General features: G+C 46.6%; 4 protein-coding genes across 14 annotated transcripts; 1 reads left to right on the top strand and 3 right to left on the bottom strand.

The window, feature by feature from the left end:
- Positions 1–19,470: 19,470 nt before the first annotated feature.
- Positions 19,471–30,099, bottom strand: Mmp14 (matrix metallopeptidase 14). Its single transcript, XM_052191510.1, has 10 exons — positions 29,712–30,099; positions 25,909–26,057; positions 25,541–25,663; positions 24,872–25,179; positions 23,866–24,027; positions 22,958–23,118; positions 22,631–22,769; positions 22,361–22,511; positions 21,768–21,883; positions 19,471–21,474 (listed from the first exon to the last, which is right to left on the bottom strand). Exons 1-10 carry the CDS (start codon positions 29,817–29,819, stop codon positions 21,125–21,127), a joined length of 1,767 nt encoding a protein of 588 aa, XP_052047470.1. The 5' UTR covers positions 29,820–30,099; the 3' UTR covers positions 19,471–21,124.
- Positions 30,100–32,075: 1,976 nt separating this feature from the next.
- On the bottom strand, positions 32,076–35,357 carry Mrpl52 (mitochondrial ribosomal protein L52). 4 transcript variants are annotated; one of them, XM_052191513.1, is made up of 5 exons: positions 34,911–35,053; positions 34,780–34,837; positions 34,632–34,699; positions 33,268–33,332; positions 32,076–32,244 (listed from the first exon to the last, which is right to left on the bottom strand). In XM_052191513.1, exons 1-5 carry the CDS (start codon positions 35,014–35,016, stop codon positions 32,098–32,100), a joined length of 444 nt encoding a protein of 147 aa, XP_052047473.1. In that variant the 5' UTR covers positions 35,017–35,053; the 3' UTR covers positions 32,076–32,097. The 4 variants fall into 4 exon arrangements, with proteins under 4 accessions (XP_052047473.1, XP_052047472.1, XP_052047474.1 ...); XM_052191512.1 differs by having other exon boundaries at positions 34,780–34,840; positions 34,911–35,039; XM_052191514.1 differs by having other exon boundaries at positions 32,141–32,244; positions 33,261–33,332; positions 34,911–35,295.
- A 9,628-nt stretch (positions 35,358–44,985) lies between these two features.
- Slc7a7 (solute carrier family 7 member 7) lies at positions 44,986–87,408 on the top strand. Of its 8 annotated transcripts, XM_052191517.1 has the most exons (11): positions 44,997–45,130; positions 47,163–47,274; positions 49,986–50,527; positions 78,437–78,562; positions 79,818–79,962; positions 83,010–83,133; positions 83,362–83,465; positions 83,706–83,802; positions 85,187–85,336; positions 86,582–86,765; positions 86,960–87,408. In XM_052191517.1, exons 3-11 carry the CDS (start codon positions 50,029–50,031, stop codon positions 87,058–87,060), a joined length of 1,530 nt encoding a protein of 509 aa, XP_052047477.1. In that variant the 5' UTR covers positions 44,997–45,130; positions 47,163–47,274; positions 49,986–50,028; the 3' UTR covers positions 87,061–87,408. The 8 variants fall into 8 exon arrangements, with proteins under 8 accessions (XP_052047483.1, XP_052047477.1, XP_052047481.1 ...); XM_052191523.1 differs by lacking the exon at positions 47,163–47,274 and having other exon boundaries at positions 44,986–45,130; XM_052191521.1 differs by lacking the exons at positions 44,997–45,130; positions 47,163–47,274 and adding an exon at positions 48,419–48,507.
- A 1,239-nt stretch (positions 87,409–88,647) lies between these two features.
- On the bottom strand, positions 88,648–96,006 carry Oxa1l (OXA1L mitochondrial inner membrane protein). Its single transcript, XM_052191524.1, has 10 exons — positions 95,910–96,006; positions 95,359–95,505; positions 93,677–93,890; positions 90,502–90,645; positions 90,226–90,311; positions 89,881–90,045; positions 89,635–89,739; positions 89,372–89,534; positions 89,088–89,168; positions 88,648–88,996 (listed from the first exon to the last, which is right to left on the bottom strand). The coding sequence occupies exons 1-10, from the start codon at positions 95,970–95,972 to the stop codon at positions 88,863–88,865; spliced, it is 1,302 nt and encodes a 433-aa protein (XP_052047484.1). The 5' UTR covers positions 95,973–96,006; the 3' UTR covers positions 88,648–88,862.
- Between the last annotated feature and the right edge of the window lie 45,559 nt (positions 96,007–141,565).

The following is a 141,565-nucleotide window of genomic DNA, read 5'->3' on the forward strand; positions in this document are numbered from 1 at the left end:
CACAACAAACACACACATACATACACACACAAATATACACACATATATACAGAGAAATACAATATTTTTCATTAAAAAATTGAATGGTAATGGCATTTCTGTAATCTTAGCACTGGGATGGTAGAGGCATCTCATTTGTCAAAGTTGTTTCTCTTTGTAAAAATATAATGCTAGGCTTGGTAGTGCACACGTTTAATCCAGCACTCCGGAGGCAGATGTAAGTGGGTGGAGGATATCTGTGAGTTCAAATCCATCCTGTTCTACATAGAGAGATCTTGTCTAAAAACAACAGGAATATTATGTATTTGTTAATATAAAATACAAAGCTGCCAAGTAAGTGCTGGGACCTGAACCTGGCTCTTCTGCAAGAGCAGCTAGTGCTCTTAACCACTGAGTCGTCACTCCAGGTTCCCAAATTTTTTTTTTTAGATTTGGTTTTTCTGAGACAGGGTTTCTCTGCATAGCCCCGGCTGTCCTGGAGCTCACTCTGTAGACCAGGCTGGCCTCAAACTCAGAAATCCGCCTGCCTCTGCCTCCCAGAGGGCTGGGATTACAGGCGTGTGCCACCACCGCCTGACAATATTTTTATTAATTCTTTGAGAATTTCTTTTTTTTTTAAAGATTTATTTATTTATTATATGTAAGTACACTGTAGCTGTCTTCAGACACACCAGAAGAGGACATCAGACCTCATTACAGATGGTTGTGAGCCACCGTGTGGTTGCTGGGATTTGAACTCAGGACCTTCAGAAGAGCAGTCAGTGCTCTTACCCACTGAGCCATTTCACCAGCCCAATTCTTTGAGAATTTCATACATTCATATAATATATTTTGGTCATATTTACTTCCTATCCTACCCCTCCTTCCAGATTTCCCTTCTAACCCTTCCAACTTCATGTCTCCCCCTCTTCCTCCTCCTCCTTTTTGTTTATTTATTTATTTATTTACTTACTTATTTGAGACAGGGTTCCTCTATGTGACCCTGGATGTCCTGGAACTTTCTCTGTAGACCAGGCTGGCCTTAAACTCAGAGCTCTGTCTACTCCTGCTGCCTCCTCCTCTGTCTAGAACTTTTTTGTTTGCTTGTTTATTTGTTTTTTCGAAACAGGGTTTCTCTGTGTGGCCCTGGCTGTCCCGGAACTTACTCTGTAGACCAGGCTGGCCTAGAACTCAGAAATCCGCCTGCCTCTGCCTCCCAAGTACTGGGATCAAAGGTGTGCGCCACCACCGCCCGGCGTGGTGCTAGAACTTTTTATTTTGTGTGTATATACTGCTTGCCTAAATGTACATATGCGTTTCATGTGTACTTGGTGGCTGAGAAGACAGAAGAGAGCATTGGATCTCCTGGACCTGGAGTCAAGGTGCTTGTCAGCTACCACGTAGATATTGGGAACAGAACCTGGGTCCTCTGAAGGAACAACAACTGCTCTTACTCTCTGAGATATCTATTCAGCTCTCCTTCATTACTTAAAAAAATACCCCACCACGTCTAATTTGTGCTGCCCATATACTTGAGCATATAGAAGTATCCAGTAGAGTGTAATTGGCCTACTCTAGAATCCATCAGCTGTCAATCGCTCCTTAGCTAGGGGTGGGGAGTTGTGAGCCCTATGCCTGCCATGCTGGAATGTTGACTGGCTTGATCTTGTGCAGGTCTTGCTCAAGCAACTTTAGCTGCTGTGAGTCTGTGAGTACAGTGGGTTGGTCAGTCACTATTTTGCTCAGGTCCTCCCCAACATCTGGATTTTACAATCATTTTGTCCCCTTTCCCACAATGAGAGATGTGAAATAGCTGATCCATTTGTGGCCGGACACTCCATAGACCCTTACTCTCTGTTCTTCCATCAGTTGTGAATTTCTGGGTTAACCACTGTGTACAGTGTAAAGAAATTCTCTGATGACATCTGAGAGCTGCTCTAACTACAGGGATGCAGATTTAGAGGCAGTTTGATTCTGTGTCCATTTAGCAAAATCCTAGTAGTAAGTTCACCCATGGATGCTATGAGCTCTGAACTATGAGTTCTTGGCTAGGTTCAGAGTATAGGCACAGGTTCCTGCCTATGGAACAGGCCTACGTCTAACCAGAGAGCAGTGGCTACCCCATCTTAGTTACTGTTCAATTGCTATGAGGAGATGCCATGACCATGGTAACTCTCATAAGAGAAAGCATTAAAAAAAAAAAAAAAAAAAAAAAAAAAGCCAGGCAGCGGTGGCGCACGCCTGTAATCCCAGCACTCTGGGAGGCAGAGGCAGGCAGATTTCTGAGTTTGAGGCCAGCCTGGTCTACAGAGTGATTTCCAGGACAGCCAAGGCTATACAGAGAAACTCTGTCTCAAAAAAAAAAAAAAAAAAAAACAACCCTAAAATCCCCACCCCCACCCCGCAAAAAAGAAAAAGATTTAAAAAAGCCAGGCGGTGGTTGTGCATGCCTTTGATCTGGTCTACAGAGTGAGTTCCAGGACAGCCAGGGCTACACAGAGAAACCCTGTCTCAAAGAATAAAAGAGAGAGAGAGAGAGAGAAATTTAATTGGGTGCTTGTATACAGTTTTATCGGCTTAGTCCATTATCACTGGGGGGGCCCAGCAGGAGCCAGCGGGGCTAGTTTGGGGCATGGTGGTACGCAGGCAGGCACAGTGCTGGAAAAGTAGTTGATAGCAACATTCTGATCCACAAGGAGAGAGAAAAAGAGAAAAAAGGAAAGAGAGGGAAAGAGAGACAGAGTGTGGGGTGGACTAGGTTTGGCATTGGCTTTTGAAACCTCAGAGTCCACCCCTCAGTGACATTCTTCTTCCAACAAGCATGTTCCATACTGTCTTCCACACCTCCTAACCTCATAATCCTTGAGATCCTATCAAACCAGGGAGTGCCACGCCCTGGTGACTAAGCCTTCAAATAGATGAGAATATGGGGTCCATTCTTATTCAACCCACCACATTCCACTCCCTAGCCCCCACAGACTTAGAGTCATATCATAGTGCGTGCGCGCGCGCACACACACATATACACACACACACACACAAATGCATTTAGTCTAACACCCCCCCCAGAATCAAAATTAAAAAGCTAATATACACTTCTAATACACAATGGCCAAAAAAATATACATTACTATCCCAAAAGGGAGGAGAGGGAGCACAGTGAGGAAATACTGGCTCAAAGCAAGACTGAAACCCAGCAGTGCAAGCGCCAAACTCTGCATCTAGGTCTTGCCGTCAAACCGGCCTTCTGACCCCCAACGTCTTTCAGCCTTGTTGACTGTATCACACTCCTCTCTGTGTGCTGGCTCCATACTTGGGGTGCAGTTCTCCTTGGCAGGTATCCCACAGCTCTGGCATCTCCAACATTTTGGGGTCTTCCACACAATCTGGGCTTCACCCTCACAGCTCCATTGGCCTCCATACAAGGACACCCTTGACATACTCCTGGCCGCCACACCTGCCTAATAGCCCATTTCACGTGGGTCTTTGAGATCCAAATTCAGATCTTCATGCTTCGATAGCAAGCGCTTCACCCTGTGTGATCCTTGATGCTGTCTATCAACACAGGATCCGGACTCATCTATGAGATGAGCCTCCAGAGTCAGCTGTGAGGGATTCTTTATATTGTTAGCTTCTACGTGGGCCTATGAGGAGATTATTTTAATAGATTAATCGAGATGGAAAGATTCATGCTAAACAAGACCAGCACTCCCTGCACTTGAATCCTGGACAGCATAAAAAAAGAAGGAAGCCCCCAGATACCAACATAGTATTCCATTTCCTTGTGGTGGTTTTATGTAGCCAGCTACCTCGGGCTACTGCCACCAGGATTTCCCACCATGATGGCCTGTACCCTTGAACTGTGAGCTAGAATGAGCCCTTTCCCCTGAGTTCTTCTTGTCAGGATACCTTATCACAGCTACAGAAGATGCAGTCCACACCCACACTGGGCCTTCTCTCCAACCCCAGGACTGCAAAGATTCCGACAACCTCAAATCATTCATATCAGTGTTAATGAGATAAAATGGCAAAATCCTGGACTTTAATTAAAATTATCAACTTATTAAAGAGTCAGCTAAGGGGCTGGAGAGATGGCTCAGTGTTTAAGAGTACCAACTCCTAGCCGGGCAGTGGTGGTGCATGCCAGTAATCCCAGCACTTGGGAGGCAGAGGCAGGTGGATTTCTGAGTTCAAGGCCAGCCTGGTCTACAGAGTGAGTTCCAGGACAGCCAGGGCTATACAGAGAAACCCTGTCTTGAAAAACCAAAAGGGAAAAAAAAAAAAGAGTACCAACTCCTTTTTAGAGTCTGGCTCAATGTGTAAGAACACTTGCTCTGCAAGCTTGAAGACCTGTGTTCAAATCCCCAGCACCCATATCAAAAGCTGGGTATGGCAGCTCAGGCCTGTAAGTCCAAGACTGGGAACATAGACAGGTAGATTCTCAGAGCTCACTGAATTTGGTTTCCATCACCCATGTCAGATGCTTTACAACCACTTGTAAATAAAGCTCTAGGCTTCTGGGCAGTGGTGGTGCACGCCTTTAATCCCAGCACTTGGGAGGCAGAGGCAGGTAGATTTCTGAGTTCAATGCCAGCCTGGTCTACAGAATGAGTTCCAGGAAGGCTAGGGCTACACAGAGAAACCTTGTCTCAAAAAAAAAAAACTAAAAACAAACAAACAAACAAAAAATAAAGCTCTAGGGGATCTGATGCCCTATTCTGGTCTTTGTGGGGATTTGCACACACGTGTGTGTATACACACACACACACACACACACACACACACACACACACTCAGAACTCAGAGGCAACAGTATAGTACTGGACGCTGGAGTCAGCCTATCTTTGGTCTCTTTGCAGTCATCTAAAGTCTCGAGTCTTGCCTGGAACTGGAAGATACATTTCCAAGATAGTTCATTTCCAGGCTTGACAAAGTAGGTAAGCTGTTGGCAGGAAGACTCAGTCCCTTCCGTATGAGTATCTTCACCGAATATCTGAGTGTCCTTATGCCACAGCAGCTGGCTCTTCAAAAAGAGGACTCCACAAGGGAGCAAAGCAGGAGTGCGATCCCGTAACTCTAACCTCAGCAATCACATTCCAAGGCTGGGTGTGCAGCTCAGTGATAAAGTATTTGCCCGGTGTGCTGTTGTTTTTTTTTTTTTTTACCAACTAGGCATAATTCTAGTCATACCTGGAAAGAGGGAATCTTTTTGAAGAATCGCCTTCATCAGATTGGTCTGTAGGAAAGTTGGTGGGGGCATATTCTTGATTAATGATTGGAGTGGGAGGGCCCAGCCCTTTGTAGGAGCTGCTCCTAGGCAAGGTGGTCCTGGATTATGTAAGAGCAGGTTGAGCAAGCCCTGAGGTGCAAGCCGGGAGGAGCAGGCCAGCAAGTTTTGCTGCTGCCTCCAGGCACCTGCCCTGTTTACATTCCCGCCTTGACTTTCTTCCTTGGACTTTGACCCAGGCTATGTAAACCAAATAAACCCTTCCCTTCCCCAATTGCTTTTGGTTAGTGTTTTATCACATCAATAGAAAACTAAGAGGGCCAGGTGTGGGGGACACACCTTTAATCCCAGCACTCCCAGCACTGAGATGAAAGTGGGGTTTTTCCTGATGTGTGCCTTGTGGGAGGCTCTTCAGTTGTTGACTGTGGTGACCTGAAGACCTGTGAACACAACAAAACCTTGTTCTCTCTGTTCCCACCCATCCCATTCCCAACACCTAACGCAGAATGTGAGACAAGACAGGAACACTTCCACAGATATTCCTGGTCACAAAGGGAACGAGGTATACAAAGTGCTCACTAGACCATAGATAGCCTAAGTCCAGAAAGGAACAGCTTGGCCATTGCTCTTAGAACTCAAGACCTGAGCATACTTTTTCAGAGTGCTTGGCTCCCCTGTAGGCTCTTTAGTTTTTATTTCCTGGGAGTTTTTTTTTTTTTTTTCACAACCTCCCTGTTTTGTTTTAGAACTTCATTTTGGATCATTTTTGCTTCTTTCGAGCTAAACCAGCAGCGATTGTGCAAATACAAACCTTTAAAAAACCTTTGTGGGTCTTTGATTGGTGAGATGGCTGGCAATTGCTGCGGATTGAGCCCCATCTCTGGGAGTAGTGATTGGAGAGAACTGACTCCTCCCACAAATTATCTCTGATCTCTACCCACAAACCTAGATGTGCGTACACCACCCTCCTCCAGATGCAAAAAAGAAACAAACAAACAAAAGCAAAACCAAAAAAACCTGTTAGCATTCCATCTAAACTCCACCTCACAGTTACCTGGCAACAGGCAGATATGCTCCTCCCCATACCTGGCAACAGCCATGTAGGCCTGACCCACTATAAAAGGGGCTGCTTGCCCCCCCCCCACCTCTTGTTCTCTTTGTTTGTTTTGGTTTTGGGTTTTTCTTTTTCTTCTTTTAAAAGATTTTATTTATTTTATGTATATATGGGCACATTGTAGCTGTCTTCAGACATACCAGAAGAGGGTATCAGATCCCCTTTACAGATGGTTGTGAGCCACCATGTGGTTGCTGGGAATTGAACTCAGGACCTCTGGTAGAGCAAGCAGTCAGTGCTCTTAACCACTGAGTTATTTCTCCAACCCTATTTTTTTGGTTTTTCAAGACAGGGTTTCTCTGTGCAGCCCTGGCTGTCCTGGAACTCTCTCTGTAGACCAGGCTGGCCTCAAACTCAGAAATCCGCCTGCCTCTGCTTCCCTGAGCGCTGGGATTAAAGGCGTGCCCTGCCCAGCTTCTTTTATTCTCTTGTTCTCTTGATCTCTTGCTTCTGTCTTGTTCTTCCTCTCCCCCTCCCCCTCCCCGCCTCCTCTAATTCTCCTCTCTCTCTCTCTCTCTCTCTCTCTCTCTCTCTCTCTCTCTCTCTCTGCCTTTCGCTGCCTCCACTACCCTCTTAACTCCCCTCCCCATGCCCAGAATAAACTCTATTCTATACTATACCTTCGAGTGGCTGGTCCCTCAGGGGGAAGGGATGCCTTGGCATGGGCCCGCTGAGACACCCTCTTTCCCCACACCTCACCACACACCCATAGAACATATCCCCTCCTCTCTTTATCTTTTTATAAACACATCAAAAACAATTTAAATATTTTAAAAGCAAACTTTTGTGGGCCCCCTGTGAATCAGACTGGGGCTCTGCTAGATGAAAGCTGTGCTCACAAATGTCCGTGGCATAATTCCTCTTCTCTGAGACTGCAAAAGATATTTTTTTTTACATATTTTTCACATAATTTTTATGGAAATAAAGGGTGGTGCTTGGGACTAAACTCAGGGCATCATGCAGGCAAGGCCTACATTCTACTTCTGAGCTACATTTGCAGCCCTGTTCAGCTTCTTTAAAAAAAAAAAAAAAGGGAGGGAGGGCTAGAGAGATGGCTCAGCAGTTAAGGACACTGACTGCTCTTCAGAAGGTCCTGAGTTCAAATCCCAGCAACCACATGGTGGCTCACAACTATCTGTAATGAGATCTGATGCACTCTTCTGGTGTGTCTGAAGACAGCTGCAATATACTTAGATATATAATAAATACATCTTTTTTAAAAAGAGAGATTTATTTAATTAGTGTGTGTGCTCATAGAAATGGGAGGCTCCAATCCACCTAGAGCTGGAGTTATAGGTGGTTGTGAGCCATCCAATATGGGTGCTGGGAACAGAGCGTGGGTCTTCTGGAGGAGTGGAAACTGCTCTTAACCACTGAGCCATAGCTCCGACCCTTACTGTTTAACTTTTTCCCCTTGGGTATGTGTTGGACTTAAGTCGCTCATTTCTGATAGAACCTGGCAGAAAAGACAATATGCAACTCCTAGAGTAATACAAAAGAAGCTATGTTGGTTTTCCACTTTGCTGTTGTTAGGATCACTCATTTGAGGAAAGCTAGCTGCCATGTGGTGGAACATTCCAGAAGCCCAGCATGTCTTCAGGTCAGGAACAGAAGCTCCCGCCATTGCCAGGGCAAGTGTGTCAGGCACAGGAGGAATGAGCCCTCTGGAGGCAAGCCTTCAGATGACTGTGGACACAGCTAAGACCTTAAGACCTGGACCACAACCAAATGTGAGAACCTAGACCAGGACCACAGATTCCAGGTGTGGTCTCCGACATGCTTCCTCAAATTTTCACTTTCCTACTTTCTACACGACTTCAGGCTGACTACCTTTATTAAACTCCAGCAAAACAAGGATAGCCTTTCCCTCAGCTCCAAACATTCTCCATCTCCTTTAAGTTTCCACTTGTGCCTTTAAAATAATGAAAGATTTATTTATTCTAGTGCATGTGTGTACCTGAGTGCATGTGTGCACACCCTGTGCATGCAAGTGTCTGTGGAGGCCAGAAGACGGCACTGGGTCCTCGGAGCTGGAGCTGGGAGCCACCATGGCTCTCTGCATGAGCAGAAAGTGCTCTTAACCATTGAGCTTACCTGCCTTAAAAGGCTTCTTTAAAGGCCATCATGGTCCTGCTAAAGCTGCTCTGAGCACTTTGGTTTTCATTAACACTAATCTCAGTCTTTCTAGCTTCCAAAGACAGGAACATCAAAGAATTAAGTGTCTTGGCTTACAGAAAGCATTATGTAACAATAGCGATTGTTCTCCTGACCAGACTGCATCGAATTATTGGAATAATACTATTTGCAATGTGCTAAAATAGCCTTTCTTTCTTGCACTTCAAAAGCTCCTTTTCCTTGGCATGGGAACCTAAGGATTTTTTTTTTTTTTTTTTTTTTTTTTTTGCCACCAGACATCATGGTATGTGGCTGTGATTCTAGCACTCAGGAGTCTGAGGCAGGAAGAATAGGAGTTCAAAGTCACCCTCAGTTACAAAGTAAGTTCAAGGCCAGCCTTGGCTACGTGAGACCCTGTATCAACAAAACAAGACACCACTACCAACTAAACAACCAAGCAAACACATTAAAGCCAAAATCTTTGCAACAACACATAAAGCGCCATGGTCTCTTGCCCTGGCCCCCAACTCCCCTCCACCCCTCTGTTCTCTTCCCTGCTCCTCCTGTCCAGCCGCACTGCCTTGTCCCCTATGGGTTTCACGAAAGGCATGCTATTGCCTCAGGCTTTTGGCCTTTGCTCTTGTCTTCTCTTGGAAGATTCTTCCTGAGAACTATATGGCTTGTTTATTAATAGTCCAAGATCCCAGCGGGGCCTTCTCTGACCATACCATGTAAAATCACATGGAAGCAGTATCTCCCCTCCTCATTTAAAATTTGCCCTCGGGCTGGAGACATGGCTCCGCGGTTAAGAGCACTGACTACTCTTCCAGAGGTCCTGAGTTCAATTCCCAGCAACCACATGGTGGCTCACAACCATCTGTAATGGGATCCAATGCCCTCGTCTGGTGTGTCTGAAGACAGCTACAGTGTATTCATCATATATATAAAATTTACCCTCAATACTTGTCGCTATGCAACATACTATATGTTTCCCTAATTTATCACATTTGCTGTTTACTCCATTCATCAGAATAGATGTCCCAGGAGAGCAAAGATCATTTGTCTTCTGTTACATCTTTGGTACTAAAAGTGAGGTATGTATTGGTACTCAGGAAACACTGGCTGAGTGAATGGTGAATGAATGAATGAATCGACGAATCAGTAGCTGCAGGTCACAGGCATCTCTTAGATGATGTCTTCTTATCTATTTGACCACCCTTTGAATTATTAGTTTCTCACTGAAGATGAGGAACCTCTTCTTGACGTAGAGAAGCTGAGGACCTGCACTGTGTAGGACACCTGCCAGGGCTGTTGATGCTCCTTCACATCCCCATGACTCATGGGTGAAAGGATTGTCTAGCTTCACAGACCACAAGGGTAGTGGGGACTTCATGGAGCAAGTTGTGCTAGACGCTAAAATGAGGCCAATGACACTGAGGGATGCGAAAAGCCCATGGGGTGTGATGGAAAGATTCGGCAACATATTAGGAGGCAGGCACAGCAGATGCCTCCGTTTGAGATTAGCCTGACTGAAATGAAGCTTCGGGCTGGGGAGCATATGCCTCCTCCGTCCAGAGCCTGATGCTTGCTCAGTAAATGCTCTGTCCCTGAGCTAAATCCCCAGCCATAGCTCATGCCTTCAATCCCACCATTTGAGAGGTAGAGGCAGGTGGATCTCTGTGAGTTTGGTCTACATAGGAGCTTGGTCTATGTAGGGAGTTCTAGGCCAGCCAAGGCTACATAGTGAGACCCTATCTTATTTTCTTTTTTTTTTTTCTTTTTTTTTTTGGGATAGGGTTTCTCTGTATAGCCATGACTGTTCTGGAACTTAATGTAGAGACCAGGCCGGCCTTGAATTTTATAGAGATCCACCTGCCTCTGCCTCCCAAGTGCTGTCATTAATGCTGTGATGCTGTGTCACCACTGCTCTGCTTAGTGAGACCCTGTGTTTGAAAGAAGAAGAAGAAGAAGAAGAAGAAGAAGAAGAAGAAGAAGAAGAAGAAGAAGAAGAAGCAGCAGCAGCCTTGGATGGTAGAATGCTGTAATCCCAGCACTTTTGAATGTCAGGGAGGATCTTCAGTTAGGATCCATCTTGAGCCATGTCTCCAGATCCTGTCTACACACACACACACACACATACACACATACACACACACACACACACACACACACACACACACAGCAACTTTGTAGGGAGACGAAGAAAAAATTAGAGGAGAATTCTGATTGCCTGAGAAAAAGGTTTTCAAGATGGGAAACCTGTTTGAAGAGAGAGGCAAGACCCTACCATATGGCTATAGGTGTAAGTGTGTGCTTCAGGAAGAAAAGAATCTGCTTTATCTCTTTAGTGTGTGGGGTAGGGCATGGCTCCTAGGTTTAGTGACTTGAATTGTGTTTGAGTCTTGTATATTTCAAAATTGAAAAACACCCACTACGCTGTATCTTTTTTTTTTTTTTTTAAAGACAGCATCTTGTTTTGTAATACTGTCTGACCTAGAGCTGGCCACATAGACCAGGATGATCTTGAACCTGTATCAGTATATCTGCCTCTCCCTCAGAATCCCTCACAGAGCTAGGAGGAGAGGTAACTACCACTATGCCCAGATATTAAGATATATCTTAAAAGGCCTGATATATTTAAAATATTTAAAGTGGGACATGGTAACCATTCTTGTAATTCCAATATTTAGGAGGCAGAGGCTGGTGGGTCTTTGTATTTCAAGGCCAGCCTGGACCATATAGAGAGTTACAGTCCAACCGATGCTACATAGTGAGACACTGTCTAAGCAACAAGCAAGCAAAGAAACAAGCAAAAAACCTTCCCCATTCCTTAAAATTTACCAAATGAAAAAGTCACAATATTGTGCTATTCAAAAGATATGGGAGTTTTTTGAACTACAAAACTAGACATTTAGCGGGGTGTGATGTCCCACACCTTTAATTGACAGCCAGGGAGTAGAGAAAAACCTTGTCTTGGGAAAAATATATGTACACACACACACACACACATACATATACATATATATGTATATATACATATATATGTATATATATATATATATATATATATATATATATATATATATATATATAGAGAGAGAGAGAGAGAGAGAGAGAGAGAAAACTAGAAATGTAAGGACCTTTATAAATGTGAGATCTAGGGACAGACTCCCATGGTCCCAGAGTGAAGACAAGAGGAAGACTAAAAGAGCCTTCGGTGAGACATAGCCTAGGTTTTTCAAAGGTCTCTGGGAAGTTTCCCAGAAACGTCTTACTCTTAGATAAAAGGTACACAAGAGATGCTCACCTTACCCAAATAGGGTTCGGGAATATAGTCTCAATTGAACTCCTGACCCTGGGGTTCCCAGCACAGGCATGGCAGAATAATCAGCGTCTACGGAGCCCGCAGGGGGGCGGTGTGGCCTCTCGGAGGATGCAGAAGAGCCTCCTGCGGACCGCCTAGAACGCTCTCGGTTTCCGAGTTAGTGAGGGCTGCCCACTAACCCCCGCACCTAGGCCAGGGCGAGAAGCGACGGAAACTCTGACCTTTTGTTTCGGTGGTTGAGAGGCTAAGAACAGCCCATAGTTCCACCCCTTTAAGTACAGGTGTCTAGAGAGGAAACATGGAAAGCGGGAGGAAGGCTGGTGGTTTCCTTGGCTTCAATCAGTTTTATGCTTGCCTAGGTTCTGGGTTCCCAGGGTCGACGACCAATCCTGACGCCGAACACAAGGGGGCGATACCACCCTGCAAACCCTGCCCAGCTGGTTTCTGCTGTAGAGGTGGGTGGGTCTCCACAGAGCAGGACGTGTACTCCTCCAGCTTCCCTTCCCTTAGAATTTGCCTGTGGGCTGGCACAAGGTGGGTGTGGAGGGTGGGTTGGTCTCTGTGTCACAGGACAGTAAAGACGAGTGAGCCGGTTGAGGTGTCTGCCGTACAGGTTAGAAGGATGCCGAAAGGGATACCCCGTGGGCTCTTCAGGACTGGGTGAAGACTGAGCTGGCCCTGGCACCTGAAGGCTTGAAATCTCCTCAAGACTGGACCAACACAGCCTAATACCACTCCCAGATTAAGGACAGGCCTTGTAGAGAGTACAGGGGGTGGGTCCTGGGGTGACACAGTAGATGACTCAGCAGATAAAAAAGGTATGTATGAACTACCTGGACGCACTTCCTTCTCTACATTTTTTTTCCATACTAGGAATCCAACCCATGGAGACCCTTGCTTATGCAGGACAAGGGCTCTCTTATTGAGCCACACCCTCAGCTCCTTGTATTGATTGGCCGAGTGATTGATTAATTGATTTAGATGCCTGATGTTATGTAATGAGCTCCAGGTCAGATTCTGTTCCAAAGGAACAGGAAAAGGGTAGATGCAGGAGGATCAGATGTGTGTGGCTGGGGCTGGAGAGATGGTTCAGCAGTTAAGAGCACTAACCTCTCTTCGAGCGGCCTTGAGTTCAATTCCCAGCAACCACATGGTGGTGGCTCACAACCATCTACAATACGATCTGATGCCCTTTTCTGGTGTGTCTGAAGACAGCAACAGTACTCACATATATACAATAAATAAATCTTTGTTGTTGTTGTTGTTTGGATTTGGTTTTTTCGAGACAGGGTTTCTCTGTGTAGCCCTGGCTGTCCTGGAACTCACTCTGTAGACCAGGCTGGCCTCGAATTCAGAAATCTGCCTGCCTCTGCCTCCCAGAGTGCTGGGATTACAGGCATGCACCACCACCACCTGGCCACAATAAATAAATCTTCACAACAACAGAATTTCACAGCTAAGATGGGTGGAGGTGCTGCACACCTTTAGTTCTTGCACTAGTGTTGGAGAGAGCAGAGGCAGGTCAATCTCTTGAGTTTGACATTAGCCTGGTCTACAGTCCTAGCACTGGGGGTTGTGGGGGGTGGGCAGAGACAGGATATCTTTGAATTTGAAGCTAGCCTGGTCTACAGAGTGATTTCACAGAAAAAGTCTCAGAGGAGGAGGAGGAGGAAGAAGAGAAGAGTGTTCTTGTCTATTCTTGGCTACATAGGTAGTTGGAGGCCAGTCTGGGCTATTTGAGACCCTGTCTAGGCAGGTAGGGAGATAGAGAGATAAGAACCCTCTGTCATGTCTGAATATACTCACAGAGACATCATTGTGTCCAAGATATAGCTTCAAAGCAGCTTTTAAAAACAAACAAACAGCCGGGCGGTGGTGGCGCACGCCTGTAATCCCAGCACTCTGAGAGGCAGAGGCAGGTGGATTTCTGAGTTCGAGGCCAGCCTGGTCTACAGAGTGAGTTCCAGGACAGCCAGGGCTACACAGAGAAACCCTGTCTCGAAAAACCAAATCCAAAAAACCAAACAAAAAACAAACAAACAAAAACCAAACAACAACAACAACAACAACAACAACAAAACCAAACCCACTGAGCAGGAGGGCAGATGAGATGGCTGAGCAAATGAAGCCTGGCATCTTGATCCCCAGAACCCATGAAGAGTGGAGCGGGAGTGCCATCTTCACTATGTGCTATGCATGCATGCTTACCCCATCATGTGCGAGCACACACACACAAGTATAAACACACACTAATATGAGTAGCAGTACAGGCCTGTAATCCCATAATTTAGAAGGCTGAGGTAAGATGATCTGGAGTTCTTGGGCAGCTTAGGTTTCATAGTGACACCTTATCTCAACAGAACATATATCAAAAACATGAATGAGTATATTAGTCAGGGTTTCAGTTCCTGCACAAACATCATGACCAAGAATCTAGTTGGGGAGAAAGGGTTGATTCAGCTTACATTTCCACACTGCTGTTGATCACCAAAGGAAGTCAGGACTAGAACTCAAGCAGGTCAGGAAGCAGGAGCTGATGCAGAGGCCATGGGGAGATGTTACTTACTGGTTTGCTTCCCCTGGCTTGCTCAGCTTACTTTCAAGAGCACCAGCCCAGGGATGGCACCACCCACAAGCAAACCTCCCCCCTTGATCACTAATTGAGAAAATGCCCCACAGCTGGATCTCATGGAGGCACTTCCCCAACTTTAGCTCCTTTCTCTGTGATAACTCCAGCCTGTGTCAAGTTGACACAAAACCAGCCGGTACAATGAGAGAGAGAGAAAAAAAATGTGCTCACCTTCATTAGGATTTACAAAAATACAGACTAAGGGCTGCAGAGATGGCTCAGCTGTTAAGAGCGCCGACTGCTCATCCAAAGGTCGTGAGTTCAAATCCTAGCAACAACAGATGACTCACAACCATCCGTAATGAGATCTGATGCCCTCTTCTGTGGTGTCTAAAGACAGCTACAGTGTACTTACATATAATAAACAAAAATATATAAACAAACTAAAATGTCAGTGAGCTCCACCTCTTGAAGTTGATCAAGCCTGGTGACTACAGCAAAGAAACAAAATGTAGCTATGCGTACCATCATGAGAGAAGGTCAACAACAGGAAAGAACAGTGCCGAGTGAGAAACAAGAAAGTCTCAGAGCTGCAGAGACAGCTCAGGAGGTCATGGCTGCTCGCCCAGAGTACCTGAACTCGGCTCCCAGCAGACTCTTGGAGACTCTTGGAGGCTCACAGGGGTCTAGAACTCTAGTTCCAGGAAATCCCATGCCCTCTTCTGGCCATTGTGGGAACTGGACGTGCATCTGGTGTGCTTATATGCAGGCAAAATACTCACACAAATAAAATAAAACTAAAGCTTGAAAAGAAAGAAAGGAGAGGAAATAGCACAACATTCAAGGACTTGGTACCTTTGATGGAGAGAATCTGGGGAGCACTCAGCGATCCTTTAAAGACACTGGCTGTATTTTCCTACACTTGATCTTAGCCAAAAGGCCGAGAAGCAACGGGCTGTATTTTCCTAAGTCATATAGTTTATATTGATTCGTTTTTCACTAACTTGCAAAGAACCAGTTTTTGTTTGCTTGTTTGTTTTGGTTTCTCAACAGGGTTTCTGGATCTCTGTATAGCTCCATCTGTTCAGGAATTTGCTCTGTAGACCAGGCTGGCTTTGAAATTAAGAGTTCTGCCTGCCTCTGCCTCCGGAGTGCTGGGATCAAAGGTGTGCACCAAGACAGCTAGGCAAGGAGCCAGTTTTTTATTCCTCTTTTGTGGGCAGTCTGGCCTTGTCACAACTGGACCCTGATCCTTCCCGGAGTTAGGGAAGTGCCCGGAATGGGAAATCCAGTGAGTGAGCAGGATATGAGCTGTGCTGAGGCAGTTCCCAGGCCCATCTGGTCCCTGAGTCAGTGAGCTACCTCAGGCGCTCAGAGGATGCCCTTCCGACATCTATTACAGTGCCACCTCTTCGGTGTGCTTGCTCTCCAGTCATTTTCTACCCAGGTGTCTGTTTTCAGACAGTGTCTCATGTAACCTAAGTTGGCACTTCTGATCTTCCTGTTTCCATCTCCTGAATGCTAGGGTTATGGGATGTATGTCATAATGCCTGACTTTATGTGGTGCTTGGGTCCAGCTCAGGTCTTGCACGTGGAAGGCGAGTCCTCTACCAACTGAGGCGTACCCCAGCCACAGACCTGGGTCTTTGTGAAGCAGCTTGTCTCTTTTAAGCCACAAAGGCCACGATGCCTGGGGATAAGTTGTTTCAGATGACCTGGTCTCAGCAAGGATGCACAGTGAGCTGCCCCCTGGAGATGCGATGACAGCCCTGGTTTGAGGAGTCTAACAGTCCTGTTGTGGAGCACCAGGACTAGTGGCAAGGGAGCACGGAGAAGGCTGAGCCTGGCTTGGGGAAGGCAGGCTTGGAAGGAACTAAGCCATTGGCACTGGACCAGCGTGGAAAGTATGTGTATGAGCTCATTGGGAAGCTGGTTTCTGTCCAGTCAGGCCTTCCAGGCCCTGGCTGTTTAGCCCCAGTGCAGTCTGCCACTGGGTCTCCCTAAGACTGAGGAAGAAAGGCACTAAGGGGTAGGGGTAGGTATCGAAAACTGGTTTCCTAAAGGAGAAATAGACTTAGGTTTGGGATGAATACAAACCTAGTACAGGAACTGTGGGGCAATTGTCTGAGCTAAGGCTGACATTTTCTGGGGACTTGTGGGAATTCCTCTGAAGGCTTTGGTGCCTCCTATTCTTAAAGATTTATTTATTTTATGTATATGAGTACACTGTAGCTGTCAGACACTCCAGAAGAGGGCATCAGAGCCCATTATGGATGGTTGTGAGCCACCATGTGGTTGTTGGGATTTGAACTCAGGACCTCTGGAATAGCAGTCAGTGCTCTTAACTGATGAGCCATCTCTCCAGCTCCTAGTGCCCCCTATTCTTATCAAGGTGTTCACTAACACCCCCCTACTGCTACTGTACACAAGTACCTTTAGCCCCTCTAGTTTCTGAGCCTTTTTTGTGGCCCTCATCTTCCTTCTGAAGACTTGCTTCCACCCCTGAGAAGCAAAGGGTTGGCTGCAGATTGGCTTTCCTTTCTGAGGAGCCCCTCCATGCCCCATCCCCCTCACTCTGGTTGCCTTCACTGGTCTGCTGCACGGTCTGCTGCACGGTCCAACAAGCAGACACAGATATACTGACAGTTCCCCTAGAGCATCCTGGTTGCACGGGGCTTCACTGGAAGAGATGCCAAGGAACCTTGCCATAATCTGTTTCCACAGAACCACCACCCAGTTTTGTTTGGGTCTTAGTTTTGTTTTGCAGTGCTGAGGATCAAATTCAGTACTGCTCATGTTAGGCACAGGTTCCAGCACCGAGCCACGTCCTTAGTTCCTAATATGGGGCTTATCTGAACTGAGGAACTTGCTCACACCGAGACCTTGCACTGTTGCTCTGTATACTGAAGGCCTCCGCAGTTGCTGTTCTCCAACCTGCTGAAAGGGCAAGAAGGATACAGAGGGGGAAAGGCAGCTGGAAAGTCTGTTTGATGGGATAAGGCATTGAGAACGGGCAGGGAAAGACCAACAGGGCTAATCAGATTGTAATATGTGGAGATGTCTCTCTGACATATTCTCTTTCAGAGAGTGCAGTTCCTCTTAGGTCGTCCGTTCCCTGGCCTGCCTGGCTGGTAGCCCAAGAGGCTTTGGACTTCCTGGTATGAAGACCCTGGAAAGGGGGAGTGCAGAAGAGAGGCCCTTCACCCACAGGGTGTGTTGGTGGGCAAACTGCTGCCCCTTCTTGGCCCTTACCTCCCACTCTGGTATCTTCGTAGCCCAGTGTCCTCGGGGCAGCCCAAACCTCCTCACATATTCCAACTGGCTCTTCTGGCTGCCCCAACTCACAAGTGCTGCTTTCGAATAAAGGAACTTGGAACCATAGAAACTGGGTCAGGCCCAGCAGACAAATCGGCCAGGCCAGGCCAGGCCAGGCCAGTGAAAACAGTTTGCAGGTCCTTGGGAGCCAGAGGGCCCTTTGCCTCCTGTCATCCTATCCTGACATGGTGGCTCACTCATTTGGGACCTTATGACCACGAAGGCACCTTCCAAGGTCCCGGGGTGGGGTGGGCAGGCTCCAGTACATCATCAGCACCAGACATTCGGCCTCCACCCCACAGTCCGGTCTGCGCAGAATCGGTCCTCCAGCTCATCTCCCTTTGTCTCCAGTTCTGCATTCCCATTTCTCCCGTTGGCTTCAGTGAGCATCTTGTGATTCCAGAATCCCAGCCAAACAATTTCCTCGTGATGGGGAAACCGCACTCCTTCCCTGGACTCCCCCTCGTCCCCCCTCTGGCAATGCCCCCTCCTGGGCTCTTCCACTGGCTCCAGCTGTGTTTTGCAGAATTCCCTCTGGATAACATCTGTAATTGCCTCCAGATGTGGCCCACAAAAACACAAAGGGGCCATTAGCTCATCTTTTACTTTTTTTTTGGTCACATGCATGGGCTTGGTTACCCCTAGATGCCCCTGACGTCCCCAGGGCCACCTCAGTGCCAATCCTTTTCGGTGAGGGTGGCGGTGGAGGCTGTTCCTAACTTCTCTGAGACACACAGGCCCTGGCGAACAGCTGTTGGCAGTGGAGGCACAGGTGACCAGGCACAGGGTTAGGGGTGCTGGTTGGCAGGACGGTAGGGTACTCTATCTGCCAAAGTAATCATACCAACGACCCTGCAGAGCAGCTGGAGGGAAGAGGGCATAGGCAGAGCCAGGCCCTGGAAGGCAGGCTGTGGAGGATCTGGGCAGGAGCCCAGGGAAGACTGGGCCGAGGCAGGAAGGGAAGGCGGGAGAAGGGGGTTGCTCTCCTCCAGCTGAGCTGACTCAGCAGCTGAGCTGACCCCTCCCTTCAGGCTGGTTTTGGAGGAAGGGAGGGTCAGCCTGGGAACCCTGTCTAGGGCGGCAGTTTCTACGGAAAGTGGAAACCCAGCCTTGCTATTCCACCCTTCCAACCTGAGGGTCCTGGCTCTCTGGACCAACTGAGAAACATGGTCGTGCCAGGGAGGAGACACTCCTGGGAGCGCAGACCATGGGGAAACCTTTCTTTTTTTTTTCTTCCCTAGTCTCCTGATCCAACAGCAGTCTCAGGCTTGTAAGAACCATCACCTCCCCGCTTTTAAGGAAGACCAGGCTAGCTTTGAACTCTTAGAAATATGCCTGCCCCTGGCCCCAGAGAGTAAAGGTGTGTGCCACCAGGCCCAGATTTAGCAGAAGCTTTTCAGGGCCTGGGCCTGTCACTGAACCTCAGACGAATGTGATCATGGGAACGCTCTTGCTGCCTGGACAGATTTATGAGGAAACGCGTATGTGGCGAGATCACACGGCAGAATAATGCAATTTAGGAAGATTTTCCAAATGGCCTCAGCTTGACCACTTCCTCCTCTTCTAGCAGCCTTGGTTCTCAAAGGTAGCCTTTTAAGGCTTTGGGAGTGGGGGGAGAAAGCCGGGTTCTTCCAGTCATTCCTCTAACCTCCAGTGGGGTGTGACTTGTTCCTGAACTGCAACTCTTAAATTCGATCAGTCTAAGAATACATATTTATGACAAATCCTAAAACCTGCATCGTGGGAAATGCTGTTCTCAATGTCTGTTCTTCCTAGCCCTGTTTGGCCACACCGTGTCCCCCTACACCAAGCTAGAGTCACACAAAGAATGTGAAACACAGTTTATTCTTCGTGGAAAGGTTGAACAAGGTCAAAAAAATGTCCTTAGAGAGCACTGTCCCAGCCCCGCCCTGCAGGTCTCTGGGGTCAGTCACCTCAGCCCCCCTCCACCCCCCACCCCTTCCCATGCCCTTTGTTAACAAAAAGGAACGATTTGAATGGCATTCATATATAATAATTATAATAAAAATATACATTAAACAAAACAAAACAAAAAACCCAAACAAGACAAATTTCGCTGGGCTGCCAGCACCGTTCACCCCCCCACCCCCCCTGAACAACTTCCCTCCTCACCTCTCCCTCCACAGGGTCTCACTCTCCCAAGGCCCCAGTACCATGACCACCTCCAGTGGCTGGAGGAGACTTCAAATGGGTCAACTGGGTGGGGAAGAGGAAGGGCAGGACATAGGTATAATGGGCTGAGGAGTGCCTGCATCAGGAAAGGGAGATCCACCCTGACCGAGAGCTCCCAGACACCCCCTCACTAGGGCAGTGAGGAAGACTGAGCGAGCCCAGGCTGCTGACAGCCTCCGCTGGTCTCCACTGAGTCCCTGTATGCACGCTCTTTTTCCTCCTTATCAATGCTTACCCTTCCCTTCTGTTAGTGAGCAAGGGGACAGACAGAGGCCAGTGTGGCTTCCTTAAGACCCTTTCTGAGACATCTAATAAGATGTGTCCACACCTGGGGATCAGTGTCCCGTGTGTGCACTACAATCTGCTCAGACTCCCAGGTATACACTGCCACCAGCACACTTCCTTTCCTGTCCCATCTGCCTGCTGTCCTTGGGTCCCTCGCATTTGAACAAGGCCTTGGTCCGCTATGACCCGTGAGGCTCATCCTCCGTGTTTCAGATCTTGCTGTCTCCCCTTGACCTCACTCCGCCTGGGACCACTGCCCCTGGATTCAGCTCTTCCAACCTTGAACTTGATATCCAAGGCTAACATTCAGGGGTGGGGGGATCAGGTCTCAGACCCATTTAGTCCTTAATGGCTCAGGCCCCTTTGGAAGTTCTCCAGGCTGGGTTGGATAGAGGCAGATCTTTGTGGAGAGGAACTTGGCTGTCCAAGCCACCAAGACTCTCTGTGAGCTTGCTTTCTTGCTTTCTTTTTTTAAATCAAAGTCTTTAGGGTAACTGAACAATCTTTCCACCTCCAAACGTACACTCTTAAGATTCCTTTTAAGTCAGAGTGGCGGCGGGAGGCTGCCAACTGGGTACACTTGGTACATAGGACTCATATGCCCAGAGCCTCCTGAGGTCAGAGTTCAGAGATTTAAGGTATGTAGTTAGGGGGATGGAAAAGAAGCAGATGACCCCATTTGGCCTTTGCCTGTAAGGTCAGAGGGTCTTGCCTTCAAGTGCAGAGCCTTGACAACATTCATATAGGGCTGGACACACAGCAAGCTGTGAGAATCCCTTGAGGGCCAGAGGCCGACTGGTCTTCTGCTCAGCCCTCAAGGGACTCACCTATGGATGAAGCAATGATGGGGTGAGAGTGGGAGAGGCCAATCAGGGGCTGGGAAGGGAGGCTGGAGGGAGGGAGCCCAGGATGGGCGAAAGCAGCCCACCTGCCACCACCTGCTGCCACTGGCCTTCAGAGGCAAAGTCCGTGTGGTAGAAGCGGGTGGGCCAGTGGTGGGGGTCAGACCTTGTCCAGCAGCGAACGCTGGCAGTAAAGCAGTCGCTTGGGTGTACCATGGCGTCTGAAGAAGAAGACAGCGAGGCCTACTGCCAATACCAGAAGCAGCAGCAGCACCGGCAGGACCACTGCGGCTGCGCTCACAGCTCCGCTGCCCTCCTCGTCCACCTCAATGATGATCACCTCCGTCTCCTCCTCGGTCCCAGTCCCAGTCCCGGTCCCCTCGTCCGGCCGGCCTCCCGAAGGGCAGCCCATCCAGTCCCGCAGAGCTGACTTGGGGTACCCCGGCTCTACCTTCAGCTTCTGGTTGTTGAATTTCCAGTATTTGTTCCCCTTGTAGAAGTACGTGAAGACTGAGGACCCCAAGAAGACAGCCGAAGAGGACAAGAACCAAGACGGGGTGGAGGGGTGGGGGACGGAGTCCACAAAGGCCCCGGAGAGAGGAGAAGAAAACAGTTAGTGTGATGGCCAGTTCAGCTTACCACTCATCCCAGTACCAGCTTGGCAGAGTGGAAAGACCGGGGGTACTAGAGAAGGAAACGCTTAGCTATTTCCTGGCAAGCCCCCAGCCCCCACTGCTATACAGTCAGTGTTTTCCTCTGCTCCCCAAGCCGCCCTTCTCTAGAGTTTCCTTTGCTTCACCCACCTTCGTCACTACCCATGAATGACCCTCTGGGAGACTCAGGGATTCCTTCCCAGACTTTGATGTTTTTGGGGTACTCGCTGTCCACTGCCCTGAATTCCTCGTTGAAGCGGTAGTACCTGGGGTAGGGGAAGGGAAGAGGAGTGGTTAGCTACTGGGCATGCTCAGAGGTGAGCAGACCCAGGACAAAGGGTAGCTAGGGTTATGGTTGGGGACAGGGGTTTTGAGTAATGAGGGCCTGCAGCTGGAAGAGGCGGAAGGAGGAGGCGGAAGGGAAGGTCCAGGCTGTAAGGAGCCACCAGCAGCCCCTTAATGATAGTGCCTGGAGGCGGGGGTGGAGGCGCAGTGCTAGGCAGGAGGCATCAAATGACCAGGTTTGAAATGGTGACCGGGTCACATCCCACTCACGCAGCACTAAGAAAAACTGTCTATTGCTAGGCAACAGTAAAGGATTAGCAAGTTCCTTTTCCAGGGCAACAACCTTAGGGTAGGGGGCAGAAGGGCTTTCTTCAGAATCTAGGGGTCGGGCTATTTGGGGTGGCAGTGGTAGTAGTTTTTGAGTAGAGGGGTTTAGGGTTAAGGATCTGTGGTCTTACTTATTGCCCCGGAAGAAGTAGGTCTTCCCGTTGGGCATCCAGAAGAGAGCCGCATCGATCTTGTCTGTGGGCAGCCCTCGGCCCAGCTCCTTAATGTGTTTGGGGTATCCGGGTTCCAGGGAGGCTTCGTCAAATACCCAGTGCTTATCTCCTGGGAAAAGAGAGAAGGGAAGAGTCAGGGTCCAACCTGAGGGTGAGGTCTTTGGGAGTGAAGCGGAATCAGCTCACCCTTCCAACCAACCTCCCAGGAAATAGGAAATGCCTGGTCACCTTTGAAGAAGACAAATTTTCCATCCTTCCTCTCATAGGCAGTGTTGATGGATGCAGGCAGTCCCCTCCAGAACTGGCCAATGGGCATTGGGTATCCGTCCATCACTTGGTTATTCCTCACCCGCCAGAACCATTGCTCCTAGAAACCAGTAAAGACGAGGGAGAACACATTATGTCTTATACCTTAGTCTTCCTCATTCCCCAAAGTTCCCCCAATGCCCTCAGTTCTATGGTTTTAGTTTTCAATCTGTTATTATTTCTATCCATCTTCCTCGCTGCAAGTCCTTCTGTCCCCTCAAACAATCCCACTTCTTCTCTTTCTCTCACCTTGAAGACAAACATCTCTCCTCGGAGCATGGCCACGGTGTCAAAGTTCCCGTTACAGATGTTGGGCCCATAGGAGGGGTTTCTGGGCTTATCTGGGACGGAGGGCCAAGAGGTAGTTCTGGGTTGAGGGGGCATCTTTGTGGGTGACCCTGACTTGCTTCCTGAGGAAGAGAACAATAGGGGGTGCTTCAGGCTGGTGCAGAGAGGATGGAAGGACAGACAGGTAAGCAGACAACCACCCTTGGAAAGTGCAAAGAGCGTGGCTGCAGAGGTGGCCCAGCAGTAAAAGCATGTACTTCTCTTGCAGAGGATGGGGATTTGGGTCCCAGAGCTGACAACTGGTGGCTCACAACCACCTATAACCATAGTTCCAGGAAGTTGGATGCCTCTGGTCTCTGTGGCCACACCCACACACCCACACACCCACACCCTAATAAAAACAAATATTAAAAAAAAAAGACAGTGTAAATAGGTTTTAGAGAAGGATGAAGCAGTTGGCTTGGGTGTGTCCACAGGTGTGCTCAAAAAGCGGGAGCTGAGGGACAGGAGATATGGCTCCCTGATTAGAAGCACCTGCGGTTCCTAAAGAGGACAAAGTTTGGTTCCCAACACTCACGTGGCAGTTTTGGGAGATCCAGTGTCCTCTTTGGGACGCCACACTACCAGAGATGCACGTGGCACATATATATACATAAAGGCAATACACTTAAATATGTAAAACAAAACATGCTTTTAAAAAGTGGTAGCTAATAGAGGCAATGAAAAGTGGTGTGTGTGTGTGTGTGTGTGTGTGTGTGTGTGTGTGTGTGTGTGTAGACTTCACAGCATGATGGAGGGGAAATGCAGCCAGGAGGCCGAGAGGTGGCGAGCACAGAGACAGAGGAGCAGGAATGGGATGGGTAACTCGCCATAAAGTTGCTGGATGCCACGGCGATCGTCATCAGGCAGCACGAAGTTCTCCGTGTCCATCCACTGGTAAAAGGGGGCCATGATGGCGGAGGGGTCGTTGGAATGTTCCAGGCCTAGGGCATGCCCCAACTCATGCACAGCCACCAAGAAGATGTCATTCCCTGGAGGGATGGAGATGGTGAGATCTCGGGTAAGCTCCTTGCTTCTCCACCAGGGGCTCTAGTTTTACAGATAAGCCTGCTTGGTCATGTTTTCCACCTCAAGGGGTCAAGTCTTGAGGGAGGGTCAGCTTCCTGTTTGGTTTGGAATGCCCAAAGGCAGTCACTACCCTGCTCTGAGGGAAGTGGGGCACCTGGGGTGGGATTCCAATCCCAAGACAACCTATACTGTGGAGCTCAGTTTCTCCCAGAAGCTAGGCACCATGTTTGCCTGGAAAAGTCAGGGAGAAGGAAGAGCTTTTAAATCTGTGATCGACAAGTCAGTCAGGTAGTAACAATGGACCAAATATACAGAAATAAACAGCTTAAAATAAGAGTCCTAGCGCTCACACTAGGCTCTATGGCTAATAACTTAGCTGTTGGTTTTGTTTTGTTTTGAGATAGAGTCTTTTTTTGTTTTGTTTTGTTCTTCAACACAGGGTTTCTCTGTGTTGCCCTGGCTGTCCTGGAATTCACTCTGTAGAACAGGGTAGCCTCAAACTCAGAAATCCACCTGCCTTTGCCCACCAAGTGCTGGGATTAAAGGCATGGGCCACCACCACCCAGCGAGATAGTCTTATTATACAGTCTAGGCAGGCTTGAAACAATCCTCCTGCCTCAACACTTAGATTTATTTCTTAATTTTATTGATTTATGAGACAGGGTCTCACTTTGTAGCCCAGGCTGGCCTAGAACTTACTATGTAGAGCAGGCTGGCCAGCACACCCTGCTAGCTTAGACCTTGGAAGGAGAACCCTGTATATACAAGGGCAGACTCTGCATGGGGTAGTAGCCAGGGCTCCCTTACCATTTAGATCCTCATTTTGGACCGTCCAGGGCTCAGCAGAATCGAAGTGGGTATCCCCTCCAATATTGGGGCCTGGGAAATAGGCATGAGCCAAGAAGCCTCCTTCACCATCAAAGGGTGTACTGTCGCCGTGGAAACCCTCAGCAAACAAGATCATGATGTCAGCCTGCTTCTCATGACCCTCCCGGATGTAGGCATAGGGTACTTCTCGGAAGCGCAGTGGTGTGGCACTCTCCCATACTCGGAAGGCCTTCCGAATGGCCTCGAATGTGGCGTACTCGCCCACCTTGGGGGTGTAATTCTGGATGCTACATCCAGACATGAGGGCAGAGAAGAGAGCCGTTAGGATAAAGAAGGCCAAGTTCCCTCTCCTCTCCTAGCTCTGACAGAACTGCCCACCTACCCTGTCAGACCTGTTTCTCTGCTATGGCACATACATATCTCAGCCCAGGGGACTCAAGGCTTAGGGGACCTTCAGGCTTGGGGTGTTGCCATCAGAGCGTATGCTCTCCAAAATGGCTGCACTTCTCTGCAAGATTAGAGCTATTTCCCTAGGAATTAGAGCCACTTCCTAGGAATGGACAGTAGCAGAGGTCACCTCTGACTGACAGGACACATCTAATGGAAGGGTACCGTGCGGGAGAAACAGCTCTGGGCTGGGGGCCTCACCAGAAAGTGATCTCGTTGTGCTGCCACTTGAGGCCCTGAATTGCGTAGCGCTTCCTCCGTACGTTGGCCTTGATCTCAGTCCCAAATTTATCTGGAACACCACAGCGAGGGCGCCTCATGGCCCTGGGGCGGAAACAATGGGGTCAGTGTAGTATATAAAACAAAATCATCTTCAGGGGGACAGAATGTGGTGCCGCAGTTGACCCAGGGTCTTGGCCTCCGGTCCCAGGTCAGTGATGGGTGAGGCTTTGTGCATGTCAGTGGAGGGGAAGGCCAGGCACTGAGGTGACCGGGAGAGGGCACTGGAGGCGAGTTCAAATGGAAGCATGTCTGGCATTCAGCATGGTCAGTGGAGGCCAGGAACTTACTTCATCGTATCCAAATCAGCCTTGCCTGTCACTTGTAAACCGTAGAACTTTTGCATGGCGGCAATGGCAGCTGAGAGTGACTGGGGTGAGCGTTGTGTGTGGGTACGCAGGTCCCCTGGAGGTAGGTAGCCATATTGCTGCAGCCAGGCCTGTAGGGAGAGGGGTGGGGCTTAGGGCTTCTGCTTCTGACTGAGTTGTATGCAGTGCTCTTGGGAATAAGAGCATTAGAAAGTTGAGAAGAATCTGGCAGCACTAGCACGCACACCCTTAATCCCAGCACTTGGGAGGCAGAGGCAGGCAGATTTCTGAGTTCGAGGCCAGCCTGGTCTACAGAGTGAGTTCCAGGACAGATGCCAGGGCTACACAGAGAAACCCTGTCTCGAAAAACCAAAAAAAAAAAAAAAAAAAAAAAAAAAAAAAGAGAGAGAGAGAGAGTTGAGAAGAGTTTTTAGCATATTTTTAGTTTGTCTGTACATGTAGGTGGAGGTCAGAGGTCAATCTCTGGTGCGTACCTTGGGAGCTGTGGCTTACCTATTAGGCCAGACTGGATGGCCAGCAAGCCTCAGGGATTGTTCTGCCTCTGCCTCTCCAGCACTGACTGACATTACAAGTGTCATCACCACCTCTTCTCTCTCTCTCTCTCTCTCTCTCTCTCTCTCTCACACACACACACACACACACACACACACACTAGGGTTCAAATCCACGCCCTGATTCTTTAAAGTGTCTTCTTAGAGCTGGCTTTCTCTCTGGCACTTTGAAAATATGGCATGATGTCCCATTTGAAAACAGATTCTGCCCATCCTAGGCAGAACGGGACAGTGGGGGTGAGGGAACCTAACAGGGTGAGGGAGTTTCTGGAACAGAAGTGCCATACTTCCAGGACCCTTGGGCCGGAAAGGAGTCGGGGGTAAGTAAGGCTCAATGATGGTGGGTCAGCTGTACTCTTCAGGGTGGTAGCTAATCAGCCATAACCATAAATAAGTCCTCTATGACTTAGGAATCGAGGCTTGGAGCCAATCGAGCCATGCTATGTACAGATGGGGATGCCTGGATTCTTTCTGGGAGACATGACCCTGATAGCTCCGGCCCTATTTCAGTTTTACCCTTCTCCAGGAGTCCACAGGGGGTTTCACGCTGCCTAGAATGAGCATCCAGAAGGGAAATGGTAAAAGCTGCCTCGGAACCCTCACCGCCTGCCTACCCATGATTGTTAGGATGGATCTGTGGATCCACGTGCCGCTCTTCCCTTCCGGGCTTAGGCACCGGTGGTGGAGCAATGCTCTTGTGGGGGGTCTCGGGGTGATTCAGGAGCAGCTGACTTAGGACCTGAGCCCAAAAGGGCAGGAATTGCAACACGGTTCCAGGAAGTGATCCCCTCAAGGCTGACAAGAGTTAGGGCTTGAGTTGTAAACAACCTGGCCTTTCCCCCAGCCAATAAGGCTGGCCAAACATCCTAGCAAGCATCACCTGTATCTCAGAGCTCCTCCTCAAGGGTACAGGATTTTAACCTCTTGTGTGTCAGAGAGGCCTAGCAGGGCGCGTAACACCAGAGCTGTTCCCTCAGATCAGAAGGCTTGCCCTGACCTGTGTTGTGGCCTGTGCCAAGAATGCAGGAAACTCCCTTTACTCCTAGCCTCACCTGTAGGCTCTGACCTCTCTGCTGGTGACAGCAGCTTCAGGCTTGGGGATAGGTGAGAGTGGGTGTGGCTGGCTTCCCCCCCACCCACAAGCTGAAAGTCAGGAGGAGTGAAGCCAGATCCTCAACCCTTAGCCAGACTGAGGAACCAATCCTAGATTGAGGAACCGGCCCCTAGAGTATTACAGAAAAGGGAGGCTGGCAGGAGAAACAGGAGGTCTGGATAAATCCCTTTCCTGTGAGCCTTTCCGAGATGCAGGCAAGACTAAATAAGCACACTCATAAACCCGGCCCAGTACCCTGCAGAGCAAAATGGATGCTTTGTCAGGAAAAGGAGTCCCCGGAAGAGTATCACAAAGCCAGGAAAGAAACTGTCCCCATCATTTTCTTCCTCTCCCGAACTGGGCAAGTTTCTTTCTCCATCTCAGAGCCAAGCAAGAACCACAGACTATGAGACTGGAACCACAGGAGAGGACTCTGGTGTCTGCGGCTGAGTGGGGGGAAGGGAAAACACCAGACACACCAACGAGAGGGAGGAGAGGGCTGTCCTGGAGCTAGTGTGGAGCTGTGGAGGCATGGTGAACGCGACCTAGCTGCCTCAGAAACCCTCCTCTCCCTTCAGCTTGGCCGGAAGACAGAGCAACTCTGGTGGGTGGCTGGCATTGTCTTGATCAATAACTGCAGGGTATTCCCTATGAGAAAGTCAAGGAACACCTCCCACTTGAGGAGGCTGAGAGGGTGGGGGCTCTCCAGCTCAACATCAAGTCTTGGATCCGCCCTCCCTCAGCTTCCCACCCTACTGTGTTCCAGAAGCAAGTGGTGGTTCTGGCTCCGGGAAGACCATGACCCACTTAGAGCAGAGCCAGGGCGGCCGCCCCTCCCCTAGGGCACCTACTGGAGGTTGGGGAGGGGAAAAAAGGGACTGGCAGTGGGCAGTTTTCCAGAGGCTCCTTTTGTTAGATACTCTCTGGGGCTAAGATGGTAGCTTTAGGCCTGGGAAAGGCGCCTCCTCTCTGACAATTGTGTTCCGGTTTCCAGTCTCAGGGAGGATTTTACTTTCTAGTTTGCGTGCTCAACTGTGGCCCCCTCCTAGGGCTACACTTGTCCTTTCAGCCCGGGTCTCTTCAGTGATACAGGCAACATGTGCCCAGGAGAGGTTCATTCCAAGGGTGCGACCCGGTCTGGGCCCAGAGAAGAGGGAGTCAAATCCAGACCGTATCCTGCATTTTGGGCCCTTCCCAACCACACCCAGGTCCTCACCAGGCTGAGTGGGTTGGGATGACCCAAAATAAGAAGCTGATTAAATCCGTCTCCCACCTTCACCCCAAAATAAGAAAGGGAGGGAAAACTTCCTCGGACTACTCCCACGCCCGCTTCCTTCAGGACCGGGGTGGGCTATGGTCACAGAAGAGTTGGGGATGGGGGTGGGGGCGCCAGAGTCAGTCGGGACCCTCAGAGAGACCCAGGCCCGCCCTCAACTAACTCGCTGAGCGAGCGACTCCCCCTCGGTCTCCCGGTGATCGATGCAGAAAAACAATTAACAACAGCAGTAACAACAACAACAAAAGCCCCCCCACCTCCCCAGGCGCCGGCAGGGGTGTGGAAGACAAGGGAGTTGGTGGCCAGTCTGAGCCCCGCTGCTCACAAGAAGAGCTTTGTGTGCTTGGAAGTTCAGCCCGCCGCGATCCTCGACGCCAGGGCCAGCGGCCCGCACCGAGGGCGGTCCAAGGGAGGCGGGTACCGCTCGGGAGCCCCCGACGCCCCCACTTGGTACAGATGCGCCCGTGCAGGGCCGCGGGCACCTGAGCGCTGCCAAACTGTAGGAACAGCTCGCATGTGTCACCGGCCCGGACGGCGCGGGGTTTGGAGCGGGGTCCTGTGTTTCTGAGGCTCCCGCCGGAGCCACAGTGCGCGCAGAGCTTGGGAAAGCGAGGCCCGGGCCCTGCTGCAGACTTCTTCCAGGGAAGGGAGGAACGGGAAAGAGTCGGTGGCGGCGGAGGGGGGTTGTTAGAGGCAAGCAAAAGTTGGATCGACTTGAAAGGCTGGAGCGGCAGACCCCCAACCCCCCGAGCCCAGCTCTCAGCGGGGGCTGTCCCCTCGGAGACCCCCGGGCTCGCCTACCCGGCGGGCGAAACTCCGGGAAGGGCCGGAGGAGCTCACTTACTTCGGGGCTGAAGTTGCTGCCTTGGGCCCAGCCGAGGGAGGCGAGCGCGGTGCCGAGCGTGAGCAGGGGGATCAGGAGGCAGCGGGAGGGTCGAGGGGCGGGAGACATGGTCCGCGGCGTCGGGGCGCCGGGCGGTACGGGCTCCGCGGCGGGGGCCCACGCCCTGGGGTCGCGCCGCCGCTCTCCTGGGGCGCCTTTGTCTTCTAAAGGAACGGAATGTGGATTCCTAGAGCGCAGTCGGCTTGGAGGTGAGGGAATTGCTCCTGAAAATGTCTCTTTGCTCTTCTCTTCCGTTTTTTTGATCTTTCTTCTGCTTAGTCGGCGAACTGAGTTGGAAGCCCTCTCTGCTCTCTCCTTTGGTCCCTCCCTTCTCCCACAGCCTCTCCTCCGCCCCCGCCCCAATGCCCTCCTTTCCTGGTGGGGACGTGGTGTTTCAGCCCGAATCCAATTACAGCCAAGAGCAGGAGAGAAGGAAAAAAAAAGTTGTCTTTTCTGTGGTGCAGGCTGCCATCTGCAGGGGTTGAGGCCACAACCGACAACTAACTAGGAGCCTGGGTGTCCCCGGGGGACGGGATGCGGAAGACTTTCTCTTCCTAAGCATTTTTTGGGTGGCCTGATTCCCGTAGTATTCAGCATGTCTCACTTGAGAGGGTTTAAGTATTGGGAGGCCGGAGGGCCAGGGATGGTGGAGAAACATGAAGTCTTCCATGCCTGTGAGGAAGGTTGGGAGAAGGGACATTTAATAACAAGGGGGTTCTACACTGAGACTTGTGGACAGCCTCCTCCTCCTCTTGCCCCAAACTTAAGACTGTAACAAAAGCCACTCTGCCCAACGGCCAACACCATTACTTAGGATTTGGGGGCCCAGCCCTTTATTAATGGCTTTTACAACCTGGCTGTTCCACTGAGTGTGAACTGCCTGGGTAGGAAAAGGGTTCAAGGTCACAGGATGGGGGGAAGCCAGATAAACGTTTGATGAAATTTGTTGGAAGAGGAAGGATTGGGTGGTAGAGTTTTGGAGTTTCCTTCAGTCTTTACAGTAGCTGGGCAGGGAGAACAAAAGGAGAGGGAGGACAGACTCGCTGGAGAGGGAGGCAGATAAGAGGTTGACAGCTAGATCTGGAAAAACACCAAGCAGTGGGACAGAGGCAGGAAAAGTGTGGGAGACAGAAAACTCGACCATCAGCGAAATGTAAGATCCAAGAATTGCATTTGGTCATCCAGAGGAAGGCAGTGGGGAGAGGGAAGGAAAGCAGGCCAGGGAACCGGGAAGGGGGGTGGATAAGGTCAGGTAGGAAGCTCCGGAGACCCACAACTGTCAGCTTTGTGGTGGAAAGATGGGAGCCAAACATCCAGCCTTGGAACCGGAACAGAGGTCCTTGCCTCCAGAATCCAAGGGAGGACTCGTGATCAATAAAATGAATGGCTGCTAGCTCGTGGGCAGCGACACTGTGTGTGAGGTGGGGTGGGGAAGTACAGAACTCTCCTCAGCCTCTGGAATTTAGTCCCATCATAGTTTACTCCTTCCTGTCAGCCTTCCAGTGAAGGTGTCTCCTGGACCATATACCTGGATACTAGCTGCTTGTTAAGGAAGGGACTTCTGCCAGGTGTAGTGGCACATGGCTCTAAATCCAGACAGAGGCAGGAGGATCTCTGTGATTGTAAGGCACCTTGGTCAACCTGGCCAGTTTCAGGACAGCCAGCACTATTATGAGAGGTGTCTCAAAAATGAAAAAGGACCTCAGGTGGAAAGGCCTTTTTGTTTGTTTGTTCCCCCCCCCCCAAGACAGGGTTTCTCTGTGTAGCCCTGACTGTCCTGGAACTCACTCTATAGACCAGGCTGGCCTCGAACTCAGAAATCCTCCCTGGGGTTAAAGGCGTGTACCACCACTTCCCAGAGGAAAGGCTTTTTCAACAAAGCATTTATTGAGTGCCGACTGGTTGCATCTGAGCTGGGCATGGGCTATTAGTGACAGGAGCATAAGGGTAAACTAGGAAAACTGCTGCTGCCCCTCTCTTCTCTCACAGAGCAGTTGCTGCTCTTAGCTGGCTCAGCCCTATGACCAGCTCCAAGAGGATTAAAATCCCAAGCAGCCTAAGTGGTAGGGTGGTGGCACGCTTAGCCTTTGCAAGGCTCTGGGCACGCTTCAGCACCACAGGCAAAATGATCTCAGAGCAAGATCAGGCTGAACTGGAATGGGGTGAGGACTAAGGGCACTGGGCCAAGCCTCACAGGCAGGGATTTTCACTTGCTCCCGGTGCCTGAGGTCTTTTGCTGTCAATACAAATGGCAGGAAAAATGATTTGATTCTACCTGGGATAAAGCATTCAGATGATAAAAAAGAAAGCCAGAGAGAGGCTGGAAAAGTGGAACGGGAGCTGCTTTTTATTGGTTTGGAAGTGGGCTTCTCAGTAAAGTCCCTTTAGGTTTAAGATCGTGTCCCTGCTTCCTTTCTTCCTGCAATTTCTGCTGCCTCAGCTTCCAGGCCTGTAATCCAGCATCCATTTCCTGTGTCAGCAGTACAACTCGTCTCTGAAACAGACAGGAAAAGAGTAAGTAGCTAACATCTGGGGCTCAAGCACATGTACCATTGAGCAGACATCCTTTCTCCCCCAAGGCCAGGTGTTCAGCTGGACACTGATGCCTCACACGGACAGTGTGAAGCTGAGGAGTCGCTGCTGTTGGCTTCTGGGAGCGCCCCACTCCAGGCTTCCTTTCTCACAGTGCTACTAAGACATTTGGCTTGGGCCAGGTAAGGTGACAACATCCTTTGATCCTAGTACTAGGGAGGTAAAGGCAGGCCCATCTCTCCTGAGTTTGAGGCTGGCCTGGTCTATATTGCTTCATTGAAAGAAAGAAAAGAGTCCGGGCAGTGGTGGTGCACATTTGTAATCCTTCCCCACTCTGGGAGGTAGAGGCAGAGGCAGAGGCAGAGGCAGGCGGATTTCTGAGTTCGAGGTAGCCTGGTCTACAGAGTGAGTTCCAGGACAGCCAGGGCTACACAGAGAAACCCTCTCTTGAAAAAACCAAATCCCAAAAACCCACCCCCCCCCCAAAATAAAAGAAAGAAAGAAAGAGAGAGAGAGAGAGAGAAAAGAAAGAAAAAAGGAAAAGAAAAAAGAAAGAAAGTTAGTTGGGTCAAGGACTGGAGAACAGCTGCTGCTGGTTGGCTTGTCTCTCAGGTAGGAAGCCCTGGATTTTATCCCATGCATTATCAAACAGTAGCTCAAGTGCAACACAACTTAAAACAGATTCTAATTCATGGGGCTGGAGAGATGGCTCAGTGGTTAAAGAATACTTTCTGCTCTTGCATGGGACCCCGGGTTCAATTCCCAATAGCCACCTGGGAGCTCACAACCATCTGTAATTCCAGTTCCAGGGGATCTGACCCCCTCCTTTGAGTGAAACAGGTTCCCATGAGCACATATGATGAACACACATGGATACAGGCAGACACATAAAATAAAAATCAATCTTAAAACAAAGATAAATGATGATTTAAGATTTCCTCCTCCAATTATAAACATAGCCTTTGCTGGAGTCCCGGCCACTCACTGCGAGCTTCTCCCTTTGAGCTTTTCTTCGAAGTTGACCTTTCATTGGGGGAGCAGGACGGCCATCTACAGACAAAAGCGAAAGACAGGCAGAGTGTTAAATGTGGTGTGGGCATCTCGTCCAAACACTGGTGTGAGTGGGACTAGCTCCCCTCTTCCAGATCACACTATGGTTGGGGTCAGGCTTAGCAATGTGTGAGGCCCTAGGTTCAGGTCCCAGTGCTGCCCATGAAAAATAATACTGAAGAGGATCCCAGTTCACAACCACAACTAAAATTGATCTAGCTTTAGTGGTGAGGTACAACAGAATCATGAAAATGACTTCCTAGGCACACTCTTCCATCATTTAACCCTGTCATTAGCATGGACCTAGGGTCGTCTGCCATGCTGAATTCACTTTTTATCTTCAGAAACCCTTCACTCAATGGGAGTCATTACTAAACTTCATCCCACTGTATAATGAAATACAGGGTTCCTCCCCCCCCCCCATCACCCTTGATTTTTGAGGTAGGGTCTCACTATGTAGCCAAGGCTATCCTCTAGCTCTCAGTGCTTCTGCCTCCTGAGTGCTGATTGCAGGCATATGCCATTATTCTTTTTTGTTTTCTTTTGTTTTTTAAAGTTTTATTTTCATGTGATTGGATGTTTTGCTTGCATGTATGTCTTTGCCTGGTACAGATGGAAGTGCAAAGATGACGTTAGATCCTCTGGAACTGGAGTTACAAGCAATTGTGAGTCACCCTCTGGGTGTTGGGAATCCAACAAAAGTCCTCTGGAAGAACAGCCACTGCACTGGAGGCATCTCTTCAGCCCATAAGCTTTGTTTTTTTAAAAAAGAAAAAGACTTCTCTGTATTGAGTCTGCTATCTTCAGTAGACTTGTAGGAATCTTCGGTATTCTTTTCAACAGCTTTTCGAAGAATTCCTTATGTATTTGCAATCAAATTGTCAAAATACACTCATCACACATGTCCCCTTCTGAGAGGATAAAAGTCACACACACTTCCTCCCTCAGGACAACCCAAGTTAGATTCACCTTCTATCTTCTGGGCACGATCCCCCCACAGCTTGCTTTTCTTAGCCAATTTACTATTGATTTATTGATACACAGGGTCTATTCTGTAGTTCAGAATAATCAGGGATTCCCTACATAGCACTGACCTCACAGCAATCCCTCTGCCTCAGCTCTCAAAGCTTAAACTTCAGAGCCAAACTTACACCGGGCTACGTAGTCGGGCAAAATTAGAGTTCCAGTCCTTGACCTCTTTCCTAAGTAAAAGGGTCAATATTTTCCCAGACACGCCCCCCAACCCCTACCCGGGGTGGTCTCTCAGGAAAAAGAAAAAACCCTGACGTCAAGTCTCACCCGCGAAAGACCAGTCAGGGAGCTCCGTGAGGGGCCCATAGCCGGAAGGGTTGGCCGCCAGGCCCTGCCTAGGTGGGGGAAACAGTGGGGTGAGGACGCGGTGGGGACACCAGGTCCCGCCGCGCCCCCGCCCCCGTCAGGCACTCACTGGAGTCGCCACTGGCTGCCGGCCCGCGCCACCACGCTGCTGTGCAGCCTCCGGACACCTACTGCAAGAGCAGAGAGTTAGAGGGCCAGTCGCCCCGCGGCTCCCGGGTCCCCAGCCCCACAACCACTCACTGGACAGCCAGGTCCCTAAGGCAGCCATGCCGGAGCAAGGGAGCCGGAAGTGGGCGTGGCTCCGGTAGCCACGCGGGACGCTGCCGGGAAAGCCGGAAGCCGACATCTTGAATGTGGTTTTCAATCGCGGATCCCACCATCTTGGGTCATCGTACGGAAGTGAGAGTCAGCCGCGGGCTGGGCTTTCTGGACAGGAGGCGCTGTCCGGCGCATGCATCTTGCACCCTCCGAAGTGGTCGACATACCTGTGACCGAATCCTTCGCAGCTGTTTCCAAGACCTTTCCTGGATGTTCTCCAGACTTTGGAAATTTAGGGTAACTCAGAAGTGTCGCATCCAACGAACCTTATTGCGCAGACTTCTGCATCATTTTAACGTTTGCATTCTGATCATGATATGATCAAGTGTAGAACGAGTCTGAGAAATTTGGTTCTCATCCAACAGAATCGAAGAAGTAATGAATGGGTTAAGAGATTATAAGGATAGCTAAAAACAGCCCAGATAAGATATTGAGTCTAGGGAAGACAAATGATCACAGATATGACTAATAGTACATACAGCCCAGTGTACTATTAGTATATTGTATATGTTATTTGCAAGAATATGTATGGAAATACGGATCTGAGGACACTATTAAACTGTTTTTTTTTTTTTTTTTTTGATTTGGTTTTTTTTGAGACAGGGTTTCTCTGAATAGCCCTGGCTGTCCTGGAACTCACTCTGTAGACCAGGCTGACCTCGAACTCAGAAATCCGCCTGCCTCTGCCTCCCAGAGTGCTGGATTACAGGCGTGCCCCACCACTGCCTTGCTTTTTTTTTTTTTTTTTAATTGTTTTTATTTTTGTTTTGAGGAAGTTGTACTGGTGCCAATTTTTTTTCCCCTTGAGACAGGATCTCACAATGTAACTATGGTACTCAGTATGTAGACCAGGCTGGCTTCGAACTCATAGAGATACATCTGCCTCTGCTCCCGAATGCAGGGATATAAGGTGGTCCTGATTCCAACTTTTCAAGAGCACCCACCACACATTCTCATGGGTTAAGTATACCTTGAATGGTCTGAACCTGAAAACTGAACTGTGAAGTGCTCCAAAATCAAACTTGTTGAATCCAAACATGATGCTACAATGGAAATGACACACCTGAAGTTATGACGGAATTTTACTCAAAAACAACCCAGGCCCACTAAGGGCTGCTAATGGTGCTGTGGTAGAGTACTTGCCTAGCGTGCTCAGACTGTGGATTAATCTCCAGTATACACAAAACTAACATCAAGCATGACAGAATTTTATGCTTAGAATTCAGGTTTATTCCCAACATACAATATATATTCAATTGTTCCCAAATCAGGCATTTCTGTATTAAGGGCCTAGGAATTGGATAGATTCCCTGGTAGGCAGACAGATAAGACCATGACTAGATAATGATGAATTTCCAAGATGTCTGGCTTCATCCTCCCCTCCTAGCCTGGCAGTATTAAAACAAGGGCCTTATGGGTTTTTTCCCCTCCCAGTAGATCTCCTGCTGATGGACTGACTCCAGGAATTCAAGCCTGGATCGGTACATGTTACAAAACAGTTGTGGGTCAATCATCCATCCTATTTTTTTTTTCTTTAAACGGACCAACCTTAAATTAGGGAAAACTTCAGAGACTTAAAAACCCCAGCCTTGGAGAAGAGACTGGATTTTCAGTTTTCTGAGTTCCCCCTTCTTAGCTTTGCAAAGAAAGGCACTTTTCACTCTGTGTGATACATGTGTGTTTCTTCAAAAAACACAAAGCCTCAAAAAAAGGCCTTTCTTCAACTGCTGATTCTGTCTGCTCTGTTTGCTGTTTGAGATTTCTCCACTGCTACCTGTCATAGTTGAGGGTTTCCTTTCCTGCCTTTTAATTCTCTAGCTGGCAGTGGAAGCAAGACTGCATTTCAAATAAAGGATGCTCAGCCTATAAACGGGGGCCACCTTTCTCTCCACCACCCCTTTTGAGACGGGATCTTGCTAGGTAGCTCTGGATGACCCAGTACCTGCCACGTGGCCCTGGCTGCCCTCGATGCTTCTGCATCAGCTCTTAGGATACGGAGATCACCAGTTTGTACCACCACGCCTGGCTTTATTCAGTCTCTTGATATTTATTTCTGCCTTTGAGGAACTCATCTTTCCTTCCTTTTCCCTTTCTATTTCCTCCATCTCTCCTCCCTCCCTAACCTTTCCTTTCCCATTATGAGACACAGGGTCTTGCTCTGTAACCCAGATTGGTTTAGAAACTCTTGAATTCTTGGTTCTCTGTTACAGGATATTTGATTATTATACATAGAAAACCCAATTGTTAACAAAATGTACAAGCTTAGATAATGGCAGAGTCCGAGTCAGTTAGGTGTGTCCTGAAGAGGAGTAGTTAGAGTGTGCCTCTAAAAGCCTCACACAGCTGAAATGCAAAAGAAGAGGACGTTCTGCCTATTTTCAGGCAAATTGCTTTGGAGAGGTCTGTGGTCTTTGTGACTCTAGGTAAAGTCAGCTGGGTGGCTTCAAACTGGGCCCCTACCGACTTGGCCCGGAGCCTCTCTAAGTGAAGGCGTGAAGGTGACCTAGTTCAGTCACGGGGTGTGTGTGTGTGTGTGTGTGTGTGTGTGTAGCTAGAGACTTACCGTAATTACTAGCTCTCTTTTGGCTTGGAAGAGCCTTAGGGAAGGAGCTCCAGGTGACAGAGGGATTGTCTCTGGGCTGGTGGGAACCACAGAAGCAGCTGCCAGAACACAGGTGAACAGCCTTCTAGGGAAGAAAGCTCAGGAGCCCTAATGGGTTTGGAGGGGCTGAAGAGAAAGGTAGCCTAGCTCAGTAGTAGGACAAATATAGAGAATTGCTAAGGAGCGAGCAGTTTAGTTGTAGGATCGGGCTCATCAATACATATGTTGTATATAGTTAAGATAAAGTTACCTCCCTGAGCTAGCAGGGTTTGACCTCAGTTCCTGTCTCCCATGTGTTTATTGGTATAACTACTAAAAAGAAAATAAATATTGCAGTTCTGAAAATATTTCAAGGGTGGTAATGTGAGCCAAATCCTTTATGACAAAACTACATTATTGTGTTGTTGGGTTAGATACAAACCCCGGCTAACGAGGACAAGGAGAGCGCGAGTGTTGTAATGGCCTGTCCTCGGGTACATCGAGTCCGTCGTTTCCTTCTGCAAGACTGGGAAGTTTCTACCCTGGAAGGTTTCAGAGTTGTGCTTTGGAAGAAGGGAAGGGTGAATCCTTGTTAAAAAATATAAACTGGGGGCTGGAGATATGGCTCAGCAGTTAAGAGCATCAGCTGCTCTTCTGAAGGTACTTAGTTCAAATCCCAGCAACCACATGGTGGCTCACAATCATCTGTAACAAGATCTGATGCTCTCTTCTGGTGCTGTCTGAAGACAGCTACAGTGTACTTACATATAATAAATAAATCTTATTAAAAGAATAAAATAAAAACTGGGGACTGGAGAGGTCCTGAGTTCAATGCCCAGCAACCACATGGTGGTTCACAACCACCTGTAATGAGATCTGGTGCCCTCTTCTGGCCTGCAGGTATACATGCAGGCAGAATGCTGTATACATAATAAATATGGTCTTAAAAAAATCAAAATGCTAAAAAAAAATGCAGGATGGGACTGAACTAAAAAGATGGGGTGAAGAACAAAAGGAACTTAAATAGATACCATAGATTTTGCACCCCTCCTCCCCAACCCAAAAGAAAACAGGCCCGGCCTAGACACCGCTCTGCATGCACTTGGGAGGTGGGAGGAGGGGGAGGTGGGAGGAGGGGAAGGTGGGAGGAGGGGGATGAGTTCCAGACCAGCCTGTGGTACTGAAACCCTGTCTGAAAAATCAAAACAAAACTTACCACAAAGTTTATGAGGTATGGATATAGAGTACTACTATGACATACCCCCCCCCCTTTTTCCAGATGGGGTCTCAGTAGCCTAGGCTAGCTTAGAGCTCATTGTGTGGTCTAGGTTGGCTTCAAATTTTGCAGTGATGTCTTAGCCTGAATCTCCTCCTGTGTGCTAGGATGGCATGTGAGAGCTTGCATGCCTGACCCCATCCTTTTTTATTTTATTTTATTTTTAACTTGAGACAAGGGTCTTATTTAAGTTGCTCAAACTGGCCTCAAACTCTGTATCTCAAGGTGACCTGCCTCATCTCCCAAATAACTAGGAGTAGAGGCCTGTTGGGGTTTTTTCCTTTTTCTTTTGTGGTCAGGGGTCTTGAACATGATAGGAAGGGTATCTACCCCTCAGCACCACACACTTATTTTTCTTTTCTAAAGATTTATTTTATGTGTATTGGTGTTTTTGCCTACACGTATGTCCATGTACCATGTATATACCTAGTGCCCGTGGAAGCCAGAAGAAGGCATGCGCTTCCCTGGAACTGGACTTGCAGATCATGAAGAACCATCATGTGGGTGCTGGGAGTCAAACCAACTTCTCCAGGGTGCTTTCAACCACGAGTCATTTCTCCAGCCCCCCCTCTAAACCTCTGCTTTTCAAAGACTTTTCTATTGCTCTTGCAAAGGACCACGTTTGAGTCTCAGAACCCATAGCAGGCACCTCAGAATCACCTGTAACTCTTGCTCCAGGGAATCTGACCCATCTAGCTTCTGAGGGTACCTGTTCTCAAATGTATACACACAACACGCACACATACACAACACACACACATACACAACACACATACACACACACACACTTAAAATTAACATATGTTTTTCTTACTGAACCTACAAAGGAGATTAGATAGCTCTGGAGCAATGGCTGTATAGCTTTTCTTGAAGTTTTTAAGACTTTAAGATTGAAGCAGTCAGGAAGCAAAAGGGAGTGGATCATTCTCACCTTGAGGCCATCCTGGTCTACAATGAGGACTTACAAAGTGAGATCCCACTCTTCTCCCCCAAAAAGCCAAGGCTGGATTATGCAAGAAATATGATGTATGAACATCTGTTTAGCAGGAGCCTACAGGAAGCATATCTATATTCTTTTGTATTCCATTTACTGAGACTGAGGCTTGTAAAGTAGTTCAGGCTGGTCTCCAATACAGGATCCCCCTGTCTCAGTCTCATAAGTACTAGGATTCCAGGCCTCCCGCATTTGCTCTACTCCAGATTCTTTAAAAAATAAATCTATGGGGACCAGTGAGATGGTTTAGTCGATAAAAATACTTGTGTGCAAACCTGAAAGCTCTGAGCCAGTTGAAAGTTCCCTCTGATCTCCACACTCACTGTGGTATACATGCACTTGCATTTATACATACACAGCATAAGCAACACACACACACACACACACACACACGCACACGCACGCAAGTGAATAAAACATTTTAAACATGTAGCTGGGAAGATGGGTCAATGGGTAAAAGGTGCTTGCTAAACAAACACGAGGACCCAAGTTTGAGTCTCTAGCAGCTACCTCAACAATAAGGGGCACACGCCTGTAATGTCAGCACTCTGGGAGGCAGAGGCAGGCGGATTTCTGAGTTCGAGGCTAGCCTGGTCTACAGAGTGAGTTCCAGGACAGCCAGGGCTATACAGAGAAACCCTGTCTTGAAAAAACTAAATCCAAAAAAAAAAAAAAAAAAACCAAAACCAAAACAAAAAAATTAAGGATTGGCTCAATGAGCCTATTATCCTGGGGGGGGAGGGGGCGTGGAGGGGGCGTGGAGGGGGCGTGGGAGGCAGAAGTAGGCAGGTCCCAGAAGTTGCTGGCCCGATAGCCTTACCAAAATGTTGAGCTTCGGGTCCAGTGAGAGGCTCTGTCTAAAGGGAATGAGAAGAGTAGACTGTCCGGAGCTCAGGCATGCAAAGCAAGCTCTCCTAAAGAGCCTTATCTCTCTGGTCCTTCAAAAACGGTTTCTTCTTTTTCTTTTCTGACAATGGAGGGCCTTCAACTTACTATACAGCCGAAGATGACTTTGAACTTCTGATCCTCAAGTCTTCCCCTCCTAAGTGCTGGAATTACAAGCGTGTGCCACCTTGCCAAGTTCCGGGTCCCCTTCTGTCTCTGCTTGGGTTTGATGAAAGGTTCACTGGGCAAGTTCAGTCTTCATGTCACCCTTGCAGCCGCTATTTTTGGTTACGTGCTGCCTCCTGGCGACTACTCAGGACACTTTCGGGTCACCGTGGTCACTTTCTTTAATTTGGGACCTAGAAGCTGATGCAACAGCTCCCCCGAGGGGGCGGAGAGTCAGAACACAGAGGTAGGCAGAGATAAAGTCCGGGGACCCCTCCCCCCGGCTGCAAGCAGGCTCCGCCCCTGTCCCCCGCTGCCCCTGGGGCTTCCCGGCCTGGGTTCCTCCCGAGCGTCAGCCAGCTCTTCGGTTGGAGGCAGGGACTGTCTAGGGTTGGAATTTTTGGTCAGACCGCCGTCTGGCTGACAGCTCGGGCTGGATTGGGAGGGAGGGAAGAGGGAGCTGAGTGTGCCTGGGGCAGAGGACACGTCTCTAAGGGTATCCGCAGTCATTTTCATTCCCCGGGGACTCGTTGAGCAGGCGCGGGGCCGGCTGGGGGTCGGCCTGCAGGGTCTCTGGGATCTCAGACCTTTCCTTCTTCGCTCTCATTCACCACAGTTCTTATTCTAGAGCTTCTTAGAGAAAAGGGAAGAGCCCAGCTTTGGCGCCTGCCCATCCGAGGGCAAGCCGGGTGATTGTGGCTAGGTCGGGTCTTGAGCGGTCGATATTTTAGCGCTGCAGACCAAGAGAAAGACCCAACAAGCGAGAGAGGTGCGGGACGTCCACCCCCCCCCCCCCATGAGAGTAGCTGGGGAGGAAGCGTGGGAGGGAGGCAGAGGTGAGTCCGCTGCTGGTGGAGGGGGATGGGCTCACCTGGATGAGGGTCTGCAGGAGAGAACGTTAGGTGTGGGCCTTTTAGTTTTTCCATTAGCTAAACAAAAGTCAATTTCATTTCATACATGTATGTTGGGTGTGGTGCATGAGCGTGTGTGTGTGTGTGTGTTTCTGTGTGGCGGGGGGCGGTGCTTGTGCCAGTGCACACCTGGCAGCAGAGGATGCAGAGTATATTCCCTTGAGACAAGGTCTCTCGCCCTATTTGGAGCTAGGCTGGCAGCCGGCAAGAGTCAGCAATCTTCCTGTCTCCACCCATAGGAGCTTTTTACCATCGAGCTGGGATTCGAACTCAGGTCTTGAGAATTGTGCAGTCATCAATCTTAGCTACTTAGCCATTTTCCCCACAGAACCATCTCTCCTGTCCTCTCTGCACCCTTCCCTCCTTTCATTTTTTCCTTCATCTTTTCTGTCCTTTCTTTTTCGGAAACAGGTTCTTTGCCGTCTAGACTAGCCTCAGACACATTATGTATTGAGGCAGGCCTTGAACTCCAGATCCCTCTGCCTCCACATCCCTAAGGCTGAGTTTGAAGGACCATGCCTAGCCCTAACCTCTGCAGACTTCCACCTGCACCGGCGGTTCAGAGATGGAAGCCAGGGTCCTGTGCTTGCTAGGTAAGCGCCCTGCCACCAGGCCGGAAAAGGCAAGTTCAAACTGTTTAAGGCCTGTCTGTAAAAATGAAAAGCACACTCTTTCCCTTAAATGTAGCAAAATGGGGAAAGATTAAGGATCTGTGAATTCTCCTTACTCTAAGTAACCTAGGGGCTGTGAAGGGGGCGGTTCTGATGTTAAGGGTAGTAGCACTGTGGCCTGGAGGGCAAATTCAAGGACCTCCCACCAGGAGCCTAGCCTGCCGGGAAATCAGAGACAGTATTCTTCTTTCTTTCTTTCTTTCTTTCTTTCTTCCTTTCTTCCTTTCTTTCTTTCTTTCTTTCTTCCTTTCTTCCTTCCTTCCTTCCTTTCTTTCTTTCTTTCTTTCTTTCTTTCTTTCTTTCTTTCTTTCTTTCTTTCTTTCTTTCTTTCTTTCTTTCTTTCTTTCTGTCTCTCTCTCTCTCTCTCTCCTCTCTCTTCTTCCCTCCCTCCCTCCCCCTCTTTCTTTCTTTTCTCCCCCCCCATTGGTGATTTGTGTGAGGTCCCCCCCCCCCCCCGCCTTCTTAGGGGACAATGGGGAACAGAGCTCCTATCATGCTTCTCTGTTCTTGGCTGAGATGATGACAAACAAATAGTACCAGGAATGAAAAATGTCACAGAGAAGAATGTTCTCAGTAGGGAGAACAGTCAAACAGTCAAACAGTCGAACAGATATTGCAAAAGCTCTGTGGTGGGAGTGAGGTTGTTGTGTGGTCCCAGCAAGAGGCAGCCTTCTGTGAAGGGAAGCAGGGGCAGCTCTGTCTCTCTTCCTGTGAACCTCCTTCACTGACAGCCTGGACCTCTCCCCCCCCCATCCCCCCAGTAAGATTAAAGGGCAGGTCGGCCAGGAAGTGGCCTGGGATCTAAAAGAGCATCTCATTTTCCTTGGAATACTTCTGATTTGGTGCCAGTGAATTCTCATTTCTGCCTTTTGGTAACATATAACTTGGTTCCCCATATAGTGATACAGTCAGAATTCTTTTTAAAATTTACTTTATTATTATTTGTGTGTGTGTGTGTGTGTGTGTGTGTACATGTCGTGCGTGAGTACTGCACTTGAATGCAAGAGCCTGTAGAGGCCAGAAGAGGGTGTCAGATGGCCTGGAGATCCAGGAAGTCAGGAGCTGCCTGAGGTGGTTGAGGTAGTTCTGGAATTGCAAGCAGTACACGCCATCCCTCTAGTCCCCAGCCTGAATTCTTGAGTCCTTATCTGGACCATATCTGGAGTAATTTACGAACAGATGGCTGCCCAAAGGCAGCAGTCACACCTGGATTGTGCAAATACTTCTTGGGCTGTGAAGTGCCACTCCCTTAGACAGAGATTTGAGACTTAATATGCCTACCAAGAAGTATCTTCTGAAAATTATATTTCTGATTCTGAATATAAAGAGGCTCGTGTAGTTTAAGCTTTAGTTTTTTTTTTAATTTTATTTATTTTTAATTTTTTTATGTACCTTGGTGTTTTTGCCTGCGTGTGTGTATGTGTGAGGGTGTCAGATCCCCTGGAACAGGAGTTACAGACAGTTGTGAGCTGCCATGGTGGGTGCTGGGATTGAATTGCAGCCAGTGTTTGTTTGTTTGTTTGTTTGTTTACCTCTGAGCCATCTCTCCAGCCCTTTAAACATCTTTTCACTAGTGTATGCATGTGTGTGTATCCACAGTGCATGTGTGGAAGCCAAAGGACTCCCCCCCCCCTTTTTTTTGAGACAAAGTTTCTCTATGTGTCCCTGTCTGTCCTAGAACTCACTATGTAGGCCAGTCTGGGTTCAGACTCACAGGAACTCACAGAGATCTGCCTGTGCTGAGATTAAAGGATTAACGCTTGCAGCAGCATCGTGTGTGGCCAGAGGACAACTTGTTCTTTCCCTCTCCTTTGTGGGCTTCAGGGCTTAGACGAGTTTGTCATGCTTTGAAGGCGAGCAGTTTTACCTGCAGAAATGTCTCCCCAGACCTCTCCTCATTTTTTTGAGTCCAGGGTCACATTTTCTCTGTTTCTGCAAAGTAAACATTTAACAGATATTTAAATAACAGTGGTTTGAAAGGTTGCCAACTTTAGGAATGTGCCCAGGGTGGCACAAACCTAGTTGGTTTTTTACCTAGTAACTCAGACCCATTAGAGATCTGAGCTGGGAGCTTGCTGGCTGCTATCTGGGTACAACCCTGTCTGTACCCACAGGTGGCCTCTGTTGGTGTGCATTGGCCTCCATGGTTAGTTTTAGAGGTGGAAATGGCACAAAGTCTTGAGCTAGGACTGCAGAGTGTCACTAGCCTCACACTGGGATCAGAGACAGCACAGAAGGCGGGGTTGGAGAGTTAGGACACAGACTGGAGGAGAGGCAGAAAGGGGCTCAGGAGGCGCTTTCCATTGCAGGGTACACTTAAATACTCAGCAAGCTAGGGCAGCAAGGAAGGCTATGAGCTGAGGTGGGGAGGAGGAGCCCAACAGAGGAGATGCCCGGGTGCCAGCGGGCTCCGAGGTCCTCCCGGTCTGACCAGGCAGTCTCAGCCCCAGCTCGTCCTCTGGCCCCTCCCCACCGCCGGCCAGAGTCGCACATGTGTTTTCCTGTTTTCCATTTCGGTCCCAGGCACCCTCTGCCTTTTCTGCTCCTCGGTGTCAACAGCTGCTGAAGTCACACCCCTGATTCTCTTTAACTACCTCTCCTCACCCCAGTGTGCTGCTAGCCCCCTCCTCCCCGCACTTGCCCAGAGGTCTCCGGACAGGTAAGAGGCGGGGGAAGCAAGGAAAGTGGATGTGTAGGGAAACTCCGGAGGAGGATGGGGTACCTGAAACTTAGCCAGAGAGAGAAAGAACCTTATTTCTTGGCCCCTAGTCCTGGCACTGTCTAGGTAGAGCTCTCTGTCCAGAGACTTAAGCTTTAGTTTAATGGAAGCTCTGGTTAGAGCAGTAAACAGTTTCTTTTTTTTTTTAATTTACTTTTTTTTTAAAGGAACGATTTTAGCTATCGTGAAATATAGAAAAACAAATGGAGAACTGGAGAGGGAGGGGCTGCGCAGCTATGGAGGCTTGATAAGGAATCCAACTACACTAGTGTGTATCTGTTTTCTTTCTGTTGTTAAGGGAGGCAGCACAGACTGGTTGGAGAGCAGGAGGCGAGCCCCGGGTCTCTGGGGGGAGAAAGTGTATTCTCACAGTAGCTCCCTAAGCTTGGCAGGGGAGTCTCAACTCTGAGCTGTGTGTGGGGTCCTGGAGGAAGGGCGTTGTGGTGTTGCTATTGAAGGCTGGTAGCTCAACCCTGGCTGGCTACTCTGTCAGGTACTTCATGCCTGGGGTTCTGCTGCCCACCTCCTGGAAGCCCTAGAGTGGGAACTTCTAGGCTATAGAATGAGTGTGGGTTTTTTTTTTTTTTTTTTTTTTCTGGAATAGCCGAGATGTCCTTAGAGATGAGCACAGCAAAAGAAAGGGACAATGACAGTGTGTCAGCTTCTGTAAAATCTGCTCAGGCTGAGTTCCTCCTGGAAAGGCTAAGGGATGCTGCTTTACCAGGCTGTCTGAATGGTGGAAGTGTCCCAGTGAGAGCCAGAAGTGGTGTTCTCTTGCCTCTGGTGCGAGGCAGTGGTTGAGGAAAGGGGACATCTCCATGAAAGGCAGCCTGCCGGGCCTGCTTACAAGACCGGCTTACTGGCAGTTGGAGAGAGGGTTCCATTTGTTGTACTTCCTGGTGAGACCACTAGGGGATGCTGTTCGCTGGGGTGTGGGTTCCATCCATCCTTAAATTCCTTAAGGATTCCACTGGTTTTTGTTTGTTTGTTTGCTTGCTTGGTTAGTTGGTTTTTTGCCAGCCATGAGCTCAACCTCATGGGCCCTCACATCCTTTTCTCCTTTCTTCTGACCAGGGACTCACGTTTGAGTCTGTACTCTATTGACGGCAAGTGCATTTTTTGATCCTAACAGGGCAGGTGTCCTGATGTGTGTTTCCGTGTCTTCAATAGAAGTCACCGCACCCTGGGTAGACATTGTCACCTCTCATCCTTACCAAAATGAGAACGGGAGGTGCAGCCTGAAGGCAGTGACAGTGCTTCTGCCCATGCTGTCCCCTAAAGCCTGCAGACTGCTTTCCAATCTAATCTTAGTCCGCTCTAGGTAACTCATTAGGAAGCCACCTGGAGTGGTTTCCTGTCTAAAGGGATGGTCAGGTGACCAGGGACAATGGAGGCTCAGGAAGGCAGCGGAGCTCGGTGGTCTTTGCTGCCTGCCTCCTCTCCGCTTGGCACCCTGCAGAGTGTGCAGCAGTACCTGCTGCATGGCTGCATACATTCCAGTGAACTAATGCACTGAAATGCACAGTGGTGTGTCTGGCAGTGTCAGCACTGCCACCATGGATGTGTTTTAGGGAAAGCTGGGACGAAAGGACAGTGTCTTCAAGAGGGATTTCAGGTGTATATGGGGCTGTCTTATGAGAAATGCAATCTTTAAAACTTTTTTAAATTTAATTTTTATGTGTATGGGTGTCTTGCCTGCATGTGATTGTATACCATGTATGCATTAGCTATGGAGTCCAGAAGAGTCTCCTAAAACAGGGAGTTGAGGCTGCCATGTGGGTCCTGGGTAAAGAGCCCGGGTCTTCTCAAGAACAGACAGTACTCCTAACTGCTGAGCCATCTCTCCGTCCTCCAGCACGGTCTTTGGGAGGCCAAGCCCAGCGTTGCATCTTGGTTTAGCTAAAAGCTTTAAGGGGCTGGAATGGGAAGGTGAGTGAGCATAGTGACGAACTGCCTCTGTATATTTCTGTAGAATAACCGAAGAGTGAAGAAGAGGTAGAAGAAGAAGGCCACACAGTTGGGCTTCAGAACAGACAGGCTGTCAAAAAACGCCCAGTATACCAGAGTTGAAGTAGATTATAAAGGTAGGATAAACTGTGATTTCAAATTATAGAAACTTTTCTATTTATTCTGGGCCTGTCTAGCATAGCTCAGTGAAACTTTATTTCCACACTATTTTTGTGCATGGGGGTAGGTAAGCACTCTACCTGAGCTATACTCCAGCTTTCCATATATATAAAATTATTATTTTAGGTTTTTTTTAGACAGAATTTCTCTGCATAGTCCTTGCTGCCCTAGAACTCACTCTGTAGACCGGGCTGTCCTTGAACTCAGAGAGCTCTGCCTCTGCCTCCCAGAGTGCTGGGATTACAGATGTGCGCCACCACCGCCTGGCTAATTTTTTTATTATAGTGTGTGCGCACTTGCATGCATGGACGAGTGACGCTCAGAGAACAGTAGGAGATTTTCTTCTTCCATTGTGGGCTTCATCTTGGCAGCCCCACCCCCCTGCCTTTTAACATGCTGTCTTCAGTCTGGCCTTAACCAAATGGGATCCTTCTATCTCAACCTTCTGAATGTGTGATTACAGATATGAGCCAATTACATCTGGGCCTCCATATATTTTTAAGAAAGCTTGCCGGGCAGTAGTGGCACACGCCTGTAATCCCAGCACTCTGGGAGGCAGAGGCAGGTGGATTTCTGAGTTCGAGGCCAGCCTGGTCTACAGAGTGAGCTCCAAGACAGCCAGGGCTATACAGAGAAACCCTGTCTCGAAAAAAAAAAAAAAAAAAAAAAAAAAAAAAAACAAATCCAAAAAACAAAAAAAAAAAAAAAAAAACCCAACCAAACAAAAAAACCAAAAAAAAAAAAAAAAAAAAAAACCCAAAAAAACCAAACAAAAAAAAGAAAGCTTGTATTAGGACATTCATAGGAAGTTTTGGAAGCTCCAGGTGTTTTGGTGTGCTTTCCTAAAGATGAAAGAGCATGCTAGTGGAATGGAGTTGGATTTGGAAGTTTGATCTTGTTTCTGAACCATATTTCTCTTAAAATAGCTTGAGGGCCAGACTTTGGGGTGATGCCTGAGTTGAGAGGCACCACCCCCCTCTCTGCATGGGGAAGTGTACAGAGTTCTCACTTAGAGCACCGCACAGGGCGTCTTAACTGCTCTCGGACTTCCTCCAATCTCAGCCTGTGAACAATGTGTCCTATTCTGTAACCTTCCTGCCTTTCTTGTTTCGGGCGAGAGAGAAGTGAGCTTTGGGTGGGACCCGGAGGACACACGGGAAGAAGTCTGTGCCACCAGTACTCTGTCCTTGGTAACTTATTAGGTCCTCCGGGGTTTCAGCGAGCACACTCAGTCAGCTGTCCCTTCCTCTGGGCCTCCTGTCCTGGGTCCTGGGGCAGAGCTGACAAAGGAGATTCCTGATCGAGCACCTTCTTATCACAGAAAGTGCTGAGCCAAGAACTCCTAGCCGCCCCTTTCGCAGATGTGAAAGGCCCGTGAACCTTGGACCCAGAGGGTTGCTTAACCCTCCTCTCCCTTTTCCTCACCCCTTCCTTTGCTAGCTCCCTCACCTCCTCCTCCCTTCTTGACCTGACTTAAATCCGGTAGGCATTTGTCTGGGTTTCCCTTTTACTGCGGGAGGAAGGAGGAGCTGTTAGACCTCTGCTCTTGGAGGGTGTGTGTGCCTCTTTGTCTAGAAGACTGCAGCTGGCCATCGCTGTGGGAACCTCCTTATATCCAGAGCCAGGGAGTGAGTGTGCCCCACCCTGTCCCCTTGCTAAACCCTCTGCTGTTCTCTGTCTGTCCAGCCACTTCCTCAAGCTCCAGAGCCTCTTGCTGTCGAGTTTCGCCATGTGTCTGATTGCTTTCCTATTTTGTGCAGCTGTGCAGCTGTTTCTGGCTCTGTATTTCGGGGGCATCTGCGGCCTGACTTTAGCTCCTCCCTTCCCTTGGTTTGCTCTGGTATGTCTCCAGCAGTTCTGTGGTGGGTGGGCAGCCACCATCCACCACCTCCAGTTGTTTCTGGGTTCTGCCGTGTCTTTGGGCCACCCTTCTGAAAGATCATTCCTACTTTTTTGCTGGCGTTGATGTGAGAGATTTGGCGGCAGGAGGCCTGGGATGCTAGAGGCTGGGACAGGTATCAGGAAACAGAAAAGCAGTACAAAGAGAATCGCCTGTTTTTTTGTTTTTTTTTTTTCCCAGGATGGGTGGGGCTGTTTGGGCTTTGCCAACATCTGAGATGCCAGCTGACCATTTACTAACGGATATTCCCAAGCCGAGCAGGGAGGCGGCTGCGCATCCGTAGCAGGAGCACTTTAAAAGCTTCAGCCTAGCGCATAGACTCCTTAGGGACAGAGCAGCAGATCAGCAAAAAGAGGATCTAGCAAATCACTTGGTTTCGGGGTTGGTTCCTCATGCAGGGATCTCAGTACAGGGACATTTGGAACTGAAATCAGAGGGGAGACACTTTTAGAGGGATTGTGGGGCTGGCGGGTGGTGGGGAGGCAGAAAAAGTTGTACCAAACCATCTCATGCCTGTCCTGTGTCATGATAGGCTGAGGGTTTACATGTCGGATAAATAAGGTACGCTACCTCCTGAGGATGAAGGATACTGGTGCTTTTCTGGGGGAAGCCGGGGCTCATCTTGACATGCCTTTGGGGGAAAGGTTGCGGGGAGACAGAAGTGAGGAAGGTGTCTGGATTGGTGGGTGCTGACCGTCTTGGGACCTGGGGCGTGGGAGGGAGAGATTCTGCATAGTTACCAACACAGCCTTCTTCCTTCTTCCCCAGAGGGCAATGCGAGCGAGCTGGTGAAGGCTTTCCTCTCTCCGCCATGGTCAGCAGCACCAAGTATGAAGTGGCTGCTCAGCACGAGGCCGATGCCTCTGCTCTGGGGGAAGGGGCCGGCCCAGCGGCTGAGCAGGTAAAACTGAAGAAGGAGATCTCGCTGCTTAATGGCGTGTGCCTCATAGTAGGGAACATGATCGGCTCCGGCATCTTCGTCTCCCCTAAGGGTGTACTCATGTACAGTGCCTCTTTTGGCCTCTCACTGGTCATCTGGGCTGTTGGGGGCATCTTCTCCGTCTTTGGGGCCCTCTGTTATGCTGAACTGGGAACCACCATTAAGAAATCCGGGGCCAGCTATGCGTACATCCTGGAGGCCTTCGGGGGATTTCTTGCGTTCATCCGCCTCTGGACGTCTCTGCTCATCATCGAACCCACCAGCCAGGCGGTCATCGCCATCACCTTTGCCAACTACATGGTGCAGCCCCTGTTCCCCAGCTGTGGCGCTCCCTACGCTGCTGGCCGCCTGCTGGCCGCTGCCTGCATCTGTAAGTAGATATGGGGCAGGATCGATGATTTGGAGGACCGGGCAGAGGCAGGGGTGGGAGTCCAGCCAAGGAGGAGGAGGAGTTGGCAAATGAACACCTATGACGGCTTTTTTAATTGTAAAAATTAATGTACACTGCGGGAGTATAGCTTAATAACACCTCAGTTTGAAGCTCTGGGCTCAACGATCTGTGCTACCCCTAAAAGTTTTGTATGAAAATTGAGTTCAACTTAGTTTCAGGTTTAGTGAGGTAGCCTGCTAAAGGGCTTGCCTAGCATGCATGAGGACATGCTTTGATTTCCCCGGCACTGCATAAGCTGTGTGTACTGGTTAGTACCTGTAACTCCAGCATCTGGGAGACGGAGGTCGCTTGAGGGCCAGCAGTTTAAGGTCATTTCTTTCTTAGCAAGTTTGAGGCCAGCCTTGCATAGAAGAGATCCTGTCTCAAAAAGCAAGCCAACAGGTTGGATGTGATGGAGCACACCTTTAATTCCAGAAGACAACTAGGTGGGTTTTGGGGGCTAGCCTGGTCTACATAGTGAAACCATTATCACAAACAAACAGACAAACAAATAATTTAACATAGTGTTAAAAAATAAAGGCAGAGCCAGGCGGTGGTGGCGCATGCCTTTAGGCTCAGCACTTGGGAGGCAGAGGCCTGTGGATTTCTTTGAGTTTGAGGTCAGCCTGGTCTACAGAGCGAGTTCCAGTACAGCCAGGGCTACACAGAGAAAACTTCTCTTGAATCCCTCCACCCCCCGGCCTGGAAGGAAGCAGCTCAGCCCGTGTTCCCTGCTGCTGGTTGCTGGTTGCTCCTCCTAATTGCCCTCCTTCAAAAAGAGTTGTTTTGTTATTTATTTAGTGAAGCAGGGTGAAGCCATTGCACCTATATTGCTGTAACTCCTAGCAATTATCAGATTGCCCAGCTACAGGTCTGTTTATGGCCTTGTACACTGATGCCGGCTGCTTAGATTTAGAGATGATCATGGGTAATGGTTCACCGTGGTAGTTATACTTTATATACTTTCAGGAGTTTTTCCTACCCCCCCCCCCCCCAGCTTTTTGAGACACAATCTTGCTGTATAGCGAAGACTGACCTGGAACTTACCACCATATTAATCTGACCTTGGCCTTGGCACCTTTGTGACTCAGTCTCTTAAGTACTAGGATTATAAGCATGTGCCACTGTGCCTGGATCATGAGTGATTTTTTGTTTGTTTGTTTGTTTTGTTTTGTTTTGTTTTTCTCTAGACAAAGTTTCTCTGTATAGCCCTGGCTGTCCTGGAACTCACTCTGTAGACCAGGCTGGCCTCGAACTCAGAAATCCGCCTGCCTCTGCCTCCCAAGTGCTGGGATTACAGGCGTGCGCCACCATCTCCAGGCTGAGTGATTTTTTTTTTAAGATTAATTTTTTTATGCATATGAGCACACTTTTAGCTGTCTTCAGCAGACACACCAGAAGAGGGCATCAGATCCCATTGCAGATGGTTGTGAGCCACCATGTGGTTGCTGGGAATTGAACTCAGGACCTCTGGAAGGGCCATCTCTCCCTCATGAGTGAGTTTTCATTATGTTTATTGATACATTAGTAGCTGTATGTCTTATGGGATACAGTGTGGCACTTTATATTTTTGGTTGAGCCTAGCCTTTGAGGGCTGAGCCATCTCTCCAGCCCTGCTGAGGCATTTTAATCCACATGAACAGCACAGCATGAACCATCATCATGGGGGGATGGGCATGCCTGCCATCTCGTGTGCTGTCATTTCTTTGTGTTAGGAATGCTCAAAGTCCTCAATAAACTGCGGCCAGCCATAGTCTGACTGTGCTATATAATCTTTGAAGTGATTTGTTCTTCCCAGTCGCACACTTTGTCTCTCAGTCTTCCTATCCCCCCTCTATGCCCCACCCCGCCTTCCTCGCCCTTCCCTCCCTCTTCTGTGAGCCCTCCTCCTTCTCCCTCTTGTTTTCTTCACCACTGTTCTATTAAAAAAAAAACAAACAACAACAACACAGGGTCTTACTGTGCTGCTCTGGCTGGTCTGGAACTTGCTGTGCAGACTTGCTGTGTTGGTTTCAAACCTGCTTCCACCTCCCAAGTTTCATTTCTGTTCAGGATTGCTCCAGCTGTTAAGTTCCCCCTCCCATATAAATTTTGTGATTTAATAACAAAAAAAAAATCTATGTGTCTGCATAAGCAGAACCGGATGAAGATGTCAGGCCTTTTGCTCTCTTGGTGTCTAACTTACTCCATCGAGACGCACTGGGACAGGGTGACTTTCTGAATCTGGATGGAGGCTGGTAGCCAGCAAGCCCAGTGATGCTTCTGTGTCTGCCACCAATAGTGTGACCATGCCCAGATTTGTGTGTGGGCTCTGAGGATTTGAACTCAGGTCCTTATGCTGTGCAGCCATCTCCCATCAGGCTGTGATAGTTCTTTCCCCTTCTGTGGAGGATGTCATTGTGCATTCTGCACTGGCTCTGTAGGTTGTTTTGGGCAATACAGACATTTTAGCACTTCTCCAATCCATTCTCTCTCTTCTCCCTCCTTCTCCTCTTCTTCCTTTCCTTCTTTCTCTCCTTCCTTCCCTCTCCCCTCCTCCTCCTCTTCTTTTTTGAGGCAAGGTCTCCCTATATAGTCCCATCTGTCTTGGAACTCTGTGTTGACCATGCTGATCTCAAATGCACAGAAATCCATTTGCCTCTGTCTCCTAAGTGCTGGGATCAAAGGATCAAAGGCATGAGCTACCAAACTTGGCTTCTCTCTCTCTCTCTCTCTCTCTCTCTCTCTGTGTGTGTGTGTGTGTAGGGTGTGGTGTGTGTGTGTGTGTGTGTGTGTGTGTGTGTATGCCTATGTGTATCCTCCTTAGCTTTTAGTGTTGTTTTGTGATTCTCATTGTATTAATCATTCATTTCCTTGTTCACATTTATTCTAGGGGCCTTATTTTTGGCAGCTGTGTAAAAGAGAATGGGTCTTGATTTGTCTTCCAGCAACTTCATTCAGTAGCTAAGAGAGCTACTTTAAAAAAAAAAATGCTGGTCTTATATTTTGTAACCTTACTGAATTCGTAGCTCTAACCGTTTTTTTTTTTTTTTGGCTGGAGTCTTGAGTTTGTCTGTGTGTAAGGCAGTGTCCTGTGTAAATAGGGACAGCTTGACTTCCTCTCCGTGTTTCAGCGCCCCCGTTTCTTGACATGCCTTCTTCTTAAGGTCTCATGCTGTACTCTGTAAGAGTCAAGAAGGCATGGGGTGCATGCCTGGATCCCAGCGCTTGGTGATGGTGGTGGGGTACAGAAGGTCGGGAAGTTTGTTTTCTAAGATGAAGTCTGAGTATGTAGTTGGGCCTGGTCTCAGTTTGCTTTGTGACCTAGTGTGTAAGCCCTGTAATATGTGTATCTGTGTGTGTGTGTGTCTACCTTCAATTGTGGTGTGGGTATGCCTGTGTGACACAGTTTGTGAATGGAGTCAGAAGACAAATCAGGTGTTAGGCCTTACCATCTGCCTGAGAAAAGGTGTCTTTAAAATATTAATTTTTGATAATTTTATACATGTGTACAATGAATTTGGGTCATTTCCACTTCATTTGCCCTCTCTCATCCCCTCCCCCACTCTTATGAATCCCCTTTTTCTCAACAAGCTCCTTCCCACTTTCCCATCAGAAACTGGCCTTGAGCTTGCGATATTTTGCTCCTGCCTTGGCCTCTTGAATGCTGGGATTACAGGCATGCACCACCATGACATGGGCTGGGTGAGGGGCTCAGTTCTAGTTCAGTTGTTTGTTTAGCATCAGTGAGGAGTTGGATTCAGTCCCTGGCACTGCAACTGTCCTTCAAACAAAACAGCAACAAAAGCAGTTGGTGACTGGCTGGGGAGCAGCTCAGTGGGGGAACACTTGCTTAGCAGGTATGAGGTCCTGGGTTGTCTCCAGGTTTGCAGGACTCAGCAGCAAAGCTGTCTACTAGTGGGCTCCTGGTGACACACCTCCTCCAATAAGGCCACACCTCCTAATCCTTCCTAAACATTCAAACAGACTGGAGACCAAGTATTCAAATATATGAGCCTATGAGGGGATTCTCACTGAGCCACCACATGCATCTTTCAACCCTCACCAGATAAGCCGCTTCTTGCAGGAAATGGAAATTAACACAGAGACCCACAACTGGTCAGAGTGCAGAAGAGACTGAGGAGTTCTCAGTGCTGCTAGAGGGGACGACTGTATTATACCTGCTTCCGGGTATAATACAGGGTTCAGGGATTTTTGTGGAAGGAGTGCAAAGATTGTAAAAGTCAGAGGTGATGGAAATTTACAATTATTTCCTCCTCCTCTTCCTCCTCCTCTGTCAGAATCTGTCTAGGAAAAGCTATGGCAAGCAAATGAGTTTTCTGGAGACAGCCCACTGCTTTGCATGGCTGCCGTGGGTGCACTCTGAGATGCAGGGTCCTCAGAGACCTCTTCACAGAATTGCCTCTTGCTGCTGATGGGCCTTTCCTGCCACTATTACATAGCCCAATGATTCCTGGGCATCAGCCCACCCGACTGTATTTGGCAAATTTCCTGAAGATCAACATGAAGATGTACTCTCATGTAATAATGCTGTATAGACTAATTGATGATTTCCTAATTCCTGATAATGATTTTATAGAATTTCTAAACTGATATAAGTAATTTCAAACCCCCTGTAGAATAAAAGCTGCAAATAGAGCTCTGTAAACCCTCACGTGTCATGGGCTAATTGCACTAGGAAAAGAAAACAGGTTTGGAACAAATTTACAATCTAGTAAAACATTCCTTCCAGGTTAGTGAGTTCCAGAACTGCCAGAGCTACACAGAGAAACCCTGTCTCGGAAAACAAAACAAAACAAAACAAACAAACAAACAAAAAAACAAACCAAAACAAACCAAAACAAAAACTGTTGCTTTAAACTTATAATGAGCTTGTGGAGCCATAAAATACAAAGTGAATGTTTAGTTAGGTACTAGTCTTAATGGAAAGACATATAAACAATTCTGTGGTAACCCCTGAAGCCTACTGACCTATAACACAAGCTATTGCCTTTAACTTAGTATGGACTTATAGAATGTAAAAATGCTTAGAAAACCATGTGATCAATTATTCTGAGAAGGTATAAAACACAAGAACAAGAATAAAGTGGCAGTGTAGCCCTTTTCTCCTTCACACAGTGTATGTATGTGAGTGTCTGTGTGCATGCTTGACTTTCTTTCTTTCTTTTCCTTTTTCTCTGGCTCATGAAGAGTTAAGGAACTGAGCCTCTTGCCTGGACAGCTAGAGGCCTGAGTCAAAGAGTGAAGAGCACAAGCAACTAAGTTTTTTTCTAATTCTCCGGCTATATTCAGCAGGAGTTCATTGCCAGCAGCCACCAGCTCTTGGTCCCTGAATAGCAAGAGGGAGTTAAATTGCCAGAAGTGATCACTTTTGACCCTGATCACCAACACCATCCTTGCTATTTCCCTCAGCTAACTGAATGTTGGGTGTGGCCCAGCCACTCCTCCTCTCCTCTTCCTCCTTTTCTCCTTCCTTCCTTCCTTCCTTTCTTCCTTCCTTCCTTCCTTCCTTCCTTCCTTCCTTTCTTTTCTTTCTTCTCTTTCTTCTCTTTCTCCTCCTCCTCCTCCTTTCCTTCTCTCTCTTTTTTCTTTTTGGTTTTTTGAGACAGGCTTTCTCTGTGTAGCCCTGGCTGTCCTGGGACTCACTCTGTAGACCAGGCTGGCCTCAAACTCAGAAATCCTCCTGCCTCTGCCTCCCAAGTGCCAGGATTAAAGGTGTGTACTACCACTGCCCAGCTCCTCTTTGTTTTCAAGATTTATCTATTAGGCCAGGTGTGGTGACCCAGGCCTTTCATCTCAACACTTATAGGCAGAGGCAGACAGATCTCTGTGAGTTTAAGATCAGCCTCATAGAAAGTTCCGGGGTAGCCAGGGTTATATAGTGAGATCTTGTGTCAAAAGAAAAACAATAAAAAAAAAAGAGAGAGAGAGATTTATTTACTTTTTTTTTTTTTTTTTTTTTTTTTTAAGAAATGTACCTTGTAGACTATGCTGTCTTTGAACTCAGAGATCTACCTGCCTCTGCTTCTCAGAGATCCACCTGCCTCTGCTTCTCAGGTGCTGGGATTGAAGGTGTGTGCCACCCCTACCTGGCAAGATTAATTTCATATATAAATACATGTTTTTTAAATTTGTATGAGTGTTTTGCCTGCACGTATGTATGGGTCATGTGTGTGCATTGCCCGAGGAAGCCAAAAGAGGGCATTAGGTCCCCCAGAACCAGAGTTACAGGTAGTTGTGAACCACCAGGTGGGTGCTGGAAACAATCCGGGTCCTTGGCAAGGCAGTAAATATCTTATCTGCTGGGTCATCTGTCTAGCGTCTAATATTTCTTCTTGTTGGATTGATTGCATTATCATTGTGGCTTTGACTTTCTTTGGCTCCTTATAATTTTTATATTACCCAGGCTGTTCTTGAAATCTTGAGTTCATGTGACCCTCATGCCTCAACTTTGTAGGGTTTTTGTTTATTTAGTTTTTTGAGATAGAGTCTCACTATGTAGTACTGGCTAGCCTGGAACTGTCTGTGTAGATCAGGCTAGCCTCAAACTCGCAGAAACCCACCTTCCTCCATCTACTGAATGCTTGGGATTAACAGTTTGTGCTATCACACCCAGAGACTTTATAGTTTTTTAATTGAATTGTATTGTGTTTGATAAAAGCACAACTACCTCAGTTCAGTTTTGGTTTCTATTGCATGATATATATTTTCATCTCTTTACCTTAGTCTGTGTGAGTTTAGTTGGTGAAGCAAGTTGCTTGCAAGCAGTTTGCACGAGTATTTCTTTTTCTTTTTTTCTTTTTTTTTTTTTGGTTTTTTGGATTTGTTTTTTTGAGACAGGGTTTCTCTGTATAGCCCTGGCTGTCCTGGAACTCACTCTGTAGACCAGGCTGGCCTCGAACTCAGAGATCCGCCTGCCTCTGCCTCCCCGAGTGCTGGGATTACAGGCGTGCGCCACCACCGCCCGGCTTGCACGAGTATTTCTATGGGCCAGAGTTGTTGACCTTTTGACTCATCTTCACTTTTTCTTCTCTTAAATCCTGTATTCATAGTGTTAGAGGTGTTGAGAGGCCGCTAGCCTGTAGTCCCTTCTTTCCAGCCCCCCTTTCAGAGGGTGATGACCTTGGGGATGACTGTGATCCTTCAGTTGTAAAGTGCAGATACTCTTGTCAGTTTACAGAGGAGTGGCATCAGGGAGTGCAGGAATTTTACAGCAGAGCCTTCCTTGTTTGCTGGCCTGACTCCACTAACCTATTTCCTGTTCTCTCTTGCTTTCTTTTTCACTGTCTTTGCTTAGCATGCCCCCCCCCCAACAGCCCCCCCTTTACAGTTATGTAAACAGCTGACTGGTTTTTGTGATTTACTTGTTTGTGGTCTATGCTGATCTCTGCATGGGGGAATGTTTGTCATGCGAGGCTGTAGTCAGGAAGGGCAGAGGGCACTCTGGGGAGGCCTTTCCCCTCAAGTGTCTGATGTGGTCTGTAATTTTTCTTGTGGCAATTTTGTGTGACCTAGTAGGTCACTCACTGTCGAACCTCCTTTTAGGATCTGTTCGCCTTGGGCTCCTCAGATATGGCCTAAAATAACGTAGCTGTGTAGAGAGGGATCGTTCTCCAAGTGATATTTTTAAGGTGACTGCATCCCTGTAAGCGACAGGCCTCTATTATTTTAACCACTTCTGCTGACATCTCTTTAAAACCACTGGAGCATTTGCTTGCCTTTGTAATTTGACATTTCTTTTGATGACTCAGGGTTATTACTGCACAGCCTCTTTTCCCATTTCCCTTCCTTCCTTTTAAGACAGGGTCTGGCTAAATAGCAAGGGCTGGCCTTAAACACACATCTCGATTTTTCTGTAACTGTGAGCTCTCCTCAGGCCCCTTGGGTACAAAAGAACATTCTTTAGGGGCTGTGGACTGTTGGCTTTAGTTCTCTGGGCTTTGTTCCTTCCTGATGTCTGTTTGTGCCACCTGTGACAGCTGCCTGTCATTCCTTGATTCAGGCACTATGCCTCCCTGCATCTGTCACTCCCTTCTGATTTGCTGTCTCTAATTTGAGAATGGGAATGTACTCAAACTCTTGAACACCTACATACATACACTCGCACCTAAAGCGTGCAAAGTAGCCACAGTTACTAAGAATCTGTGGATGTCACCTGTTGGTAAAAGGCACACAGTTTGCATGTGGGTTCAGGGTGTGTGTGTGTGTGTGTATGTGAATGTGACTCAAAATGGTTTATTGTGCACCTACTATATTCAAAACACTCCGGTGCAAGAGACAAATGCTTAGCACAAATCTATAGCAATCTGCTGCCTTGGAGTTCTCAGTGGGAGGCTCCTGCTTGAGTCCTGGGCCTGAGGCAAGTGACAAGTCCTGTGCACATCTTCTACTCCTTGTGGTCCCCGCTGGGGAGCAGCCATTAGCTGAGGAGGTCTGCTGTCCCCGTGCAGACCCTCCAAGGCCTGGTTGTCATCTCCTGAGTTTCCTCTGGTTTCAACATTGTGCATTCCTCACTGTTGAGAAACTTTCCCTCCCAAGGTGCTAGGCTGAGGTCAGGTGAGAGCCTTTGGCTGGACCCCTCTCGGGATTCTTCTTTGATTTTCCATGCTTCCATGGCAGAGTGGCCCAAAGAGAGCACAGTCGCGAAGTTCTCAGGTGTCAAAGCCTGCCTGTGTGCAGGGACAGGGTCTAAGTGTGTTTGGTGGATGTGGGATGGGAGGTGGGGATGATGACGTCATTTGCTTGGCTTTCTGTTTTGTTTTGTTTTTTTTCCTTGTGACTTTGGCGGGGTGGCTGCCCAGACCTGTTGGAGTGTGGATTTGACCCTGACCTTGACTTTGGAGTTGTTCTACATTGACTGCCAGACCAAAGCCCAAAAGGCAGACTTTTAAGACAACCTCGGTAGAGTGAAGAGTGTGCTCCGCTTGTGTCTGAGGCTGAGCTCAACAGCTGTGTGCATCTAGGTGCAAGGAGCAGCGAGCCTTCACCTCAGTATAGTGTGAAGACGACCTGAGAGTCAGGGAGTCTAGGTGCTGTGATGCAGCTGCTCTCGAAGCAGAGGCAGGAAGATTACTTGAGCCCATGAGTTCTAGATAACGTATTTGAGAGATTTGGTGAAAAAGCTGGTCATGTGGCTCTTGTCTCTAATTTGGAAGGTGAAAGTGGATTTATCATAAGTTCAAGGCCAGCCTGGTCTACATAGTGAATTCTAAGCCAGCCTGGTCTACATACTGAGTTCTAGGCCAGCCTGGTCTACACAGTGAGTTCTAGGCCAGCCAAGAGTTAAACCATGTCAACAACAACAACACACACACACACACACACACACACACACACACACACACGAAAGATGCCATGAAAACCATACATTGAACTCACCTGATTATCTGATGCTTGAAGTTGGCATCTCGTTGTGTCGTTGTGTCATAGGCCTTTACTCCTCCTGTAGCTTGAGGTCATGAGCATGAGACATTACACAGGCAGTAGTATCTGGACATTGTTTTGCCTTTAGTAACTCCAGAGACACGATTCACAGGCTCAGTTTTTCAGTCACCGTTTCATCAGCTCGCGGCACAAGTCAGATGCTTAATTCCCAGCGGCCTAAGTGAGGATTCAAGCTAATTTTTCATGTTTAACAAGAGAAGGCTTTAATAAGCCTGGCAGTGGTGGCACACACCTGTAATCCCAGCACTCTGGGAGGCAGAGGCAGGTGGATTTCTGAGTTTGATGCCAGCCTGGTCTACAGAGTGAGTTCCAGGACAACCAGGGCTATACAGAGAAACCCTGTCTTGAAAAAAACCAAATCCAAAAAAACAAAAAACAACAACAACAACAAAAAATACAGCTCTCATGTATTCTGTTCTTTTGGAAGCACGATGTAGGCATACTCTGTGCTAGATGTTATACTTGGTGCTGGGAAAGAATAATAAGGGACATCACTGTCCTTTAAGGAGGGAGACAGACAGACAGACAGACATGCATGCCATCCAACAGCGTGCCTCATAATGTAAGTGTGGTGACAGGCATGACAGAAGCCAGGAGGACAACCTTGGTTTTATTATTTTTTGCTTTGAAAATGTAGCCCAAGCTGGCCTCCTGTCTCAGTCTCCTGGCTGCTGGTTATTTCAAGTGTTTACTCACCATTCCTGGCAGAACTTTTTTGAGGGAGGAGAGGTTTACAGAGAAGAGTCGTGCTCAGTTCGGGCATGAGTCTTAGCTGAGGAGACACGTAGCCGATTTCTCAGTGAAAACCCTATTGGTGGAGAAGCAGAGACTCACCAACATGTGGAACGTTCAGAGAGTTCTAGGTAGCTGTCTGGCTGGAGTGTGGGCTGGGCAAAGAGACGACCTGGGATGAAGATGGCTCTACATGGTGCCTGGTATGGACTGGATCTTGAAGGTTGGGGTGCTGTTGGTTTCACAAAGCAGGTGAAGTTGAAGGAGACCAGAGGTGCTGAAATGAACACAATTGGTTCTAAGGAAAACTCTGGTGGCCATGTGGAGAGTGTTTTTGGAGAGAATGTGAGAAGGAAGGAGGAGAGGCTGGTTCAGGAACAGAAACCAGAGTCCTCATGGAGAGTGGTGAAAAGGAGTGAGTGGCTTTAGGGAGAGATGAGGGCTTGGATGGAGAATTGCTGGGACTCTTGTAGTGAGAGGGGTATTGTGGGAGGACCACCCTTTAAAACATGGCAGATGGGCTGAGTGAGGAAGTAGGGCCTTCTGGGCCTGCTGTGGGCTCCTTTGGTCCTGTGTCAACAAAGAGACCCACACTGCAGCTGCAGCCACCTGAGGAGTTCTTTGTAGAGTTCCATTCAGGACAAGCCAGGTCTCCGCTTAGAGAGAGAGAAAAATGGACAGACAGACAGACAGAATGGGACAGACAGAGGGGTAGCAGAGAGAGAAACAAGAGAGAGAGAAAGACAGAGGGACAGAGAGACAGGGTCTCACTCTATACATCACTAGACCAGTCTGGTCTCTATATCACAGAGCTCTGCCTCCCTCTGCATTCTGAGTATTGAGATTAAAGACATGGCACCATGCTTGGCATTCCCCTCCCCCCCTCAAAAAAAGTAGACCAGACTCAAACAAACTCAGAGAGATCCACCTGCCTCGGGCTCATGAGTTCTGGGACTTAAAGGCATGCACCATCACATATGGCATTCACTATAATGTTTTAGAAGATTTGTTTTATCTTTAATTATGTGCATGTGTATACATGTATGTGGCTATGTGCATGTGCGTGCGGGTGCCACAGAGGACAGAGGCATTGCATCCTGGGATCATAGGTGTGTGTAAGCCATCTGAAATAGGTATTGAGAATGACACTTAGGTTTCTGCAAGTTCACCACACACACTAAGTCCTCTCCCCAGCAGGAGACTTGGAGTTTCTTTTTATTTTATTTGTATGTTTTATTTTATTTCTATGTGTGTCCTGTGTATATGTATGTGAGTTTGTTTACACAGATGTGTGCGCAGGTATTCATAGCATCCAGAAGAGGGTGTCAGAGACCTTGAAGTTGGAGTCAGGTGTTTGAACAAACTGATAGAGGTGCTGGGATCTGAACTCTGGTCCTTAAAATTGACTCTTAGTCACTGAGCCGTCTCTCCAAACTTTATTTATTTTTATATTATATGTCTGCATATGTGTCAAGGGAACTACTTGCTTGCATGGTACCCACAGAATCAAGAAGAGGGCATCAGATGACTTGAAAGTGGAGTTACAGATGCTTGTGAGCCACCACGTGAGTGCTGGGAACTGAACCCAAACCTTGGCAAGAGCACCAAGTGCTCTTAATGGCGGAGTCATCTCTCCAGTCTCCAAAGTTGGAGTTTCTAAACAAAAGGTTTTCACATAGGTTTGAGCATGACCATTAAGGGGAAGAAAGATACTTAGGAAAAGGGGCTAATTACCCAAGTGTGGTTGTGGGCGTCTCTAGAAAAGTTTGCTCTTGAGCTCTTAACAATATCCATTTACATAATTTGGATGGTTTCTGAAGTTATGTGGTTCAAAGAGTTGCCAAGAACTTTCTTCCCCTCCTTTTTGGTAAATGAGATCATAGGGTGGTTCATGGGTTACAAGGGAGCTAAGAAATGTGTTTTGATTACAAACAAAGTTAATAATCATACTAGTGAGATCCTCAAAAAATTACAGTTTTGCACCTGGGGAAAGAATGAGGTTAAACTAAAAGGACTTAGAAGCATGGTCCATTTTAATCTTAACATTATTTGAATTATTTCTACGTGCAAGGAGTATTGTTCCTTTAGGTAATCTTTGTGGCAATTTTTTTCAGTTGTGTCAAAATTCTCAACCTTCAGCTGGTGCGGGATTTCCACTAGACTGTGGTGTGAGGGCCCCTTTCCTTCTCATCATGTCCTCTTCATTTGTTCCCCGACCTTCTATCCTACCTTAGTTCTTACAAACAATGCTTCCCATGGGTCACTGTGACCCAGTGTTGGGTCATTTTCTGAGGAACTGAGTCATGTTTAATTTAAAAAGAAATTGACATGCCAGGTGTAGTGTACAGCAGTGAGCATGTTTGTATAACTGCTAGTGAGCAGAAGCATCTGGTCACTGTGAAGACACCCCCTTCCCTTAGCAGAGTGAAAGGCCACAGGAGCATGAAGCACTCCCCAGGAAGCAGCCTGTGGAACACACAGATGAGCTGAGAAAACTTTCACTGAAGTGATGGCATGCCTTTAATCCCAGGACTTGGGAGGCAGAGGTAGGTGGGTGGATCTCTGAATCCGTGTCCAGCCTGGTCTACAGAGGAGGTGCAGGGCGGCAAGGGCTAACACATAGAAATCCTGTCTCAACAACAACAACAAAAACAAAACAAAACAAAACAACAACAACAAACAACAACAAAAAACCCAAACCAAAACCAGCCAGCCAACCAACCAACCAACTCTCCCCCCCCCCCCCCCAAGAAAACCAAGTTTTAGAAAAGGTGGAGCTGAAATGTGACTGGCAGTGGTGGCCAGGCAAATATATATCCAACAGTGTGTGTGACAGTTTCTAGGAGGGGCGGACACTCAGCGGATGGTGAAAGATGCTGGGCTGAAGCATTCAGATTTCTCCCGTGCCGCAGTTCCGCCTTGCCCGGTTTCCTGCCTTCTCCTCTTTATTCTCTTTCTGCACCCACGCTCGGTCTTGCCGTGGCTGAACACGGCCTGTTGTGTTTCTGCTTTGGGCTTGGTTCATTCCTTCTACCAGGAAGGCTCTTTACCCAGATGTTCACAGACCCACTCCAAGCACTTTTCTGCAAATACTGTCTTACCAGGAGGTGGGTCCAAATGGTCTTCCTTGTGAGACCAGGGTGTAGCTCAGACGTAGAGCATGTGTCTGGCATGTGTTGGGCCCCAGATTTGATCCTTAACACCAACCATGGAACCAGAATGAGAGTAACTCTCCTCAGCTTCTCATCTGGTTTTGTTTCTTCCTTTCTTTCTTTAAAACACCTTACAAAAATATTTTGAGTGTGTATGTGTGTGGTATGTGGTATGTGTGTGTGTGTGTGTGTGTCTGTGTGAATGCCAAGTGTGTGTGAGTATACTCAGGGGTTACAGCAGGAGGCCTCAGGTAGGCCTCTTGGGGCTTGGGTTAGGTTGCCACGAGCTGCCTGTGGGTGAGGAGAACCAAATGCCAGGCTGCAAGAGCAGCGAGTGTGTTCAGCTACTGAGCCATCTCTCCAGCCCCTCCTGAAAAACTTAAGTATTGCCAGGCAGTGGTGGCGCACTCCTGTAATCCCAGCACTCAGGAGGCAGAGGCAGGCAGATTTCTGAGTTTAAGGCCAGCCAGCCTGGTCTACAGAGTGAGTTCCAGGCAGCCAGGGCTACACAGAGAAATCCTGTCTTGAAAAAGCCGAAACAAAATCAAAAAACAAAAAACCAACCACCACCACCACCACCACCAACAACAACAACAAAAACACCCACAAAAAAAACCCCTTCAGTATTGCAGCTATGGGTGTTGTGAGTGTGTTCAGGCATGCCATAGCACATGTGCGGAGTGCAGAGGAAAATGTGCAGAAATAAGCTCTCTCCTTATGTCATGTGAATTCTGGGGATCCAACTCAGGTCACTGGGCTTGGGCAGGTTCCTTTACCCACTGAGTCATCTCCCTGGGTGCCTCTCTTCTCTCTGTAGATCCTCCTTCTTCCTCTTCCTCCTCTCTCCTCTTCTCCCTCCTCTTCCCGCCCCCCCCCCCCACATCTCTCTGTCTCTCCTCTTGAGCCCCACCCCAGCTCCTTGGCTCATTTTGCTCTGTGGCACCCATTACCATCTAACACCAATGATTCATTTGTTTATTATCTGCCTTTTCCTCTACAAGGCAAACATCAGTAAGAACTTTGCTTTGCTTAGTGTTTACTCTGCACTCTGTATCTACATTGGCACCTTTTCCTTCTAGGAATCATTACATCTTTTGAAGAAGGGGTGGTGGTGGTGGTGAGACTTTCTAGACACGGGGAAAGGCAAGAGAAAGGCACACAGGTGAGAGAAATTATGGGGTTTGTGTACTTGCAGGAGATTATGAGTTGCACCTTCCTGGGTGTTCAGAGTTATCCTAAATGGGCGGCCACTATAGCTGGACTAGAACATGGGCAAAGCCAGAGGCAGACACCATTATGAAACTCTTTTGGGGCTGGGGAGATGGCTCAGTGCTGAAGAGCTTTTTTAGAGGACCCGGTCTTTGATTCCCAGCACGGGAAGCTCATCACTACCCATCATTCTGTTTCTAGGGCATTCTTCTTCTGTGTGGTGCCTACAGCATAGGGTCTTAGGTAGTTTGGTTGGGCAGCCAAGAGTAATATCAATAGCCATTGTCTGGTCAGTGCTCAGTATGCAGTAACTGAGCATGAGGATTTATCCCAGGCCTGGAACTGAGACTTGCATTTAATGACCCATGTCTTCTGAGACCCATTGTTCACCCACGAAGGGTTACCGTGTTCAAATTTCTTTAAAATGTTTATATTAAAACCTTTTTTTTGGATTTGTTTATTTTCATGTTATATGAGTGTTTGGCCTGCATATGTCTGTAGCATGCACGTAATGCCTATGAGACCAGAAGAGAGTGTCAGATCCTTCCTCTGGAACTGGAGTTGCAGGTGGCTGTGAGCTGCCTTCGTGGCTGCTGAGAATGCAGCTCAGGTGTTCTGGAGGAGTGGTAGGTGGTCTTCCCACTGAGCCATCTCTCAGCCCCTCAAAATAATGGCTTTCCATAAGGGACTTTCATACATTCTTAGTTTGTAGTACTATACCCCAAACCCTCCTTTCCTCTGCCCCCCAGTCCTGCTTAGGTACTTGACCCCAGGGTTCCTTTATCCTACGCTTTGTTTTTAATCATCTGTATCCCTCATCTGACACCCTCTTCTGACCTCACAGGCATTCCATGCACGCTACACAGACATGCAAACAGGCTCCCCCCGTACCAACTGGGCCTCGTCACCTCCCTCTCTTGGGCCCCAGCCTCTGGAAGGAGCTCCGTAGACTCTCCATATTAAATGCAGAAATTAAAAATTCAAAGCCAGGAGCACATTATGAGAGAAGACATGCAGTGCTGTGCCTGTTATTTGTTTGTTAGGGTGACCTGTCATTTTGTAAAGGTGGGACACCGAACTCTCCCCTGACTGCTCTGCTGGGGCCACTCTGTGACTACCGACACTACTGTGTGTTTTATGAAATTGAGTGCTCCTCTGTTCAGGTCATAAATGTTTAGAACCGTACCGTCGTCTGTCTTGGTGGATTGGTCCTTTAATCAGCACGAAGTGGTGGCTTTCTCCTTCTCACTAGTTCAGGTTTGAACTCTATCTGTCATTGGAACAGCAGCAGCTGCTTGTTTACCAGGTCAATGCATTTGGAAATCTTTTTCTAGCCTTTCAAGCTAGGGTTGTGTTTGTCTTTTGTGGTGAGGGGAATTCCTTGGAGGCTGCAAATAGATAGCTCCTGGTTTTCCATCCAGTCTTCTAGTCTGTACCTTTTGACTGGAGAATCGAGGACACCAATATGCAGAGCTATTATTGGCAGCTGTGTGTCGATTCCTGACATTTTGCTTATAGCACTTGTTTTTTCTCTTCCCCCCTTGCTGAATGTTATTCTGTTTCGTTCATTTCTTGTGGACTCTCGAATAGACTTGTCTTTCTCTTCAGTCTAAAAGATTAAGATATTTTTTGTGGAGCTGGATGAGTGGTCATAAATTCCTTTAGCCTATTTTTATTTTTACTTTTAAAAAACTTAATATGTACTTATTTATTTTGAGACAGGGTCTTCCCTGGCTGTCCTGGAACTATCTATGCAGACCAGGTTAGCCTTAAATTCACAGAGCTCTACCTGCCTCTGCCTCCCAAGTGTTGGGATTAAAGGTATGCACTACTATTAGGCGTGCTCCTTTAGTCTATTTTCAAAAAATGTTTTTATTTTATGTGTGTAAGTACCTGCATGTGTGTAAGTGTACTGTGTGAATGCTTTGTGTCCAGAGAGCTTAGGAGAGGGTGCTGAGTTCCCTTGGAACTGGAATTAAGATAGTTTTGTGAGCCACCATGTGGGTGCTAGGAAGTAAACCTAGGTCCTCTGCAAGAGCTGCAAGAACCAGCTCTTCAGTGCGCGCATACACACATGCATGAACACACACACACACACACACACACACACACACACACACACACACACACACACACGAGTTCAGGCAGGTGCCTGCAGGAGCTAGAGTGTTGCTTCTCCCCAGAACCAGCGTCACAGGTGGTTGTGACCCTTTAGTAATATGGTGATGGGAACTACTGGAGCAGTACATGTGCTTGACCACAGAACCATCTCTCCACACTGAAGCTTTGTATTTTTGAATTTTATGATTTTAAAAAGATTTTTTTTTTAAAGAATACAGGCCACAGCAGAGAGGTAAGTTAAGTAAGCTAGTTGATCCTGTGGCTTGGACTAGAATCATAAAATCATGGTTTGGGGATAAGGGGATAAGCTGGGCCAGACATTGGCTCGGCTCGATGATGACGTGATACCTATGTGGTAAGCTGTATGGTGGATGGTGATGTTGGATAATGATGTGATACCTGTGTGGTAAGCTGTATGGTGGATGATGATGTTGGCTGATGATGTGATACCCATGTGGTAAGCTGTATGGTGGCTGGTGATGTTGGATAATGATGTGATACCCGTGTGGTAAGCTGTATGGTGGCTGGTGATGCTACTCATTCATATGAGGAAGGGCAGGTTTGAGACAACTGCTGAGATTAATTTTAAATATGTTGAGTTGGATGTGCCTGATGACACCCAGTAATTTTTTTAAAGAGTTATTTATTTATTTTACTTTATTATGTGAGTATACTGTTGCTGTCTTCAGACACACCAGAAGAGGGCATCAAATACCATTACAGATGGCTGTGAGCTACCATGTGGTTGCTGGGAATTGAACTCAGGACCTCTGGAGGAGCAGTTCGAGCTCTGCCATCTCTCCAGCCCCAGTAGTGCTGTCTTTTTAAAGCTTTATTTTTTATTTATATATACATATGTCTATGTGAATGTATGCTACGTGGTACTCTCAAAGGCCGGAAGAAGATACCAGATCTCCTGGTGCTAGAATGGCAAAGCTAGAATGGTAAGCTGCCCAGTGTGGGTGGTGGGGTCTGTGCTCCGGTCCTCTGGAAAGAGCAGCAAGTACCCAACTGCTGAGCCGTCCCTCCAGTCACTCATTGGCTAGTCATGCTTCTAGGATCATGTAGTTGGCTGCTACTGCATTTTGGGAATCATTATCATATAGTAATAGAAACCAAGGGCACAGAGGGCATGACCTAGGGCCTGGTTATAGAAAGGGAGGACAAAGAACAGACTCTAAGATTGCCAGTGTTTGAGGGATCTCAGTTCTGCAAAGTGGTGACAGAGGAGGACCCGCTAAGTTGGGAGACAGAGAGGTGGTGACTGGGAGAGAGCAGTTTGAGAAATAACCAGCGAGCAGTAGTGTCTCATCCGCTAAGCGGCCAAGCTAGATAAGGATATTACAGGGGGGCCAGTGGTGACTCCCCACGTGGGCTCTCTCCTAAGGCAATTTCAAGGCACTGAGGTTGGAATTGGATTTCAGAACTATTTCACCAAGAAAAATCTACTCAGTGTTACTATGAGCTTATTTCTGTGCTGCACCCAGGGGAGACAGATCCATTAACAGTCTTTCTTTACATAGCTCAAGATAGACACATAAACCATTCTAAGCCGCTGTAGTATCGAGGAAAGGAGGGAGCACAGAGGAGCAGGATGCCGGGGCTGGTGCGTTCATCCTCAAAGCAGTCTTTCTGGAAGAAATGGTTTCTCATTTGGATAACAGATTCCAAGCAAGAGCTCAAGGAAACTTTGGTGAGATGGACGACAGGGGAGGGGAGATGCTAGACCATTGTAGGGAAGGGAGTGGTGATATTCTGTTCCTGTCTCTGTCCCTGTCTCTCCAGATTCTCATTATGTAGCACTGGCTGGCCTGGAACTCACTAGGTAGACCAGGCTGGCAGAGTTGGAGATAAGGATGCTCTGGCCACTGCGCATGGTTAGACTTTTCCGTTCTTGCCTATTCCTACTCACTGCAAACTGGTTATTTTGGTTTAGCCTTTCCCCCCTTAGTTGACAGGACATGTCTCTAGTCATCCGACTGCCCGAGTCAACCAGCAGCGTTCCCTGAGTGCTGTGAACAGGGCACATATCTTTGCAAGCCTCACACTTGGCCCTACTGAACTGCATGCACTCATAGGATTTTTAGTAGATGCTGGCTTGCTAGCTAGACAGAAGCTCGAATTAAGGAGTCAGCATCTTGCTATGGACTCTCAGGGGTCCTGGTTGAGGCCTGAGGGCTGCTGGAGAAGCTGGGCAGAGGGGAGGACAGACAGTTCATCAAGAACTGACAAGCCAGATGGTGGACTGTGAAGGACTTCGGATCTCTGTGTGTGTCTGAGATCTTTGACCATAAGTCCTCATGCAGTTTCTCCTGACGAGAACGACTGACCTCATGTACTTGTGGCTAATGAGATGGAACAGCTGGGCCTCCAACTGACTTTTGCCCCTTGAGTTTCTTCTTGGAAGTGAGTTTCCTATCTCGGGAAGGTTTTCCAAGGACCCATCTTAAGTTAGAGGTTAGGTCATGTCCCATAGTCACCTTCGCAATTAGGGTGGCATCCGAATTTAGGGTTATTCCTAATATAGGTTCGGTGCAGATTCTTCCCCAGCCGTGTGAGAGTTTAGCTCAGACAGTTCTAAGGGGTTCATTTGTGGTCCCTTCTCTCTGTTACTATTGTCTCCACTTCAGAAGTACCGCAGGAATGTTCTAGAGGAGGCTCGGAGAACTGCTTGGAACAGTGGGTCTGAATCTTGGCTGTACGCTGGGATTATCAAGAGAATTAAAAAAATACATATTTATTTATGTGCATGGGTGTTTTGCCCACATGTCTGTCTATACAATATGTTCATGCCTGGTGCCCCGGAGGCCAGAAGAAGGTGCTGGATCCCTGGGAATCAAATCCTGTTCCTCTAGAAGAGCATCCAATGCTCATAAATGCTGAGCCATCTCTGTAGCTGTTACTCCCATGCCGCTTTTGAGACACGGTCTTACTATGTAGTCTTGACTGGCCTAGAACTTGCCATGTAGATCAGGCTAGCCGCAAATTCATGATGAAAGGTGTTGGCTATCACTCTCATCCAAAGAATTAAAAACCCAAGGAAACCAAACAAATTACTCCTAAGGAGAACTGGGGGTCTTCCTGCAGGAAATAGGAGAGCAGGTCTCAGTGTTGCCATGGTCCCTGAGTTTCAACAACTTGGGGACAGCAGGGCTGCCCCAGGGGTTTTGACTTCATTGCTATGGGTGGCACCTGAGCTTGCCCAGTAATGGCAGTGTGCCACGGAGATGTGGGAGCTCAGGTTAAGTGAAAGGTTCAGGCATGTTCTGCTCTAAGTTGGTCTGCATGTGATTCTCTCTTGGGGTAATTACCTCAGTTAAATGCCAAGCAGCACATTACCAGACTGCTCTGGGAAATTCTATTCCAACTTCCTGAATCAGAACTCCTGGGGAGCCTCGCTGTGGCAGGTGACTCTCAGGCCTGCCACTCTCGTGCCTGGCGTTTGAGGACTTGAACTGAACTGCTTAGCAAACATGAAAGTGCAGCTGCTTTTTAAAAAAAAATTACATTTTATTTATTCATTGTGTGTGTGCGCACATGTGCCAGGGTGCACCTGTGAAGGTTGGGGGACAACTTGTGGGTGTTGGTTCTCCGTTTCACCATGTTGGTCCTGGGGATCAGACTTTGGTTGTCGGGCTTGGCTGTGAGTACCTTGATAACCAGGATAATCCTCTGAGTCATCTTGCCTGGCTTGTAGTTGCTTAGGAAGGGGATGTACAAACCAGGTGCTCGCTTCCTTGGAGATGCCAGAGTCACAGGGATTAAAGTGCTGACTGAATTCTAGGAAGGGCACTGGGAGGGGTCTGACTCAGTGACCCATGGTCCCTCTGTGTTTGCATCTTCTTCACCCATGACACGTGAGTCAGTGAAATGCTTCCGTGTCCCGGAACAACACCTGGCAGGGGGCGGCGGGGGGGGGGGGACAACGGGGGGGGGGTGACGGGGGGGGGGCGACGTCAGAAAAGAAGAGTCAGTAAAAAGTTAAGGATGCCTCTTGGACTTGCTTATGGTGTCTGTGGGGGTAAGGCAGCAGCTTCCCGTTGTCTTTCTTGGAGTGGTGCTCAGTTAGAGTCAGACAGTGAAAGATCATCCCTGGAGGGATTTGCTAGAACTGGGGTACACAATATGAGCGAGAGGCCGATTTGCAGGAGGCTCACTGGTTAACAGTGCTTGCTGCTCTTGCACAGGACTAGAGTTTGGTACCCAGCTCCCTCGTTCGTTAGTGACCCTGCCCCTCCTGTCAAGGTCACTTGGCATTTATATTTTGTTCTTTGATTGCAGTGAGAGGAAAAATTTCAGTCCAACAAGATACTGAGACCTTCCTAAAGATTTTCCCGTTCTTTTCTTTACTTTTTTTTCCTGATCATTTAATGGGGGGTTCCAAATATAAAATGGGGGGGGGGGACCCTTCCCCCAAAGGCTGGAAACTCGTCCACAAAACCGGTTTGGTCGCTCAGGTTTGTCTCCTTTTCTTTACTTCTGATTAAAGTAATAAACAGCGCTACTGAGCACCGACGCCCTCTGCCTACCTGCAGGAAGGCTGGTTCCTGTGCTTAAAAGGAGGTCTTCCCTTGTTACTTACCAAACGTGGCCCAATTCCTAGAAGGGTCACAAAGATGCCAGCCTCTTAATTGTATCCTTACCTTAGGGAGAAGTGTTACTTTCACTGGTGGACTTCCCCCTCCCGCCCCCCCCAGTGTAGCCCTGGCTGTACTCTTCTTCCTCTTCCTGTCCCTGTCCCTGTCCCGTCTCCCTCTCCTCCTCTCTCTCAAATTTGAGACAGGGTATTAGTGTGTCCCTTGGCTTATCTGGAACTCACTACTTTGTAGACCAGCGTGGCCGCAAAACCAGAGGTTCACCAGTCTCTGCCTTCCCAGTGGTGGGATTAAAGGCCCACCCACTCGACCACACACAACAAGGTCTGCTATTGTAATGTAAACCATCTCCTAACAGTGCAGGAAAGTCAGGGCTGGAGAGATGGCTCAGCATAAGAGCCAGGGTCTCGATTTGACTCACAGCACCACAGGCTCACAAATGCCTGTAAGTCAGGCCTCTGGCTTCTCAGGCTCCTGCACTCCTGTGGTGTACACGCAAGCAAGCAGGCTGCAACAGATGCAGGACCAGAGAGAAGGTCTGGACTTGTGTGTGGTACACATTATCAGATTAGGAAAAGACACAGTTTGCTTTCCTAATAAAGATTACAAAATATGTAACAAGAGGGGAAGGAAATGGGGGTTCCTTGACAACCTTTGCTAGAATAGATCTCATTCTATTAGATATTGAACTCTATGAACTAAGAAAAGCATATCACAGAGAAATGCAGCCACACATTAATGCAAAAGTAGAGTGAAGGATGAGACGAGCTTATGCTATTCAAGCACAGTGTAAGCTGTTGCTGTGATCTCGGGAGATTACTGAAGCTTATCTAAGGCATCATTAACATTTAACTTGTAAAGACTTCAGGATTAATCTCTACAGGATAAGGACTCACAGTTCTTTGGTGAGACTTTAGACTATTTAAAGTAAACCTGGGCATTGATCAGAGCAGGCTAAAGGTATTGTTACTACTGAATTAAAAAATATTTTATGTATATGTACCTGGATGTATGTATGTGTCATGTGCATGGGCGATCTTGCGGAGATCAGAAGATAGTGCCTGGTCCCCTAGAACTGGAGTTATGGGTACTTAGTTGTGAGGCACCGCGTGGGTGATGGGAACCAGACATGGGTCCTCTGCAAGAGCAGCCAGTACTCTTTAACTGATCAGCCCCCATCTTTCCATTTCAGAACAACCTGAGCCGGGCATTTCCATGTTGTTCTAGAGCAGATTCTGGGCCCTCATGGCAGCATCCCCGTGTCCGCTGGGCTTGCCCTGTCCTGGACCTCCTCAGGTTACACCAGCGTCATCACAGCAGCTGCCTTTTTCCTCTGGAGTTAAAGCGGGGAGAGAGTAGCAGCTGGGTCAAGGTTAAAGGTCATTTTAGGCAATCCTCCCATGGACTTGGCTCAGTATTGGGTGGGGCTTGAATTACCCCAGGGGTAGAAGGGCAGGTGTCTTTGTCTGGGCTGTAGGCTGACCTGCATCCATCCCTGTTATTCTCACTGTGCGGTCCCCTTTCTCTGACTCTGCAGCGGGAGGCGGGGCTTTGCTTCAAGAGCCATACATTTTAGCTGAGCTTTGGGGACTCTGGTCAGCTGTATCTGTTAGGGGTGGGGACAAAGAGCCTAGTCAGCATCGAGGCTGGCCTTGTTCATTTCCTGTTCCCAGGGCCGGGCTCTCTGGAGGAAGCTGGGAGCTGTGCAAGGAGAGCCCGCTCTCTTCAGCCAGCTCTCTCAGTGCTCCGGGCCCTTTGTACAGGAGTTTGCATTCAAATTGAGTCTCCCTTCTCCAAGTTCAGTACAGAGAACCGACCAGGACATGATGGTGGGTCTGTGACTGAAGAATAAGTACAGGAGCAGGGAACATGGGAGGTGACAGAGATCTCCAGCAGAGGAGATCAAAATATCAACAACCTCTACCTCAGCCATTCTCAACCTGGGAGTTGTGACCTTGGTGTGTGGGTGTGTGTGGGTGTGTGTGGGGGGTCTAATGACATTTTCACAGGGGTCACATATCAGATATCCCGAATAACATATATTTTCATTATGGTTCATAACAGTAGCAGAATTAAAATTATGAAATAGTAACAAAAGATTTTTGGTTGGGGAGGGTCACCACAGCACGAGGAACTGCATTAAAGGGTCTCAGCATTAGGATGGTCGAGAGCCGCCGTTCTGCATTCTCGTGGCTGGGGTCGCCAGAAGCAAAGGCTTGAGTCAGCTGTCTGGTGTCTGTGCTCATGACCGTGAACAGAACGGAGACAAGAGTCCTGTGACAGAGCTGCAGACTCGGCGAAGCAGAAGCACTTCTTTATGTCTATTCCAGTTCCACGTTGTGACCTCTGGTTACCCTGCTAGGCTGGGCCACCCTGGTGCATAGTGGGTCACTCAAAGAGACAAAGTCAGAGTAAAAGCAGAGGGAGATGTGCTAGTATGGCAACACTGGGAAGGAAAGGGAACAAGTGAAGAGGTTCAGTAGGTCCTAATTTGAGGTTTAGGTTTGAATAGAGGGTTTGAATGCACAGCTAAGCAGCTCCAGTAAAAGAGTGGTCTCGCCCCTCATTGCCTTAGTTCTAATGTCTCTCGTAAAGTGGTCTGGGAAGATCCAGGCTGTGTGAAATCTCTGTGAGGTTCACAGTTCTCCTCCAGCTGGCAGCAGCCTTTTTCTTCTCTCAGCACGAGACTCCCAGGAAAATTCCAGCTTCTTAGGGGCCACTGTTTAATGGCCTGATAGCCAAAAATGGGGAGGGATGTAAGTTTCACTTTAGAATGTCTTCATTGTTGCCAGGGGGTTCCAGCTCTAGGGGATCCCAGTCTCCTGAGCATGTGGCAGCAGAGCACATCTGTGCTTGGTGTTTCTAATGGAAACCTGGTGTGCCCTGCGTTTATAAGTCCAAGCGGAGCCAAAGGTGAAGAGTAGCCATCGCCATCGCAGGCTAGGGAGAGACAGGTCTCCTTCGTGGCATTTGAATAGCTCAGGACGGAAGTCCAGTGGATTGTAAGGGATAAATGACTGACTGGGCAAGAGCGTCTGACACGCTTGTGAAGGACAAGATAAAGACACTTTATTTTGTGGAATTACTGAGGAGACAGTACATTAATGTCTTTAATGATTAACTTAGCACTGGGGTGGCCTGGAGCGATGGGTACATGTTTGCTCAGCCTTCCGATAAGGTTTGCTTGTTTACTGTTATGTCTATGAGGCACAAAGACATGCACTTGAGTAGAGCCAGAAATCTCCTCAGTAAACAAAACAAAACAAAGCAAAACAAAAAAACAACAGAAAAAAAAAACCTGTGGGTGATGCCTAGAAAGGGAGCTGGGGAGTTGGCGCATTGGGCAAAGCGCCTGTTGCTCAAGAAAGAAGACCTGAGTTTACATCCACGGTGCCTGCCGAGAGCGCCGGGTGGGTCTCTGAGCACCTGGAGAGTGATGCGTTACAGATGCAGGGAGATTATCTAAAAACGAGCGAGCGGAGAGGCTGACATGGCTTAGCCAGTAAAGGCTCCTGCCACCAAGCCTAAGGTTGACCCCTGAGCTCCACTTGGCAGAAGGAGAGAATTGACTCCTGCAAATTGTCCTCTGACCTCCACGTGTGTGCGGTGGCTTGCACACTTACATGAGAATAACTATAATAAAAGATAAGGTAGAAAGGTGATGGAGGAAGACGCCTGACATTGGCTTCCACGTGTGCCTGTAGGGGTGAGCACACACTCGTGCACGTGCCTGTGGGGGTGAGCACACGCTCGTGCACGTGCCCGTGGGGGTGAGCACACACTCGTGCACGTGCCCGTGGGGGTGAGCACACACTCGGGCAGGTGCCCGTGGGGGTGAGCACACACTCGGGCACGTGCCCGTGGGGGTGAGCACACACTCGGGCAGGTGCCCGTGGGGGTGAGCACACACTCGGGCACGTGCCCGTGGGGGTGAGCACACACTCGGGCAGGTGCCCGTGGGGGTGAGCACACACTCGTGCACGTGCCCGTGGGGGTGAGCACACACTCGTGCACGTGCCTGTGGGGGTGAGCACACACTCGTGCACGTGCCTGTAGAGGTGAGCACACACTCGTGCACGTGCCTGTGGGGGTGAGCACACACTCCTCATTTGCGTGCAGTCACATACACACAGACACAGAAAGGTTAGAAGGAAGAGAAGATGGCTCATTCTCCCCGTGTCTTAGTGGAGTGGCCTCTGGGCCAGAATGACAAGGCCAGGACCTAATACTTGTAGAAGAGCTGCGGAGCCTGAGGACATCTCAGGCTAAAAATTAGTAAGACTGCTGTCTTTCCTTCTGAGACGGGGTCTCTATAGTCCAGGCTGGCTGGAGATTCGCTATCTAATCCGTGGTGGCCTCACCTTAACATTTGTAGGTGTATAAACCGATGACACGACCTGCTCCATGGTATGGTTAAGGGGAAGGTTTTTACTGTAGACAAGAGAAAGAGAGCAGCCAGAGGCACCTGGAAGAGTCCAGAGCAGAGAGAGAGAGAGAGAGAGAGAGAGAGAGAGAGAGAGTGGGAGAGCAGTAGACTCAACATGGCCAGCAGACTGGACTCAGGCAGGGCTATCTGAAGAGAGGGAAGCACAGCAGGGACAGAGAATAGAACAAAAAGCAAGAGCAGAGTATGGTGGGGGCTGGGGGAGGGGTTAGGAGATGTGGGAGGGGGAGGGGGAGGATGGGCAGAGTGAGAATGGGGGGTTGTAAGGAGAGTGAGTACCTGGGGGAGGGCAGCCTGTGCACTGGAGGGAGGAGGAGAAGAGCGAGATGCCAGCATGGACTTTGACAGGTGCCTATAAGGCTGCGGGAGCCTAGAGGCCCGTGCCACAGCTGGCCATTTGTACCCTTGCCAGTGACAAGACTCTTTTTGGCAGAGGGGAGCTGGCTTTGCAGGGTCCTGGGGGATGCTGGCTCTTAGCTAACCTCCTCTAGGGGCAGTCCTCCTCTAGCCCAGGTTGAGCCCATTTCTGGATATTTGGATTGTGTTTTGGGGTTTGGGGACTTGGCGTCTCCTCTGGACCTAACACTAGGCACTCGTGTCTCCTGAGTGAGTGCCTGAGCCACTGCCCTGGGGCTTGGAGTGCTTTCTTTTGTTTTGTTTTGTTCTTTTGATTTTTAAAACATTGTGTTGAGCCAGGTGGTTGTGGCGCATGTCTTTAATACCAGCACTTGGGAGGCAGAGGCAGGTGGATTTCTGAGTTCAAGGCCAGCCTGGTCTACAGAGTGAGTTCCAGGACAGCCAGGGCTATACAGAGAAACCCTGTCTCAGAAAAACCAAATCCAAAAGACAAAAAAAAAAAAAAAAAAACAAAAAACATTGCGTTGGTGGCCCGAGTCAAAGAGGCCTACATTGGACTTCCCTTTCCTCACTGGCAAGGCCGGCTTTGCTCTGAGAACCATTGTTCTCAGTCAGTCAAGTACTCTTTGGGGCGGTCCAGTGGCTGAGCTAGAAGAAGCTGTGCATTGATTCCCTGAGGCGTGGGGGAGGGCGCAGGGTTGGGGGGTATGCAGATGCCTGCCTGCCTGCCTGCTAAAGATGCTGCGTTCTTCCCGCCCCCAACCCTCCAATCCCCGAGCGAGCTGCCAGTCAGCCTCACCCTCTGTAAGGCTTCCCTTCTTGAATTTCTTCCCAAGTAATAGATTATAACTCTTGGGCTAATGGATTTTCCTGAGATTACTATTTTGGGGTGAAAGGATTTGAACCTAAGGGCTTTCACGCATTGGAACACAGGATCTACCACTAAGTCACACCCTCAGCTACTACTCAGATTTTGACGAAAGATATGAACTCTTTCTTCGAAGAATTCATATGTTCATATGCCCCGGCACTTGGCAAGAGACTGTCACACCCTGCACTTACTCTGAGGATGGCTGTTGGTCTGTGAACTCCCCCCCCCCCCCCCAGTTCGCCTAGGTAGAGGGATCGCCTCAGCCCAGGGTGGAAGGACTTGAGGGAAGTTATGGCTCCTACTGTTGCGTTACTCAGGCAGGAAAGGTGCCCTGCCCTCTTTCTACCAGAATTTGTTTTAGCTGAAAGAGTTTTACAAAGCACAAAACAAATAGCGGGGCTGGTGGGCGGTGGGGGGGGGGGCCCTCGGGGGCAGGAAGTTTGGTCTCTATTCCAATCCTTGGACACACAAACTAATCTGCTGGCCTAGACACTGGATAAATTACAATAGGATTTGTCAATGTCAATAACAACAGAATAGAGTCAGGATGTTGGGTTCTAGACCTGTGTGTGTGTGGTAGGAAAGAGAAAACAGTTTTAAAGAGTGAAGGACCAGAATACATCTATAATTTGTACAACTCCCAGGTGCTTCCCACTTCTGTGACCAGGAATTTTTGCCACCTTGTTCTTTGACTCTAGTTTAAGGTGCTAGGGCTCGGGAATGTGGCAGTGTAGACACAGGTGTTCAGCAAGTGCCTTGCAGTGATGAGGTTGCAGATAATTGGGTCAACTTGGCCCATTCCAAACACATAGCCGACTCCACCTGATGGCTTCATCTCCATGAGTGTTGCTGGGAAGTTGCTTGGGAGTCTAAGGCCCTCCGAGTGCAGAGGGTAGGTCACGGTCAGTGTTATTTTTCTTTCAGGTCTCTTAACCTTCATTAACTGTGCCTATGTCAAGTGGGGAACCCTGGTCCAAGATATTTTCACCTACGCTAAAGTGTTGGCGCTGATTGCGGTCATCATTGCAGGCATTGTTAGACTTGGCCAGGGTAAGAAAAAAAATAGCAACTAACTTTATTAAACTTTCCCTTTTTCCCCCCTTTTGGAGTGTTGGGGACCAAATCTAGAGTTCTGGGCCATGCCAGGCAAGTGGTAAATCTCAGCTCTATATCTTCATTAGGAGTCTCTAACTGACCTTATTTAAATCCCCAAATACCATATTTTACTATGGTACTATTATTACTTTTATATAAGCACTATTACTACTTTTATATAAGTGAGGAAACAGGCCATGGAATTATATTTCTTAGGCCGGGCAGAGTGGTACATGCCTATAATCCCAGGACTTGTGAGGTGGCACTTAGAGGCTCAGGAGTTAAAGATTATCCTCAGCTACATGGAGAATGCAAGGCCAGCCTAGGACACAGAAGAGCCTACCTCAAATAAAACACAAGCTGGGCGTGGTGGTTTATGCTCTGTCCCTGCACTCGGAGATAGAGTTGGGTGCATCTTTGAGTTTGAGGACAGCTTGGTCTACATGTTGAGTTCCAGACCAGCCAGGTCTACACAGTGAGACCCTGTTTTAAATCAAAACAACAAAGCCCTCAAATGGATCATGCAGGTTGACCAACTTCTTGCTCAAGTTCCCAGTGGTTAAGCAGAAGAGCTGCAACCTGCGCCCCTGCAGACACTCCAAAGCCGGTTCCTCTCCTTCCACCATGCTGCCTCCCCCTTACCTTGGCAACCCCCCCCAGCCACGCCCTGGGGGGATGGCAAGGGGGCCCCCAGCCACACCCTGGGGGTTGGCTTTCACAGTTTGCTGGGCCTAGTGCTATTGCTCTGGTGCTCCTGCCCTTGGAAGCCAGCAGTCAGAAATGCACTCCTCAATAATCTCTCCTATCTGGTTTCCAGGTCTGAAGCCTTCCCAACATCTCCTCTGTTGACCTGGGCATCTGAACCCCAACTCTCCTCTCCTCGTCCCATGTTATCCCTGACTAGTGTCAGACGGCAGGTAGGGCTCAGGCAGCCTGCAGTGCAGAGCAAAAGGCCACCTCAGTTTCTAGCCTCGCTGGGCTCTGTGGTCGTTTCTTAACCTAGACAGTCACTTGAGTTCTTTCTGTCATGGCCGCATGCATGGCTCCCTGCGCCTTGGCCCTCTGTCCAGGCCTTTCTTCTGTCCCTGCCCTCCGTGGCACCTCGAAGCCATTTCTCTGATGTCATTACCATCTGCATTTTCTCCCTTCAGGATCATCTGAAGCAGGAGTGGACCATTAAGCCTAGTCTCCCGTTTTTCTCACCTTCCAGGAGCCACGAGTAACTTCGAGAACTCCTTTGAGGGCTCGTCGTTCGCCATGGGTGACATTGCTCTGGCCCTGTACTCAGCTTTGTTCTCCTACTCGGGCTGGGACACCCTTAACTATGTCACCGAGGAGATCAAGAATCCCGAGAGGTAGGTACTTCACCGCCACCGTCCACACCAGGGCTAGCTGTCGTTTCCTGAGCTTCTCCGTGCCCGGCTGCGCGCCTGCTCAGCGCTGGGATTCATCTCACCAGCGTGAATGTTAACAGATTTAAGACCTAGAGATAGAACTTGTCCATGGTTGCAGTAACTATGTTAAGATGTGCACTTTCTTGCATATACTTTATAAATCCTTTTAGAAAAGTTTGTACATGCATGCATTTCTACCTAAAATAAAGCAGGTTATACTGTGTGCTTAAATATGCCGTAAACACCCACAAGGTCCTTGTCAGGAGGGTGAAGCAAGAGGATTGCTTTTACCTCCAGATTTGTGAACTAATCTGAGGAACACTGAGAGAATCTCATAAAGCTTTTTCTGTCTTCAGATCTTCACTCATCCTTATCCCCACACAGATAATTTTAGTTCATAGAACTATGGATTACTTCTTCTGTTTCCCTCTGCCCTGATTCACACTGATAGTGTGGAGCTGTTCCAGCCATTCACCGGATTGCCTCACCAGCATTGCTCTGAACTGCCCTGTATTTGCACAGGTGAAGAGCTTTGAGTGGTGAGCCGCGGACAGGTCTTGGGGTTTGTCTTTTCTTGGCAGATTCCTTTTTTTTTTTTTTTTTTTTTGTAGCCATGAACTTGCTGTTCCATTCTTCCTTTGTTTTATTTTGAGACAAGCTCTGGTAGTATAGCCCTGGCTGGTCTGGAACTCACTATGTAGACCATACTGGCCTCAAAAATCATAGAGATCCAGTTCTTTTTTGCCTCCCAAGTGCTGGGATTAAAGGCATGCACCACCAGACCTGGCCATTCCTTGATTTTCTCTATTAAAACTCCTTTTTCCCCCTTTCCTTTCTGTGATAGTATCTCACTATGGAGTCCACGTTTGCCTCAAATCTCTAACCGTCTTGAAAACGCCCAGTTTGCCTGGTGCGTTTTTTGTATGTGTATGTGCCTGGGGTGTGTGCCCACATGCTTGTGGAAACCAGTTTGGTGTTATTCCTCAGGTACTGTGTACTCTAAGAAAATGTATTTATTTTATATGTATGTGTGTGCCTAAGTGCGTAGCTGTGCATTAGACAGCTGTGAGCCGTTAATGTGCATGCTGGGAACAGAACCTGGGTCCTCTGAAGGAACTTGTGTTTGGAACAGCGCCCATCTCTTTTGTTTGTTTTGGAGACTGATTCCTTCACCGGCTTGGAGCTTGCTAATTAGGCTACACTGGCTGGCCATGGATCCTAGGGTCCTTCTGTCCCCACCTCCCTAATTCTGGGATTACAAGTGCACACCATCCTCCACTACGCACCAACCATTTCCATGTAGGCTCCGAGGTCAAACCCAGGCCCTCCTTGCAAGGCAAGCAACCTTTGTCGACTGAGCCATCTCCCTAGCCCTTGCCTGCTTCTGTAATATAACATAAAGGGGGTGGAATTACAGGATCTCCATGGCCGTTCCTGGCTCTAAAAGATTATGATCCAAGAAACTAAGATCTGCCAGGAAATAGTTTCCCTAAATTACACCAGTCCTCCCACCTTTGGGTTTTCAAAGCCAGCTTTTCTTGCTCACAGCCGCTGGCACTGCAGGGGAACTAGAAGTGAATGGAGACTGGGTAGTGGTGCTTCCACCTACTGGCGAGAAGCTGAATGACTTCGGATTATTTGCAACCCTGACTTGTGGTAAAGACTTGTAACCCAGCCACTCTGGAGGACGAGGCAGGAGCATCACAGTTTCAAAGCCAAGTAAAGAGTGAATTCATGGCCACTCAGAGCAACTTACTGAGATCCTGTCAACATTAACAGAGGGGTTGGGGCGGGGCTCCTGGTAGAGCATTTGTTAGTATGCTCAAGGCTTTAGAGAGCTGTGGTTCTCAACCTTCCTAACGCTACAACCCTTTAATCCAGTTCCTCATGTTGTGGTGACCCGTAACCATAGTTATTTTGGTTGCTACCTCATAACTGTAGTTTTGCTGTTATGAACTGTAATGTAAATATCTGATATGTAAGATGGGGTCGAGACCCCAGGTTGAACCACTACAATTGTGTCCTTGATCCCAGATCCAATCCCCATATTTGTTCCTCTTCTTTTAGCATTTATACAGTGATCTTTTTGCACTTGAGAGACTTTAAGGGGTCTTTGTGCCTTTTTCCATGGCTGCCAGTGAGGATGGCACCTGGAATTCTCTGAAATGACTTCCTTGTTTGGAAGGAACTGTTCTTTCTACTGAAGAAGTGAGATTCCACAGTCTGCCTCTCCAAGTTTCTTCCGTGTCTTACATTGAAGATACACTTGCAGGGCTCAGAGGCAGGATCCTTACCTGACTACTGGTTGTGGAAAGGAATCGCAGCCACCTTCCTGTTGGAACATGCTGTAACCCTTGGTCAGTCCCCCCTTTTGTTGCTGTCTTCCAGTGGTACTGGAGATTGGGCCCAGGGCCCTCGGGCATGCTAGACAAATACTGTACACTAAGCTCTGCCCTCAGCCCTGCTTTTTTATTTTAAGAATAGTTTTAAAATTTTTGTGTGGGTGTTTATTTCTGCATATATGTATGTCCAGTGTCTTCAGAGGCCAGGTTTCAAGTCTTCTGGAATTGGAGTTACAGACACCGTGAGTGACCTACCACATGGGTGCTGGGAACTGAACTCAGGTCTTCTGCAAGAGCAACAGATGCTCTTAACACTGAGCCATCTCTAGCCTGTTTGTACTTGAGATGATTTCACTGAATTGTCCCTGCAGACCTTGAACTTGGGACCCTTCTACAGAAGAGTGGGGGCCACAAACAAAAGCTGCTACATGCAACACCACCTTCTCTGCATAACTTTTGTAATGGAGTATTTCTTCCCCTAATACTTTTTAGTTTTTTAAGGGTTTAGCACTTATGCCAATACTTCAAGGCAACCTCAAAGGCAAAGGACCTGGGAACCACAGTTGTCTGCATCCCTAGAGAGGATGGCACGGCAGGCCTAAGGACAAAGAGGTAGGGACACAATGGTGGGACTGACAGATCCTTTTTCTTTCTGTTTGGCTGTAGGAACTTGCCCCTCTCCATTGGCATTTCCATGCCCATTGTCACCATCATCTACCTCTTGACCAATGTGGCCTATTACAGTGTGCTAGACATAAAGGACATCTTGGCCAGTGATGCTGTTGCCGTGGTAAAGGACTTTCACTAGCAGGTTGAGGGTGTGTTGTGGGCTTCTGGATGTGTTCCAGTCCATTCAGTCCTGGGAAGGGAGTAGACAGCCTGATAAGAGCACAGGCTTTCAGGAAGGTCGGTTACCTTCACCGTGGAGGGGGCTGGATTCCTGAAGACTTCAGGCATGTTTGCACATGGTTTTTATTCCTGTTAGGGTGTGCTAATGACTTCTGCTCCTTTTTCTTAGACCTTTGCAGATCAAGTTTTTGGAATATTCAACTGGACAATTCCAGTAGCAGTTGCATTATCTTGCTTCGGTGGGCTCAACGCTTCCATTGTGGCTGCTTCTAGGTATGACTGCCACTTTTTGCTCACAGCTTTGGCAGAGACAGTTAAACTTCTAGGACCGGGATTCCAGTTGCCAGGATTCCCTGTCCCTTTCTCCTTGTTCCCACTAGCCGCCCACCCCCCCCCCCCAGTTAGCTCCACATTGAACTCCCTTCTCTGTTATTCAGACCTTTTGAAGGGATAAGAGGGAGAATGATGTGGCAGGCGACCGTTTTGTCAGCTTCTCTCAATGTATCTCAACAGGCTTTTATTTGTGGGCTCGAGAGAAGGCCACCTCCCTGATGCCATCTGCATGATTCATGTTGAGCGGTTCACACCTGTGCCTTCTCTACTCTTCAATGTGAGTGATCTCAGGGATGAGACTGGCTGCCAGATCGTGCACGTGTGTGTGTGTGTGTGTGTGTGTGTGTGTGTGTGTGTATGTGAGCGTGTATGTGCATGTGTGTGCACGTATGTGTGTGTGCGCGCGCGCATGTGTGTGCACGTGTGTGTGTGTGTGTGTGTGTGTACGTGTGTGTGTGTGTGTGTTGGGTAGGGGTAGGGGGGCACTTACTAGTACCAGATGTGGCTAGTCTAGGTTCCTGAAAGCCGTAAATAGGGTTCTGGCCTGTAAACTACTGATGCACTGTGCTATCTGCAGATGGGGTTTTTAAGACTCAAACTTCTGCCAGGTGGTGGTGGTGCACACCTGTAATCCCAGCATTCTGGGAGGCAGAGGCAGGCGGATTTATGAGTTCAACAGAGTGAGTTCCAGGACAGCCAGGGCTATACAGAGAAACCCTGTCTCGGAAAAAAAACAAAACAAAACAAAACAAACAAACAAACAAAAGACTCAAACTTCTGTGAAAAGTGCCAACTGCATGTGGTCCAAGAGAAGGAATGAGACACAGGCTCTGTGGTAATGAGTGACAGCCGTGGTGGTGTGGGATGCATTCTTTAAGAGAAAAAGACATTGGGCTGGAGGGATGGCTCGGTGGTTAAGAGCACTGACTGCAGTTCTGAAGGTCCTGAGTTCAAACCCCAGCAACCACATGGTGGCTTACAACCATCCGTAATGAGATCTGGCACCCTCTTCTGGTATATCTGAAGACAGCTACAGTGTACTTAACATATAAACAATAAATAAATCTTTAAAAAAAAGAGAGAGAGAGAAAAAGACATTGGCTGAGAAAAAATTTGTTGGAGGAGGGCATTTTTAAGGTGGAGTATGAAGGTTAGGGTTGTGGAGATGGGCTTTAGGTAAGGCAGACAGCATCACAAAGTCCTACGATAAAGCTTTGCGGAGCTGTGTCATAGAAGTAGAAGTGTTAGTTGGAGAGAGTACAGGGTTTTGCTTAAGACTTTTGCCTAAGACACTTAAAGTGTTAGGGTTAACTTGGCAAGGGTTTGAAGAGTACACTAAAAATCTAGTTGAGAGGCAAGTATCTTCTTTGATTTTTGAGACAGGCTTTCTCTGTGTGGCCCTGGCTGTCCTGCAGCTTGCTCTGTAGATCAGGCTGGCCTCGAACTCAGAGACCCATCTACCTCTGCCTCCAGAGTGCTGGGATTAGTCATGTGCCACCACTGTCCAGCTAAAGGCAATTATCTTTTAATAGAGAGGGGTACAGTACCAAGAGTGCTCCAGGGGTGGGGCAGAGGCCGACTTGCAGACTGTGAAGCTATGGGGGGCGGGGAACGAGTGGGCAGAAGTCTGAGAGGAGCTGATTTTGGCCTTGCACCAACAGGGTATGTTGGCCCTGGTCTACTTGTGTGTGGAGGACATCTTCCAGCTCATTAACTACTACAGCTTCAGCTACTGGTTCTTTGTGGGCCTTTCTATCGTGGGTCAGCTTTACCTACGCTGGAAGGAACCCGACCGGCCTCGCCCTCTCAAGGTAATCCTTTCTCCTTATCCACCATTGCTCTGTTTAGTGCAGCTAGCACTGCCACCGCAGGGATCTTACAGAAGTTATCCTTGCTCTAGGCCTGGCATAGTAGCACTTATCTGAAATTAAAAAACTAAGGGTTGGGGCTGATGGCTCAGTGGTTAAGAACACTGACTACTCTTATAGAGGTCCTAAGTTCAATTCCCAGCAAGCACATGGTGGCTCACAACCATCTGTAATGGGATGATGCCGTTTTCTGGTGTGTCTGAGGAGGGTGAGTGTACTTACATATATAAGATAAATTTTAAAAACAAAACAAAACAAACCAAAAAACCAAAACCAAACATCAAGTGTTTGGGGCTAGAGAGAACTGGCTCGGCAGTTAAGAGCACTGGTTGCCCTTCCACGGGACTCGGGTTCAGTTCCCAGAATGGACACGGCAGGTCACACCTGTCTGTGAGTCCAGTTCTAGGGCTTCTGTCACATGCAGTCTTACACATGCAGTCAAAACACTAATGAACATAAACAAACAAACAAAACACCAGAAAAACAAAATAAAACCCAAATATATCTCTATCATCTATCTATCTATCTATCTATCTATCTATCTATCTATCTATCTCAATGAAAATATGGCTTCCCATGAAGCAAAACATGCATTAAAAACAAACCCCAAAATACCACTCTGAAACAAAGCACAAGGGCTAGGAAGCCATGCAGGGTAGCACATGCCTGCAGCCCTAACCCTTGGGAGGTGAAGGCATAACGACCAGTTGTAAATGGCTAGGCTAGGCTATGAGATCCTGTGTTTTGTTTGTTTTTTTTCTTTTAGTAAAAAGTAAAACCAACAACCTGCCCCCCACCCCAGACAAACCCCAACAAGGACTGAGGTTGTTTAACATACACAAGGCCTTCGGACCCCTTCTTATCCCAATGCTCTAAAATAAGCAGGCCCCCTCCCCCCAACCCAATAAACATGCTAGGGCTTGGGGGCAGCTGCTTGCAGACAATGGAAGGTGGGAAGTGCTGTACCAATGTGTTCTGCCTCTAAGCCCTTCAGTGCTTTCAGCTTTATGGGATAAAGATTGTTTTGGTTGTCAGCAGTTCCGAGTATAGGGACCAATCGATGCCTCCAGTCCCAGCACTCAGGCTGAGGCAGGCTTGTGAGTCTGAGGCTACAAAGTGAGACTATCTTATAAACAACAAGCAGCAAACAAACCCATGCTGAGCTAACTGTTTCCTCTGTGCCCTTAGCTCAGCCTTTTCTTCCCCATCATCTTCTGCCTCTGCACCATCTTCCTGGTGGCGGTGCCACTTTACAGTGATACCATCAACTCCCTCATCGGCATTGGCATCGCGCTCTCGGGTTTGCCCTTCTACTTCCTCATCATCAGAGTGCCAGAGCACAAACGCCCTCTGTGCCTTCGCAGGATCGTGGGTAAGTTTGGCATCTCCCAGTGGACTGGTCAGCTACCTGAATAGACTGGCTTTTACTTTTTTCTGCAAACCTTACCACAGCTGGTTCCTGTTATGGCTTAAGTGAGTCACTCCTTCCTGGAGCAGTCCCCTTTGGTGCCCTGAACTCAGACCCCTGAACCTGTTCCCAGTTTTAATTCAGGTTTCTCTTTGTAGCCTCTACCACACGGTACCTGCAGATCCTTTGTATGTCAGTTGCTGCAGAAATGGATTTGGAAGATGGAGAGTTGCCCAAACAAGATCCCAAGTCTAAATAGAGCGTGGGATTCTGAGACGTGGACAGACAGGTGTTCCTTATCTCCCACTGGCCAGAACCCTGGAGGGACTGTCCGGGAGCCCAGGCTTGGAGGCTTCAACGCTGAACTTGCTTATGAGGGATGAAGAATAATTTATTTGTTTTGCTACATGTTGTTTCAGACTTCATAAATGGATAATGCAGACTGTGGCAGGAAGCAGGCCATTTCTGGGGCAGTTCTGGCAGCACCTGGGTGTGCCTACCCACTCCTCTTTTCCTTTACAAGGACCAACCATGCTCCAAACTTGTCTCCTTCGGAGGGACACAAAACTGTCACAGATGCAAAACAATAAAAAGGTTATGTTCCTAAGGTCTAAGTGGCTTTATTCTACTTTGTGACTCTAGGGTGTTTATGTAGTTCAAACAGACATGGAAACTAAAAGTTTCAATTTCTCCCTCCCAGGCCAGCTGCCAAAGGCAATAAAACCGATTTCTACAAATGCAACCAAACTGTTGTACTAAAATGTCATGAATGTGAAAAGCTAGCGCATAAACACTTCAGCTTCTTCCCAAAGTACGGCACACGTGCAGAAGCCAGAGGAGGGTGTCAGGTGTCTTGCTCTGTCATGTCCACCTTTATACCCTGAGACCACATCTCACACTGACCCTGGAGCTGGGCTGATAGCCAGCAAGCCAAGTGGTAATCCTGTCCCCACACCCCTCGGCACTGGGGTCACAGGTATAAGAACAGGGCCACACTCAGCTTTTCACAGAAGTGCTGGGGATTTGAACTCTAATCTACTGATCCATTTTCCCCAGACTCCCTTTATTCTTCTAAATCATCACTAACAATTTCAGCATATCTGCTTCTTAAAGAAATTGCAAAAGTAATCATGGGGGTCAAGAAACATGGTTGGGAGGGATCAGAATACCCATTGCTCACAGACAACTATTGCACTGAGCACAGGGTCCCCAATGGAGGAGCTAGAGAAAGGACCCAAGGAGCTGAAGAGGTTTGCGGCCCCATAGGAGGAACAATAAGATGTACCAACCAGTACCCCCAGGGCTCCCAGGGACTAAGCCACCAACCAGAGTACACATGGAGGGACCCATGGCTCCAGCTATATATGTTGCAGAGGATGGCCTTTTCAGACATCAATGAGAGGGGAGACCCTTGGACCTGTGAAGGCTCAGTGCCCCAGGATAGGGGAATGCCAGGTCAGGAAAGTGGGAGGGGAGGGGGGGATGGGATAGGGTTGTTTTTTTGTTTTTGTTTTTGTTTTTTTGGAGGGGTAACGAGGAAAGGGGATAACATCTGAAATGTAAATAAAGCAAATATTTAAAAATGGAAAACGGAACACCGTCAGGACTGGAGATGTAGGATCAATCCCTAGCACCACATAGCGACTGTCACACAGTCTTGCCCACCATACCTCTAGAATGCAAATGCGGATGGAGATGCTGTGTGTGAGGTAGAGGTCTGAGTTTTGAAGTCCAGGATAAGCTATGAAGGTCCTTCCCAAGAGCAAGGGCTAGCGTGGGAAATCATTTTCCACCCTGTAGTGTTCAGAAGCACAAGTCTCCTTCCATATTTAACAAACACCAAGAAGCCCAGACAAGACAGAGGTTTACTAACTGTGTGGATGGGAAGGTCGCTCGGCTCTCCAGGGCTTTTAATACACACAGTCTGTAGTGGAAACAATTTTTAAAATGAACACTTCCAAATGCTGTAGTCTCCAGGGCTGGGGCAGGGACACGGCATCAAGTCTATTTGGAGGAGTCTGTGCAGAGGCAGGGCTCTTGTCAGAGTGAGCATGGAACACCTCAGCCAAGTGTGTCCTGCCACGGCTTCTTTGTGTTCGTTTTGCTGCTGTTGGTGCTGCTGCTGGGGGTGTTGGGGGGGTGACTTGGATCATGTTGTAGCAGAGGGTTGTGGGTAAAAGTCTGTCGTAAGGGACCTGGGAGAAGAGAGAAAAAAAAAACACCTCAGTAAAAAAAGAGAAAGAAGAAATGGAAGACAGCATTTAGCCCGAAGGCCTCTTCCCTCACCTCTGGCGGCTAGATCCAAGTGTTTTTGCATTCGTTGCTCCCGCTCTCGGAGCTTATGTGCAATTTCAGCATTCTTCCAGCCTGTGCGAGAAGAAAAGAAGTCCCTCTCTCAGTTTAGGCTACTTTCTCCTGGTCCTGATCCCCCTGTTCCTTGCTTTTTGAGCAAAGTCTCAAGTTGCATAACCCACTATGTAGCCTAGGTTGGCTAGTAGTGCAATCCTGCTTCAGCCTCTGGCTTGCTGCGATGACAGATACTCGCTGACGCGTTGTCCAATACCCCTTACCTTTTTTGAAGCTCTTCAGGAAGCTTTCCCTAGGAGGCAATTTGTCAGGGTCATGGACAACTCTCTGGGGGATCTTAAGCATGGTGCGCACGGCTGGAATCCGGAGGCAGGCTACTTGGCACAGGGAGAACATATTGGAGGACAGCCAGTACATGAACACTGCCTGCGTGAATGAAGGGAGGGTGCTCAGAGCTGCATCCAGGTCGCTTGTTCAGAGGCACTAGGCAGAAGGACCCGGGGGCTGCTACTCAGCCATTACCTACCGAGGGGAAGTGGATGGTCACAGGCAAGACGGCCAGGGGCATTACCCTGATAATGTTCCTCATGAACTGAAGGTCGGAGCTCTGCATACCTGTCTCAGCACCTAGCTGCCAAAAAGGGGTTGAGGGAAAGAAGAATAAATTCCAAGCCCTGACCCATCAACTCTCCTTCTCCGGGGAATGGAAGTCAGAAGACACATATTCTCCATGTTTACTGGCAGGCCTAGCACTTGGCCAGCCCCAGCTTACCTCAAGGACACACCACATGGTGGCTGTGACTACCAGTGGCAAGACGTAGATGGGATCAGAGATGGTGAGATCTTGGAACCACCAGAGCCCACCTGTCTGGAGGCTGGGCACAGGCAGGTTGGCCATCTCTCTCAAGGCAATAAAGAAGGAGATGAAGACGGGAGCCTGTTACACAGGATAAACAGTCAGCACACCTAACAGGAGCTGCATTTTTATAGCCCTGGTACTAAAAGCCATGTACATCACTACGACCACTTGTGTTTCTGGGGATCTGGGGACATGGGAAATAGGAGACAACTTGACGGGTTTGGAATAAATAATCAGGGCGGGCACATTTCTGCTCACCTGAGTGAGAGGTAGAATGAGCGGTCTGAAGAGTTTAATATCATGCATTTTCTGATAGCGTGTCATCTCTATGGTGGCCTTGTAAACTGTGATGGGAGGGACGGGTCACTAGGTTAAGAGTGACATCAGTGAAGCTTAACATCCTATTCTTTCCAAGGAATGGAAAACCCTTTAAGTTTGTCAAAAACACCCGACTGAGGCACCCGCTCCTCCCCGAGTGGAATGTGTCAAGTGCAATCTTGCTTCTCTCCCACACCTGCCCTGGAGCCAACTCACACTCAGCCTGGTCTCCTGCCAACTTGGCCTCTCTGATTCGAGTGGAAAACTTCTGCATCTCTGGCATGTGGTTGTGGATCTTGGCTGCTTCTCGCTGGCCCTTCACAATGAGGGGGAAAACGAGGCAGCGGGCAAGGACAGTACCTGGAAAATACAGCACAGGCTTGGAGCGAAATGAAAAGCTGCCTATAGCTAGAGGGCTTACTCCAGACGGTTCCTCACTGTGGCTCTCACCCAAGGGGCCCAGGAGTAAGGACGGTATAGCTAGCTCTTCAAGGCTCGGACGGCTGTGCTAGAATAAAAGTTCAGCAGAAGTTCTCTAAGCAGATGAGCAAGGTTGTTTCCCTGAAACAACCATCGCTGCCACCAAGCAAAAGTTCTTATGTACTTCAATAGCCTCCAAACTTTTCCTCAACTCTTTCTAAAGATTGATCCATCCATCCATCTAATGGATTTTGCCTGTATATATGTCTGTCTGTGTGAAGGTGTTAGATCCCCTGGAACTGGAGTTACAGACAGTTGTGAGCTGACATATGGGTGCTGGGAATTGAACCTAGGTCCTCTGAAAGAGCAGCCAGTTACTCCTAACCACTGAGCCACCTCTCTAGCCACATCAACTTTTAAATAGTAGATGAAAATATACAAACTAGTTCCTTTTTTTTTAAATTTTTTGTTTGTTTTTTTTGAGGGAGGGCAATTTTTTGGTTTTTTTGAGACAGGGTTTCTCTGTATAGCCCTGGCTGTCCTGGACTCACTCTGTAGACCAGGCTGGCCTCAAACTCAGAAATCTGCCTGCCTCTGCCTCCCAGAGTGCTGGGATTACAGGCGTGTGCCACCACCACCCGGCAACTAATTCCTTGATAAAGGAAAAACATTCACCCAGAATATCCACCATGTTCAGCATCTCTACAGAACTCTGAGTCTTAGAATGAAGTATGAGTTCATCTTCTGCAATAAGGTCTTGGTGTGTACAAGCTGGCCTTGAACTTGTGATCGCCCTTCCTCAGCCTCCCTAGTGCTATAATTACAGGTCTGTGTCATCACATCCAACTTAGAACAAAGCTGGAAAGTCAGTTTTACAAGTCCCTGGGGTAGTAATCCACCATGTTCTGGCAGTTTAACACTTCCCTGTTCCTCATGCTCCTGTCTACTGGCCATCCCAACAAATAATTAGCTTACACTATCTGTTGACATCCGAGTGGGTCTGGGCTAAGAAACCAAGGGTATAACTCAGAATACCTTCACCCAAGAAAGGTGGAGTACCAGGTAACAAATGCCACCACCAGCAGTTACAGTGAGGTGATTTCAGCAAAACCTCAATGGTTGAGGGTCAAGGTCTAGAAAGCAGTAGGCTGCCCACTGGATCCCTCAAGTAACACACGGGTACTCTTACCCTGTTTGTGTACTTAGTGTAAACAGGAAGGCACTGAAAGCAACGGTGGCAGCGCCAGCTTCTAATCTCAGTGCCAAAGAGGCCAAGAGTATCAAGAGTTTGAGGCCAGCCTGGCCCACACAGTAAGACCTTACTTAATAAAATCAAGGGAGTGGGCTGGAGAATGCTCAGTGGGTAAGAATGATTGCTTTTGCAGAGGACCCGAGTTTGGTTCTCAGTCCCCATAAGAGGTGGTTCCTAACTGCCTGTCGCCCCAGCTCCAACGGATCCAATAGCCTTTTGGCTTCCGCAGGCAAGTGTACATACTCACAGGGAACGTGTGCATGCACTCACACATCCGTTCGCACTTGCATGTGCACACACACACTAAAAGTAATCTTTTAAAAACCTCTAGAAAACCAAGGGGCTTGGGAATTTGTCTTAGTGGTAGCGCCCTTGCCTAGCAGTTGCAGGTCACTGGATTCAGGCAGTGCATGCATGTGGTACACAGGTATACATGCATATACTCATACATATAAAATAAGGAAACTTTTTTTTTAATCTTCATTTAATGTGTTAGTGTTTTGCCTGTCTGTCCACATATCCATAATGACCAAAAAGGTATTCCCTGGAACCAGAGTAGGACAGATGTGAGCCAGTGTGTGGGCCCTGGGAATAGAACCTGGGTTCTTTGCAAAAGCAGTTGCATTCTTAACCACAGAGTCATTTTCAGCTCTGTCTTCCCATTCTCCCAATATGGTTTTTGTTACCTTTACTCGCCTAGAACTTGCTATGTAGACCAGGCTGGCCTCAAACTCAAAGATCCTCCAGTCTCTGCATCCATTCCCAGAAACTGGGATTAATGGTATACACCAGACCTAGTTCAAATGAAGGCTTGAAAACTTTTTAAAAGGCAGTTTCATGTAGCCCAGATGCGGTGGTTTGAATGAGAACAGCCTCTAAACGTTTGTAGTTTTGAATACTTAGGCATCAGATTTATTGGCGTGGCACTGAGTGGGATTAGGAGGTGTGTGGGTGGCCTTGTGAAAGGAAGTGTGTCGGTGGCAGTGGGCTTGCTCGCTACAGGCGCAGTAACTTCTCTCTCTCTCTCTCTCTCTCCCCCCCCCCATGGAACAGGGTGGAGCTCTCAGCTCCTCCCCCGGCACCATGCCTGCCTTCATGCTGCCTGAATGCTCCCTGAGATGATGGCGATGGAACTGTAGACATGCCCCCAGTCAGATGCTTTCCTTTAGAGGGCTTGCTTTGGTCATGGCATCTCTTCATGGCCACAGAACAGTGGCGGAGGTACGAGGTTAGCCTTGAACTCTTTAATTAACTAAGGGTGACTGAACTCTGACCCTCCTTCCTCTACCTCCTAAGCACTGGAGGCAGACAGATGTCTTTCTAATAGTCTCCAGGAACTAAACGCTGAGTGTGCCCTCCCTCTAAACGCTGAGTGTGCTCCCTCTCTAAACGCTGAGTGTGCCCCCCTCTAAACGCTGAGTGTGCCCCCTCTCTAAACGCTGAGTGTGCCCCCCTCTAAACACTGAGTGTGCCCTCCCTCTAAACACTGAGTGTGTCCCCCCTCTAAACTCTGAGTGTGCCCCCTCTCTAAACGCTGAGTGTGCCCCCCTCTAAACACTGAGTGTGCCCCCCTCTAAATGCTGAGTGTGCCCCCCTCTTTGAGTCCTCTGCTTTTCCAGCCTCTATACTGCTGCACCATTTCCTTTATCCCTCGACTCGACAGCCATTGTTGGGGTTCAGCCCCGATTTCCTCCACCCTTGCTCAGGATGTAGTCTTACATGTGGCAATGGCCCCCCACCAAGGTAGGCCCAGGTCGACATGTATATATTCCAGGAGGTTCTGGATGAGTCCCACTGGGGTGTAAGAGCCAAGCCCCAGTTCTGCGAAGCTCTGTTCTGCGGCACACTGGACTACATCTGCAGGCCCTCCGGAAGCTACCTCTGGTACTGCAGCAGGAGTGGGGGTGGCAGGAACAACAGGAGGTGCCTGCGCCTGTGAGGAACAAGACCAAGTAACGTAAGTCGGAGGCACAAGAGGTCAGGCCCCGTAAGCTAACCAGTCTGGGGCTTTATTTTTCTGCTTTTACTTCTTGATCTTCAAGGATGGCCAATGGTGTCCATACATTCCTGCTTTCAAAAGACATTATTTTTTGCTTCTAGCAGAATAACTTAAGAGAGTATCTCATGGCTTCCCTTCAGGCAGGGAGCTTGCTTCCCATATCTCGCTTCCCAGACTTCAGTCATTTAAGCATCATGGCCATCACCCTTCCCATATTCTGAATCAACAGTACTAGGAATCCTTTTGTTTTGTGCTGGAAATTGAACTCAGGGCCTCACGCACATCTGGCAAGAACACAGACCACTGACTGAGCTAGCCCTCAGCCCGAAATTCTCTTTAATTCAACTCAGTTTTTTTTTTCTTCAATTTTTCTTTCTTTCTTTTTTTAATGATGATGGATAGGTGGGGAGGTTAGTTTTGGGGGCAGGATCTTGATTGCACTGTAGTTCAGGTTGGCCTTGTACATGCTAACCAAGAGCTCTGTTATTGAGTTCATCTTAACCCTGAGGCATGGCTCAGGGGTTAAGAGCCCCTGCAGAGGATCCATTTTCAGTTCCCAAGACCCTTGTAGGGCAGCACACAACCACCTGTAACTTCAGCCCCTGGGTCTCTAATGGGCACTCATGATCACATGTACACAGCCACGCACATATACATAACACAATACAAGAAATCTTTAAGAGAAAAAAATTCTTACTCAGGCTTTTAAGAAACAGTATTCAAAGAATCACACATATCACAAATACACAAACCCAAAATCACATTTCACTTCATTGGCTTACCACCACTCCTCTGGCAGTGTCTTGAATATAATGTAAGATTTAATTTATTTCTATTGCGTGTGCATGATGTGTGTAGGTTCACATGCCACAACATGTATGGAAGTCAGAGACCAACTTTGTTGAGCCAGTTCTTGCCTTCCTCCTTCATTCTTATTCTTCTTATTATTAATTTTATTTTATTTTACTTTTTTTTGAGACAAGGTCACACACTACACAGCTCTGACTTGCTATGTTGACCAGGCTGGTTTTGAGCTCAGAGATCTGTCCATCTCTGCCTCTCAAGCGCTGGGGTTACTGGGATTGTGCCAAAACCGGCTCTACCTTTACTTTCGTTCCAGGATTGGCACTCAGGTTACCAGGGTTGCGTAGCAAGAGCTTTTGTACCGCTGGGTCATCTTGCCTGCCCCACAAATTTGTCATGTACTTTTAGGCATTTCCCCACTGAATTGGCTGAGAATCTACTTCTATTTCAAACAGGCTATTGTTAGGAGGAACTGCGAGGAGTGTGAAAAGAACTCTGCAACACATTCACAGTCTCTTGCAAAGGAAACCAAACAGAACACAGAACAAAAGAAACCGGCCAAGAAGGTGTGCTACTTTCTTCGGTGGGAGCCTCTTACCTGGGCTTCTGCAAAGAGGGTGGTGCATGTACTGATGCTGCGAGGAGTTAAGACGGTGAGAAGAGCGTAGTGTGGCCGCCCATTACCTGGGCGGGCTGCGAGGAGCTCAGCGGCCAGCGGTTTCAGGGACCCTGCGACGCTGTGGAACTGACCGTGTGAAAGGATAAGGGAAGGCCTGGCGTCCCAGCCGACCCGCCTCTCCCGCAGACAGCCTGCTGCAGCAGTCGGGGCACTGCGACTCTGCTCGCACAGACTGCAGGCCCCGAAGGCATGCACTGGAGCGTGCAGGATGCAGCTCCGGCCCTGGTCTCCCGCATCCTGTTACCGAAGCCCGGGGACGGGGCCCAGAGGTCATGGCTCAGGGTCGAAGGCAGTTCCCAGACAGCTACAGAGAAACCCAGCCACCAACCCCCGGACGTAACCCGGTGGTGTCCTCACGCGATCGGAGGTCATGACACGCAGGTCGCAGTGACCGGGTCAGCATCTGCTCGTGACCTCAGCTCAGGTGACAAGGACAAGGCAGCATCCCCGCGCTACGGACGGAACCTTACCGAACGCTGGGGTCGCAGGAGTCGTAGAAGCTGCCAGCGACAGCACACTGAATTCATCGCCATTTTGCCAGGAAGAGAACTTAGTCTCGCGCATGCGCAGTCAGGACTTTGAAGCTGCGGGAGAAGCCATTTTGGAAACGGGCAGGAAGTCAGTCCTGTCGTCACCGATCAGGTAGTGAGAAGGAGGATGAAGCAAGGCGGTGCTATCTGAAGTGATTAAAAAGATCCCGCAGGGATCGAAGCTAAGAGACGCGTTGGAGACCCCTGTTAAGTGGCAGTGTAAACATAGCATATTTCCCTTTTTCCCTTCCATTTCCCAAACCGTAATTGTTCCCTGGGTTCAAATCATTCTTGGGTTAAAAATAGCCTTTACTCTTGGAATGGTGACTCAAGTCTATAAACCCAGCATTTGGGAGGTGGAGGCCGGAGTATTGTCGGGAGTTCGAGGTGAATCTTGGGTTACCTGCTGTGTTTTTTTTTTTTAATATATATTTATTTTTTTATTTATTTAATGTATGTGAGTACACTGTCACTGTCTTCAGACACAGAAGAGGGCATTGAATCCTATTACAGATGGTTGTGAGCCACCATGTGGTTGCTGGGATTTGTACTCAAGACCTCTGGAAGAGCAGTCAGTGCTCTTAACCACTGAGCCATCTCTCCAGCCCAACCTGCTGTGTTTTAAGGCTAGCCCGGACTTCAGAGAGAGAGAGAGAGAGAGAGAGAGAGAGAGAGAGAGAGAGAGAGAGAGAGAGAGAGACAGAGAGAGAGACAGAGAGAGAGAGAGAGAGAGACTCTGTCACGAGAAGATAACAAAGAAACAAAATCTCAAACTAGAAATAACCCCACAAACAGGCAAGCCAGAAAGATGAAAACAATAGCTTTTACATATGTGCTTGGCGTGGGTGTTTTCTTACTGCAAGATAGACTGTAATTACAGATCCAATAAAATTCGAAAGTAGCCTGGAATCGTACAAAGCTACAGGGAAGGCAGCTTCCAGGAATTAACTGTGGCTGTGAGGAGGCTAAAGTTGAAAGTTGAACCTGATGTCTTGGATCTGCTGTTTCAAGCTTGTTATCATCTATTTGTAGATTCTGTTGTGTATGCTTTGAAACTAAAAGCTTCCCTACAGCACAGGTTGAACTAAGCTGGGCCTGGTGTTGCATGCCTGTGATCCCAGCACTGGTGAGAAGCTGATGCTGGGAGGTGGTGAGGTCAAGGACAGTGGGGTTTAAAATGGAGCCCTTATCTTAAAAAAAAAATGTAATGTGAAAAATAAACTACTGCTCAGGAAGGAGGAGGCTGCTCACATATGCTTCTTCATATGCTACTAGATACTCTGGAGGAACGAAAACTTATTTGAAGTTTATTTCATTGATTTCGTGTGTTGTGTGGGCATATAGTCTCAGAGGCCAGAAGAGGGCGTTGGGTCTCCCTGAGCTGGGGTTAGTGTTTGAGTGCATGAGTGTTGGGATCTGAACTCTGGTATTCACCATGGTGCAGCAAGAACTCTTAACTGAGCCATATCCAACCCCTAAACTTATTTTGTGACTTTTATTTTGGAGTGTGTGTGTGTGTGTGTGTGTGTGTGTGTGTATGTATGTGCGTGCTCATGCACATGTTGTTATGTATGTACAAAGCCTCTCACAACCACATATAACCCTAGTTCCAAGAGTTCTGACACCTTTGCCTGGTCTCTATGGACACCAGGCAAATGTATGGTACACATACATGCAAGCAAGAACAACACTCATATATTCAGGTGTGGTGGGCATAGGCCTTTAATATCAGCACTCAAAAGGCAGAGGCAGATGTCTCTCTGTGAGTTTGAGACCAGCCTGGTCTACACAGTGAGTTCCTGGATAGCAAGGACTACATAAAGAAAGTCTGTCTCAACAAATAAGCAAAGCAAAACAAACAAATCTTAGAAAATTTTATTTCTCTTTTGTTTGGGCAAAATTGAATACAATCTAACAATTTCAACAATGTAATAGTCACAGTATTTAATATCTGATAAAATTTAACAGGCATGAAAAAAAATGAACAGATCTAAAAAAAAATCAGGTTTGGAGAGATGGTTCATTTAACCTGAGTGTGATTCCCAGCACCCATACAGTGGGCTCACAACTCTCTCTATTTCCAGTTCCAGGAGCTCTGACATCCTCTGCTAGTTCATCAAGTACCAGGCTCTCCATGTGGTGCACAGACATACATACAGGCAAACACTCATACACCTAAAATAAAAATAAATGATTTTTTAAAATCTGAAATATCAGCCAGGCGGTGGTGGCACACACCTTCAATCCCAGCACTTTAGAGGCAGAGGCAGTAGGATCTCTGTGAGTTCCAGGACAGCCAAGGTTACAGAGAAACTCTGTCTGGAAGAACAAAACAGAGAAAAATGAAAAAACAAACAAACAAACAAACCTGAAATATCAATAGGAACAGAGAAAAGTAAAACAAACCAACCCACAAACAACAGAGACGGTGAATTAGCAGGAAAGGATTCTGCAGTGCCAGGTGTCAGGGTTTAAAGGGTGGGGGAAAAGAAAAAAAGAAAATATAATGAGAGCCAGAAACAAAATCAGAGAAACTTAGATTGAAGACACAGGGTGTTAGCTGGGATACAGCTTAGATAGCAAAGTGTTTGCCTAGAATGCACAAAACCCCGAGTTTGATCCCAGCACTAAATATACTGGGCCTGGTGGCATGTACTTGTATTCTCCTGACTTGGAGGTAGAGGCAGGTAGATCAAAAGTTCAAGGCCATCCTTGGCTGTAGAGTAAGTCTGAGCCAGTCTGGGCTGTGTGATGAAACTCTGTCCTAGAAGGAGGGAATATCTGAAAACAGATGATTCACCCTCTGGGTCAATTAACAGCATATTAGACTGTAAAAGAAAAGAATGAATTTGAAGATGACAATAGAAACCATTTAAGGTGCAGGGGGGAATAAAGGCTAAAAATGCCTATGAGATAATATTCAATGGTCTAGTGTGCATGTAATTGGAATTTAAGGAACAAGATGCCAGGGAGAATGTAAAAAATTGTGGCTTAAAGTTTTCAAGATGATGAAGGTCATAAATGTATGGATCCAATCAAATATCACTTCTTGATCTTCAGCTAAGATCACATGTAGATCCAACTGACCTCACATGGGATCTAGAAAAGAACACACAGGAAATCACAGCATGGCTGCATTAACTTTCTGTCACCGTGATAAGAAACTCAACTTAGAACGAGAAAAGGCTTGCTTGGCTCTCCGTTTCTGGGCTTTTGGGTTACAGTTGTCTGGCTTGATTGCTTTGACCTGTGGTGACACATTACTTTGTGGTAAGGGCTCATGGCAGAAGGGTCTTGTTCACCTGATGGTGGATGGGAGGCAAAGGGACAGGAAATGGACAGAGTCCCAAATCCTTCTCAAAGTCACACTATTAACGACTTAACTTTTTTTTTTTTTAAAAAGATTTGTTTATTTTATGTATATGAGTACACTGTAGCTGTACTAATGGTTGTGAGCCATCATGTGGTTGGTGGGAATTTGAATTCAGGACCTCTGCTCGCTCCAGTTGGCCCTTGCTCATATTATTATATGTAAGTACACTGTAGCTGCCTTCAGACACACCAGAGGGTGGAGACAGATCTCTTTTACAGATGGTTGTGAGCCACCATATGGTTGCTGGGATTTGAACTCAGGACCTTCGGAAGAGCAGTCAGTGCTCTTAACCGCTGAGCCATCTCTCCAGCCCCACGACTTAACTTCTGTTGCTGGATCTTACCTCTTAAAGCTCCAAATAGTGCCAGTCTCCAACATTGATCCTTTGGGGAGCACCCAGCGTTCAAACCATGGCAATGGTCAAACAGGAAACCATTTGTAAAATGTTGTAACCTAGGTTGACCTTGAATTTATGGTCCTCCTGTCTCAGCTTCCTGAGTGCTAGGCTTACAGGCACATGTCATCGCATCCAACAAATTACTTCTTGTGAGAATGCAAGTCAGATTGGATTAGGGCTCTTCCTAAAACAACCAAATGCACAACCCTGTCCCACCCCCACTCTCCCGAAGAAAGAAAAACCTTATTTTAATTTAGCCAGCCCTTTAAAGACCTTAGTTTTAGGGATAGAGCTATGGTTAGTGGTTTAGTACTACTTTTGCAGAAGCCCTGAGTTCAGTTCCCAGCGCACACTCAGGTAGTACACGACCTCCTGCAGCTCCAGTTCCAGGGTGGACACTGAACTCACGTGCTCATGCACGGCACCGCGTTGTAGCCATCCGGGCTTTTGCTGTGCCAGCCCCGGTTCCTAACGGCACAGAAGCTTATGTTTATTAATGAATGGTGGATCTTAAGCCAGCCTTGCTTCCCAACCTGCTCTTAACTTATATTAGCCCATGTATTCCATTCTATGTCCGCCATGTGTCGAGTTACCTCCCCTCGCTTTCATTTGTCCAACTTCCTCTGGGTCCAGGTGGTGTCTCTCCTAGGCCTCTCTCCTCAGAGTTCCCCTCTCTGTTGGGCGTCCCATCTCACTACAGCACTTTTTTATTTTGGCCAATCAAAAGTTGCCTTAAGCAGGCAAGGAAGGGCAGAGACACATCTGTACTGGCTAGTTTTGAGTGTCAACTTGACGCAGGCTGGAGTTATCACAGAGAAAGGAGTTTCAGTTGGGGAAGTGCCTCCATGAGATCCAGTTGTGGGGCATTTTCTCAATTAGTGATCAAGTGGGGAGGGCCCCTTGTAGGTAGTGCCACCTTTGGGCTGGTGCTCTTGGGTTCTACAAGTGAGCAGGCTGAGCAAGCCAGGGGAAGCAAGCCAGTAAGAAACATCCCTCCATGGCCTCTGCATCAGCTCCTGCTTTCTGATCTGCTTGAGTTCCAGTCCTGACTTCCTTTAGTGATGAACTGCAATATGGAAGTGTAAGCTCAATAAACCCTTTCCTCCCCAACTTGCTTCTTGGTCATGATGTTTGTGCAGGAATAGAAACCCTGACTAAGACAACATCTTCACACAGTGTACAAAAACATCACTCCAACACCACATACTTAAATCAAAAATGAAAATTAAAATCACATTTAAAAGTCTTATTTCCAAATATAACTATATTTGGAGGTACCAGGCAAAGACTTCAATGTGATTTTTGGAGGAGACACAATTCAATCTCTGTACTATTTTGAAAGGTAAGGGATATATTACTGATAATATGCAAGCAAAATCAAGGCAAATCTGACTACAGTTCTACTGTAGTAGACAGCAGTATGAGAGAAGGTAAAATAGGCGTGCTGGCCTTCTCTTGCCCTTCCTCGGACTGAGACACTCCCACAGCTATACCTTCCTGGCATGATAGGCTGTGTTCATGTAAACTGTGAGTCAAAATAAACTTCCTCCTTCAAGTTTCTTTTGTCAGATATTTAGTCACAGGGATGAGAAAAGTAACCAACAGGAAATTGGTATCAGAAGTGGGGCTGCTGATGTGATAAATCTAACCATGTGATTTCTAGGCTTCTAAGACTAGATTTTTGGAGGACTGTGGAAGAATTTGGAGTTGTGGGTTAGAGAATATACTGTTGACAACAGAGCTTAATGGGCTATTTTTTGTGGAGGCTTGGAAGAATGCCTTAGTGATTTTTTGTTTGTTTGTTTATTTGTTTTTGAGACAGGATTTCTCTGTGTAGCCCTGGCTGTCCTGGAACTCACTCTGTAGACCAGGCTGGCCTCAAACTCAGAAATCTGCCTGCCTCTGACTCCCAAGTGCTGGAATTAAAGGCATGCATCACCACCTTAGTGATTTCTGAAACTTGTGAAGGTTCAGAAAGAAATGACTCTGTTAGGAGCTGGGCCAAAATCCATTCCTATGACACATTTGGCAAAGCACCTGGCTTCATTCTGTTGTGTCTTGGATGTCTGAGGTAGGTTGAATTTCAAAGGTAATGAACTGAATTGTTTACAGAAGTGATTGTAAGGCATAGCATTCAGTCTGTGGCATAGTTATTGCTCATTGTGTACAACCAGATTTTGGAACACGCCCCCCCCCCCCATGGGGTGGGGAGAGGGAGAGAGCGGGAAGGAGGGAGAGATGGAGAGAGAGAGAGAGAGAGAGAGAGAGAGAGAGAGAGAGAGAGAGAGAGAGATATGTAGTTTTTGCTACCCTGCTTTAAGCTCCAGGAGGACCGTACTACCAGCCCTTGCCCAGAGAATAATAGATCTGAGGATAAAAAAATACAGACACACACACACACACACACACTTGCACGCACACACATGCACACACACACTTGCACACACACACACACACACACACTGCTCAATTTTAACCTGCCTTATTGGCTCAATTGCTGTGCTCTTCTAAGTCTTCCTTGGCTATCTCGTGCCTTTCTTTTCACTCCCAGCTCAGCACCCTAAATCTGCCCTTAATTACATTTTTAATATCCCTCCTGCTTCCCCAGTCAAGGAAATGGCCAATGGCCACTCCACCCTAGAACTCACTGGTCACCTTTTCTTGCTCCGAAGCATGGTGAAATCTTTTTCTTTCTCCCTGCATCTCTTAGCCTACCTGCAGGGACCCAGAAGTCCCTCCCTTTCCTTCTGCCCAGCAATTGGCCCATGGCGTCTTTATTGATTGATTAAGAACCTTAGGATCAGAACCGCCCCCCCACACACACACAGAGGTGCAGTTTGTTGAGGAGAGGAGCGTGAACCCATTTAAAGGTTTGGACATGGACAAGATGGCTGTGAGTACTGGAGAGACTGGTGAGCTAAGGAGAAAGCTTGTGCGTTGCACAGGGAGAAGGAGCCTTAAAGGCAAGACCCTACTCACTGAAGGCTCCAGGGTAGAAAGTAAAATCCTGATAGGTGTGGTAGCTCTTGCCTATAATCCTAGGAGGGGAAACTGAGGAAGTAGCTCACCAGAGTGTGAGGTCAGCCCAGACTGCAAAATGCATTACAGGAAATCCTGGAGTGCAGAGCCATCTCAAGAAGAAGAGAAAGAAGAACAACTATCCCCAAATATCCCCACTTCAACCCGAAATAACTGTGGGAAGAAGCACTCATTTGAAGATATTGCCTGAAAGCAATAAAACAACATAACAACAACAACCTACAATAACCATCACCAACGCCCTCGAACAAACCCCACCACCAACAGAGCCTTTAGAGTGTCCTTTTGGAGAACAGTCACCTGAAGGCACACAGAGGCTGCTGTAGTTCTGTCTGGGTGACATCTTAGACTGACAGTAGAACTTGGCAGTGAGGCAAGAGATAAATGGCTTAGTGGTTAAGACCACATGCTGCTCTCACAGAGGACATGAAGCTGGTTCACAGCACCCATGGCAACTGGTTCACATCTGTCCTTAAGCCCCTCCTCCGCTCCCGAGGATCCAGCGCCCTCTGCTGGCCTTGCCAGCACTTGTGTTCATGTAGCATGTAACCTGATTTTGATTTTTTTTTTTTTATCCCCATAGAGACAGGGTTTCTCTCTGTAGCCCTGGCTATCCTAGAACTCAGAAATCCACCTGCCTCTGCCTCCTGAGTGCTGGGATTAAAAGGGTGTGCCACTCTCAACCTGGTTTGTATTTTGATTTTTATAGAGACTCCACATTAAAAGAATACCTTGATTCTCAGAGAAAACTTGGAACTTGGAATTTTGAACAAGGCTGTAACTGTTAGGACTTAGAGGACCCTCGGGGACGGACTAAAACATTCTGAATTATGAGACGAACACGAGACTGAAGGGCCAGGAGTAACGTATTAGGGTTCAAAGTGATGTGTGTGGGTGACAAGCTGACTTGCGGCGGTTAATTTTGATTGACAGCTACCTAGATTAAGAAACACTTGGGGCCTTGATGATGTGTGCCTTTGGATATGACAATGAGGAATTTTACAGAGTAGTTTAATTGAAAGGGAAAGGCCTGTCCTGAAGCACTTGCCCTCACGCGTCAGAAGAGAAAGCTGAGAGCAGCCATTCCTCTTTCTTCGTTTCCTTCCTGGGCCCACAAGCCAAGCTGCTTCTCCTGCCTTGCCTTCCCCACCATGACTGGAGGGATTCTTTTTCCTGTGGGATAAAGTTTGCCCCTTTAAGGTAAAGTTGGTTATGGAAAAAGTACAGGACACGAACCCAATTACATCATAGTGATAGACTGTTCGCTGTGCTTACATGTGCTGCACCTTACTTATCAACTCGCTGGTTTTGGGGAAATGCCGAATCATTTGGAGTTTGGATTTTATTATGTAGATACATCATATAAAAAAAACTAATAATAAATTAAAAAAGCCACAAACTTGCAAGTACATTGGATTTATGATGGTCTGTGAATCTCATCCTTGAAAGTCTATGTCTTGTAAACTAAAGGAATGTTCTTTCTCTCCTAAAGAGAACGTCTCCTCCTGATAAGGAAGTCCACAGAGCTGTGTAGCTTCCTGAGCTAAGGAGTCTCTGCTCCCTTGAGAAGAACAACCATCTCTTCTGATAATGAAGCCCAACCCATGTTAAATCCTCAGATCCAGAAAAGCCCTGCGTCACCTGTAATGGTGGGCTTTTCCACCAGTGCCCAAGTTCCCAAAATAATGGCTCTGAGACTCAATCGCTTATGATTAAATGCCTAGGCCTAAAGCTTTGGCTCATTCTCAAAAGCTTGGAACTCAATTGTCCCACTTACTCTATCCTAAGTTCTGCCGGGTGGCTAGTTACCTCTCCTCAGGTTCATGTGACCAACTCCATCAACATTCAGGGAGGATCTCCTTCCCACACCTGACAGAGCTGTCCCAGAATCTTCTCTCCCTGCCGGAACTCCCATCTATTTCCTGCCTAAGCTGATAGGCCAACAGCTTTTTTATTGACAGTTGATGCTCTCTATCCAGTACACAAGAGATTCTCTCTATATCCACTAACTACTCATTCTCAGAAAACCCACCAAAATCCTTGCCTCAACCCCTACTCCTTGCTCCAACTGGTGGTTAACCTTGATCACCCAGTCAAGTTGCTATCTGCTAAGTTAATTTTCTCATGAGCAGTTGAGTAGTATTTTGTGGGAAATGGTTCATGATAATGCTACTGTTCTATTCTTCTGTGTGTTGTTTGATCCAGCCCACTGTGGGCAATGTCATTCCTAGGCAAATGGTTCTGGGAGGTATAAAAAAGAAGTCTTTGTGCTCAGGATATCCTTTAACCAGCCCAGATCCTGGGCTAGAAGTCAAATGGCCTCTGGAGGGCAGAAAAGCACCACAGGATTGGTTGCGAGCAATGTTCATTTGTTAAACTTCTGGACCTCCCGGAAGGCCAGCTGACGACCACAGTGTTTACTAAAGTGGACAGAGAAGGAGTATCATGTTCTGGAGTCGAAGTAAGAAGAGTTAAATGGCATTTACCTATTCTACATGTAGACTTTGCCTCTGATCCTTATCATCCACAAGCCTTGGGTTTCCAGTGAGTGAGTTTACTAAGAATACAGCAAGCAGGAGTGAAAGAAGACAAGAGCAAGTGCTGGACTAGACACTTCCACCATTCAGCAGAACACACTGGGGAGTCCTAGGGTCCTGGATCCACAAAGAGTGTGTGTAGAGAGGGTAGCTTAACAACACAAACACTTAACAAAATAACAACAGCAGGCTCTACCCTAGTGCCTATGACTGCTCCAGCCATGCGTTTCTGACCAGGGTTAAGCATCAGGCATGAATTCCCTCCTGTGGAGCCAGCCTCGAATCCAGTTGGAAACCAGTTGGTTGCGCCATAACAACCATGCCGCTATGGCAACTCTCCCTTGGCAAGTTGGTATCGTAGCATTTGGGTCCCACGCTGGGTACAATCATGGATGTCTGTTACAACTCTCTGAATAGTTCCTTCTGATATTAGGCATGTTAACCAACAGGGAGGAAGTTTCCAAAGTGATTTGAAACTGATTTTTCGATATCCAGTAGTCAAATTGTAGGAGGTATCGTCAGCAAGAGTATTACAGTTCCTTTCTCTTGTAGTGATAAAATACTCTGACTCAAAGCAACTTAGAGTAGTAGAGGGTTGTTTACTTCATCTTCTACTTCTGTAACAGTCCATCACTGAAGGAAGTCAGGACAGAAACTCGAGGCAGGAACCTGAAGCAGAAATCATGGAGGAGTATTGCTTTGGGGCATGCTCTCTGGTTTTTTCACTGGCTTATGTTTAACTAACGTCTTTTAGACAATCCATGACCTTCTGCCTAGGGATGGCCCCACCCAAAGTGGGCTGGAAGATGGTCCTTCATAGACACACACACACACACACACACACACACACACACACACACACAGAGGGAGATTTGATCTAGATAATTTCTTTCTCAACTGAGGCTTTCCTCTCACATGACTCCAGGCTGTTAAGGTGACAATTAAATCTAAGCAGGACAAAGGTCTTGTCCTGTAGTTATGGTGAGCCGCTGAGAACAGTGAGAGCAGCCTGTGCTGTTCTGAAGACCTCTGGAACTTCTCTGACAAACAGTGTAGACACAGGGAAGTTCAGAAAGTCGAATGCAGCGTGCTCGCTCATTCATGAAGCCCGGCTTCGAAGCTTTCGTGTGTTTAATGTGAAGCACACGTGTAAGCCAGAAAAGAAGAGAGGGGCTGGGCTGGGGTGGGGGGCATTGATGAAGGGGGTGGGATGGTAGATTGTGGGGACTGAAAATCTCATTCCTGAATTTTGTTTTGTTATCTATTTTCTGGGAGATGCATTGGCCACCCATACACAGTATTGCTGTTGGAACTCCTTTACATTTCTTTTTGTATTTTTAAAATGGAATGTTTCCCTTTTTAAAAAAAATTATTCATTTATTATACGTAATAATACACTGTAGCTGTCTTCAGACACGCCAGAAGAGGGAGTCAGATCTTGTTATGGATGGTTGTGAGCCACCATGTGGTTGCTGGGATTTGAGCTCAGGACCTTCCGAAGAGCAGTCAGTGCTCTTAACCACTGAGCCATCTCTCCAGCCCCTTTTTTGTATTTTTAAATTAGGTTACTGACTACTGAGTTTTTATAAGGTTTCTCATACATCCTTACTTTGGGTTAGCCTGTGGTGATGGTTGATCTTAGTTGTCAGTTTGATTGGGTCTGGAATCAATTAAATTGTACGTTTCTGGGCACTTCTGTGAGAGACTTTCTTGATCAGATCATTTTAAATGGGAAGACACATCCTAAGTGTAGGCAGCCCAGATATAAGGACACGGAAGGAAAGAGGTTTTTGCCTGTTTAGCCTTGCTCTTGTTGACGAGTCCACCTGCTCTGTTGCTGTGGCATTCCTTCACTAATAGAACTAGATTCTTTCTGTTTCCAATGTTGACTGAGACCAGCTGCTCTCCAGGAAGCTCTTCAGTCCCTGTGGACTGTGCAACCACTGGATTTTCGGCCTCTCTGGTAGGAGAGAGCCCTTGTTGAATTACTTAGATCATCTAATCCAATCTGATAATTCCCCTTTGCTATGTACATATTCATTCTATCAGTTCTGTCCTTTTAGTGAACACTGCCTAAAACAAGCACTCATTACCTGCTCTTTTGCCTGTCTCCCCATCCCCACATAAGCCTTTTAGTCAAAACATTTTTTAAGGATTTTTTATTTTTTACTTTATGTGTCTAAATGTTTGCACGCATATAAATGTATCAGTGTGAGCTTGGTGCTCATGAAATATAAAAACTCCGCTGAACCGGAGTTTCAGATGGTTATGAGCCACTGCATAGGTGCTGGAAACAGAACTCCGAGCCATCATCTCTCTAGTCCCTCTCCTCATATAAATCTTTAACTCTCAGAATTCCCCACTTCTTTCATGTCATGTGTGTTCAACTCTCTCCCCCCACGGACTCACATCTGGCTCCTCCGAGTTCCGCCTACCCAAGCAGCTTATCCTACAACTGCCTCCTACTACGTGGGGCACACCCAGCTGGCGGTCCACTCAGATCCACATGGGAACTCCAGATTAAACAAAGACCATGAGTAACCTTGGCACCCATTCCAAAGATCCAGGCCTTCCAGCCACTCTGAAGACAGACACTCTATCTTCTTCCCACTTTTGTTTTCAGGCAGAGCTATTGCATTGACCCAGGTCTAAATGCAGAAAGTCCAACGGACCATGAACAAAAACTTGGATGCTCCCCACCCCCCCTTGCTTTCTGCTTCTGGCTTCTTGCTGCTTTGAATTTTTTATCTTCATATCTATCTATCTATCTATCTATCTATCTATCTATCTATCTATCTATCTATCTACAATCCAGCTGTTGCCCTCTCCTTCCATCTCCACTCCCACAGTTCCTCATCCCATTCTTCCTCCCATCTCCCAGAGAATGCTTCCCCACCACCAGGCCTCCCTTGTCCCTGGGGCCTCAAGTCTGTAGATTAGGTGCATCTTCTCCCACTGAGGCCAGATCAGGCAGTACCCTGCTCTCTCTCTCTCTCTCTCTCTCTCTCTCTCTCTCTCTCTCTCTCTCTCTCTGTGTGTGTGTGTGTGTGTGCTCATGTATGCTGCCTAGTTTGGTTGGTGGCTCAGTCTCTAGGAGCTCCCAGGGATCCCCGTTAGTTGAGACTTCTGGTCTTCTTATGGGACCGCCTTTCTCTTCTGCTTCTTCCATCCTTCTTCAAATTCCCCATAGGGGTCCCCAACTTCAGTTCAATGGATGGATATAAGTATCTGTGTCTGTCTCAGTCAGCTGCTGGTTGGGCTTCTCAGAGGACAGCCATGCTAGGCTCCTGTCATGTAAGTCTTCTTGGGTCTAGTAACCTCACTCAGGATGATATTTTCTAGTTCAATCTGTTTGCTTGCTTAACTCATGATGTCCTCGTTCTTAATAGCTGAGTAGTATTCCATTTGTAAATTTTCTGTATCCGTTCTCCCATTGTGGGATACCTGGGTTGTTTGCAGCTTCTGGCTATTACAAACAAGGCCACTATGAACATCTTGGAGCATGAGCCCCTGTGGTGTGGTGGGGCATCTTTTGGGTATATGCCAAGAATGATATAGCTTCAGGTAGGTCTATTTCCAATTTTCTGAGGAACCGCCAAACTGATTTCCAGAGTGGTTGTACCAGCTTGCAATCCCACCAACAATGGAGGAGTGTTCCTCTTTCTCCACATCCTTGCCAGCATGTGCTGTCCCCTGAGTTTTTGACCTTAGCCATTCTGATTGGTGTAAGGTGGAATCTCAGGGGTTTTTTGATTTGCATTTTCCTGACGACTAAGGACTTCGAACATTTCTTTGGCCATTCAAGATTCCTCTGCTGTGAATTCTCTGTTTAGCTCTGTTCCCCATTTTTAAATTGGATTATTATTTTTTTGGAGGCTAGTTTCTTGAGTTATTTATATATTTTGAATATTAGCCCTCTGTTGGATGTGGTTAGTGAAGATTTTTTTCCGCTATTCTGTACATTGCTGTTTTGTCCTCTTGACTGTGTCTTTTGCCTTACAGAAGCTTTTCAGTTTCATGAGGTCCCATTTATCAATTGTTGATCTTAGAGCCATTAGAGTTCTGTTTAGGAAATTTCCCCCTGTACCAACAAGTTCTAGGATCTTTTCCACTTTCTCTTCTATTAGGTTCAGTGTATCTGGTGTTACAATGAGGTTCTTGATCCACTTGGACTTGATCTTTGTGCTAGAATAAAGCTTACTTGGTCATAATGAATGATCTTTTATTTATTATTTTTTTATGTATATGAGTGTTTTGCTTACATGCAAGTATATGTGCTGTGTGCATTTGGTACTTAAGCAGGCCAGAAGAAGGCATCATATTTACTGGAACTGGATTTACAGATGGTTGTGAGCCACTCCACGGATACTAAGAACAGAACCTGGGTCCTCTGCAAGAGCATCAAGCATGATTAATCACTGAACCATCTCTCCAGCCCCACAACATTTTGATGTGCTTTTGAATCTCGAAGTGCCAATATTTTATTTTATTGAGAATTTAAAAATCGATATTTAATAGGAAGATAGGTCTGTTATTTCCTTTGCATCTTTTTCTTTTGTGGTGTCTTTACCTGGTTTTGATATCATAATACTGCTTTCTGTTCATAAACCGAGCCTGGAAACCACCATTCCTTTTCTATTTTATGGAATAATTTGAGTAGCAATGGTATTTGTTTTCTCAAAGCTCTGTTAGAATTCTGGAGTGAACCTGGTCCTGGACTTTTTTATTATTAATTATTTTATTTATTAAGTCCTGGACTTTATTTTAGTTAGGAAATGTTTTACTATGGCTTCAATTTCATTGTTGGTTGTAGATCTAGTTAAATTATTTATTTGTTCTTGGCTTAACTTCAGTAGGTTATGTTATGCAGAGATTAATCCATTTCTTTGAAGTTTTCTAATTTGTTGGAGTATAGTTTTTAAAATATGTTGTTATGATTATGAGTTTCATTGGTATCTGTTGCAATGTCTCCCTTTTTATCTTGTTTTATTTTATTTTTTAACTTTTATTTTTTTACTTATGTATGTGGATTTTTGTATGCATGCATGTCTGTGTACCACTTGCTTGCCTGGTGCTCCTAGAAGCCAGAAGAGGTATCTGATCCCCTGGGACTTGAGTCAAAGTAAGTCGTGAGTTGCTCTGTGGGTAGTAAGAATTGAACCTAGGTCCTCTACAAGAGCAGCCACCAGTCCTCTTCACTACTGAACCATTTCTTCAGTCCTCATCTTTTAATTTTTATTAATTTGACTTTTCTTTCTTCCTCTTTTGGCTAATTTGACCAAGCATTTGTCAATCTTTTTCAAAGATCCAACGTGTGTGTGTGTGTGTGTGTGTGTGTGTGTGTGGTTTTTCAAGACAGGGTTTCTCTGTGTAGTCCTGGTTGTCCTGGAATTCCACTCTGTAGATCAGGTTGGCCTCAAACTCACAGAGATCCACTTCCTTCTGCCTTCCAAGTGCTGGGATTAAAGGTGTGTGCACACCACCGATTCTTTATCTCATTATTTATGTTGTTTTGTGCTTTTCTTTTTTTCTTTCATTCTTTTAGAAATATTTGTTTTTAATTAGCTGTGTGTGTGTGTATATGTGTGTATGTGTACATGAATGATAGTGTTCATGGAAGCCAGAGAGTATATTGAACTTCCTAGAGCTGCCGTTATTCAGTACAGCTGGAGTTCCTGGCAGTTTCCTAGCATGGGTGCTATGAATGGAACTTGAGTCCTGTGCAAGAACAATACATACTCATAAACACTTGAACTATCTTATCTTTCCAGCCCATTTTATTCTTTCCTAGTTCATTAGTTTCTACCCTGACTTTTAAAATGGAAATGATGTCAGTTTTATAAGTTCCCAATGGCTATTGAAATGGCTTATGCAGTTACTCACTTTTCCTGGGGGGAACATCCCCATACCTAGAGGACATATTGTAAGTCTCTTTCCAGGACTTTGTAGAAATAACTGTCTCATAACCAAGCAGAAATTCTTGACAATACATAAAGCTGGAAGCAAGTGGCTGGGCAAACAATAGAAAGGCACTTCCTTTTCCTCCACTGGATGGCCTTATGAGAGCAACAGTCTTTATCTTCCTCCTGGGTCTGGCACTTACCACCATATTTATTGGATGCCTTTCTCATCCCACGGCTGCTGCTGTAATACCGATAGCTCATATGATTTATGCCCTGAGTCTAACTCCTGCTGGATCTGCCTGCTATGTAGTAGTATAGTCCTTAAATCCCGCTCATGTGAGCTTTTAGTAATTATCAGGCTCTGATTGTAGAGAAGGGAAGCAAAATGCTTGCAATTCCAACTTTGGGCTACATTTCAATTTCTGCCCTGATTTTAATTATTTCTTGTCTAATTGTTTCTGGATTTCTTTTGTTTTTTGTAAAATCTTTTGAATTTATTTATTTATTTATTTTTGGTCTTTTGACATAAGGTTTCTCTGTGTAGTCCTTGAACTCACTCTGTAGATCAGGCTGGCCTCAAACTTAGAGATCCACATGCCTCTGCCTCCCTAGTGTTGGGATTAAAGGCATGAGACAGCACTACCCAGCTAGTTTTTAAAGGCTTAAGTCTTAAGTCTTTTTTTTTTTTTGGTCTTTTGGATTTGGCTTTTTTGTGGAAGGGTTTCTTGTATAGCCCTGGCTGTCCTGGAACTCATTCTGTAGGCCTCGAACTCAGAGATCCACTTATCTCTGAGTGCTGGGATTACGGGCGTGCACCACCACCGCCAGCGAAGGCTTAAGTCTTAATTAATTAACTCCTAAGTCTTCATTTATTTGAGATCTCTCGAATGTTTTTGAGATAGGTGTTTAGTACCTGTTGTGTGACTTATCCCCAGGGAGATGTAAACAAGAGCTACTCACCCAGCAGGAGCCCTCAACAGACCGAAAGTGTGGGTACCATCAAAACCCAACTTAGGGAGCCAGTGAGTTATATTGGAGTTACTTGCAGGAGCAGAAATGACTCAAAGACATCACCAAAGTCCACCCTAGGATGCGTGATGGGTCATAAAAGCTGGAGGCAATACGAAGGTGGAGCCTGTTTTCTCAGTGTGCTGGCCTGTCTCATTTTGATTGGTGAATTGAGATTTCTGAATCTCAGAGTTATTCAAAGTGTATGTTGATTCCTGCTATTTTGTTGATTTTTGTGGTACTTTCTTAGACCACTTTTGGTGAGCAGTTTGCTATTGTTTGTCTCCAGTGGATGACAGCTTTATCCTCTTTGGTCCAAGGGATCCCTTCCTTTGCAGAGCTGGTGAAGTGTTTATAAATTCCTTAGTCTGTTTTCATTATGGAAAATGTGAGTTTCTCCTTCTCTCTTCCCCCCTGCTCCTTCTCTTCTTCCTTCATTTAGAAACCACTTGCAGCCGGGCGGTGGTGGCACACGCCTTTAATCCCAGCACTCTGGGAGGCAGAGGCAGGTGGATTTCTGAGTTCGAGGCCAGCCTGGTCTACAGAGTGAGTTCTAGGACAGCCAGGGCTACACAGAGAAACCCTGTCTCAAAAAAAAAACAAACAAACAAACAAAAAAAGAAAAAAGAAAAAGAAAAAGCAACCACTTGCAAACAGCTGACATGCACTCACAAACTGCTCTTGCTGTAGGGTGGACAATGCTAGGCTCAGGGAATGGAGCCTGAAGGGTGACAGGCTCCTGCCACAAACCTGTGTTCTTCCTCCAGCTTCCCCACACCCCACCTCCTTCCAACGCAATCCCCTTCTTGTTCCTTCTGAACCACTCCTGTACTGGCTTCCCCTATGATGTTGGAGTCAGTGTTTCCACTGCCCAGGTTTACGGAGCAGTCATGGTCTTGGTGCTTTCTTCTTATCTGTGGGTTCTCGGTAAAGTCTGCATTGGAGCTGATAAAAGAAGGATCATCCTGAAAGCCACTCTCCAATGGAGAGCCTGCTTGCCAGTTCCCAGGGCGACTGCCCACCCCCAAAAGTTATCCTATAGCTAGAATTGAAGATGTCCCATCTGCCTCGAGGTTCTTATGAGCCACTCATTGCTCTGCCGTTGAGTCTACCTTTCCTGAATCCAAAGCTACCTTCATTTTGTTTTCTGCCTTCTCTATTTTCACGTGAAGTGACCAGTTCCCCAAGAGTGCACTGTCCTTCATTAGAGCTGCCTCCTTCAGGGAATCCATACCTTCGGATTTGACAGAACAAACCCTTCAAGTTTGCCTGTATCTTTGTGACTAGCTGCACACTCCATAGGCTTAGATCCTTAAAGACAGCATCAGTGCTGTCCTGAATTATGTTAAACGGGAGATTTCCTGTGTACGCTGTGTAGGAGGCCTTTGTGGGCAGCTCCTTCTGGCTTTGGGACCCATGGCCGCCAGTACATTTATCGTACCCTCTGCCACCACTGAAGCGGCTGTAGGCTGGACTGCTGGGCCCTGGTATGTATCCAAGTCTGCCATTTGCTGTCTCAGCTCAATTTGGATAGATAGTTTTATTGGGCACAGTGTTGGAAGCCATTTGCTGCTTCTCTGAAGCAGAGGGGGAAAAGAGAGAAAAAGTCTGCCTGTCAGGCAGAGTCAAGGCAGGTCAGGGTCTGCTGGCAGGTTTTCCAGCCTGCTGAGGCACGGGATGATAAGAGGAGGTAGGCTTGAGGCTCAAGGCTAGCAGCTGATGATTCTGTTGACCTTGATGGTAGGAACAGGGAGATTTTTGTGTGAGAACAAATGTCTTATGTATATTTCAGCAATTGTTTTTGTTAGCTTGTGACTCTGCTTCCCAAGGTACTGAAGTATAAAAAGGCGATGTGAAATATACTAGGGGCTGGTGTAGTGACCTGCAGCCCTCCAATACCTGTCTCTTGTATATTTTTCTATCATTCCTATAATCTTCCTCGCTCCCGCCTCAGAGGACTGTTTGACTTCATACCCTCCAGACCTGTACAGTACAATAGTTAGAATTGGCAGCTAAGATCTTTTAGAACTTGAAACACATCTTCCCAGGTTCTTTCTGTCTGTGCTGGCTAGTTTTTGTCAACTTGACACAAACTAGGGTCATTTGGGAAGAGGGAAACTCAACTGGGGGATTGCCTCCATCAGACTGGTCTGTGGGCGTGTCCCTGGGACATTTTCCTGATTGCTGAATAATGTGGAAGAGCTCATCCTATTCAGGGAGGCAGTGTCATTGCTGGTCAGGTGGTCCTTTGTGTATAACAAAGGTAGCTGAGGAAGCCATGGGTGGCAAGTCAGGAAGTGGAACAGGAAGTGGTGTTCCTCCACAGTCTGCTTTGGTTCCCTGTCACTGATCTGGAGGTGGTGGCACCTGGGAGAATGGAGCTGGTATATAAGGTGGACTAAAGTCTTGAGCGATAGTCAACTTTATTCAGGGCATCGGACATTTTATATTCTGATAGTTAAGAAGAATCACTCAAGTAAAGTGTGTAATGACAAAGACAAGGTTCTTGTGGCAAAAACATGTTTTCCATAGAGGCATATGAACAAAAATCAAGAGCCAGTTGTAATGCATAATCTCAAGCAAACTCACTCTTATCTTCCATACCGGGAGGGGCACTTTCCAAGAACAATTCTGTGTTTTGAAGAAATGGAAGTCATAAAATTCTTCTTCTTCTTTTTTTTTTTTTCATTTTTTTGGATTTGGGTTTTTTCGAGACAGGGTTTCTCTGTATAGCCCCGGCTGTCCTGGAACTCACTCTGTAGACCAGGCTGGCCTCGAACTCAGAAATCTGCCTGCCTGTGCCTCCCAGAGTGCTGGGATTACTTGTTTTCTTAAGAGTTTTCTCACAAGCACTCAGCAGTCTCCTCAGATGACTTCATTCTTGGACCAGGTTCCTACAGTTCCTGACTTTAGATTCCTGCCTTTGAGCTCAGGAACGGACTGTGGTGGTTTGAATGAGAATGGCCCCATAAACAGAAGCATTCAAATGAATGTTTAGTTTGCAGTTTGTGGGACTATTTGGGAAGGATTAGGGAGAGACAGACAGACAGACAGAGAGAGAGGTGAAGCAAAGATGGAGAGGCAGAGGCATCTAAGCCCTTTAAAACTAAAGCATCAGACACTGGATATAGCTACAAAATCTGATGTTTGCACTGATGGGTCTGGTCTCGCTTTGTCCAATCTTTCCTCATTATGTCCTCATTGCTCTATTTTAGGATGGGGATGATTATAATATATGTATACATCTTTAAACTGGAGGGTCACAGCTAAGGCATTTCCTTGAGTCTCAGAAGAGGCCTTGGACTTTTGACCAGTGTTGAGACTGTGAAGACCTATGGGGAGTTTTGCAGCTAGACTAAACAAGTTTCGTATCATGACATGACACTGAACCATGAGGCCAGGGGATGGAATGTGACAGTTTGAATGAGAAAACGTCTCCACAGGCTCATGCATTTGAACACTGGGTCCCCAGTTGGTGACACTGTTTTGGGAGGTTCTGGAGCCTTTAGGAGATGTAGTCTTGGAGGAATTATATCACTGGGGCTGGGTTTATAGTCTTGCCCTCCTTCCTGTTTTCTCTTTGTTTCCTGTGTGAGGATGAAAACTGTGCTCAGCCAGCTTTGTCCTCCTGCCTATTGCCACACTTTCTCTGACACAATGAACTCTATTTCTTTGGAATCAGAAACCAAAGCAAATCCTATCTTCCCTAAGTTGCTTTTGGCCAGAATATTTTATCAGTGCAATAAGTAAGTCACTAAAGCACCTTTCAACTCCTTTCTATGTAAAAAGTGCCGACTTCTTAAGAGGATATGCCTACCCCATTTTCCTTAAGCCTGGCCTTGAATAAACCGGCTCTGTAACAGAGGAGTCAATGCAGGTAACCTGGGGCCAGATTGTCTTTTCCCCTGGGAAGGGTTGGTTAATTGTCTCATAGTCAAATTCAGACATCTTCTGCTGTTTGTCCCAGGGTTTACTACAAATTGCAAGCCCCCTCAGATGTGGAGTGTGTAAAGTTATTGTAGGGAGGGGTTGAACGAAAGTTGGTGAGTCAAATTGTCCTTCACGGAAGAGCTTTAGTAATATGGTCTCAGCTAGCAGGCAGACATGCAGCATAGCAAGGTAGGGGTACAACTGTGCTCTATAAAATGACATTTTAAATATAGATCTGAAGAGCATGGGCTAAGAAGAGGAAAAAGATGTTCCAGGAAGAAAGTAAGACACCTGAGAGCATAGGTGGGCTTCCCTAAGAGAGAGAATGGTCCTGGGCTGTTACAGCAGGCATGTGTAGGACTGTGGATGAAGCTCCTGGAAAGAAGACGAACTTCACAGTGAATGTCCTACGAGGTTGGTGAACTGATTAGAGCTCCATTGACTGGGGTGGTGCAGGTCTAGAGCTTAACGATACTGCATCCTGGGCATGCATCTTTAACACCATTAATAGCTGTTTCTTGTCCACCTCTGTGTCTGGCCTAGTAGCCTTGGAATTAATTGGTGAAGAGTTTTGCAGTGCATTAATAGATCCATCCCTAGCTTCCACCAGTCAAAAGCTAACAATGTCACTAGATAACATCTGAGACCTATAACAGAGGTTTTCCCAGTTGACTGTAACCTACCTACCCAATGTACCCACCAATGTATTTAAAGAGTCTTTTGTCCCTTCACTATTAAAAACTTCATCATGCAGCTATCCCCTGGGAACATGGAATTTAGGGTAACCAAAACCTGCAACCCTGGGCATGGTCACTCATATTTGGTCACGGAATGAATTATGTTTCCTCCCTTTTGAGAGAATGGTGATTCTTGCACAGACAGGATTTTTTTGGGTTGGAGCTATTATTTTCAAAAGGTCACTAAGGAACATTAATGAGGACATAGGGCAGTTCCTGGGGTGGGGGTTTACAATGGATAAACTAAGACTATAGCAGGAAGGTAGGACAGATTTGCTAAAAACCAAGTTAATGTCTAAGAGTCTTAGGAGATGTTTGGGAAAGGGGTGGGGTGGGGTCCTCCCTCAGGTCTTAAGCCTTTGCATTATTTTAACATAAACCTGAGAAGCAGGAGTGTGCGTCCAGGCTTTCCAGTGCATGTCAGTTGCTGGAATTCTTGTTCTTCAGCTGGAGAGAAGCTTCACCAACCCTGGGGGAAGGGGCTTCTCCTTCCCTCCCTTTCATGTTCCCATAATCTCCCTTCCCTTTCTCCCCTGCCTCAGAAGTCTCCCCCTGCTCCTTCTAACATGCTCACCCAGGCTTCCCCTCTTCTGTCCCTGCCCAGGGATGGCCTGGCCCTGGCTCGTTCTCCAGTCTCCCTGCAGGCCTTCTTTCTCCGCGCTGTAGAAGGAACAAGGTTACATGGTGCTCTGGCTATGTGCATGCAAGAAAGGGCCACAGATCATTAAAGCCCAAGATTTCCTCTCATTCAGCCAGAGAGGGGCATTCATTCCACTTGAATAGAGGCATGAAGCTCTGTTTTAGACCAGAGCTGGCTATTTTACAGAAAACAAAGGAGTCATACATTAGCATGGGGTAACTGGCTTTTCTGGGAGGCTACCTAACAATGACTAGAGACAATGGTGTAATTATAAGCCACACTGTTAAAAGATGCCTAGCTTACACACAGTCTCTGAACAGAATTTCACTGTGCCTTGGGAAAGAGATTTAAACTGGCTTGTGGGTATAATGAGGGGCCTGCTTTGTTCTTTCTCTCCCAGTGCTTGGGAAGGTCTTCCGCTTCACCCAGACTGGGCCTTTGCCAGCGCTGTTCCCACAGCCAGGGGCACTTCCTGCCTTTCTTTTGCTTATCTTCTCCGGCTTTGCCTGCTTTGCCGACTCCATTCCTCCTGGCTGAACTTGGGTTTCTTTTCATCTTCAGGCTGTCCTGGGATCTACCGACTGTGAACACTCCCTTTGGCACCCTACTGCGCTGCTCACACTGTACGCCACTTGTGTGTGTGTGTGTGTGTGTGTGATCTTGCCTTTGTAGACACGAGCTACTGGAGCATTCAAATTATTCTTGTACTCTGCCTCCTAATGTAGGCCATAGCAACATGGTCTTCTTAAACTAGTGAGTTATTGAATATGTGGATGAAAAACAGCTCTCACTTCAATGTGGATATACAGCCAAATATGTTCTGGGAACACAGATTTAGATCACTGGAAATTCTATATTTCAACATAGAAGCACTGTCATGATGTTTTTGCAGGAACTGAACAAAAAAGTTATGAATTGCTGGATAGTGGTGGCACATGCCTTTAATCCCAGCACTCAGGAGACAGAGGCAGGCGGATCTCTGTGTAGAACAAGATCAGCCTGGCCTACAGAACAAGTTCCAGAACAGCCAGGGCTACACAGAGAAACCCTGTCTTCAAAAATATAAACAAGCGAAACAAAATTATGAGTCAAGATACTTTTTAAACACATTGGTAGGTACATCAGGTAGGCAGGTTTTAACTGTACAGGGAAAAATGTTATATGCCTTAGACACTATCTGAGCCCTTTTGGTGGAATTAGTTTATTAGTAAATTCCAAAAGTTTGTAGATTATTTATTTATTTATTTTAAATCTGTTAGTCACAGGATGTTAGGTTTGACTCTATCAGTTAGTCATGACACAGAGGTAAACAACAAAGAATGGCTATTTAGGGGGCTGAAAAGATAGCCCAAGATGTATTGTAATCAGGCTCTGGATCTTCAATAATACAACCTTTCTGGTCACTGAAGTTCTAGCCAATCAGCCTTTGTATGCACATCTATATTCTGAGTATGCAATAAATGATCAGCTAATGTAGAGGCCATTACGGCACAAAGTGCCTTAGGGACTAGGTAGCTTATAGTATAGTAGCTTGAGTCAGTAGAGGAGTTGGTGGGCAATGGAGGCACTTACCTTCTAAGTCAGAAGAATAAGGATGGATGCAACAGCACAGATAGCATGTGTAGGTTATGCCTGGAAAGGTATTTCCATTTATTTATTTATTTTAAACCTATGTCTATAATCTAAGTTTCTATTTTAAAAGTATGTCTGTGGTTTGGGTGAGTTTCTTGTGAGCAGTTTCCTGGGATTTAACTAATACTTTACAAAGGGGGGAGTCCAGAGTGGCTGGTGGACACCTCTGTAGGTCAATGCAAGCATCTGGGTACACAGTAATTTTTGTTTATGTAATCTCTCCCATGCATATAAAGACAGTGTTGGTCTAAGCTTTGGTGGAGGGCATGTGTATGTTTCTTTGGGTAGGCATGTGTATGTTTGTGTGTGTGTGTGTGTGTGTGACAACTCTGAAGTGATACATTACAGCATCCAAGAGCTCCCAGTTTGGGATTCCCAGACCATGCTTGCTAATATTCTGCAGTTGGAGACTGGCTCCCCTTTCTTGTCTTCTATTAGTTGCCTTTATTCTGTCAGGTCAGAGAGAAGGAAGGATAGGGAAAAAAAAAGACTCAATAGCAACATGGGCTGTATTTACTAAGGAAAAGACCCATGGAGGGGTCTCCAAAGAACCGCAGAGCCTGTCCATCCATTGACTGCTTGAAGGTTAGGGTAGCTTTGGGGCAGGAAAGGGGAAGGGAGAGGTAGGTGCTAAGTTTCCTTTCCTGGCCTGTGGATGGCTGTTGAAAGGCATAGCTGGGGAATGTGGTAAGTAGTGAGTTAACCCTGTGTTCTTACAATCTTTGTCCATGATTAGCCGAAGAATAACACCTCAAACTCAAATAGTATGTAAATGCAAAGAGTATTTTATTCTGCAGAAGTTCAGCGTGCTGGAGTCTCCCATTACTAAGACAGAGACAACCAAGTGAGCTCGGGGGCTCCATTTAAAGTACATTGTAATGCCGGAGTAAAAGAGCTTTATCTTCCTCTCTCTCTAAGGAGATTCCATTATCTGGGTGTGGGGGCTGGCTGGAAACTGCTCACCCATTGTCCTGGCTTCGGGCCATGTGATGGGGCAGTTTCTGACTGGCTTCCTGAAGCCTGGGTTTTTAGGCCGAATCTCCTGAAATGCCAGTTGTCATGGAGTCGGCCTGTCTCATCAGCTTGTCAAGTGATTTATAAATATCTCTCATATCAGTCATTTTCTGGAGTCACCGGGAGTCACAGCATTCAGAGAAGCTCTGTACATAGTTTCAAGGACTGCTGTTATTTAACCAGAAGGGAGGAGCGGTCTGGAATGGTGTGGTCATGGCTAATAATGCTTTCCTCCCAGTCTCGCCGCCATTTCTGTTTCGGCCAGTGTTTGCAGAGGGTTAGTGAGAAATCTCCCAGATCCCACCAAGTCTCCCACCAGCGTTGACTCAGTTTTTCCTTTTTCCTATTTAAACTCGGCTTCCTGCCTCCAGTTCTCTAGGAAGAGAGAAAGGAATGGGTTTAGTTGGAATTTCCTCTATAAGTGATTGAGAGAATTAAAGCAGAAGAGAGATTTCAGTCTCTGGGAAAGAAGCTAAAAAATGAGTGAACCCATTTAGTTAACATTTTTTGAGAGAAAGAAAATAGAAGTCTAAAACATAAGATGTGTCAGGTCTTAGAAACCCGGGACAAATGGTTACCTGAGGTGCCTATCAACACAGCAAAGCCATGCTGGTTTGCTCTCTCAGCGTGCCTATGTACCCGTGGCTCCGCCCAGCACTTCACGCCCCGCCCCTCCCAGGGTCTGAGCTTGGGCTTCCCTTCTCGCAGCCTGATCCCCATGTACAACTCAGCAATTATGGCCACGCTGCACCTTCGTCTCTTGGCCAGGCTGCCTCTCCTGACTGGCAGTACCTCTCCTACTCTCCTTCTCCACAACTCCTCTCAGTTTAGTTTTATGGCCACGTCAGCCTGGACTCTTCCCTCTGCCTGCTTTCTTCCTTGTATATACAAGGAAAATCATCTCCATACTTCAGGAGTGGTCGTGTTCTCCTCCTTTTATTTCATTTTTTTTTTCATTCGTCTGGTGCTGAAAACACGGGAGTAGCATGAATGAGCCCCCTTCCGAGGGACTCTGGCTCTCTGAACCAAGTTGATGATTTGACTCTCCTAAAGTATATAGTGTATAGAAATTATTTGCTTCTGCTGGGTTCTGCCTCCCACCCTATTTGTTTTCAAAATTCCTTGCCTCTTTAGCAGCTTCTTCAAACTTTTACCTGCTCCAACCATCAGTCTCTCCTCTCCATTTTTTTTTTTTTTTTTTTTTTTGAGACAGGGTTTCTCAGTGTCGCCCTGGCTGGCCTCGAACTCACTCTGTAGACCAGGCTGGCCTCGAACTCAGAAATCTGCCTGCCTCTGACTCCCAAGTGCTGGGATTAAAGGAGTGCGCCACCACCGCCTGGCTTCTTTCCAATTTTTAAAGTGTCTTCTCTATTGAGCCTGCTACACCCTCTGGGGCACCCAACACACGGGCATCTCCCTGGGTGGCTTTGGTTTGGGCATCTTTCTGTTATGCTTTCCAGGGCTCACCTACATGGTCAGTAAATACAAAAGCGACCTCTGTTTCTCTATATGCAGCAAAAGGGCGGTGCAATAACAATAGCCAATAGGAAGAAAGCTCACACAACGGGGTGTCTACCAGGAAGAAGGAAACTCTATCTTAGCAAGCTGAAAAAGAACCAAGTCATAAATTAAAAAATCCCAATGTCGGACACTGGCTGTCTACTCCCACACGTTCTGTGCCACCATTGCTTTAGCATATTTTGCAAGCAGGATAGACGGTGGATCAAGGGTTTTGTGGCTGGGTTGGTGTTTAAATTTCCCTCTTGGTAGCCAGCAGAGAACTTTCCTGCACCAAAGAGACTAGCACCTAGGAGTAAAGGTTCCACGTAGGCACCCGCTTAGCCTCTCCACGTTCAGTGCATTGTGTGGATGCTGTCCTCGGCAATGCCCCGCTGTCAGCTTCTGGAGAGCAACCCTTTGTCTTAGCATCAGCTGTGTTGTTTGGGGACTTCCATGGGACCCTCTGGCCAACAATTAAATTGACTATAACCCGGACTCACTGCTGGAAGCCTTGCCTGGCTATGAGAGATGGCCAGTTTTGGGGCCCTGCTACACTAAGGTTGAAGTCTGACATTATTAGAAAGCTTTGAGCTCAGTGCAAAATGTCAGACTCCCTTTACCAGCAGAGCTTCTCCTTCTCTGACCTTGTCTGGAGAGCTCAAAACCTCCATACCCTCTACCTGCAGAATGTCACATAGCCTTGGTGAGATTACAAGTTCAACTTCCTTCTCCTGATAAGAAAACCTGAGGTGCCTGGAATGAGTCCCAGGCTGGTGATGCGTCTCAGTACCTTAGCCTTCAGCCAATGACCTTTGCCTACCCTGGATATTCCTACCCACTTCCCCACAACTATATAGCCCTTGATTCACCTTGAATAAAGTTGATCTATCTCTCTGAAGCTAATCCCAGAATGTTATCATCTCTATTGTACTCGTGGGCCTCCCAGAAACCTGTTTGTCCACTCTTTGTCCTCACTGGCCAGGGACCAATGATCCTGGGGAGAAGGGAGGACCACAGCCAGTTGAGACTCTGTAGCCCCCATCCAGAAAGTTTCCACTGCACTATGTAAACCCCCAAAGCCCACCCCTCCAATTCCAACTATCTCTCCCCGAAGTATCTCTCTCCAACTTACACGCCTCCCATCCTTCTTGCTCCTGTCCTCACCTGCCCCCAGTCCCATAAAATCTATTTCCTCTTCCTAGGAAGATCCATGTATCCTGCCCTAGATCCTTCCTATTTACCCAACCTCTCTGAGTCTACAGAATGTTTACTTAGCAGCTAATTTCCACTTATAAGTAAGTACATACCACTTTTACCTTTCTGAGTTTTCAGAGTGTGATGGCTGTGTGTTGCCTGTTTTACCGCCCTGGAGAGCTCACAGGAATGTCTACTGGTGTTGGAGGCTGAGATGCATTGTTGAATCAAAGTAGGGAGGCTAGGAGGGAATGGTTTGTGGGGTCCATAGGAGATGTGCTAGAACCTGCAGCTGGCATTCTGCTGCAGTGCTAGGGGTGAGACTGAGGGACTGAGTCTGGGGAACGGAGATTGCTGAGAAGGTCTGTGACTAGCCTACCTGGTTTTCTTTCAGATGTGGCCTCACATTTGACGGTTCTTATTGTGGCAGCATTCTTTTTCCCATTTGTTTATTATTTCTATGATATTTTATTAAATCTCTTGAGTCTTGTACTACCACCATGAAAAAATGTTATCTTTGCTCTTCCAATGAGTAAACTATTTTAATTTTGTGCTTTTTTTATTTATTAAAAAGTCTATAAGATTATGATAGATGACATCGTTGTTGACAAGCGTATCATCTAATTTCTTTTTTTATGTTTGGTTTTTTTTTATTCGATATATTTTTTATTTGCATTTCAAATGATTTCCCCATTTCTAGCCCCCCACTCCCGTTTTTTTTTAAATTTTTTTTATTCGATATAATTTATTTACATTTCAAATGATTTCCCCTTTTCTAGCCCCCCCACTCCCCGAAAGTCCCATAAGCCCCCTTCTCTTCCTCTGTCCTCCCACCCACCCCTTCCCACTTCCCCGTTCTGGTTTTGCCGAATACTGCTTCACTGAGTCTTTCCAGAACCAGGGGCCACTCCTCCTTTCTTCTTGTACCTCATTTGATGTGTGGATTATGTTTTGGGTATTCCAGTTTTCTAGGTTAATAACCACTTATTAGTGAGTGCATACCATGATTCACCTTTTGAGTCTGGGTTACCTCACTTAGTATGATGTTCTCTAGCTCCATCCATTTGCCTAAGAATTTCATGAATTCATTGTTTCTAATGGCTGAATAGTACTCCATTGTGTAGATATACCACATTTTTTGCATCCACTCTTCTGTTTCTAATTAAAAAATTATTCTGTATACAGCATTCTGCCTGCACATATGCCTGCAGGCCAGAAGAGGGCACCAGATCTCATTATAGATGGTTATGAGCCACCACGAGGTTGCTAGGAATTGAACTCAGGACCTCTGGAAGAACAGCCAGTACTCTTAATCTCCGAACCATCTCTCCAGCCCTAATTCTAACTTTATGTGAAGCTGCTTTCAATCCCTTTTACCCATGTTTTGGTGATTTGGATTTTTAAAAGAATATCTCCTTCTGGGAAGATATCTAAGTTGATAACTTGCAAGAGGACTTAAATTCAATCCCTAGAAGCCATATAACAAAGCCATTGTGACCCCAGATCTGGGAGCAGAGACAGGTAGAGCCCTGGAGGTTAACTGGCCAGCCAGCTTACTTAGTGAGCTTTGGCTATTAAAAGATCCTGTCTTTAAAAAAAATTATATGGCCGGGCGGTGGTGACGCACACCTGTAATCCCAGTACTCTGGGAGGCAAAGGCAGGTGGATTTCTGAGTTCAAGGCCAGCCTGGTCTACAGAGTGAGTTCTAGGACAGCCAGGGCTATACAGAGAAACCCTGTCTCGAGAAAAAACCAAATCCAACCCCCCCAAAAAACAAAAAAAATTATATGTATAATTTAATATACATATTAAGTGAACAGTACTTGAGGAACTCCTCCCACAGGGCGGGGGAGGGGGAAGGAAGAAGGAGAGGCACAAATGCTTGTGTTTGCACATAAACATGCAAACACACACACAGAGGCACAAATGTGTGTGCACATACACTCCTAGAAAGCAAAGAAGAATGTCTCTATCCATTTTTTTTTTTGTAGTTCAGAAACTAAGAGTGGTTGTCAAATTTTATCAAATGACTTACTAGTACCTATTGGTAAAATCACATTGCTTTCATTTAATTTGATATTTTCTTAGATTATGGTGCTAGGTTTTCTGACAGGGAACCACTTGCATTTCTGGAATAATCCTTTATGACCCATGTTACGCTTTTGCATCTTTTTGATAACAAGATTTCTTAGCATTTACTTTTGAATTTTCCCTTGTGTTCTGCAGCAGTCTTGGAAACTATCTATTCTTTAAGTTTTAGGTTAAAATGGACTTGGCAAAATGGGTTACATTTACATGTATAGAAACATACAAAATTATTTCTATAATTTTATGCCAATACAATTTAAATAATATTGGAATTATCTAATATTGAAAGGATAAGTAAAAATATAGTTGGACTCCTTTCCTTTGTTATAAGTCTTTCATACCCTTTCCCAGACTTCAGGCTCAGCTGGTGCATTGGGGTTGAAGCTAATTTCCCCCTCTCGCGACAGGGTCTTGTTAGTGGCCCAGGACGACTTGGTCAGCACTCTCTAGCTCAGGCTCGGTTTGCACTCAGGATCCGTCTGCCTCAGCATCCTGACTGCTGAGATTACAGGCCTGAGCACCAAGCCTGGGTAAATGTCTCTTTTTCCAAAAGGAGTTTTTTTGTTTCACGGTGTTCCATGTAAAGTCTTTTGTTTCTATGAACTTTTCTTGACTCTGTATCTATGATGCCAAAATGTAAAGTCTTTCAGTTCTTTACCATTTTTTTTGAATCTGGACTTATGACCGTGTCTAGTCTTACATAAGAGTTCTTCATTGGGTAAACAAAAATATTTACTCACTGAGGTGTGAACACTTTAGGAAAAAAAACCCAAAGTATTGATTAATTTACGGAAAAAGATAAAAGGAACAAAAATAGTCAATTAAGATATACTTTTTTAGGACCAGAGAAATGGGTCAGCCTGTAAAAATATTCCCTGCCAGCCTGCCTGATAACCCGGGTTTGAGCTGTAGAATCTGTGTAGTAGAAGAAAACCAACCCTTTCATGTGGCCTTCTGACCTTCATACATGCCATTTTGTATGTGTGTGTATGAAAGTGCACACATGAATACATGTAATCTTTTTCTTTTTTTTTATTAGGTATATTTTTTTATTTACATTCCAAATGTTGTCACCTTTTCTGGTTCCCCACTCCCCTGAAAATCCCATAAGCCATCTCCCCTTCCCCAATCAACCCTCTCCTGCTTCCCTGTCCTGGTATTCCTCTACACTACGGCATCAAGTCTTTCCAGGACCAAGGGCCTCTCCTCCCTTTGGTGTCTAACAAGACCGTCCTCTGGTGTACTCCATATGTACTCTTTGGTTGATGGTTTTGTCCCTGGGAGCTCTGGGAGTACTGGGTGACTCATACTGTTGTTCCTCCTGTGGCGCTGCAAACCCCTTCAGCTCCTTGGGTCCTTAAATAGATGTAATTTTAAAACTTCAGGAACATATTTACAAAGAAAGAAAATGAAAGGAAAACGCTTACCTTCTCTGACCTTGGGTTCCACTGCGGAGACCTGGGCTTTGTGTGCATTGTTGAAGGAATTCAGATGAATACACAAAGCACATACAGAAAGATAATTTGAGTTCATTACAAAGGAAAATGAAGCGCTCTTGAGGACCGAGAGTGGATCAAGAGCCAAGGGGACACACTCAAAGCACAAGAGTAGAGTAGCCAAGGGAGCACTGCCATCGGGCGCACTCGCAGGTTAAGAGTAGAAAATGACCTAAGGGACACTGTGCTGACCTACCTGCATTTTATTCAGGCTTTGTAATATTTCTAAAATTTCTAAAAGAGACAGCTTTTCCTCAGAGGCATTTTCTTGTACAGATGATTGACAGGCTCATTTGGATCGACTCTCAGGGCGGGGACAGAGGCATGCCCTTATTCTTTAGCAGAAGACTTCTTGCTAGAAAACTGCATTATGGCCTTGTAAATAGTTCAGACCGTCTTGTCTACACCCAAGGCCAGACATAAGACTTAAACCTCTTCCTTCAGCCAGTGGCCAGAGTCCTATAGTGGCAGCCTCTGATACACTGTGGGACCATGAAAAGTAGCCTGGTTCTTGGTTGAGTCAAGGCTAGAAACCCCAGAGACCTTGAAGGGACAGTAGGCGTTCTGCCTGTTCCCGGGGAACCAGGACCCTGTCACTAGCCGCAGCCCTCCATAGATTTGTGGCCATCAGTCATGTAAGGGCAATGCCCCAAGACCTCCACAGGTAGAGGATGTGACCTGTGGTCACGAAGGCTCAAGACAGATCTCCATTTTAATGAAGTACCTAAAGGCCTGGAGGACTTAGCCAATAAGGTTCCCTTCCCAGACACTCCTCCCTGCAAAAGGTGTTTAACCTCAGGCCCACCCTGAGAAGTATGATTTTACTCATCCACTTTCCGCCATGACAATAAATGCCTTAAAACAGGAAGCCATGGAGAAGGCCCTCCCCTATAGAAGTCCTCTCCCCGCCCCCACCATCCCCACTCCCCTAATCCTCTCCCCCCATCTTCCCCCCCACACCCTAGGCTAGATTCAGGAGGCCCACCACCCCACTCTGTTCTCAGCTTCTCCATGGCTCCTAGTAGAGCCTGGGTGTCAGAGAACCTGAGAGCCAGCCGACCTCAGCCTCAGGCTCATTGCAGGCCTGGGGACCCCTGAGCAAGCCCCAGCTGTCCCATGCCTCAGACTGTGCTTCCCTACCTCCAGAGCAGTGTCCTGGGGGCTGCCCTATGGCCCAACAGCTGCCCAGCAACATCGTGGGGTAAGCACAGTCAACTCCAGGGTTCCGCCTCCCCGAGTCCTGTGGCAGAACGACATGACACAGGACCCATAACCCTACAATACTCTACTAGTTATCTATCAATCCCCTCAAGAGCTAAGACTCTAAAATCTCTTTTAAGAAATGGCCTCTTCGGGATGAAACAGGGCATAAAAGTGTTTCAGGTGACTACTCCTGTTGGTTAAGTTTCCACGGGGTCATCAGAAGATGGATCCATTGGAAACAGAGAAAAAGGTCTAGTGTAGGTATACATTTTTTTCCAACCTACTTTAATAAGCACTCAATCTCCCTTCTAGCACAACACCCACCAAATGTACTAGAAAAGAAAAGTTATTAGGAAACAAAGAAAGTAGACTTGTTTAGAAATAGTTCTTTGAGGACAAGTCCAATCTTCATTGTCAGGATATCAGCAGTACAATCCAGGAGCAAACACTAAATACAAATCGGCAGCTGCAGACCAGTCCTCTTGGCAGCAAAGGCAGTTCAATCCAGAAGAAACCCCAAGGCTCATCAATCAGCCAGGATCTGTAGAAGCAGCAAGAAGCCGCAGGAACCTCATGAGAAGATCTTTGGCAAGTTTCTCTCTATGGCATCAACAGGAGTGGAGCTCAGCAACACAATGTAAGGTGCATCAAATGCACACATATTGTCAGTGAAGGATAGAGAGGTGGAGCAGAGCAAACCAACGCCCTGGCTCCCACTGTCTGTGGGGTCATATTTATATTCCTTCATCATGAGTCCTTTCACATGTCTGCCATAGCCAAACATTTTCCCTTGTGCCTGCTTCAGCAAAACATTCTTTCACGTGTCTGCTTTAGCAAAACATCCTTTTACCTATGTGCCCCAGCAAAGTAACTTTCTAAAGTTTGACATAAATGGTTTTCCAAAAAACCTGGAAGTTTCCATTTCAGCCTAATGACCAACAGGACTGAGACAAAATAGAAAGACCAGAAAATTATGGTGACATGGAAGGAAGGCTTGAGGAAACAGGCCCTTCATCAGGCAGAGAAAAAGGTCTAGTGTAGGTATACATTTTTTTCCAACCTACTTTAATAAGCACTCAACCTCTCTTCTAGCACAACACCCACCAAATGTACTAGAAAAGAAAAGTTATTAGGAAACAAAGAAAGTAGACTTGTTTAGAAATAGTTCTTTGAGGACAAGTCCAATCTTCATTGTCAGGATGTCCTAGGATCTTGTCTGCCTTATCCACTGAAAAACGAAAATTCAAATTCACCCGACAGCCCAGACTGCACACAGAGATGAAAAGTGTTTTCCAAGGACATCTTTTGAGAACAATAAATAAGCCGTGCTTACTTAGTGCCAAAATGACATACAACCTTGTGCTTCTGGTGTTCCTGTTCATTCCTCAACCTAAACCACATTCCCTATAAATCTGCTTTATACTTCTGTTTACAGGAGAACATTCTTTAACTTTTAACCTTGCTGTAAGCTTCTCAGCAACCTTTACAGATGTAAGCGGAGAACCGCGGAGAACCACCAAAATCCTATAAATACCTGTCGATGTAACACCTAAGAACGATTCTGCCTTGCGAAGTCCACATCCTTATTGGGCTGTGCCTTAGTCTTTTCTTGAACCTCCTTTTCTGAGCCATCATCTATGCTAACCTCCCTCTTGGGGGCTGGAGAGTCAGCTCCAGGAGCTTTTGCCATGAAAGCATGAAGAAACTGAGCAGGGAGCTGCATGTGCACCTATAACCTCTGTGCTGCAGAAGTGGAGGCAGGAGGATCACTGAGGTTTGTGAACTATCCTACTTCCAAGGCTAGGGAGAGCCTGTCTCAAGGGAATATAATTTATAATTTATCCTGGAGCGGAAAAGCTGGTGGTCTGGCTCCCTTTCTGATCCAAGCTTTCTTAAAGGACAAAGGATGGACCCTATGGTGTAGCATTTGCAATTTTGTATCTTTTTCTCTTGGCAGAGCTCCTGAAGTTTACAAATTTCAAGACCAACAAAGTCTGGGTCTGTCCTTAGCTACCACTTTCATGACTTTTTTTTTTTAAGCAACAGAGTGTAAATGAAGTGAATTACTTTTGTTTCCCCAGATCCAATCAAATTCAGAACTATTTACCCAGCAATAAGATAAATTGTGTACTGATTTTTCTATTTCTTTGTTAACCTATAGCTACAAAGCTACAAACCTGAAGATAAAAAGATTTAGTTGAAGTCATAAACATTACATGGATATTGTAAATCTTGGGAACATAAAATACTAACACAACCACAAATACCTATGCACTGGAAAACTAGTTAATTAATTAATCTTTGACAGTGGGCTAGCTAGGGAGAAAAGCTAAAGGTGACAGTAGGAATAGGAATTCTAATACACTGTTCTCATTAACTACACCAACAAATCATAACCAGTAGAAAGCTGGAGGGTCAAGGAAAGTAAAATTAATTTCCCATGTTTCAAAATATACCCATAATATTTCTAAAGATGATAGATGAAGGAAAATCAGGTATATTACTAATGGTAGAAACAATACTTGAAGATGAAATAATATTCAAAAAAAAAAGCCTGGCCACAAAGCATTCCTCATGAAACATGGGAAACTGACTAGGAGGCAAAGAAAATAAAATTTTGATTTATCCGTATCTATATCTATATCTTCAATAGCATTTGAATTTTCATTTGCTCAAACATCATTTAATTTTTACTCAAGTATTTTAAAATTTTTATAATGATATAATTGATAGTGTTACTCTGTCCCGAGGGGAATTAATAGGAGAGTGATTCAAATAATTTAAATAGATTTTATATACTAACATAAAAATACCTCTACAGTATATTTTATTTTAAAAATTCAGCTTAGCAGGGCAGTAGTGGTGCATGCCTTTAATCCCAGCACTTAGGAGGCAGAGGCAGGTGGATTTCTGAGTTTGAGGCCAGCCTGGTCTACAGAGTGAGTTCCAGGACAGCCAGGGCTACATAGAGAACCCGTCTCGAAAACACCCCCCTGCCCCCAAAAAATTTCAGCTTGAAAGTTGGACATGGTGGTGTTTGTCTTTGATGCTGGCATTCGAGAGACAGGCAGGTGGAACTTTGTGAGTTCAAGACCAACCTTATCTACGAAGGGAGTTCCAGGACAGCCACGGAGGTTGTACAGAAAAACCGTGTCTCGAAAAAATACAAAAAAGCAAAAGCAAAAACAAAAACAAAAACAACCCTCCCTACCCGGATTGAGGCTGAAGGATGGCTCAGTGATTAAGAGCGTTTGTTACCCTTGCATGGAAAACATGGGTTCAGTTTTTAGCACCCACATGATGGCTCAGAGCTGCTATAGTTTCTGGGAACCTGATCCTTCTTCTAACCTCTGCAGGCACTAGGCACGCATGTGGCGTACACACATACGCCAGGACCCTGCAGGAGTACCAAGTGCTCAGAACCACTGAGGAGCCTCTCTTCAAAAAGTGAAATTCAGACACTCCTACACATTAAAAAATGTAAAAAAAAAAAAAAAAAGAAACCAATCAAAATCCAGAAACATACATGACAGGGGGAGAAACTATGTCAAAAATTTCAGATGCAGGGCTGCAGTCAAGAGCACTGGCTGCTCTTTCTGAGGACCCGGATTTGATTCCCAGAACCCACATGACAGCTCACAGCTGCTTGTACCTCAGGTTCCAGGGATCTGATGGCCTCTTTTGGCCTTTACCAACACTATATACACCCAGCACACAGACACACATACAGCTAAAACACCCATAGAGATAAAGTAAAAATAAATAAATCTTAAAAAAGAATCCAGATGCTTTGTTCAGAGAGATGGCTCAGCAAATAAAGGAACTACTGCCACGGCCAGTTCCCTGAGTTCAATCCTCAGAGCCCACTTGGTGAAAGAGAGGGAGTCTTCTGATCTCTACGCATGTACCGTAACACTGGCGCTTGTGTTCTCATTCTCTCTCTCTCTCTCTCTCTCTCTCTCTCTCTCTCTCTCTCTCACACACACACACACACACACACAAATGTAATCTAAAAACATTTTTTAAAGATTTTGCATTTATGCTTATAATTGTTTTGTCTACACATACATGCATTGCATGTAAGCAGTGTCTTTGGAGGCCAGAAGAGGATATCAGATCCCCTGGAACTTGAGTTCCGGGCAGCTGTGATCCACCGTGAGGGTTCTGGAAACAGATGAGGGCTTCTGCAGGAGCCCCAGGTGCTTATAAACCTTTGAGCAGTCAGCCAGCCACTCCAGACCTATTAAAAAAACATGTTAAATACAGACACTTAATAATGTCCATTTTTAAACATCTGGTATCTACATGTATATGCCCAAGATACACTTTTAGGGAGTATTGCATCCATGTCGAAAAAGATGCAAATGATTTTTAGCATTTTTTTTTGACCTTGCCTGAATTTTCTAAAATGTTTTTTCTTTTGGGGGGGCGGAGGGGGGAGTTGAGACAGGGTTTCTCTGTGTAGCCCTGGCTCTCCTGGAACTCACTCTGTAAACTGGCTGACCTCAAACTCAGAGATCCATTTGCCTCTGCCTCTCAAATGCTGGGATTAAAGGCATGCGCCACCATGCCTGGCTCCTAAAATATTTTTTATGAGGAACATAAATTATTTTATAGTAAATAAAAACCAGAAATGTTATTTTATTTCCTTGTTTAAGCTCTTTTTACAGCTCTCCTGATTGAACAAGGTCACACAGATTGTGTGTGTCATTTTCCCGCACCGGACTATGTATTCAAGTCAAAATGTGTTTTGTCATTACCCTCAAAAGGGTCCGGTGCGGAGATATTCTTCAATTCACAGTGATAAGAAAATGGCTTCACAGCTAAAGGAAGATAAAGAGAACACCATCGCCTGCTTCCTAGCACCGGTGCCATCCATTTCTGACCTCAAGGACAGGCGACTCTAAATCATCAACTAAATCATCGCAGCTTGACAACTCCAGCGAGCTTGTCAGCAGTAGGCCCTTGTCTGGGATGCTCACTTCAAATCGCTGTGGTAAGCAAAGCCACTGCTGTTAAATTTCATAGCATCTGAAAGTCTGTGACTTGTCTAGTCTGTCTTAGTCAGGGTTTCTATTGCTGCACAAACATCATGACCAAGAAGCAAGTTGGGGAGGAAAGGGTTTATTGAGCTTACACTTCCACAGTGCTGTTCATCACTAAAGGAAGTCAGGACTGGAACTCAAGCAGGTCAGGAAGCAGGAGCTGATGCAGAGGCCATGGAGGGATGTTTCTTACTGGCTTGCTTCCCCTGGCTTGCTCAGCTTGCTCTCTTATGGAACCCAAGAGCACCAGCCCAAAGGTAGTACCACCCATAAGGGGCCCTTCCCACTTGATCACTAATTGAGAAAATGCCCCACAGCTGGATCTCATGGAGGCACTTCCCCAACTGAAGCTCCTTTCTCTGTGATAACTCCAACCTGTGTCAAGTTGACACACAAAACTAGCCAGTACAATTGACCCCTTGTCAACTTGACCCACAAACACATCAGTATTAAGCTTCAACCCTTACTTTCTTATTCATCCCCAAGATCTAAATTACTTTAAAAGTCCCACAGTCTTTACATATTAAAAGTTCAATCACCTTAAAATATCCAGTATCTTTAAAATTCAAAGTCTTTTAAAAATTCAAAGTCTCTAACTGTGGGCTCCACTAAAATACTTTCTTCCTTCAAGAGGGAAACATATCAGGGCACAGTCACAACCAAAAGCAAAACTCAATCTCCAATGGTTCAATGTCTGGGATCCAACTCACAATCTTCCGGGCTCCTCCAAGGGCATGGGTCACTTCTCCAGCTCTGCACTTTGTAGCACACAGCTTGTCTTCTAGGCTCCAGCTGCCTGTGCTCCACTGCTGCTGCTGTTCTTGGTGGTCATCTCATGGCACTGGCATCTCCCAAACACTGCTGACTTCTACTGTAATTAGGCTTCACCAATAGCCTCTCATAGGCTCTCCTCATGATGACAAGCCTCTGCTCCTATGCATGACCCATTCAAGTCCTGGGCCATCAATTGCAACTGAGGCTGCACCTTCACCAATGGCCTTCCGTGGCCTCTCACTGTGCCAAGAGCCTCAGTCGCTCTTCATGACCCCTTCATGCCTTCAAAACCAGTACCATCTGGGTGACTCTTACACAGTACCAAGTCCAGCCACAGCACAAAATACAACTGTGGCTATCTCTGGAACATACTCTCTGTGCCCTCAGAAAACACTTCCAAGAAGATTTCATCTCAGTGATGCTGGTATCTTCTTAATCACCGCTAATTTCTTAGCTCCAGCTAACCAGCATCAATAGTCCCAGTAACACAAAAGTTTGCTTTAGTGGTTCTGGTATCTTGTTACTCACAGCTGATTCTTCAGCCCCAGCTAACCAAAACCACAGAATTTTCACAATCAAATCATGGCCACTGTAAGACTCTTTAATCTTCCCTCTGAAATTTCATAAGCCAGGCCTCCATCTTCTGCACTGTTCGTAACATTGTCTTCCAAGCTCCTACAGAACTTTCCACCGAGCTCTTAATATTCTAATGGCTTTTCTAGCTCAAAGTTCCAAAGTCCTTCCACAGTCCTCCCCAAAACATGGTTAGGTTGTCACAGGAATACCCCACTACGCTTGTACCAATTTGTCTTAGTCAGGGTTTCTATTCCTGCACAAACATCATGACCAAGAAGCAAGTTGGGGAGGAAAGGGTTTATTGAACTTACAGTTCCACATTGCAGTTCATCACTAAAGGAAGTCAGGACTGGAACTTAAGCAGGTCAGAAAGCAGGAGCTGATGCAGAGGCCATGGAGGGATGTTTCTTACTGGCTTGCTTCCCCTGGCTTGCTCAGCTTGCTCTCTTATAGAACCCAAGAGCACCAGCCCAAAGGTAGTACCACCCATAAGGGGCCCTCCCCACTTGATCTCTAATGGAGAAAATGCCCCACAGCTGGATCTTATGGAGACACTTCCCCAACTAAATCTCCTTTCTCTGTGATATCTCCAGCCTGTGCCAAGTTGACACACAAAACCAGCCAGAACATAGCCCTAAGAGCACTCTTGCAAACCTCGATAAGGAAGTTTACACGGACTTCATCAGGGCAGCATTCAAAAGGTGAGAAAACAAAGGCAAGAAAAATCGATAGGTGCGGATGCTCTGAGCCTTACTAGAAGATTCTAGATCAGACCTGTCTGACAACAAGGATCTGTCAAGAACTGGAGAGATGGCTTAGTAGTTAGCATTGGCTGCTTTTCCAGGGGACCCAGGTTCCATTCTCAACATCCGCATGGCAACTCACGATTCTGTAATTTCATTCTTCAGGAGACAGATATGTCCCTGTCTGGCCTCTGATGGCATTGCGTGCACAGATTATATGTGTGTGTGTGTGTGTGTGCAACACTTTAATACACATAAAAGAAAATTAATTTTTCTCTTAAACAGTAAATTAGAGCAACAAGGCCTTCTAATAGTGCCACTCCCTCTGGCAGAATTCTGGAAATCTTATTGAAGGCCAAGTTCAAACAGGGTGGATGGCAAGGATGAACACCCAGGCTTGGCCTCTGACCTCCACACGTGTGCCTCTACTGACTTGGGCACACTAACAATGCACATACATAGCAACAATAATAATAGTAATATCTTTAAGACAGTGATGGGAAATAGGATGTTAATTATTTTAAAAAACAGAACTCAGACTGTTACTTCACTATCCATCAGCATTCAGCACACACCACACACAAAGTAGCCCAGGCTGTCTAGAACTCACAGCAATCTTCCAACCTCGATCTTCCAAGTGCCAAAATTGCAGGTGTAAGCTGGAATATCTAGTATGATTTTTTTGTATATTTCCTAGATAACAAGAATACTGAATATATGAGTTCAGTATTTGTGGACCCCACCCCTCCCTCTCCCTCCCTCCCTCCCCCCTCACACACAAGTCAAACAAAACAAAACAAAACAAAATGAAAAAAATTCAATACAAAGACAGCCCAGTTTTTTTTTTTTTTTTTTTTTTTTTTTTTTTTTTGAGACAGGATTTGTCTGTGTAGCCCTGGCTGTCTTAGAATTAGCTCTGTAGATCAGGCTGTCCTTGAATTCAGAAATCTGCCTGCCTCTGCCTCCTGAGTGCTGGATTAAAAATGGCACACACACACACACACACACACACACACGTATATGCTAACAATAACTTTTAAAGGTTATTAATATCATTAATCATCAGAAGATACAAATTAAGGCATCAATGAACACATCAATGAACACTACTACATATCCCCTAAAAAGATTATTATCAAGAATATGGATTATATTATTGAAATGCTTTGAATATAAAATAAATTATGTGTATGTGTGTGTGGTATATGCACAGATGTGTGTCAGAATATCTGTTCCATGTATATCTGCTACATAATGGAGGTCAGAGAACATGAGGTATCTTGCTCCATTACCCTTGGCCTTATTTTTTGAAACAGGGTCTCTCACTAGAGCTAGGCTGGCAGTGAACAAGCCCCAGAAACCTTCCTACCTCTGTCCCTCCAAAGCATGGGTGTTACAAGGAAGTGTAGCTGGGGATTTGAACTCAGGTCTTTCATGCATGTGCAGCAATGTTCTCATACACGAAGATAGTTCCTCAAGCCTGCTAAAATAAATACTTTTAAAAATTCACGAGTAAAGCTGATGACACGATTCAGCAGGTAAAGGTGCTTACCCTCAAGTCTGATTATTTGAGTTTCATCCCCAGGACCCCCCACATAAAAAAGGAAAATGGCTCCTACACATTGTCCAAACAAACACTGTGATATGCATGCATGCATGCACGTACACACACACATACACACAGACATAGACACAGACACACAGATACACACACTAACAACAATAAACTAACAGGCAGAACCACTTAGACAAGGTCCCCAGCTCGGGACACTGTTTTGGCTTTAACATCAACAAATTTCCCACTATATCACAGTTAATGGACAAGACACTGGCCCTCAGAGCAGTTGAACATTTCCCACATGTTCATTGAGAAAAGATCACTGAATTAAATTATGTTTGTATGGCAAAGTTCATGGCAGTATGATATGTATACTTGTACTCTTTGTGCATTTCATGTAAATATTTAAATGATGCTATCTGATGCCAAGTAAGCACTAATCTTAATTTGCAAACTCATGTGTGCACAAAATTTAATTTTCTAGGTATTTAAAAATCCAGCTTAATTTCCCTAGACATCCTATTAGCTTGATAGTAGAAATTAAATCACAGTTAATTTCGAGGTCTCTCCCAGGACACTTTTCATCAGAGTTGTGTTGGAGTTCTGAGGGTGATGGAGAGGGCTAAGAAGGCTCCAGCCCTCCTGCTTCTGCCCTCTTGAAGCCTTCCAGTCATCAGTCCACAGAGGGCGGTGCCTGTCAGCTTTCCTCTCTGCAGAGAAGTCCTTGGTGGTGGGAAATCCCTCCCTGTTGTTCTGCACCCCTCTGGGACATTCCAGGCTCCATTGCTTTCTCCCTGGACTATGCTGAGCTTCAGAAAACGTCCCACTGGCCTAGAAAATACTACACTGCCTTCCTCCTCCATTTATGGCTCCTGCTTTAGAGTCTCTCCAGAGAGCAATGATACAGCCTTCCCTACATCTATGATCATTGCCTTTAAGCCCTTTAAGACTGTGAATCAAAGCTGTTCTCTGTTTTCAGACCCACAGTGCTGTGTGGGAGGGATTCCATCATTTCCCCTTCAGACTCTGCCAGGATGTGGGACCCCGCAGAGTAAATGCACTTCTCTGGGGCTCACTAGCTCTGAGTTATCCTCTCTTTGTTAGTTTTCCTTTCAATGATAAAACCTGGGGAATAAAGAAAACCTTGCCCTAGGTCACCAGTGCCACTGCCAACACCATTGCCAACTCCATCGCCACCGCCATCAACAAGCTCACTAGTGGCTGCTCTTGGTATAAAGCAATAGCAATCAGAACTTCATGGTACTGTCATACGAATAATTGTATGGATCAATAAAACAGAATGGAAAGCTCACAAATACACAAGCACACTTAGAGCCAATCAAATTTTGACAAAGGTACCAAGAGCAACCACTGGGGAAAGGACAAACTCTTCCATAAATGGTAGTAGAAAATATAGATATTCCATTGCTAGAAGAATTGAAACTAGGTCATTTGCACCAGGGAGCCGGGAGACTCCACAGCCTTCTGAGCATAGCCTGCCAGGAGAGCGTGATCTCCCAGCAGTGCTTTCACTTCTGAACTCAGAAGTGAGATCTCCACCTTCTCTCTGGAGGGGACCAGGTAGGAGCACACAGGGCCTAAGATCAGTGGAGCAGCTGGGATAGAAGTCTTCCTGCTGCCATTTGTACCAGGGAGCTAGGAAACTCCACAGTCTTCTGTGCATAGCTTGCCAGGAGAGAGAGAGAGAGAGAGACAGAGAGAGAGAGAGAGAGAGAGAGAGAGAGAGAGAGAGAGAGAGAATCTCCCAGCAGTGCTTTCACCTTTGAGCTCAGAGGAGTAAGGGCACAGGCTTACAGGCCTACAGGAGGAACAAACTCCAGCCAGAGACAAGAATACCAACTAGCACCAGATGGCGAAAGGCAAGCACAAGAACTCTACCAACAGAAACCAAGGCCACATGGCAACATCAGAACCCAGTTCTTCCACCACAACAAGTCCTGGATACCCCAACACACCAGAAAAGCAAGAGTTAGATTTAAAATCATATCTTATGATCCTGATAGAGGACTTCAAGAAAGACTTAAATAATTCCCTTAACAAAATACAGGAGATCATGGGTCAACAGGCAGAAGCCCTTAAAGAAGAAACACAAAAATCCCTTAAAGAATTACAGGAAAACACAAACAATCAAGTGAAGGAACTGAACAAAACCATCCAGGATCTAAAAGTGGAAGTAGAAACAATAAAGAAATCACAAAGTGAGACATCGCTGGAGATAGAAAATCTTGGAAAGAATTCAGGAGTCACAGATGCAAGCATCAACAACAGAATACAAGAGATAGAAGAAAGAACCTCAGGTGCTGAAGATACCATAGAAAACATTGACTCAACAGTCAAAGAAAATGCAAAATGCATAAAGCTGGTAACCCCAAATATCCAGGAACTCTAGGACACAATGAGAAGACCAAACCTAAGGATTATAGGTATAGATGAGAGTGAGGATTTACATCTTAAAGGCCCAGTAAATATCTTCAACAACATTGTAGAAGAAAACGTCCCTAACCTAGAGAAAGAGATGCCCATCAACATACAAGAAGCCTTCAGAACTCCAAACAGACTGGACCAGAACAGAAAGTCCTCCTGGCACATAATAATCAAAACACCAAATTCACTAAACAAACAAAGAATATTAAAAGTAGTAAAGGAAAAGGGGCAAGTAACTTATAAAGGCAGACCTATCAGAATCACACCAGACTTCTCACCAGAGACAATGAAAGCTAGAAGATCCTGGGCAGACCTCATACAGACCCTAAGCAAACACAAATGCCAGCCTAGGCTACTATACCCAGCAAAACTCTCAATCATCATACATGGAGAAACCAAGATATTCCATGATAAAACCAAATTTACACAATATCTGTCCACAAATCCAGCCCTACAAAGGGTATTTGATGGAAAAAATGCCAACACAAGGAGGGAAACTACACCCTAGAAAAAGCAAGAAATTAATCTTCTTCCAACAAACCCAAAAGAAGATACCCACACAAATATAAAAATAACATCAAAAATAACAGGAAGCAACAATCACTATTCTCTAATATCTCCTAACAACAATGGATTCAACTCCCCAATAAAAAGACATAGACTAATGAAATACTTCTCATGTAAATCTTCAATTTTATCAGAAAATGTATGTAATTCTCCTTTTAATTTAGTAATTTTTTATGTCTACCATTTTATCTGCATTATTTTTCATGATAATCTTCAATTTTAATATCTTTCTATATATTTCCTCTATTTATCAGAAATGTTTTCAATGTAAATCTTTGATTTTGTCACCAATGTTTCTTTTTTTTTTAATGGTTTTTTTTTTTGTTTGTTTGTTCATTTTCGAGACAGGGTTTCTCTGTGTAGCCCTGGCTGTCCTGGAATTCACTCTGTAGACCAGGCTGGCCTCGAACTCAGAAATCCGCCTGCCTCTGCCTCCCAGAGTGCTGGGATTACAGGCATGTGCCACCATCGCCCAGCTCATCACAAATGTTTCTTGTTCCACCTTCAATTAATTTAGAAAGAGTTTTAAATCTACCATTTTATATGTAAAAATTTCCATGAAAGTCAATTTTAATGTGTCTGTCTATTTATTTCTTGAATTTTACCAGAAATATTTTCCATGTAAATCTTCAATGTTTTTTTGTTTTGTTTTGTTTTGTTTGTTTTGGTTTTGGTTTTTGTATTTTTTGAGACAGAGTTTCTCTGTGTAGCCCTGGCTGTCCTGGAACTCACTTTGTAGACCAAGCTGGCCTTGAACTCAGAAATCCACCTGCCTCTGCCTCCCAAGTGCTGGGATTAAAGGCCTGCACCACCACTGCCCACTGTAAATCTTCAATGTTATCTGAAAATGTTTATAATTCCACCTTCAATCAGCTTAGAATTATCTTTATGCCTATCATTTTATCTATACAATTTCCATGATAATCTTTAATTTTAACATGTTTTTCTATATAGTTCTTCAATTTTATCAGAAATATTTTCCATGTAAATCTTCAAGTTTATCAGAAAATGTTTATAATTCCATTTTTAATCAACTTAGGAATACTTTTATATCTACCATTATTATATCTATATAGAATTTTCCATGATAATCTTCAATTCTAACATGTTTTTCTACATTTTTCTACAATTTTATCAGAAATATTTTCCATGTAAACTTCAATTCTATCATAAAATGTTTCTATTCCATATTTCAATTAATTTAGCAATGTTTTACAATTTTAACGTGTTTATCTGAAATATTTTCCATGTAAATCTTTAAGTTTATCATTAAGTGTTTTTACTTCCCTTTATTTCCCTTTTCAATAAAAAAATTACTAAATTAATTAAAAGGGGAATTACAAACATTTTCTGATAAAATTGAAGATTTACATGAGAAGTATTTCATTAGTCTATGTCTTTTTATTGGGGAGTTGAATCCATTGTTGTTAGGAGATATTAGAGAATAGTGATTGTTGCTTCCTGTTATTTTTGATGTTATTTTTATATTTGTGTGGGTATCTTCTTTTGGGTTTGTTGGAAGAAGATTAATTTCTTGCTTTTTCTAGGGTGTAGTTTCCCTCCTTGTGTTGGCATTTTTTCCATCAAATACCCTTTGTAGGGCTGGATTTGTGGACAGATATTGTGTAAATTTGGTTTTATCATGGAATATCTTGGTTTCTCCATGTATGATGATTGAGAGTTTTGCTGGGTATAGTAGCCTAGGCTGGCATTTGTGTTTGCTTAGGGTCTGTATGAGGTCTGCCCAGGATCTTCTAGCTTTCATTGTCTCTGGTGAGAAGTCTGGTGTGATTCTGATAGGTCTGCCTTTATAAGTTACTTGCCCCTTTTCCTTTACTACTTTTAATATTCTTTGTTTGTTTAGTGAATTTGGTGTTTTGATTATTATGTGCCAGGAGGACTTTCTGTTCTGGTCCAGTCTGTTTGGAGTTCTGAAGGCTTCTTGTATGTTGATGGGCATCTCTTTCTCTAGGTTAGGGACGTTTTCTTCTACAATGTTGTTGAAGATATTTACTGGGCCTTTAAGATGTAAATCTTCACTCTCATCTATACCTATAATCCTTAGGTTTGGTCTTCTCATTGTATCTTGGAGTTCCTGGATGTTTTGGGTTACCAGCTTTATGCATTTTGCATTTTGCATTTTCTTTTCTTTTTTTATTTTAGTCAACATATATTTATTACTAACAGTATAAAATA

Source organism: Apodemus sylvaticus, chromosome 8 (genome assembly GCF_947179515.1).
Source record: "Apodemus sylvaticus chromosome 8, mApoSyl1.1, whole genome shotgun sequence".
Lineage (NCBI taxonomy): Eukaryota > Metazoa > Chordata > Mammalia > Rodentia > Muridae > Apodemus > Apodemus sylvaticus.

Coding starts and splice junctions, on each gene's coding strand:
- Mmp14 (XM_052191510.1), bottom strand. CDS start 29,819: ATGTCTCCCGCCCCTCGACCCTCCCGCTGCCTCCTGATCCCCCTGCTC. Junction 26,058..29,711: donor GCAGCAACTTCAGCCCCGAA/GTAAGTGAGCTC, acceptor CTCTCCCTACAG/GCCTGGCTGCAGCAATATGG. Junction 25,180..25,540: donor CACAACGAGATCACTTTCTG/GTGAGGCCCCCA, acceptor GTCTGGATGTAG/CATCCAGAATTACACCCCCA.
- Mrpl52 (XM_052191512.1), bottom strand. CDS start 35,016: ATGTCGGCTTCCGGCTTTCCCGGCAGCGTCCCGCGTGGCTACCGGAGC. Junction 34,700..34,779: donor GGCAGCCAGTGGCGACTCCA/GTGAGTGCCTGA, acceptor TCCCCCACCTAG/GCAGGGCCTGGCGGCCAACC. Junction 33,333..34,631: donor CCCTGACTGGTCTTTCGCGG/GTGAGACTTGAC, acceptor TTTTGTCTGTAG/ATGGCCGTCCTGCTCCCCCA.
- Slc7a7 (XM_052191523.1), top strand. CDS start 50,029: ATGGTCAGCAGCACCAAGTATGAAGTGGCTGCTCAGCACGAGGCCGAT. Junction 78,563..79,817: donor CATTGTTAGACTTGGCCAGG/GTAAGAAAAAAA, acceptor CTCACCTTCCAG/GAGCCACGAGTAACTTCGAG. Junction 83,803..85,186: donor TGCCTTCTCTACTCTTCAAT/GTGAGTGATCTC, acceptor TTGCACCAACAG/GGTATGTTGGCCCTGGTCTA.
- Oxa1l (XM_052191524.1), bottom strand. CDS start 95,972: ATGGCGATGAATTCAGTGTGCTGTCGCTGGCAGCTTCTACGACTCCTG. Junction 90,312..90,501: donor GGCAGGAGACCAGGCTGAGT/GTGAGTTGGCTC, acceptor CTCCCATCACAG/TTTACAAGGCCACCATAGAG. Junction 88,997..89,087: donor CTTGGATCTAGCCGCCAGAG/GTGAGGGAAGAG, acceptor CTCTTCTCCCAG/GTCCCTTACGACAGACTTTT.